Source organism: Martes martes (assembly GCF_963455335.1).
Source record: "Martes martes genome assembly, chromosome: 15".
Classification (NCBI taxonomy): domain Eukaryota; kingdom Metazoa; phylum Chordata; class Mammalia; order Carnivora; family Mustelidae; genus Martes; species Martes martes.
The window spans coordinates 64104567-64247603 of NC_137903.1; the positions used below are offsets into that span (position 1 = coordinate 64104567).

The 143037-nt window shown below is 48.9% G+C and overlaps 1 protein-coding gene across 3 annotated transcripts; it reads right to left on the reverse strand.

Moving 5' to 3' along the window:
* Window positions 1-842: 842 nt before the first annotated feature.
* Window positions 843-71199, reverse strand: CD247 (CD247 molecule). 3 transcript variants are annotated; one of them, XM_080824094.1, is made up of 8 exons: window positions 70751-71199; window positions 8186-8289; window positions 7211-7273; window positions 6699-6779; window positions 5259-5294; window positions 4266-4322; window positions 3255-3296; window positions 843-2140 (listed from the first exon to the last, which is right to left on the reverse strand). In XM_080824094.1, exons 1-8 carry the CDS (start codon window positions 70995-70997, stop codon window positions 2075-2077), a joined length of 696 nt encoding a protein of 231 aa, XP_080680220.1. In that variant the 5' UTR covers window positions 70998-71199; the 3' UTR covers window positions 843-2074. The 3 variants fall into 3 exon arrangements, with proteins under 3 accessions (XP_080680220.1, XP_080680222.1, XP_080680221.1); XM_080824096.1 differs by having other exon boundaries at window positions 863-2140; window positions 5259-5291; window positions 70751-70987; XM_080824095.1 differs by lacking the exon at window positions 70751-71199 and adding an exon at window positions 68940-69338 and having other exon boundaries at window positions 863-2140; window positions 5259-5291.
* Between the last annotated feature and the right edge of the window lie 71838 nt (window positions 71200-143037).

The following is a 143037-nucleotide window of genomic DNA, read 5'->3' on the forward strand; positions in this document are numbered from 1 at the left end:
CAGCTCCCCCTCCTACCTGCCCCCCTGGGTGTCATGACCCGGCCGGGCGATGCTGCTCTTTGCGTGATGTGGCTGGAATCCAATGGCAAACTGTTAACTCCCCAGCTCTGCGGTGGCTCTTGTGTGTCCTCGCAGGGAGCTTGCAAAGTGCTGGGCACAGAAACAGGTCGGTGCAGGGTAAATATTTGTTGAATGGAATTGAGCTCCCCCCATGAGGTCAGGTTTCAAATCGAGTGCCGTCTCTTCCTGAGGTGTTACATGCACGCCTCGCTGAGATGCGAGTCGCTCCTGCTGGAATCCCAAATGCCCGGGGGCTTTTAACAGCCGTGACCTTGGGTTTTTGATCTCGAAGTCTACCCAGTGTTAATTGGCAGCTTGACGAGTTGGGGTCGCTTTTACCACTTTTACATTCAGAGAGAAGCTGACCCAAAGGGACCTCTGTCATCCTCCAGCCCTCCCCAAACCCTGCGGACAGAGGGTTTGTGCGGAGGCGTCAGCGGCCGTTTGCAACTCCCACACCCCCACTCTGCCGGCCGTGGCTGCTCCGGGGCCGCCCTCTGCCGCCTGCCCGTCGCCCCCAAGCTGACCACGGGGCTGGGAGCCCTGCGGTCCCGGCGGCTTCCCCGGCCCCTTCCAGGCCTGGCCCGGCCGGACGCCCGCTCGGCCCGGAGGCACGGCCACCGGCCCGGAGGGCAGCACTCCCGGTCCCTGCACGCAGGGTCCAAGCAGCCACCAGCTCGCTGGGAGTCGGCAGTTTCGCCCCAAGGCAAGGGCCCCGGCTGGGCCGCCCCAGACGGAATCACCGGCATCACCGTTACCTGCCGGGCGGCCGAAGCACAGCTCGGGGTGAAAGCGGCATCTTGGCCAGCGCGTTTATTATGCGGAAAGTAAGCAGGGCTTTAGCACCCCGGCAGCAGAGCGTCACACACGACACCTCACGCGGCAGCGCTCCCGGACGCCCGCCCAGGCGACCCCGGAAGCCGGAAGCCGGCCGAGGCGACCCCGGAAGCCGGACGCCCGCCCAGACCCCGGAAGCCGGAAGCCGGCCGAGGCGACCGCGGAAGCCGGAAGCCGGCCGAGGCAACCCCAGCTCGCCGCAGCCCTCGGGTCTCTGCCGGGGTGCGGGGCGCTGTGCCGCCTGCGGAGGCCTTCACGGGGACGCCGGGCAGTGAACGGGGGCCTGGAAGGGGTGTGCGCGCGCCCCCGTCCCTCGCCCCGCTGTTCGCAGTCCACAGTGGCACCGACCGTGTGCCTTGAGGCCCGTCAGTTGACAGCTCACGGCCCCCGCGGGAGGCTGAGAGCTCCGTGAGGACGTGCCGGGCTTGTTCATTGTCGTCCGGTCCCGAGTGCGCAGCCCACAAATGCTAAGTTTCGATAAAGAGGGATGTACCCTTGATCGAGGGGGGCCCGCCCTGCTCTCGCAGAGCCTCCATCGCCGCTGCCCTGCTCCCCTCCTCCAGCCAACTTGAACGGCTCCCACCCCCCACCCGGCCTCTCCCCCTCTGCCCAGGCCTTTCACGGGGAGACACAACAGCCCCTTTGCCCAAGTGACAAGTGACCTTGAAATGAAGGCACAGGTTGACGACAGAAGCCAAATTTACAGCAGGAGCAAAGCCACTCAAATCCCGAGGAAACAATAAAGGCTATTGGGATATGTGCTAACATTTGGGGTTTCTCTGGGGACTTGACAAAACATGGACAGAACACAGCTGTGAGGAGCAGGGAGTACCCATCCACCAGGGAGGAGCCCGGCGCCTCCAGGAGAGGGGCCCGTCCCCAGTGTCCAGTGCACCAGAAGACCCCTCCCCCCCCCCCCCGCGGAAACCCCCAAAACATGCCACCCTCACAACGGACTCCTCAAGGATGGGCCATGACCCTGGTGGAGCTCTCTCCCCTCCGGAGTCCAGGGAGGATGGTCTGGATTTGGATATGTCCAAATGTTAACAATGCAAAGCATCCAATTCTCAAGAGGGAATACTTTGGAGGTGAACTGGGCGTGAACTGGGTTATAAATGCTTTATCCTGTGTCTTTAACAATCTGGGTGTCCGCGGGTCTGGCCTGTGGTTGGTGCTGTTAGCGAGGAGGCAGGTTCTGCATGTGGAGGGCGTCATAGGTGTCCTTGGTGGCCGTGCTGAGCCCCTGGTGAAAGCAAATCAGAAAAGGAAAGTGGGTCAGGAGCCCCGCACCGGCACAAACCTACCTAGAGGTCAACAAGTGGAACGAGCCCCTCGTGCCTCCCAGAGGGCTGCAGGAGAGATGCACTCTCTGCCCTGTGCGTGGGCCTAGAAGAACTTTCTGTTGGACCCAAGAGGAAGGGGAGCACCCCCATCCCTGAACACTGAGCTGGAATCAGGTTTGCTCCAGAGAGTTTGCTGTCCCTCATACCTGGGCCTCCAGGAAGCCAGGACTTGTCACAGGGAGACAGTGGCCCCCTGACCTCAGCCCTCTCCCCCCAGCCTCCTTCCCACGTCCCCCTACTACACCTATGCTCTTTGTTGGGGGTGGGGGGAATGCAAGCTGGTCCCAATCCCACTGGAACAGCTCTCCCTGGTCCAGAAGACAGATCAAAGCAGCCACACTCAGGAACATTCTGAGGGCCCTTTGACATCATTCTAAACTCAGGCGAGCTGGGCGGCCTGACACGTTGGAGTCACTCAAGCAAGCTCTGAAGAGCCCAGGGGAGCCAGAAGTAGCCAAATAAGAACCCGCTGGGGATTATAGTTTAGAGAAGTAGGCTGGGTATCTTTGGTTTGCATAATTTTTCACACTGATTTGCATAAACCAGGCACCCGACTATAACAACATCTTCTTTTTAAAGTTATTATTTCTCTTGATTTTTCTCCCCCTTCAGTTTTCCCACCCATCCACCCATCGTATTAGGTCTGAGGATACAGGGCAGGGCAAGGTTCTTTCAAGGGCCCAGAGCAGTGGGGGGAGAGGCAGGTGTCCTCTGCTTACATCAGCCCTCTGGGCAGCTGCTGCTTTTCTGTGGCCAGTGCCTGGGGGCTCCCGTGGTCCCCTGGTGGGAGCCGAGTCATATGCTTGGATGGCTGAATCCCAGCCATGCCCCAGGGCCTTCCTGGCGGATGTGGCACTGGGACGTGAACTGGGACTTGGGGTTTTGGCCCTGGCCAGCTGATGGCAAGAGCTGGGTGCCACCAAGCAAGCAAAATAGGGGAGTCTAGACTTGCCCCTGATTAGACAGCACCAGGCAGGGAGGGGGTGCCCGCAGCACAGACCAGAGGCCGCTTACCTGGTAAAGGCCATCGTGCCCCTTCCCTCTCCGACGCTGGTTCTGTGAGAAGGAACCAAAAGGGCAGAGAGTCGATCAGCAGCAGCCTCCTCCTCGAGCCCCAGCTCTCAGGGCCCCCAGAGAGTCGGAGGTGACTGTTTCCCGGGCGGGGGGAAGAAGGGTCTGCAGGCGACTGGTCAGACCTCACTCGGTAGGTGAGGTGAGGACTGGCTTCGATGGGGCCCAGGTTTGCTGGTCCCCACTCACACGCTCGGAGACATCCGAGTCCTAGAATCCGGGCTGCGTGGGAGCTGGCCATGTTGCCCGCCGCTTGGAATAAATGGGCGTCCCTGCCACTCGCAGAGCTCCTGGCTACTCCTCAGTGCTCCCTGGGAATGACAACTACGCAGTGGGAGCAGCTCTGGCTGCAGAGTCCCCTCACAGCTGGGCTCCCCTAGTTACTAGCTAAGTGACCTCGGGCGAGTCGTTTCACCTCCCGTGCCTTGCAGGGCACCCATTTCTCCCTGGATTATTGTGGGGATTACGTGAGACTGCCTACCTGGTAAAGCACTGACCAGACCTGCTTTGGGGACACGTGAGCTACGCAGCACCTACTCGGGAGGGGTCAGCACTCCGCTCTCATCATTCAGAAATTCTTAATCTTTTAGAAATAAGGGGCCCTGCGTTTTCATTTTGCCCTGAGTCCCAGAGTCCTAAGCTCTGAACCCAGCGTGGCACACAGTCAGCACCCGGTGATTACTGATGGTGACAGATTCGCCTTGCTTTTTACAAAGCTTCGTGAGTCTTGGGATCTAGACTTGGTTCCTGAAAGAACATCACCTTCCCCCACTGCCTCAGGCGCTGTTGAGTGGGGAAGAGCTGGGTTACGCTTTGCCCCTGAGCTACCCCAGGGCGTTCTGCTGGTGATACCCGGACGGAGGCCTACAGCAGGGACCTCGAGAAGGTGAGGAGGGCCTCCCTCCTCCCGGGGGCATCTCCACCCTGAGCCAAACCTTGGGAATGAGCACTCACCTCGCCTTTTATCCCAATCTCACTGTAGGCCTCCGCCATCTTGTCTTTCTGCAGCGCCTGGAAAAAGCAGAGGGCGTGAGACGCTGAGTTTCCTAACTAACGCAGGAAACGGTGGGCTTCCGCCCGACAGGAAGCCTCTCGACTTCCTACCTGGCAGGGAGCTCCCACAGTCAAAGCTCCAGTCCTTATTCACACTAGCCTCTCTGTCCACAACCAGCCCCTCGCCCTTTGGAACATTCTTTTCAGCAGCCGGTGGGAGAAGCAGGCTCCCCGCTGAGCAGGGAGCCCCACGTGGAACTTGATCCCGGGACCCCGGGGCCCTGGGATCATGACCCAAGCGGAAGGCAGACACTCAACCATCTGAGCCACCAGGCACCCCCTTTGGAACATTCTCTGAGCGGCCGGCCCTTTTGCACTGAACCGAGAAGCTCAACCTAGGTTTGAAGACACAAAGCCGAAGCACCTGAATGAGGACAGTGCAAGGGCTCACCCGGAGTCGCCAGCACCATCTACCTGAGCTACGTGTCTCTTTATATGTCCAAGGCCATGGGCCGTGCATCCCCCATATGCAGGAAGGAAGAAGAGGGGGCTCTGCTCCCAGGAGGTTACCTGCAACCGTCCCCTTCAGGGCAGCCCCAAACCAACAGCCTGAAAACCACAATCAGATCCACACCCAGGTGGCGAGCTGACCTTCCAACAAGAGGTGACACTTGGGAACAGACTCTGGCCTCTGGGAGCAGGAGCCCCCCCGAGGGGCTCGCCCCCGCTTTCTTGCCCAGCCCGACCTTGCTGTCCCCCAGCACCACCAACAGCAGACCCAGGGATGGAAGGGGAGAAGGCAAGGGAAGGGGGTGTCCTTCGAACAGCCAGTCCCTGCAGGCAGCAAGCAGGTGAGTCCCGTGGCGCAGGAAGGTGAAGGTCAAGTGAGGCAAAGACGCAGGGCAGGGAGCAGTGCCACCCGGAGCCCTCCCCCCAACGTCCGCCTGTACTCACATTGTACACGACTTCCTGAGGATTCCTCTTCCTCTGCTGGGAAAGACGGGGGGGCAGGTTAGGGGTGGAGAGACGGGGCTCCAGGCCAGGACAGTAGTAGCACCCTCCCCGCCACCCCCTCCTCATACCCTGGGCCAGCCCTGCCTGCCCCCGCCCCGGCCCTGCTCCCTCCTACAGCCCTGCCCCTGCCACCCCTGCCCTCACAGCTCTACTGGGGCTCCTACTTCTTAGCGTGCGTGCGCGCGCGCACACACACACACACACACACTCCCTGGCTTCACACCAATCCCCCCCCACAGGGCCTCCTCAGCCCAGTATTGCCCAGGGCTGGCCTCGGGCGTTTCTGCTGATAGCCCATTTCTGTCCCCTTGCAGAGACAGTGCCAAATGTGTCACAAGTGGCTGCAAACAAAAGGTGCCAAGTACCCTCACTTAGAGCAGGGCCAGTCACTGCCCAGCAAGCCCTAATGACCCCCAACCCCCCTTCACCCCTCCTCCTCTAAGGAAAAAGAGGAGAGGCGAGCTGAGGCTGGACGGCAGGGACCAAGGAAACTGCCAGTGTCCCCTCCCCGCCCGTTGGCTCTAGCAACAACGTGCCCGGCACAGGGCAGGGCTCAGACAGTGTGGGGCTGGGGGGACAGGTGTGGCCAGAAGCATCAAGGGCCACTGGGCACTGTCAGGCAGCAGTGTCCTAAAACCTGGGCAGCCTAGGCTTTTGGGCTGAACCCTGCCTTTTTTTTTTTTTTAAAGATTTTATTTATTTGAGAGAGATGGAGAGAACATGAGTGGGGGAAGGGCAGAGGGAGAAGGAGGAGCAGACTCCCCGCTGACTGGGGAGCCCAACAAGGGGCTCCATCCCAGGACCCCGAGATCATGACCTGAACCAAAGTCAGACGCTTAACTGCCTGAGCTGCCCAGGCACCCCTGAACCCTGTTTATAAGAGGACCCTGCCCTGGCCTCGTCCAGCCTCCCCTCCCCCCAGGGTGCAGAGTTCACAGCCAAGAGAACAGAGCCACTAGGAGCCTGGAACCGGACCTTGCTCCGAGGGATACCTGGTGCCCAGAATTCCGTGTCCAACGGCCTTGGGCCCTTCCTGCCTGGACCTCTTCACCAGATCTGTCCTTTTGGGGGCCTGCTTCTCAGGGTGGCCAAGCAGTTTAAGGGGAGGTGGTGGGTGGTGCTTGGTCGCAAGGGCCAAGTGCCATGTTCCCGTGTGGGAGGTCCCTTGCGATGCAGAATGGAGTCCAGGGGGAAGGAAGAGGAGGGGTGGAAGCAATTGGGGCTCCGGCTGTCCTCGGGCCCCAGGCCCCTTGCGTGTTAGGACGCACTGTGCTGATAGAGTGTGCTGGCTCCGAGGAGCCCTCTCCTGTCTGTCCTCAGCACGCCCGCTGGCACACTCACACTCACTCACACTCACAGGCAGACAGAGGAATACCCTACCTGTTTTCCTCCCATCTCAGGATCCAGGCCTCGTCTCTTGTCCAGAACTTCATATTCCTCTCTTCCTCTTAAATTGAGCTCCTAAAACAGACAGGAAAGCCTCAGAGCCAGGAAAGACACCCTCAGGAGGACGGACCGCTGGACCGGGAGTCCCCTCTGGGTGGTGGCTCTCAGAGAAAGGAGCAGGGACTGCGGTCTGAGTGAAAGCTGGGGGCCCGCTGGGGACCAGCCTCTCACAGGGCATCTCAGACAGCATGCAGTGCCCTGACTCGTGTGCGTGCGCGTGCGTGTGAGCGCGTGTGTAAACGGATCGGACCCAAGTCCCACTGTACAGGGAGAGGAAATCTGCTCCCTGCTACCCTGGAGGCCCACTGACCCCCTCCCACCCGCAGGGGCCCGGCCAGCCGCGGGCAGGAGGGCCGGGAGGGCTCGCTGCGGGACGGTTCCTGTGCCGCGTGCGGACTGGAGAACCCGCGGGCTGGGGCGAGGCGGCCGCGGGCGGACACACTTACGTTGTAGAGCTGGTTGGGGGCCTGCGGGTCCCCGGGGGCGGCCGCGCTCCTGCAGAACTGGAACTGGGAGAGAGGGAGGCCGGGTTAGAGTCCCGCTCCGCGCCGGGGCGACTCCGAGGTGAGCGGTGGCTGCACGGGGGTCCCCGCTCCTCTCGAGACCTCGTGCGTCGCCGCGTCGCTCCCGCTTAGTGTCCTCGAGGACCGGCCGAGGCGCGCGGAGCGGAGCCTCGCCCTCGGCGCTGTTCCCGCCGCCCGAGGGAGAGAAACGGCGATGCTCGGGGGCACAGCCCTGGAGCCCCCCGAGAGGTCATCTAGGACAGCTCTGCTCACACTTTTAAAAAGAAAATGAGTACGTAAGACCGTTCTACAAATGAAGACTTTTGCCGAAGTCCGCGGTCCGGAAGGGCGGTAGGCGCGAGGACCGAAGCGGTCGCAGGGACCGAGCCACGTCCCGCCCGCTGCGGGCACCGCGGCCGCCCCCAGTCCGGCCCTTTCAAGAAATGCAGGCTCAGGACGGCACCAGCCGCAAACCCAGGCTCTGGGCCCGCCTCGCGCGCACTGATAGGGACGCCGAGGTTTCCAGAGACAGGCTGCTTCGGCCTCCAGCAGCGGCGGGACAGCAGAGCCCGGGAAGACACGGTGGGTGCCCCAGCGCCCGCTCTCGGGTGTCTGGGACACAAGCCCCTTTCCTGCCAGCAGTGACCCTGCCCTGGGACGCTCTGATGTGTGCTCCTCTGTATGGCTCCTCAGGAGGAAACCGCCTCCCACTCTCCGCCCACGCGCCCGGGGCCGTGGCAGACACCACCCCGCCCCCTCCCCGGCCACCCAAGCTGCGGGCTTGGCTGGTCCCTGCTTGGCCATGGACACCAAGCTCCGGGCCCTACCCGTGCTTGAGACTTGCCAACACTAAGGCCCTTCTGAACATGCACCAAGCAGGGGAGCCCACGCCTTCTCCCCAAGGCCCACGGTACCCACCTTTGCTCTCAGGAACAGGGCAGTGATAATGACACCATAGATGAGGAGGATTCCGTCCAGCAGGTAGCACAGTTTGGGGTCCAGCAGGCCGAAGCTCTGTGCCCCTGTGCCAAGAGATGAGACTGATCAGCCAGGACCAGCGTGACAGCACACGTGCCCACCATCCCAAGGTGGCCCCATGACTGACTGGGCCAGGAAATCCTGGCAAGTGGGGCGACTGGATCCATTCCCTACCCCTTCTGACCACAACTTTCCTCCCGAACCCCTGAGCCAGCTCTGGGGAAAACCCAGCCTCCACTAACAGCCAGACGTGATGCTTGGTGGGGCCTCAGATGCTGGGAAGACCGGAAAGAAATAGAAACTAGGTGGAAGGTGAAGCTGTCCAGTGCACGTAGGATGGTGCCTTGGGCCCACTGGAGCCCAGCTGTGTGCGACCTCCCACATGAACCACGCCCTAATAGAACTCCCATGTCTGGATGAATGACCTCACCTGAATTAGGGTATGTAGCTCCCTAAGGCCCACTCGCAGGCAGAGAACAGGATTGATGTTTGAATAATATCAGTAATTAGGACCGTGAGAATTTGGGTTAACTCTCCCCTCCTGACTCGAAGTTTCCTCAGTGCCAGGCGCTCAGCAGGGTCTCCCGCTCAGGGTGGTAGGGTGTGGGGCTGGGCCCCAGGGGGTCTCGTGAGCAATAGACAAAGGTGTATTTGGGGAGCCCCGTCCCCGCCCGAACCTGGCAGGCTCCCTGCTTACGGGTCCCAGCCCCACGGCCTCAGCTTCATCTGTCCCTGCCCCCTCCCTTCCCTCCTGCACTTAAAATTCCCGGGACACACCTTGTTCTTCCAGACTCTGCCTCTGTGCCTTTGCATGCACTGTTCCCTCTACATATTCTCTCCCTCTCTCTCCGGGCAACCCTGCCGTCTGGTAAAGTCTGATGCGGCCTACAAAATGTAGCTCAGAACTCCATCTAGCTTGCTCCAGCCCAGTTTGCAGATGAACCCGGAGTCCTCACAGCCATATTAACCCTTGTCAAACCAGCAGTGCACATCTAGCTGGCGCTGGCATTACTGTGCAAAGGGAGTGGGGAAGGCGGTATGGTAAATGTTCTGGTTAAATCAGAGCACGTTTGTTTGAAAGCTCACTGCACTGCGAGTGAGAAGATGTGGATTTTAGATTGTACTTCCTGCTGGGGATGTGGGCAGCAACTCCGCCTGCAAAGGGTCCTAGCACCGGCCTCCACTGAGCGAGCCAGGGAACGGGGCTGTGGGCCCCCAGTGCCAGCGTCTCCAAGGCCAGGGTGCCCCCTGGTGGCCATCTGCAGCCCTCCGTCGCAGCTGTGGGAGTGGATGTCGCGCGCGTCCGGTGGTTTGACTCAGGGCAAAGTATTCACCCTCTTTCAGTCGCCTCTTCCATTAAGCAGGGTGAGAACTAACATTTCTTCAGTGTTTACTATGTGCCAGACACGCCTTTAATGGAATAACTTACCAGATCCTCCCCAAAGCCCCGCATGGAAACACAGAGGACACCCCCTAGTTAGCAGCAAGCGAGAGGCTGTCCCCAGGACTCTGCCAGGCAGTGAGCCCCCCTCGCATGGCTCTGCCCACCCTTCTCCAGGAGCAGCGTTTGGGCATCTACCCTCCCTCCACCACCCGCACTATGGGAGCAGGTGATCCCAGGCTGCCCCCGGGTTCCTCCTCTAACGTCCCTGAATCCCAATCTCAAACCTTCTACTCCCACCCTGATTCAGGTCCTCTTGGGTCCCTGGTGGCTGATCTCTTTGTAAGCTTCCAACCCAGGCCCAGCTCCCCCATGCGTCCCCCACGCCTCCCCCACACCGCCTCTTCTGCTCCTCTTTGAGCTCCCCAGAACTTTCCGACCCACTTCGAGCTCCCTCCTCTTCCAGCTCCCCCTTGGTAGCAGGACCCCTTCCCTCAGTGAGACTCTTCTCCCCCCACCTTCGCCCCTGGGGATTCAATAGCTGATTCTGACCCCCGCAAAGCACCCCACACGCATAAGACAGATTCTGAGATTCCCCTCCTCCTAGGCTGTACGGGCTGGAGGGCTGGAGACCAATGGCTGTGCTTTGAGCACAGGGGTGCAGGGGAGCCGTTCATTAGATATCCTGTGGTTTTCAGCAAAGATGCAAAGTTGGCCTGTCCTCTGGCCCTGAGGCAGAGCCACAGGACCCCCGCTGACCACAAGTAAGGGTCCGAAGCCCTCCAGGAGGCAGGCCACCCCCCCGACAAAGGCCACCAACGCTGGGGTGATTTTTTTCTTTTAGGAATGGAGCAGAGGTGTCAGCAGCAATTTATTGGGGTGGTTGAGATTCAGAAAAAAGGCTGGGAGAAAATCCCTCAGCTGCCTGTCACATAAAATGAGGACAGAAAAATTACTGGACAGTAAATTTAGAACAAATGAGAAGAAATATTTCTTCGTGTTGTGCAGAGCCAGCGCAATGGGGGAGGAGACTGGTTGCCTCCCCCAGAGATAAGTAACAGGGACAGGTTTTCTTTCTTTCTTTTTAAAGAGCAACATGATTTTATGGCCCATGACAAGTCTGTTGTGTGTGGTTTGGCCGAGGAGAGGATATTAACCGCAACATATTTCCTGGGGTAGGGATCCGCCATCCACCCAGTCCAGCTGTACTTGTGCTGGGAGCGATGGGCCTGCGGAAGGCAGTGGTAACACGGAAAGTTCCACAAGGGACCCAGGGCCTAATTCATTTTTTTTTTTTTTTAAGATTTTATTTATTTGACAGAGATCACAGGTACGCAGAGAGGCAGGCAGAGAGAGAGGAGGAAGCAGGCTCCCCGCTGAGCAGAGAGCCCGATGCGGGACTCGATCCCAGGACCCTGGGATCATGACCTGAGCTGAAGGCAGAGGCTTTAACCCACTGAGCCACCCAGGTGCGCCCCAGGGCCTAATTCAATGAGGTAACTGATTAACTATTTCTTGGGCACCTGCTCAGTGCCAGGGAATGCTGAAAGAGAAGGAGCCCTGGAGTGGGTGTCAGCTGGATTCTAGTCCCTCCCTTGCCACTAAGTAGCTGTGTGGTCTTGGACAAGTCACCTCACCTCTCTGGGCCTCAGTTTCTTCATCTGTAAAATGTCACCACCTTAAGGATGTGGTGAAAATAAAATAAAAAAAATATATTGGTAGATGTTTTTGTTCATTTCTTCCAGAACAGTGATGTCCAAGAGGTGGGTAAGGTCTTCTGAGTCCCTGCCTTCGTGGGGCTAAGGCTGTAGCTTACACTGGGTCGAGGGGCTTCCCTCGAACAGCAGAGTTTCCCAGGATGCCCTCTCAAAGGCATGAGGCAGAGACACTGGCTCCCTGGTTCTAGCTTCTTCCCTGCACCCTCAGCGCCGGGGCAGAGAGGTGTTTGCCTCCTTCCCTGAGCCCCTCGCACACCTTCTCATACCCTTGTTACATCCGGTCGCGAAGGAAGGTGGGTATTTAACATGGGGGATGGTGGCTGCTTTTCTCCACAGCTACGATTGTTTTCTCTCACGGTTCCCGTCCTCTGCCCCAGGTCCACAGCACCCAGGAGAACCCAGGGTCTGAGCAGGGGCCCAGAAAGTGACCGAGGGTCTCGCTCAGACTCTCCGTCCTGGCTCCCCCCCCCCATCTCCCCCTGCTTCTCACTGACTGGGTCTGGGCAGGAGCCTGGGCCAGGGGGTCTCCAGGGTTGGGATTTGGGAAGGGGGCAACATCTCATAGGTGCAGCCTCGCACACACATACCCTACAAGAAAGACACGTCTCACAGGCCAACATGGAGAATGAAATTAAGGCCTCCGTCCTTATACGCTGTGTTTTCTGTGAACTTCCCAACTGTGTGCTCCTCGACTTCCTTAAGCCTCAGTTTCCTCATCTGGAAGATGGCGCTAACCCCCCTCTGTGCCTCACCAGGTGGTAGTGAGGACTGCAGGTGCCCAACCCCGCGCGTCATGAGTGCTCCAGGCCAGCTGTTGTTGTCACTGTAATTGTCCCCCCACCCCCAAATCACCGCCAACACATTTTTTCTTTTTCTTTCTTTTCTTTTCTTTTTTAGGAAGAAAGGGTCAAATTTCATCAAGGACTTTTCAACTAGGTAGGACGAGAGACGCTGATGTGTCTGACTTCTGGGTGTTCGAAGCTGCACGGCTAACCAGATCCTGCCCTCACCATTAAACCGGGGGGGCATTTGATGAGGGGGAGGTATTCTGAGCAGTCACATGATTTCCCATTTAGAAAATGCTGCCTTCCTATCAGAGAAGTTGTGTTGACGAGAACAAAGACAACCTAACAGTAGCCTCTCAGCACAGGCCTACTCGTGATGGTCACCAGGGGGAAGGCGACAAGCCCTATTTGCAAAGCAGGAGGCTGGGGTAGGATCTGACCCCCTGAGCCTTTTTTCCATCCAACCCGGACCTCCACAGACCATTCTCTGGCCCCCTGCCCAAGGCACCCTCAGCAAATCTGGAAAATAAGGAGACCCTATTTTCCAGGCCTAACGGGGGACCCGTGCGCCAGACCCTTGCGTCTGGACAGACATACGGCAAGTACAGAAACTGAAGTCCAGGTGGGCTCCAGACGTGGGGAGCACATCTAGGTGTTAGTCAGGCAAGCTCCCAGATGATCAGGCCGTCCGCCTGGGGGCCAGGCGGGCAGTGATATTTTAGGGGATTCTAGGTATTCTGGGTAAAACACAAGCACGATGACACCTGGCAGAACAAGAAGCCAAAGCCTCGGAGGAGCCCGCCTTGCTCACTCCCGTAGTCCCAGTACTGGACACAAGATTAGAACGCTGGGGGGGTAAGGGGGGAGCCTGGCCTAGAGCCTGACCTTGTCCACAGCCAGGAGGTCACTGGCCCAGATGCTTACGACAGTCCCCATCACCAGCACGATATAGCTCAGGACCGCCAGGGCCTGGCTGAAGTGGGAAGCCGGACCCTCATCCCTTCCCGGCCCCCTGCCGTCACACGGGCCTCTGCCATGGGCCAGCAGGGTACCATCCCACCAGAAAACCGCCTCTCCTGGAGAGAATCCAGCGGCCCCTCCTGCTTGAAAATCTTCTCAGCGGAGCTCCGCCCAGGGTGGCCTTGGCCTCCGCTCCCACAGACCAGACCCTGGGGCGCATGCAGAGGACCTGTGGTGGGCGGCCAGCATGTGGGACGGTGTCAGTCACCATCTGCAGAGTTCTCCTTCTCTTCACAGGGGTCTTCATATCGTGCTGGTCAGAAACCTGCTGATCTCACCTGGAGGGAAAACCTTTATGCCACCCCAGGTCCCAGTGGCCAGGACGTTAGCCTGCACAGTCTTGGGGGGGGGGGCAGGGTGAGGGGTCTCAGCAGAGGGAGGGCCTCCCTCCCCATCACATGGTCCCAGTGGGGGGCGGGGGGGGGGGGCTCAGGCTCAGGATCCTGCATGAACAGCCTTCCCTAGAGTCCCGTCTAGTGCTCATGCCCAGAGCGACGAAAACCATCTCCCGGACGAGCACCTCGATGACCCGGTGTTGTCTCAGGCTCCCGCCCCCGACACGCACAGTCTTCCCGCGGCCACGTGCAGTGAGTGGACGATGTACCGTGGGCTCTGGCCTCCAGTCCCCACCCAGCTCCAGATGCTGCCCACCCCCCCCCGACGACCCCCCCCCACCCCGCCCCGCTTCACAGGAGCTCAGGGAGCACCTTCCTGCTCTGAAGACCCCCACCCCTCGTGCCACCATGTTTTTTACTTGAAGCCTAATAAGCCGGAGTCTGCCTGCGACGTGGTGCGGGACCTGGAACAGGCTACGTGGGACGCCCGGAGGAGACTCCACGGCAACCGCAGAGGGATCACAGAGTCTCTGGACCCGCAGCCCACGGCATCTAAAAACGTTACGAGTCTCATGAGTGAGCGCAAGCCCCGCCGGCTCTCTACACCCTGTTGTCTCTACAAAAGCCGCCAGTTCAGGAACTTTCCCGGCGCTGACCATTCACAGGAATATTGCGGGCGGGTGGGCAGAGGGCAGCCTGGGGGAGGCACTTGTCCTTACAGAGTCTCGTTTCTCTGGGTGAGGTGTGTTTGAACTGTATTGCGTCCCAGTCGGACCATGAGCTTCTGCGAACGGGAAAAGCAGGTCTCAGTCCGCCTGGTTTGGCCACGAGAAGGCTGGTCACACACCCCCCTGCCGTCGCCCTCCAGCCAACGTCCTCCTCTCGCCCCCGGGCCCCGACTGGGAGCAGAGGGACTGCCGGGCTCCCTCTCTTCCGACTGGTAAGGATCCCTCGCACTTGAACCCCAATTTGTACATTTTTTGAAAGATTTTATTTATTTATTTGAGAGAGAGAGCACGAGAGGGGAGAAGGTCAGAGGGAGAAGCAGACCCCCTGTGGAGCAAGGCGCCCGCTGCGGGACTCGGTTCCAGGACGCGGGGATCATGACCTGAGCCAAGAAGGAGGCCTAAGCAACTGCGCCACCCAGGCGGCCGCCAATCTGTACTTTTAAAATTGCTTCCTGCGCCTGATCGAGCTTGATTCTGTGAGAATACAGGACGTCGGCGGGGTTGTTTTATGGGGCCTAAGCGACTCAGGTATAAACCGAGACCGGAGGAGAAGAGTGACTTCCTCAGAGCTGGGTGGGGTTCCTGGGACTTTTCCTGCCTCTCCGCCTGGGGGCGGGGCGGGGGAGAGACTCACCTGCGCGTGCAGGACCCAGAGTTCTCACCTAGCCCTAGACTCACACCCTCATTGCCAGGTTTTCGCAGGTGGTCCCAGCAGCTTAGGGGCGTTTCATGTCTGGTGCCCTCGCCCCAGCAAGCCCAGGAAAGCACAAGTGATACCTTTTGGTTTCACTCGCTTATTCCCCTCCCCACGAGGCCACTTGAGAATAGGAAAGATCATAGGCCTTGGAGCCGGAAAGACGAAGATTCCAGTTCGGAACCGGCCTCCTCCTGGCTCTGTGTTTGGGGGTTGCTTCCTTAACCTCTCTGAACTTCAGTTCCCGCACCTGCCCGAGGGCTGAGAAGACTGACGGCCCGGGGAGTTATGCAGATGCATGGAGAGATCGGGCGCTGAGCCGTCTCTGCCACCACAGAGGCCTTGCAGGGCCACGCAGCAGCCGCAGGAGTGGACCAGGCCTCCCCACCCCTCACTCCTGCCAAGGCGGGGGGGTGGGGATGGAACCCGCGCGGCTCCCCCGCTCACCATGAAGACGCCCGCCTTTCAAGTGTATGAGGATAAAATCAGACGACAAAGACCCATGAAGGGCCTGGGAGCTGAGGAGACAGGGAGGCGTTTCTGAGCTCTCCTGGCCTGCACTCAGTGTAGACTTGCCCTCGCGTTATCTGATTGAATCCTCAGAACAGCTCTTTAGGGCCGGGGCAGAATTACTACCGACTCTATTTTTCGGATAAGGAAGTTGAAGCAGGAAAGTTCTCACGTGCATCTGACGTGAATTCCCTTGTCTTTCCACTTTATCCTGGCGCTTCTGGAATTCCGAGTTCTCCAGAGGGCCTCCCACCTTCTGTAGGCATTTCTCCTCGGATACCTTCAGCCTCTGCTTGAATACCCTGGGTGACAGTGTGCTCACCACTCACCAGTCACTGGTGGAGAGCTAACATTTTCAGAGTTGTTCAAAAACAGCTTTGGTCCTACCTCTGCCTTCAGAAGCACAAAGAACACAGACTGTCCCACTCCTATAAGGCAGCCTTTAAAATCGCACCCACGTCCAGCTGGTGTCCCCCTTAACAGGAAACACTTGGGCATCACAGCAAAAACCAATCCTTCAAAGGTGGAGGACTTGAGCACAAGTCTTGGCTCTGGCGCTTAACCATCTGTGTCACTAATGGAATCACGTCCCAGCTACCTCACAGGGTAAGCTCTCAGTACACAGGCACTCATGGCATCAATATTCCTCCTAAAGACCACAGTGCAGGTAAGATCAGCCGGGTTCCGAGCCGCCTGACCCAGCCTCCTGCAGCCTTAACCTTGAGCCCCAGGTCCTGCTGCGGCCCAGCCTCACCCCCAGGCTCCGACACGGCTGGAGATGACATTGCAGGCTGAGAGTGTAGAAAACAGGAAGTCATGTGTGTTCAGGAAGGCTGTGGCAGCAGTCTGGGGGTGCCTGTGCTGGGGGTGGTGCCCAGCTCATTGACCACAGCACCAGAGGCAGCCGGACCTCCCCTGCGAGGGGTTTGCTCCCTTTCATGGAGCAACTAACTTTCACCGCAGCGGGAACGATAGACACACTGAGTATTGATGACAACCACTGGTTGAAGCAGGTGGGAGTTTTCTCATTCAGTCCTTACTGTAACGGTGACTTTACAATGAGGCTCAGAGGGGTTCACGACATGCCAAAGGTCTAGATCTGGGGTTGAGCTCGGGCCTGTCTAGAGCCGTAGTCCAGATACCATCTCGCCCACCATTTGGACCGCGTACTGACCTTGGGCCCTTCCTGGTCCTCAGGGCCAGGGAGACGGGTTCCCTTCAAGGCTGTGGATGGACTCGTACCTTCTCTGAGACTCACACCCCACCCCTTTAGCAGGTGTGTTTCTGACCCCACACTTGGCTTGCTTTCTCTGAGGCAGCCGGACGCCGCGAGGCCTACAGCGTTCGTTAACAGGGGCAGATGGCGGCTGCTAGATGTGCGGCTGTGTGGGCCAGTGCCTTAGAGGCTGACCCACCCGGAGCCAGCCTTGATCGGCAGAATGACTTTGCATAACACGTTGGTACCACATAGCTTCTTGCTACTCGCTTCACTTTGGCACAGTCCCCTCAAGCCCCCTGCCCCGCAGATGCTGGATTTAATACTCATGGTTCATTGTGAAGTGAATATCTGCTCCTCACTACCTACAGCTTTTACAACCCCACAGGCAAGGATTCCAAGGCAAAGGGGGAAGGGAGTTGTTTGATTTCTTAGAAGTAAGGGGATTCTGGAAGAATATTTCCCTGTTTGTATTACTTATGACTTTCATTACATTTGTTATGATTCGTGTAATAGTTTTTAAAATTTATCTACAATCACTTTTCATTTTCAAGTAAATCAACTCATTATGAAAGTGCAGGAAAGTACAAGATAATCAGAATCACCCTTAATTCAAACACAGCCACTCTTCGGCCCCCCGACGGCAGACTGCCTTCCAAGATGTTCATTATTTATAAATGATAATTATTCTATGCAAAAACGTTTTCCCTGAAAAATTTTTCCCTATTTTTTCCTGTTAGTATTATAATTTAACATTATATTTTCATGTTATTTCACATGGATCTATATTTCATGTTTTCTGCTACTTCATAGGTCTACCGAATTGCCTTTTTAATGGTTGCACAACAATGCCTCCAGTACTCACTTACTATTTCTGCATTGGAGGTGGTTTGTTTCCACTTTTTCACCACTGTAAAGGACTCTGTGATGAACAGCTTCATTCCTAAAGCTTTCTACAGGTTTAGAATTCAATCAACAAAATTTCGAAAAATGAAAGCTAAGACAACTCATCCAAGAGAAAAATCAGCAAAAGATATAAACAGGCAATCTTTAGAGGAGGAAAAACAAAACTGTTGAAAGCTTATATAAAAAGACCCCCAGCCTCCCTGCTGGTTACTCACTCCTGAAAGTGCAAAAGGACAGAGAGAGGGACCCCGTTGTTCACGGAGAGTCAGAAGGCCTCAGTTGTGAGAATATGTGTAGGAAGGACGCTCTTTGGCAGAGGAAGAGAAGGTGCAAAGGTTCTGTGGTAGATCTGGTAAATCTGAACAGCAAGGAAGTAGACATGGCCAGGGTGGCATGAAAGAGGGAGAGTGCTAGAAGATGCGATCAGAGGGTAAGAGGGTTGCAGCATTAGTTAGGACCCTCTTGGCCAGTGGACTTTACTCTGAATGAGATGGGGAGCAACTGCAGGGTTTTCCGTGTTTATAACAAATGTGCATTATTTTCATAATTTCAAGAATGTGAATAAAATTTAAAAGAAAAAATTAGCCAATTGGAATAAATCTGGTTCATGGTTGCCTTTGCCCAGGCAGGCTTGTAGGACAGGCCTAAAATCCAGGCTCTGCCACCAGGTTGCTGACTGCTCTAGAATGACCATCTACCATCTATAGTCCGTTTGCATTCACCTAAATATAGTAATCTTTATCTCTTCCTGCCCTTGCCCCATGAGCGGAGCTCTGGTTTGCTGATTTCTACCGAAGGATGCAAATCCCTTCATCCTTGCACTCTTTTATCATTCAGGAACACATATTCATCACCAAGCCCTTTGTGATGGGCTGAATTGTGTCCCCACCCCCCAAATGCAGATGTTGAAGCCCTAACCCTCAGTGCCTCAGGATGTGACTGTATTTGGAGAGAAGCCTTCACAGAGGTAATTTGGTTAAAATGATGACCTAGGGTGGGTCCTGAGCCAGCGTGACTGGTTGATCTGGGCAGATCTTCTTTGTTCCACTTTACAGATAAAGACACTAAAGGTCAGGGAGGTCCTGAGGCGCCTATGTAGCAGAGCCTGGATGAGAGACCAGGTCTTGCCAAGCCTCTGTTCTTCCCCACACAGCACACAGCCCCCACATCACGCCCTTGAACATTAGCATTACTTAAATCTACTCTATTAAACTCCTTCATGTCAAAATTCCACGCACGATTTTGCCATTTCTTTCTTTCTTTTTTTAAAAGATTTTATTTATTTAACAGAGAGAGAGCGCGCGTGAGCATAAGCAGAGGGAGCAGGAGAGGGAGAAGTGGACTCCCTGCTGAGCAAGGGAATCCGATATGGGACTCAATCCCAAGACTGTGGGATCATGACCTGAGCTGAAGGCAGGTGTTTGACCAACTGAGCCACCCAGGCGGCCCAATTTTGCCATTTCTCTGATACTTTAATTTATTCTGCAGATTAAATCTTCATGGTACATGTGTATAAACACACACACACACACACACACACACATACATGCACAGATGTTTATTACATAATTATCTGCGGAAGCAAAAAAGAAAAAAAGGAAACAACATAAACATCCACCAGCTGGGCACCTAATTAGTAAATGTTGGTGTATTGATATGTAGCAGCTTAAGAAACCAAAAATACAACAGACAGTTCTGTATTTGCTGCTATGGAAAGCTCTCCAAGATAATTAGGTGAAAAAAGCAAGCTCTAGAATGGTATGCATAATATTTATATATGAAAAAGAAAAGATATATAGCTATGTATGTATAATAATATGGAACTCTCTGGTTAGAGTTTTTGTTTGGGATGGTGAAAAAGTTTTGGAAATGGAAAGTGGTAAAAATGATTGCACAACAACTTTATGCCACTGAATTGTACACTTAAAAATGATTAAAAATGGCAAAATTATATTTTTGTATATTTACCACAATAGAAATGTTTATTTATGTATGTCTATATCACTATTGATATTGACATCCATAGCTGGATGGCTACATACACAAAAAATGTTCTCCCACTCAATTCAAGAGGAGCCAGGAAAGGGGGAGGCCTGGAGAAGTTTACTTATTTTCCGTGAATGACGTGAACACTTAAATCACACTGAGTGTGTGTGTGGATTGTTCTAGGGTGGTGTAAAGTGGAGGCACAGGGACCCATCTATCCAGCAAAGCACCCTCAACTAGGCGGTGGCTCAGTGCATTTCTGGTGATGACTTACTGGGGTTTGGAAATATCTCCACTATATAGAAATTGTCACTGTAACGGTGTTGGGGGAATACAGTTCCATTTCTGTATGAACAGGAAAGCCGTTACTGCGGGCAAACAGCCTGATTATTACTGGTGCTGTTATTACCTGGAGAGGCAGGCACGAGAGGCAAAGTCCCGCCCTCCCTTCCCCATCACCCACCCGAGCACCAGTGCGGGCTGACCCTCAAGTGAGATGAACACAGCCCCGGCCACAGCCTTGCCCGGCCCTCCCTCGGGGACCCGGCCATGCAGGAGGCCCAGAGGGTTTCTGGGCGACGGCGGCGGAGCTGGCGGGGCAACTGCAGAAAGGCCAGAGGTGGAAGGGAGCCCGGGGCTGGGGGTGGGGCGCGCGGCCTGGCCTGCAGCCGCACCAGCCCCCGGGAGCTGTTCTGCAGGCCCCAGGCCACTGAAGGCACGAGCCCAGGGCCCCCGCTGCAGCCGGAGCAGAAACCTGCTTGCCTGATGCCCCCTTCAGCCAGGGGCTGCCTGAGCCCCGGGCACACCTCGTCCCCCTCTGTGCGCGGGCCCCGCGCCTCCCACTCTGCGGGACACTGCGACGGGAGGCGGCCGGGGAGCAGCTCCCCACGGCGCCTCGCTTCCCGAGGTCGGTCGGGGTGGGAGGAAACGCGACTTCGATTCTCGACCAGACACGGAGACCACCTGGGACGGAGTTGACAGCTCGCTGGGATTTCAGCGGCGAGCCCGGCCCTCCCGGGGGCGCTCACTGCCCCGCGGCGCTGGGCCCCTCGTGGGGAGCGGAAGGAAGAAACGAGGGCCTCGGAGGCTTCTCCGGAGGTGGCCGCGCTCACACTCGCTGTCCCCACCCGCGGGCCGAGCCGCGGCCCCCCTGCTCCCGCGGCCGAAGGCCCCCGGGCGCGCTCGGCCTTTGCGCTCCGGCCACCCCCGAGGCCCGGGCGCGCGCTGGACCCCAGCCCCGAAGTCCCCAACCCAATTCCTAAAGGACAGCCTTGGGCAAGAGGGAGAGAAAACCCGGGACGCGGGAAGGGGCGCGGGGCGCTGCCTCCGCACGCGGCCGGGCTCCCCGCGGCGCCCCCCGCCCCCGCGGTGACCGCGAGCAGCGGCCCCGCCCCCCTGCCCGCACCGGCTCCTCCTCGAGGTTTCCTGTCGAGCTGCCATCCAGGGCCTGGGTTATCGCCCGTGATCTCCCGTCTCAACTGCTCGCACTGCGGCGCCCGCCCCCACTTGCGGTCCCGGCCCCCGAGCCGCACCGCCCCAGCCCCCTGCGCGAGAAGTCGCCGGGCCGGGAGCTCTCGGGGCGGCGGGGGCGGGGTGCAGGGCCGGTTCCCAGGCGTCGGAGAGCGCGCTCCGGGGGGCTCCCCCAGAGGCGGGGGTCGGCCTGCGGTGGGGTCGGCGGTCGGGGCAAGGCCCGGCCCGGGTCACCCCGGCGAATGCCCGCACGTGTCCGCGCTGGTGCCCGACCTGCAGGCGCGAGACGCCGCCGCCCGTCGGGGCTGCCCCCCTCCCCCCCCAACGCGCCTCGGAGCAGGGAGGAAGCGCGGGGGTCTCTGCTCTCCTACGGGGAACTCCACGTGTCGTCAACCTGCCACTCTGGGCGGCGACAGCGACTCTCCCTTGGAGCCCCACCGGCATCAGTTTCCGGGCTTTCCTGCCCTCCCCCCCCCCCCGCAGGTGCCGAGCGGGGCACGGGGTCGCCCCCGCGACGGGCCCGGCCCCGCGGCGGAGCTCGGAGGAGGCTCGGCGGGGCTGCCCGGGTCCCGGCGTTGCCGTCCGGCCGGGCTGCAGCGGGGGGCCGCGCGGGCGAGGCCGGGGCCACGCAGTTACCGACGGCGGCGTTTTCTGCCTCGGACGAGCTGCCCCGTCGCACCGCAAGGGATTTAGGAAAATACAGATGCAGAGTTTTGACTTAGGAAGACAGAAGTCAGTGGAGCTAGTTCCTGGGCAAAGACGGGTTTCTTGGCTCCTCTTGGCTTGCAGCCAAGTCCTCAGCCGCGCTCCCCAGTTTGGTCTGGGGCCGTGTCAAGATCACCCCAAGCCCCTGAATTGAGAGTCTCTGGGGGTGGGCTGGGGATCTGTGTTGTAACCCGCTCCCCCACGTTCTCGTGCGCACCGTGCTTTGGGGACCCCTGCTCTCTGGGCTGGCTGGATCTGCAAGATTCTGTGACTGGATCTGCCCCATGGACCGAGCTCTGAGGGAGGGCAGCCCAGACCTCTCTGTGGCAGACAGAGTGACCAGATGTGGGCCAACACGCTCGAGCTCCCTCTCTTTTGTCAGAGAGACCCCGAGGGAGCCACGACGTCCACATCCCGATCCACGTGGGTTCATGCCCCCACATTTATTCACGCCGATGTGTCATCTCATCGCCTAACCTTGTTTCAAACACACTAACGAGGACCGTCCTGGGATTTCTTTTTCTCCTTGTACCCTGTCTTCTTCACAGCCAGGCGTTTGCTGAGGACCAGCTTCCTGGCCCCCCCCCCCCCCCCCCCGGGAAGACCTCGCAGCCACCTGGTCGTGGGAGACTGTGGGCGGCTGGTGGTGTGAGATGCCGGCCTGGGCAGGTCCAGGAGCTGGGCTGGGCGTCTCACGCTGCCTCAGCTCCGTCCCAGTGGTGTTCTGTGCTCCCGGAAGGGAGCCACAAGTTGCTCTGGGCCATTCAGGGACTCTGAGCTTTTCTCAGGACTGGGTTCATGGGATGAGTCCCCCATTGCCTACTTGAGTCCCTCTCACAGGGTTAGTGGGTCACAGAGAACAAGTCCAATTTCCAAACAGACCAGCAAAGAAGGGAAGAACCAAGAAATGTTGCAGCCAAAATGGAGCTGGGATCTGGGCACCAATTTATCCTGGGCGGAGAAGGAACAGAATGAGCCACCAAGCCCAGAAGGTGAGACGTGCCGGAACGTAGGAACGCGCACAGTCTGACCTGCAAACGAGCGCTTGAGTTTTCCCAACGTTGCCCAGGGCTCTCCATCCCGGTGCTACCTTTCCCTGCCCCGCAGGAGGACATCCTCTCCAAGCCTTTCTTAGCGGTCACCTTCACCCCTGGCTTCCTCCCACCAGGGCTCCAGCCCACACCAACTTGCACCAATTCTTTTTAGTGGGAAGAGCACTTCATTTGTTACTCTCGTTGCTTCTAATGGGTTCTTTCCTGCTCAACTAGATTGCAGGTTGCTCAAGGTCAAAGACCATGGTTTCTAGTTCTTTTGTTTCTGCTGCTGTAGGAAGCCCAGTGATAGGCATTGCCTGACTCAGTAATTACGTAATCGCTTGGGTAAGTGAGACGCCGATTGGTTGACTGACTGAGTAGTGGTCATCAATGCAATAACATGAATGAATTTTGCCCCTTACATGTCCAAGAATCTGTGAGTTGGAAGATGTCTGAGAGCCCATTTTTCTAGGCACCTTGGCTAATGCTATCACCCAAAGTGCGGCGTGTGTCCTTAGGGAAGTTACTTCACTCTGGTTTCCTTGCCTCCGAAATGAAGGTGTGAATTTAACAATCTCTGTGGCTCTGTGATCAGTGCTCAAGCTAGTCAGGAAGAAAATGACTTAAGATTTCATAATGAGGAGTCATCACAAAGTGTCAGCTTCCCAAACGTGCCGTCTCCTTTCCCTACTGTCCCGCTGCGAGCGAGGGAGATGGGGAGTTTGCAGCTCCTGAGCCCTGAGCCCTGGAGGGAGTAAGGTGGGCAGGGAGTTTTCTCATGGGCGGGTGCCTGGTGAGCAGATGCCCTGCCATGCCCGGCAGCATTCTGCTGACACCTGAACACAGGGCAGGCCAAGGATCACCCGGAGAAGGGCTGCCAGCCTTCTGGAAGAGCCAGCCCCCCGCCCCTTCCAGTACACCTGTGTACTTGTCTCCAGCTCAGCAAACTTTTACTCATCATTCAAGGCCCCCCCTCAGGTGTTACCCCCCACCGGGAAAAATTCCCTGCTTGCTTCGGGCAGAACCGATCTCCCTTCAGTGGGCACCTGCTTCTATTCTATTAGTCATGGGTGAAACTTACTGTTAAACAGAATATTAGTTACGTTTTCAAATAATACATTGAATGTGTTTTCCTTCAACGTTCAGAGACCTGTTCAACTTTCAGAATTATTTCTAAATGAAGGAAAGGGATCCAATCATTAATCTTGTTAAAGAAAAAGTTACAAGGATTACAGAAGTTTCTCTGTGTTTCCAGGCGGTAGTATACTTCTTGCCCTTTTTCACATTAACAACGGGTGGGACTCATCGCTTTAGACTTAGAAGGACTTTCTGATAAGGTGTCTAGGGGGTTGAAGAAAATCATATTGAGCACATTATTGGAAAATGTAGTTAATGTTCTGTTTAGAGATAAGTACTATTTAAAATGGCAACAGTTCTGACTTTTCAGACACATTTCACTAATTACTCAATGACGGGTCTGTCTCCATTAAAAATTAGACTCTATAACATCTGGCTTAGATTTCATTTTTCTTTGACTTTCCAATCCTTGGCTTGCACCAGCATAAAGGAGGTAATTATAAGGGTTTGTTGAATGAATAAATGATAAAGTCTGGTAGACTTTACTCGAACCCTTACACTGAGGCTGAGCCCAGAGTGGGCTGCCTCCCTCATCCCTGTGTGTTCAGCTCTCTCTCCCTAATCCCTCCAGAAGGCTGACAAGAAGAAATAAGGTTAAGACTCACAGCTTTCTGTCTTTGATATTGAGGAATCTGGCCCTGTGTGCAGGCAGAGACCAGAGCGAGACCACTTTCTCACCCGGCCGGTGGCTGACTGGCCTCAAAGCCTGGGGCAAGCTGTTTCTGAGCTCCTCTGAGTCTATGCTGAGGGGCCGAGCCCGGAGAAGGGCTGCGCGCTTTTCCAAGGCTCCTCCGTAGGTCTCTTGTGAGACGGCGGGGTTGCTGGCTGGACGGAAGCCCTGCAAGAGTGGGAAGGCTTTCCTGGAGTGTGTTTGTCAGTTTGGCAACCCTCCGTGTGCCCAGCAGCCCACGCCCTACGAGTGCTCGCTTGTGACGTACTTCGTTTGCATGGATCAAAGGCCCCACAAAGCCTGCTACCCCTGCAGCTGGGGAGGTGCTGGGGGACGTGGGCGGTGGTGGGCTGACAGCCTCTCTCCCGGGGAGGGAGTTCACCCTGGGGCCTTCAAACAGGGCCCTGGGCCCTCCCCCTTCTGGGAGAGGAGATAGGATGGGGGGGTGAGCCTCGGGCCCGTCACCTCCCCTCTTGCTCTCTCGGTTTCCCCGTAGTCCGTAGTCCGGTCCTTAGGACATCGCCCCAGGACCACCAGGGAGTAGAGCTGACAGTGACACCTGCAGGACGCTCTAGTCATTCCTCTCTGACTCTACATCGAGATTACGAGTATAGACACAGATTCAGATATTCCTCTAGAAAAGCGACTGGAAGGAACTACAGCAAAGTGTCAGCAGCGTTGTTGTCTCTGGTTTGTGAAATTGTGGGTGATTTCGATCTTTTTATGCCTTTCCCTATTGTCAAGTCCTACAATACATTAAAGATGTAAGATTAGGAAATAAGAGAAAATAGTAAAAGTCCATTTTTGATGCTTATCTTAACCACCCCTCTTCATCCTCAGCCATGCTTCAGGTCAATGACTCGCTGAATGACTGGGCATTCTTCACTCCAACACCAGCAGGAGGTAGGGAGTGGGCACTTAGCGCAGTCTAAGTCCCCCGGGGCTCCGCCAGCCAAGCAGGCCTGAGCCGGTGTGGGCCCAGGAAGCCAGTGGGAGCACATCTCCTCGTCCCGCTCAGGACCTGATGGTCCCCGCTCACATCCCAGCGCAAGGACCAAGCTGGGGTCTGGGTTTGCTCTGGCAACACGGGACCCCTCCCGAGATGGAGGAAGAGGAGGCCAGAGTGTGCCCTGTGCCAGGTCTGGCCGTGCAGCGAGGCCCACAAAACCTTTGCAGCCGGCAGGAACGCGGACAAAGCTGGTGTGCTGTGGGCACCCTCACCTGGGACCTGGGAGTCTCTGCGTGTGTGAGTGAGTGAGTCTGATCACAGGAGGGCCCGGGGAGGAGGGTCGGCTACAGGCATGTCCTGCCTCTCAGAAACTCAAGCAGAAAAGTAGGTGAACAAGCCCTTTGGGCCAGGGCCAAGCCGGGCGAGAACTGCCAGGCCCCTGCGGAGGGCAGTCAGCTCCAGACCCACTCACAGCGAGGCGGCCCTGGGGGCATTTCCTGACCAAGGTGCTCTCTGCAGGGTCGCAAGGTGACGCGCCGGCAGAAGGAGCCGACCGAGTCTCCCAGTGCTGGAAAGCTCCCCCCTCCCTGCTTGCATCCCTCCTCTGGCTTCCCTCTGGCGCGGTCCTGTCTTCCTCCCTCTAGTTTTCTCTTATTTGTCTGCTCTCCGCACTCCCTCCCTGCCTCTCCTGTCCCAGCCTTCTCTTCTCTCTCATCCTCTCCTCTTCCTCCACCCCTCCTCGTTCACACCTCGTCCCTTCTGGAGGTGGCATCGCAGCCTGTCACCTCGGGTGGCCTGGACTGACATGTTGCCCCCCAGCCTGGGCCTCAAGGACCTGGGGCCTGTTCCTTCTGCTAGATGGAGCTCTCTGGAGACAGCGAGTCACCCGTCCCCGGTCTGCGCGCCGCTCTGCTGCCGGCCTGCCGAGCTTAGGTTCAAGGTCACGCTGCCCACTCGAGCAGAGGGAATTGCAGTCCAGTCTGGACATGACCTATGACCCGGGCCAGCAAGCCTTTCTCACCCCCCAGCCAAGCCAGGTGCAGACAGCGAACTCGGAAACCCACGGTCACACTGGCCGCCCTTCAGAGGAGCGCGCTGGGATGTAGCCAATTAGCAGCGCTCGCTCCTGCCTCCCGGCGGACTTCAAATGCACAGAGCCTTCCCTGTCTGGAAGCCGAGCCCTGAAAAAGTCATCATTTTCTTGTTTTCAAAGGAGAAGGGCGAAGGGAGGGTAACACACATACGCTAATTCACACACACACACAAATGAAAGTCGTTTCTGTGGAGGGCATCTGCTGGGATATGTAGAATCCGGGGCCTCCAACTTGCGTCTTTTTCCTCTTGATCCTGCAGGCTGGCCTCCAATTTAGTGGGAACTGGAACTAAATTTGTGCTAATTTATTGGTTGAACATCGAATTCAAAGAGTCCTTATTTTTTTTTGAACAAAATCCAACTTTTCAACTTAAAAAAATAGACCTCGTGGAAACGAATTGTTGGAATTTGATCGGAATCTACGTCAATCTATTTCTTCAGATTATTAAATTAAGGAGAATGCCGACCTATGGCCTGAATTAATACCAGTGATTCATTTTGGCTAAATAAGTTTTCTTTTTCTGGAAATACTGTGTCCTACAACTGTAAAGGGGGGGTGGTCAGGGAAATGGTGCAGAAAAGCTTTGTCTTTAACGTTTTGTTTGCTGGCTTAAGAAGCACACGACCCGGGAGAGGGCCTCCTCATTCCGTGAGACAACAAAACACCCCGAGATCCTGACTCCAGCTAGCAGGACGCATTTTAAAAACTGCCTTAAAAAGAGACTTGCGTGTCATGTGTTCAGCCGCACACGGTTTTCCTCCAGAACGTGCCGATCGCGGCAGCAGCAAGCACCTCTTTATTGGGCAATCATAAAACTGTTTTTAAGTTCCCTTCCTTTGATAAGCTTAAATTACACATGGAAATAAGAAGCTGAAAATTTCCCCACAAGCAGATGCCACTCTTCTGGAACAAAATCACCCCCGGGTGGCTGTGGAGCCCAGCACAGAGCCCCAGTGTTTCCGCCTCCCGATTTGTGATGCGTCGACCGACGGCGGCTGACTTGCTTCCCCAGCCCGCCTCTCTGACTGGCTTTTCTAAGCACTTAGCTCCACACACAGAGGCTGCCTCCCTGCCTGAGTGGTGTGTTGGTTCCTCGAGCATCCCTGATTTTCTTCTGGGGAGGAGGGGTGGGGTTTCGGTTCTGAGCCTCTCTAGGGGTCCCATCCCCCCCCTCCCCAGGGAAGACTGGCTCCCTCCTGCTTTGGGCTGAGTGCAGCTCTGAAGCAGGGAGGCGTCCCCAGGACCTTGAGGTCTTTTTGTCAACCCCCCACCCCCTTTCTGAAAACAGAAAGGCGCACAAGCCAGATGAGAGCAGGAAGGTGGGGAAACTGGGAGAATTCTGCCTGTGGCCGCGCCGTACCTCGGGAACACCTGGAAACCGTGACAGGGCTAACCCACAACTTTGATCATCTCTGCTTTAAAGGCAAACATTGTCAAGTGCCCAAAAAGCAAAGAGAAAAACTAGAGATACAGTTACCGAAAAGGCTTCAAGACTGTAATGTTCACCCGCAGTGTGTACTCCATAAAAAAAAAAGTGCCCTTTACTCTAAGCTCCCTAGCTTCATGTTTTTACTCCTTTCCTTTCTCCTTCTGTCCCTCTCTCTCCCTCCCAGTCTCTCCCCATCAAGATTTCCTCTTTTATTGATTTCACAGTTTCCTGCCTTCTCTTCTCCCATCTCAGTCTCCCTCTCTGTCTATCCCCTTCCTCCCTCCCTCCCTTTCCCTCCTTCCTTCCCTTCCAAAGACCTGTCCAGACCTGGAATATGTTTACAAGCCTCACACTCAGAGTTCTGGAAGCTCTCGCACTGCCGCCTCACCTGGCCAACCTCCCTGGGGTCGCCAGTCGCCCCCCTGGAGGCCGGGAAGCCGCCGCAGGCAGGTTCCCCACCTGTCTTCACGCCTCACCTGTGCCGTTTCCTCAGCTCCTCGCAGCCGGGAGAGACTGACAGTCAAAGCAGTGGTTTCCCTGAAATATTTCAGGGAGTTTATTTATTTCACAGCAGGAATTATTTATCTAGCCCAGGCTGCCAGAAAATTCTGAGCGTCTAGTCATTTGGAGGTCACCGATGACTGGGCGAGCCCCCTCCATATTTCTCCGGCTACAGTGAAAGCGGTTCTTGGAGCGGAGTCAGCTGGGGGATATTAACTCGCTATCTCTCTTCTTTGCTAATTTGAGTGCTCCGATGATACATGGCCAGGCACAAACACACTCCCGGCAGCAGTTGCCAGGGAATATTGCTTTTTTGGACTTTGACACCAGCTCCAACTTTGAGAGGAATTTAAGTGATATTTACTGCATAGAAATTTCCTCGCTGGAGCTCTGCTCGTCTGGCTTAGCCCGCTGACAACACGTTAGATTTATCCTGGCATCAACTAGCCCGAGACTCAAACTTAATTAAATTCCCCGAGGGCTTGGTTGCTGCTTTGGAGTTTGGGGCTCAGTGCGGACCTCGTGACTGGTACCCATCACCGTGCTTAGGAGCACCTCACAGCAGACGAATTCACCACGAAAAGAACCCTCCCCCTTGCACCCTTGTCTGGCCGTTTGCCAGGTTAACTCTGACCTCCTTTAGGGAAAAAAAAAATCAGTTTGTCTTTGGACTACTGGTGCCAGACGGTTTTGTGTATTACATTTGAGTCTATCTTTAGATTGTATTACTTTGGTTAGGGTTTTTAAAAATATTATAATTGGGGACTAATGTTTTTGGGGAAATTTACACTAACATTTTTGGGGAAATTGACACTTAATCTAAAGAAAAATTATTTCCCTTGCCCTGACCTTTTAACCCCAACTTTTCCCCTCAGTTTTAAGAGTCACTCGAATGCTGAAAATAAATTTTAATTTCATGTATGAGGGAAAAAGTGTGCTTCTGTGTATATGTGTGCACATAGGTATGTATGTACAGGTATACACACACATGTGTATGTGTGTGTGTACGCATTTGACAATGTATATAATGTATGTATACGTGTATATATATACACACTTGACAATGTATACAATGTACGCATACGTGTATATAGACGCACCCGACAACGTATACAATGTACTCATACGTGTATATAGACGCACTTGACCACGTATACAATGTATGACAAGCAGCAATTTCAGCGTTCAGGGGTGAGGACTGTTGAGAAGCCAGGTGAGTGATACAATCAGGTAGCGTGAGCCCCACAGGTTGGAGCACCGCTGATTAGCTAGTTAATGGGCAAAGGCATTGGCAGTCCTGTCTCTTGTCCCAAATGTACTTCATTCTTTTGAGCTTCCAGCCCAGAACCCAGAGGCATCCAAAGATTTATCATGAATGCTCACTGTGGTGTACTCTCACTTTTAAACATTTATTGTGGACTCCAGGCTTGTTAATGAAGATTCAGTATTTGCTCCTGGCTAATTCCTGGGTGAAAAAATAATCTGATTTTTCAGTGGCCCTTTGTACAAACAGAGTCACAAAGTCACAAAGCTCCCCTGTGGAGGGCCCAGGGTGTGAACTGTGCCTTGCTATTTTCTACCTTTTTTTTTTTTTTTTTTTTAAGCACCTGAAAACTCCCATCTCCCATTTGGAATGTTCAGAGACTGGAATTCCAGAGGGGAATTTTCTGTTGGAGAAATAATTCTGTTGTATTGGGTTATTACAGGCATCCAGCCTGCTTCTCTGCCTCGGTGACTGGGTACAAGGCACTTTGCAGATAAATAGGAAAGGCAGTAAAGGTTTACGCTCCCTCCCGGGGGCAGCCTTGGAGGAGGTTGGTGCGTGCTCTGATTGTTGTTAGGGGTGTAGAGCACAGATCTCAGTGCTGGGGGCTGGCTGTTGGGACTCGTTCTCCTTGGGCTTGCTTAGTTTTCATTCATTGTTCTGGCCAGTCCTGGGGCTCCGCTTTATTCTCAGATTTATGTGGCTGCCTGTCCATCCCCCAGCACCATCTGCCCCCACCCCTGACCCACTCAGATGAACACCAGCAGGCTTGCTTGCATCCCGGTGACCTAGGGCCTCTGTCTGGTTGGTTTAATATCCGTATGGTACGTCTGTGGGCTATTTCCCATCCTGGACACTTCCTCATTCCAGACATTTGGTAACAAATCGAAGTTGCAGAACCATATTACATGCCACAGTCCTCCGATCCCCTTAGCCAATTCGTAATTGACTTTTAAATCATTTAGGTGCAAAAGCAAATAATAACAGCCCCACTGTTCAGTAGCTAATAAATTCTAGCTCATGAAAACGGAGGGAGAAGGCTTGGACCATAAAAATTAAATATTTATACAGATACTATATCCACATAGACATATAAATGCATATACACACACATTTTAGACATCACTATTCATTTTTAATTTCTTATGTGATATTCAATAAGAAGAGATTTCTAGTGGGGGGAAAAAAAAGTGAAAGGAAGACTTATCGCTTCCAAATTAATATAAAACACCCCTGTAATAGCTTCCTTCCCCCCGCCCAAGTAAAGGGAAAAAAAAAAAAGGATATACAAAGATTGAACTGACAAACTTATCTTTTCTCCATTGTGAGAAAGGTGAGTTCATATCCATAAAGAATGTAGAACTCCCTCGGTTGAAGGATGCTCTATAAATACAAAGCATCATTATAATTTATTATTGAACAGAGTCGATTTTTTCATCCAAGCCATTTTTCAAACCTCTCCTAGCACAGGCCTGTCCGATGGGGGCTCTGACACGGAGCCAAAACACCTCTCCTAGACACGGAGAGGACATCAATCAGTTTAACGGGCAGGCTCCTCCAAGTCAGCCTCCGGTAGCCGGACGGGACTGTTGGAGCCGCCTGCCCGTGGTTCAGCCCAGCGACTTACACTCCGAGCCCACAACCCCCGGCCCAGTGCTGGGGAGGGACTGGTCTTTCCACCCTGGCCACCTTCCTCCCAAGAAGGGAAACTGAGGCTAGGCAAGCTCGTTTTTCTCTTTCCACTGCCACTGCCAGACCTGCCTTCTGCTAAATTGTAACCAGCCCATCTGCAGGGCCGAACACCTCTGTTCCCAGTGAACCGGTCGCTCCTAGACAGAAGTCCTCCAGCTAGCTGGTGGGTTGCAGATGAAGGGAATGGGGAAATACAATGTTGTCTTTCCTTCCACGCAGTAGAAGGAAGAAGCTACAGTCCCGCGTCTAGAAAAGAAGCAAGCCGCAGTCAGAAACAGGAGTTCCTAAAACCGAAAAATTTGATCTGGTTTCGAAATAAATCTTGTAGAAAGTTTGGCAAGTGAGATTTATGCATTTTGTGGGACTGAGTCCATTTAACATGCTGGCCCCAAACCAGAGCATGAATAAGAAAGTTAAAATTACCCACAACCCCCCCCAACATAATCTCTGCTAACATTTTGCTGTATTTTCCTCCGACGTTTATTCTAATTTTTCTTTTTCAAGATTGGGATTGTATCCTTAGGGTTTTTGTTATTTGGTTTTTACTTAGGACTACCTATTTTTTGACCGTTTTTAGGTATCGTTATGTATAATTACTTAGCAAACCCCCCATATTGTGACAATATGGGTTATTATTGATTTTTGAGTATTACAGTGTTGCAATAAATATCCTTGAACATAGATACTTGTATCCCTCTGATTATTTCTTAAGAAATAAATGAAGACACACGGAAATGTGCAACCGAAGGGAATAAATATTTTTGAGACTCTTTCAGCTTAAGGCTGGATTACTTTCCAGAAAGACAGGGCCAGCTCTCACTCAGCAATTTTTGAGAGACTCTAATTCATTTACGCTTGCCAATGCTGTGTATTATCATTACATAAAACCCGAAATGACCTACGCTGTATATATAAAACCAAATCTAGTTTAAAAATCTGCATTTCCTTGATTATTAGGGACGTTGAGCATTTTTGTGTGTATTTTCTTCACCATGTCTGTTTATTGTTTTATGCATTGTGTGGCAATGACCTTTGCATATTACTATTTTTTTTGGACGTGCCTTCTTAAGGAGTGATTTCTAAAAGCGCGTTCCTGGAGATAGTCACCCTTTTCGCATCGTATGTTTTGTGAGCATTTTCCCACTTTGTCATCTACCTTTCACCTGGTGTCTTTGACACATAAAAATTGAAATTTAACCCTAGTCAAATATTTTGCTTTTACTTATATGCTTAGAAAATATTTCCTCATTTTGAGATCAAACACATATTCACTTATATTTTCTTGAAGGTACTGTTTTCAGTGATGTTCCGCAAAACATTCACAATGAAAAATTAAGCAATGTCTTCAGTGGCAGCCCAGGTTGACGGATTATATCTGTTGCTAAATGTGTTTGTCTACACTGACACACACCGTGTGAGCACATCGGGAAGGCAAGTCCAGCCGAATTGACTTTTTCTGTTTAAATGCAGCAGAATTAAGAAGGCACAGTTGTGGGTTTTCTCAAGGGGACAATGACAACATCGGTGAGATCATTTTCGTGTAGCCGGGTCCGGCGTGGTGTCATGATACTTCTGTTCGGATTTTGCCAACACTAAACTCGGGTCCCTCCGCAGCTTATTTAACTTATCAGTTTCTTGCAAGAAAGAAAACTCAAAGGGACAGAGGCATCCGTAGGAAATGCTGACTATACCGCGCGGCTGCCTGTCTCGTGTCTGATCGAGCCCCCCTGCTTGTCCGGCGTGGTGGTTCCGTGGCCCAGTGACTTCATGTCTTGGAGAGGGACCCTTTCTGCCTGGTCTCTGTCCTGCATATCCTGCCTGGGAGCATCTGTGCTTTATCTCATTCTGCCTCACCGACCGGGCCTCTGGACACTGTTTTGAAAACAGGTGTGGTTGCTTCTTACCTGGCTCCCAGGGTCAGAGAAGAGATGTGAGACTCACGTAGTCATACTCACACCCGGCGGCTCACAGGCCTGCCCAGCTCCCCGACTCCCTCCCCCCCCCCCACTGCAGCCTTGGGGATGAGGGGTGATTATGATCTCCACCGTAAGAAAAACAAATAAGGAAGGAACTAGGCAGACTGAGTTCACACAGCTGGTGTGTCCAACGGTCAGCCCTGGGCCTCTTCTCCTCTGCCATGTGCAAATTCACGCTCTCTCCGTGAGCCCATGCCCAGTGACCACAGTGGGAACCCCCCCCCCCGCCCCCACTACCCAAACATTCCTGACTAGAGATCGACCAGACTTGGTGGAGGGGGACTCCCTGCTCTGTGTAGCAGCCCCTTGCTCTGTTCCTGGGTGGTTTTCCTTCTTACCAGCCTCCCCGTTGCACTGCCCCACGGAGTCTAGCTGCGTCCTGGGAAGGTAACGAGTATGCTCTTTCTTCTTCTTGCTGGTGCCTCACAGAGCTGAAGGCTGTTCTTGGCCTATACGCCTTTGGTCTTCAATGCGCTTTTCATCTTACACTTGTCTCGGTGGGGGCTGGGGGGCTCTGCCTACTGTGCAAACCTCTCTAACCCCACCCCAGCAAATGAAATTAAGCTATGAGAACCCAAGGTACCCCACTACCTCCTCCTTGAATGTTTCTCTCTGATTTTGCTTGCAAGATAAATCTGCCTAAATATAGATAAATGGAGATAGCGAATACTCTCACTGTCCTCCTTTCCTTCTCCCTGGTTCTGAGTCTGGGGGTGGAGCTGCCGCTGGGGAGGGGGAAACAGCCTCAAGCAAGTTACTGCCTGGGACTTTAAAGTCAGATTTTAATCTCCTTTCCCCTCCACCCACCTACCAGCACAGTCAACGTGTTGAGACACCTGCTTGGGTGGGGGTGGGAGGGTAGTGGCAGTGGGGCGGAGGGTGGCAGAGGCACACTTGCTTGGCATGTGGGGAGGAAAAGTCTGCTCCTGTCTATAGAATGTAACTAGATCTCAGAGAGATCTTTTTAGGTAAAGCAACCAGGCACAAGAAAGATCCTTAGCGAGAGATAGCAGCTCTACCTTGGAAAAATGTCCCAGGTCCGTGTAGGAAACATACATGGACGAACGGACTCTTATCATATTGTAAGCAAGGGCGCCATCAGGGACTACTGCACTGATGTCAAAAGAAACTTCTAGGAGCCATCTTGATGAGGGTCCCATTGGCAGAGACAGAGTTGGTGAAATGTCAGTAAGAGGACAACTGCGAGATCAAGACACATAAGTAGGCTGAAGTGCGTACTGACGTCCTGACCCTAAAAGCAACCGACACATTTATGGCTCGCCTTTGGAGGATGCCAGGGAACTCAACCATTCTTTACATTTTTACTGAAAAAACAAAACAAAACAAAACAACCCCCCCAAAACCAAACCCCCCCAAAAAACAAAAGCCTCCTTTTTGTTATAAACTATACCAAACGTACATTAAAGCAGAATGGTAGAATGAACTCTGCGCACCTGTTACTCACAGGTCAACCGGGACCAGCCCACAGCACTTGCACATGCACATCTTCCCCCTTCCCAGGATTATGTGGACCCAAAGCACAAGCATTACATCTGTGACGTCATCTAACGATAACCAGTCACTGTACATAAGGGGAAGGAATCAAGCATTTACCCTGGGTGTTTACCGGGAGCAGCAAATAGTATGTCTTTATAGAAAGATTCCAAATATTACGAGTAAATGAAAGAAGAGCTGACCCCCGCTGAAATAGCTGCTCTGGGCAGTGACCATCCGTGGTCCCAGCATCACCCAAAGCGAGACCCCGGGGCAGCCTGAGCTTCCCAATGAACACACACCAAACCGCCTTGAAGCGCTCTCCCTCCGTCATCAGACTGGAACGTGGCCAGACCTCCAGACCCAGCATCCGGTTTCTGAACGGACCTCAGCCCTCAGCCCGAGACACAGGACTCGGGACACCACGGGGGGACGTGACCAGGGCGATTCAAGCAACCTGGCTTCCTCAGAAGGTACGGCTCAAGGAAGGAAGGGGGTGAGGAGGTCTCAGCACGAGAGAGACTAAGCAACACACAAGCCAGTTGGCTCCTAATTCAAACAAACGGAAAAGTTTTTAAAAAGAGAGAGAGCTAGTGGGAGAAGTTCAAACACGGAGTAGATGTTGGATGATATTAAGGAATCAGTGTACGTTGTATAAGTAGGATGACGGTATTGCGGTTATGTTTTACAAAAGGCCCCTATTTTTTAGAGATACACACTGAAATGTGCACGTGCTGTTGATTTCACTGTTTTCCCTCCTTTTATACACATTTAAAACAGAAAGAGTCGCTCGCTTGCCCCTTCAGAACTCAGAGTTGGTTAGAAGTGAACCAGTTTTCATTGTCCATTTAGTGGATCCAGTAATCTTCGGGTATATAGGGCCGATGTGAGCAAAATCTAAAAATGCCCATTGAATCCTGCTTCAAAAAACACACACACACTTCTATGAAATGTTTTGGGGTTCGCATTGTATCTTAATATTCATAAATTAAAGATATTTAAAATCATAATTTGGACACACAGACTGTATTACTTTGCTATAAAATTCTAAATTTAACTTTAAATAAAAATTGCCAGATTATACTAGAAAAAAAAAAAAAAGAAGTGAAGCCTCATGGGTCACTGGGTCACTGCAGCCACCAGGGTGCGGGGCAGGTTGTTGGAGATTCTGAGGAGCTGCCAAGGGTGGGGGCAGGGCCTGGGCTTCTCCTGAGCCCCAGGCCCCGCCGCTCCCTCCCCTGCAGCTCTCTCCGCCCTGCCCTGCCCTGCCTGGCCAAGGAGACCATCCTCCTGGAGACTGGCCCGCTCAGCGATCACTTGCTCTCTCAACTCCCTTCCTTACCTGTGAAGCAGGAGCAACAAAACGGACCGTGCAGGGCTGTCATGAGGATAAAACAGCAGAACGTATGGGAACGACCCTCCAGCCAGAAATAACAACCTGCAGGGACAACGAGGGCTCCCCCGCGCTCAGGGCTGGTTGGCGGGTGGATTCCAAGGGCTTCAGAGGACGCATCGGCTCACCTAGTTAATTCTCGCAAACCCCTAGGAGGTGCGCCTGGCCATGGCCCTCCTCTCCCCCCGGGGGGACGGCCAAGAAGAGACGTAAAATGTGCCCCTTTGGTCGCAGTCTTTGCTCTTACTGCGCCGAGAGCGTGGGCCACCCTGTTGTAAGTGGAGGGTCGACGGGGCCCCCTGCTCTAGAAACAGCTTCAGACCGAGGCCTATGGGTGTCTGAGCGGTCTCTGTTAAAATAGACATTACCCTGAGAGGTGGCGCAGGGAGCACCGTGAATGCCTTAATACGGGATTGTCGACTGGAGTCCTCTCCCTCCTGTATCAGGACCCTGAGGGATAGGACCTGTCAGGCCAGGGGTTGAGGATAAAAGCCCGTGACCTTCGCAGTTTTACCTGGAGCCTGCCCTACCTCGAATGATCAGTGCCGGTGACGGCAAACGAAGCTGGCTTCCTCTTTCTTCAACAGACCCAGCGGGGGAGAGGCCCCCAGTGCATGTGCCCTCTGTGTGGTTCCAGCAATTTTCCTGAGGATCTTCCTTACTGGCTGGTCCCACCCACTCAGACTCTTCCAAACTGGCTCTTGTGTCTGCTGATGACTTCTTGGCTAAAAGATCAGGTGCAGGGTGCCTGGGTGGCTCAGCTGGTGTCTGCCCTCCGCCTGCTACTCTCCCTGCCTGTGCTTTCTTTCTCTCTGCCTTGTCAAATAAATAAAATATTTTTTTAAAAGAATTTATTTATTTATTTGACAGACAGAGATCAGGAGTAGGCAGAGAGGCAGGCAGAGAGAGAGGGGGAAGCAGACTCCCTGCTGAGAGCCTGATGCAGGAATCGATCCCAGGACCCTGAGATCATGACCTGAGCCAAAGGCAGAGGCCTTAACCCATTGGGCCACCCAGGTGCCCCAAAATCTTTTTTTTTTTAAGATTTTATTTATTTATTTGACACACACACACAGAGAGAGAGACAGTGAGAGAGGGAATACAAGCAGGGGACGCAGGAGAGGGAGAAGCAGGCTTCCCGAGGAGCAGGGAGCCCAGTGTGGGGCTCGATCCCAGGACCCTGAGATCATGACCTGAGCTGAAGGCAGAGGTTTAACCCACTGAGCCACCCAGGTGCCCCATGCCCAGGGTTGTTGTAACATGAGTTGATGTATGTGAAATGTTTCAAATGACCCGACTCCTACTAAGTAACCAGTGTTAGGTTAGTATAATGTCCACAACTGTCAGAAATTGGAAACTTCTATCACAGGATAAATGAAGACAGCATGATACAAAATCTATGTGGTGTGATTCCAGTTTTTTTGTTTTGCTTTGTTTTCATTTTTTAAAAAGATTTTATTTATGTATTTGTCAGAAAGAGAGAGAGATCGAGCACAAGCAGGGGGAGCAGAAGAGGGAGAAGCAGCCTCCCCACTGAGCAAGGAGCCCGATGTGGGGCCTGATCCCAGGACCCTGGAATTGTGACCTGAGCCAAAGGCAGACGCTCAACTGACTGAGCCACCCAGGCATCCCTCCAGTTTTGTTTTTATTTTTTTATTTTTTATTTTTTATTTTTTAAGATTTTATTTATTTATTTGACAGACAGAGATCACAAGTAGTCAGAGAGGTAGGCAGGGAGAGAGGAGGAAGCAGGCTCCCTGCTGAGCAGAGAGCCCGATGCGGGGCTCGATCCCAGGACCCTGAGACCATGACCTGAGCCGAAGGCAGAGGCTTTAACCCACTGAGCCACCCAGGCGCCCCTCCAGTTTTGTTTTTAAAGTACACACTGTTTTGGATGAATATTAGAAGAAAATACCACAGGGGCATCTAGGTGGCACATTCGGTTAGGCATCTGCCTTCGGCTAGAGTCATGATCTCAAGATCCTGGGATCGAGCCCCACGTTGGGCTCCCTGCTCAGCAGGAATCCTGCTTCTCCCTCTCCTCCCACTGTGCACGTTCTCACACTGTCTCTGTCACTCTCTCTCTCTCTCAAATAAAATCTTTTTTAAAAAATGAAGAAGAAGGGTGCCTGGGTGGCTCAGTGGGTTAAGGCCGCTGCCATCAGCTCAGGTCATGATCCCAGGACTCTGGGATCGAGCCCCGCATAGGGCTCTCTGCTCAGCAGGGAGCCTGCTTCCTCCCTTCTCTCTGGCTGTCTCTCTGCCTACTTGTGATCTGTCTGTCAAATAAATAAGTAAATAAATAAATCTTTAAAAAAAAAATGAAGAAGAAAATACCACAAGAGATTAGGTGATTTCTGGACAGGAGGGTTATGGGTGATTTAAATTTTTTACATTTTTGAATGCTGCATACCTTCTAGGTAACCACATCCTACTTCGTAAGTGAAAAAGTCGCATTTTTAGTGCCCTGTTTTGGAAAGGGATAATAATATGCTTACAAAGGTAGTGAGATCCTGGTCACGAAACTGCCCCCTCACTAAAAATATCCATGTCTATATGGGTCCTGGTCAGGTGGATTACTTAGTTTAATCCCAACCCTGTAAAGACGCCAGTGCATACGGCACCTAAAGACCGGAAGGGGACAGGTGAGAGCAGCCGCTGCCCCGCAGAGCAGGATGGGGGGGATGGCTTGTTCGTGTCTTTCCTCTTTTCTGTTCTTTTAAAAATTTCCAAATTAAATGTGCATGACTTTGAAAATGGAGGGGGCATTAACTGGAATAAAAGCCAAAAAGAAATCAAAAGAAAAGCTCAGTCTGCCTTAGCTCAAAGGCCCCCAGAGGCCTGCTGCTCTAGTTACCATGACCATGCTTCTGTGACCACAAGATGGTGGCGATTACATCACATGACATCCTCCTCCTTCCACTGCGCCATGCAGCCTGACGGTGGCCATAGCCCCCACCTTTAAACAAACCGCCCCGGAGTTCCGGTTTGTTTTTGCGTCACGTGGCAAAGCCTCCCTCACTGTGCGGCTTCAGCCTCTCATACTCTGGTCACACAACGTTCCGCTTACGTTCCCTGTCCATGTCTCTCCCACTTGGCCAGCACTGCCTCCGTGGGGCCTCCCTCACCCCTGCCCTGTCCGTGCCTCAACTGCCCCCGATGCCCCACCAGGTCCCACCCATCAGCCCAGGTCACTTCTTCTGCACCAGGTGCACAGAGCGGCTCCTTTCCCACACCAAACCCTCATGCCCGTGTTCTTTGCTGCTTCCTGACCCAAGTCTTGCCTCCCCCGTGTAGGGTAAGCTTCTTGAGTGTGGAGTCACATTTTCTATGTCTCCTTTGTGTCCCACGTCCGCAGGGTCAGCAGAGGCCAGGACCCGTCTGGGCAGACCCAGATCTGAAAAGGCGGTGGGCCCGCAGGTCGAAGGCGATGTGTCAGGGTAGCCCTGGGGTTGAGACACAGTCCTGCCTCAGAGTCCGCTCTCCTCTGACCAGGGCAGAGCTCCTCAGCACAGGCCCCATGGAGAGGGACCCGAAAGTTCTCGGCGGATGCGAGCAGAAGGGAAGCCGCTTGGGAAGTGCAAAGTCAACAGAAGAGTGTTCATCAGGCCGGAGAAAGCGGGGGCGCTCGTGTTCGCCATCCAGAGAAAAGCTTGGCAGCTGTGAGTGCCCCCTCCTCTCCCAGAGGCCATCCCGCCACCCCCCCAGGCCTGTCTGTCTCAAACAGGCAAGGAGCCACCATGAGGCTTCTCCCAGCTCCCGGAGCTCCGTGTAGGGCACCTCAGACTGTGGGCTCTGAGGCAGGTGAACAGGGGTGACTCCGGACACCCTTTCTGGTGATTTTAAAGGAAATGAAGATCTATTTTAAAGGATGGCTTAGATAGGACCAAATTTTAGATCTTTTACCTCTTTGAGCCCCCCCATCTTAAATCAAATGGGAAGGCACGTTCCACATAAAATATACAGCTATTTCACTACAAAAAGATGTCATGTTTTTATACTTTTGATTTAGAAATCATTTGGTTGTAAATAATTCATTTGGTTTGTAATAGGCTATGATTTCTTGGCTTTCATCATGCGTTCTTGGGAAAATTTGTCGTGTGACTCTAACTTCCAGCTTGTTTTCACGGGTAAAATTTATGTGACTCTGAAGGCAACAATCAGGCTCACAGACGGCACAATTACAGTGTTGCCTGGGACCCGGTGTCTTGTGTATTGGTTCTCAACCACAACCCGAAAGGATGTATTGCAAGAAAATCGCTATGTAGAATAGAATATAAAACTTGAAAACAACTTGCTCTATTAAAAATTTAAAACAGGGGTGCCTGGGTGGCTCAGTGGGTTGGGGCCTCTGCCTTTGGCTCAGGTCATGACCCCAGGGTCCTGGGATTGAGCCCTGCATCAGGCTCTGGGCTTAGCAGGGAGCCTGCTTCCCCGCCCCCCCCCCCCCCCCCCCGCCTGCCTCTCTGCCTACTTGTGATCTCTGTCAAATAAATAAATAAAATCTTTAAAAAAATTTTTTAAATGGTGTCAAAGCTATACCCATACTAAAATCCTGTTCCTTCCTTTGCTTCCCAAAAGCTTTCTTGATGGGGGAGAAATTTGGAAGTAGGGTAAGAGTGGAATTTCATAAGCACGAGGGGAACATACGCTTTGGTGTCATCCGCGTGGGGTGGGGGTTGAAGGAACAATTCAGAATTACTGCTCTGATCCTTTGGGACAGATGTCGTCTTTCTTTTCAAAACCGTGCAGTTCTCGAGGATAGATGCACTAAGTTCCTGATGCGATCTAGTGCGGAGCCCTCCCCCCAACTCCCAGCTTGAGAAAGAACTTGTTGGATTGGTATCTGTACTCCAGGCGGAGCCACGTTCCAAATGGGACCCTCGTCCCAGCCGTCTCCTGGAAAAGCAGTGCGGATCGTGGGATCCTCGCTTCGTTTAGTCCCGTGAGAGTGTCAGGAGTTCCTGCTGGCCCTTGTGTTACCAGGGACCAGGGCAGGTGGGGCTGGGGCTGAGAAGGACCCCAGGCCTCGGGGGAGCTGGGTTTCGGGCCTTCTGCCGAGGCACCTGTCTGTGCCGGTGGCTGGGTGTGCTCCCTGCTTAAGCAACCCGCCCCCTCCCTTCCCTGCCTCTCAACCAAGACTTCCTGGGGAATTGCTCATCCCCTACTGGACAACTCTTGGAAGGACACTCCACACTCTGAACTCCTGTAGCAGGAATCCCTCCGTCTGGTGGAAAGTCCCGGAGCAGCTTCAGGCCTCTCCCTGCCCAGCTAGGGACAGCCCTGTCCCCCACCGTTCTGGGATGAAGAGGTCAAAAGGACATGTCCTTCCCACCTTAGGATCCTTTCAGAACCTGTACATTCTCCTTCGTGCTCACAAAATGTTGAGATCCTGCAGATACTAATGATAAGAAAAGAAGGTGGCTGGGACCCGGCCACGGACAGCCAAGAGGTCACGCGTAGAGTCGAGCTCAGACTTTGGGATCCTGGAGGGTTTGTTTTGAATCTCTTCTTGCCTCCGGGGGGCTGGGGTTGCCTGAGCCTCCCTCCTCTCCCAGTGTCTCTCAAGCACAACCCCCTTCCTGCCTCCGCCTGCATCTCTCTCCCATCTCTCACCCTCCCCCGAAGCGAAGCCTCTGGTGGCCAGGCCAGGTGCTGACCTTGACCAGGTGCTGACCTTGAAGAGCACGCGGCTGGCATCAGACAATGGAGGGAACCCAGCGGCCACAGAGGCGGCAGCCCAGGGCCTGGGCCTCGGGTCTCTGAGCATTTGGGAGGACCTGGAGTGACTTTTAGGAATCCTCCCGCACGCCTGTCCTCAGGGTTCGAGTCTCTTCCTGTGGAAGAGAGCCTGGAGCCGCCCCAGCCTGAGTGGGGGGCTGGGGGTGGGGGGGCTTATCCTGAACATGCGGCCACAGTCCATTAGGACGGAGCCCAGGGTTGCTTCAAGGGCGTGTGAGGAACTATAATGGAGGGAGGGAGAGGTCTGGGCGAGCCCCTATCCAGCTCCTGGTTTGGGCTCTTCCTGAACGGCTTAATGTGATCCAGGAACCCCACAGCTGTGCCCACAGAGCAGCTAACCTTCCAGTACCTTTAGCTTATAAATTCCAGCGGAGAGAATCATAAATTATAAATTCCAGTGGAGAAAATCAAGCCCCTCTCGGGGATTTGGTGCTCAGACCCTGCAAACGGCCACCCTCTGGCTCCCACTCTGCTTTTTCACCAACCTTGGGTATCCTCATGCCCTTGACACATTCGGGCTAGTTTTTCCCCCACGAGGGAGCTGGGTTCCCGGCACTGGTTCCAAATGCTGATCCCACTTAACCCGCAGCGACTCAGGGAGATGGGCCCTGGGCTCCCCGTCCCACAGCTGGGAGGCAGGGGCTCAGAGAGGTTGTGTTCCCGGCCCAAGGCCCCAATCAGTAGGTGAAGGAGCGGTTCTGCGACGTGCAGTAGAGCGGTTGCCTCCGGAGGCCGGCTGGGGGTGGGGAGGGCATGACGTGCCGACGTGACGACGACGACAATGACGGAGACAATGGAAGAGTGTCCCACTGGCACACGCTTTACAGCGGGGTTCCTCGGCTCTGAGTTCGGGGCCTGAAGCCCCAACACCAGAGCGGTTCCCTGTCTCTCCTCCGGCCCCAGGGTCACCTCAGCCTCAGCCTTTTCCTGAGGGTCTGGAGACACGGTTGGCCCCCCGGGCTGGCTCCGGGGACAGCAGGAGGTCTCCCCCGAGCAGCGCGCCCCCCCCCCCACGTGTCTCTTCGCTGTCCCGCCCCGCGCGTGAGGTGGGGCCTCGGGGGCCGGCCCTGCTGAGCGCTGGCCCGGCCGGCAGCTGACCGTCGCGGCAGAGTTTAGAACGGGCCGTCGGGGCTGGGGCGACACGGGGCCCCCCGCTTCAGCGGCCACAGCTCTCCTCCACCTCATTCCTTGTGCTCTGGCCCAGAGGCCAGTGGCCCCCTTCTGTCTTCTCCCCATTTCTCTGGGGGCGGCTTGGCCTTTGGGAGATGGATTCCTTCACCTCCAGTCTCCAGACAGATGCTGCCGGCCCACCCCGCGCGCCCGTGTTCGCCCCTTCCTCACGGGCTGCCGTGGATCACGGAGGATCCCACAGCTCCCCCTCGGTCCCGGGGACAGCCGGCCGGCCTCCTGGCTCCCCACGGCCCCCTTCCTGGCTCCGGTGGAGGCCCCGGGGGTGAGGGGTCGGGGGCATCCGGAGGGCTGGTCCTCCGGGCAGCCCCACCTCTGCCGCCGGGCGGACACGAGGCAGGCCCGGGGCTGGCGGGTGCCAGGACACCCTGGCCCGGGCAGAGCCGCGGCCGGCCGGCACCGTGAGGGTGCCCACACCTGACCTTGCAGGGTGGCGGCCCGCAGCCAGCAGCAGGGCAGACAGAGCAGTAGCGATAGCGGCTGGATCGCCAGGCGGGCACTCCGGGGGCTCGAGGAAGAGGACTGTGGGCACAGTCGCCTCTCCTGCCTCCCCGCGGGCCCTGGGGACCTGCGCCCCGTCTGCCCGTCTCTCGGCAGCTGCAGGGCTGCCTGGCACAGAGGAGGAGCGGCCGGCCAGGCAGGGCTTCCTGGAGAGGTGACCCTGGGGCAGCGGCGGCGGCATGAGGGGCAGAGCTCAGGAAACCCTCCTTCAGTCCCGAGTCCCCAACCCCCCTTTGGTGAGTTTGGCTCGTCTTAACCATTCCCGGTCCTATGGATTTTGCTCTCTGCCTCCCTTGGGCTGAGCCCTGGAGACCAGACCAGCCGTAGGGTGGGGGTGGGGGTGGGGAAAGAAGCTGAGGTCGAACAACCAGGTCATTAACCAAAAAGGAAGTAACCCGAGGGCTGGGGTGGGAAGGGGTACAGTTTGTTGGCGCCTTCCAGAAAACTGCCCCCCTCCACACTGCCCCTCGGGGCCCCTTCAAGGACACACCCTCACGCTCCGAGGGCAGACGGCCCCCTCTGCCGCTCCTAGGAGACAGCGGCAGAAGAAGTATCGTCAGGCCAAAGAAATGAGCAACATGGAAAAGTTGGTAGAAAGAAAACATGTTTTCATCACAGCAAAATCAAGAAACTGGTTTGGTTCTTGCACCAGCCCCCTCATTTTTCATATGAGAAATCAATTCAGAAGGGACACAGGACACCACAGCTGGCGAGAGACAGCTCGGGGAGAGGGCAGGCGCCCTGGCCTTGGAGGCAGAAGTGCTGTGGACCCACAGGCAAGTCACTGACCCTCTCTGAGCCTCAGAGCAGAACAAGGGTGCTCTGACCCTAGAGGCCGGCGGCGGCGTCCACAGAGATCACTGCTGTGAAAATACCTTGCAAACTGGAAAAGAGGAGTGGGCTGCGAGGGGGTCAGCGGCAGAACCGGGACCAGGGCCCGGATGCCCACGGCCCTGCTCCCGCACCGTCCAGAACTCCACTGCACTCGAGGCAGGGCGAGCAGCTCGACAGCCTCGCTGCCGATGGCACGCAGCTGTTCCCACGCTAAGGAGGCCAGTGTCTGCTACCACATCCTCTCTCTCTGGCTTGTGGGACCGGCTGCCTGCTCAGAGGGTCAGCACAGAATCGCCCCCTCCCAGCCTGGGAAAGACTCTGACCACCAACACAGGGCCTCTGCCTTCGTGTGCGGTATACACGGGGATCCCCGAGCAGGGCAGGCCGGGGCACGGCACCGCAGGGGGCACGGGCAGCTGCCAGGACCCACCGGCAGCCTCAGCCTGGTGCCTTTGTCCAGCACTCGGACTGATAACCCCCCTTGCCCGTACTGACCGAACTGGTCGCTGGTCTCCCTGGTGAGGGTCTGACGCACCGTTCTTCCAACAACACCGTGTCCAGGGTCTTTTTGTGACCGGGCAGCAAGGCTAACTGGAGGGAGCACTGGGCTGGGAGTTAAAAGATGTGGGTCCTGGTCCCACAGTATTACTTTCTAGCTGTGTTCCCTTGAGGCACTCACTCAGCCTCCCCAAACCTCAGTCTCTCCACCTGCCAGATGGGAACGACGATCATTCTTTCCAAGGGTTTATGATTAGGCACAAAGGAGAGGAGACGATGAGAAAGCTTTGTAAAGTGGAAACCAGAATATGGCCGTGTTCCTCTGTGTTCCTACAAAGTCTAAAAAACAATTTTACTGCTAAGATGACATAAAATTATCTTAAAATTAGGGGGAAAACCTGCTGTCTGATGGAGCAAATAAATATTTCCCTTTCTGCCTGTGCATGCATGTTTTTAGGCTACATTCCTGAAGTTTGAGTGGCTCTTAATAACAAACTCAGGGAAGTGAGAAGACGTTCGGTCCTGAGTGTCTCCTGCAGGAACAGCGGTCCTTGGACCAAGGGCAGGGGCTCCCTCCGCCACCTCAGGGAGAGGCACATCAAAAGGCAGGGCTGGGGAGCACAGAATGGACACCACGGGGTTTCATACCCCACAGCCTACACAAGACTAATACAAATCCAGGGCAGGCTTTTTCCCAAGAGGGATGTGTCACTGAGCAATTCAAATGAAAGACCTGAAGGAAGTTCCTAGAAGGAGTGTCCCCCAAACTCTGTGTTTTGGGGGTGGATTTTGTGTTCCTGGATGCCAGTTTCAAATATCCATGATGCTAAATTAGCTCACCAGTAACCAAAAGAAAAGCGGTCCACTTCACCTTTGAAAACATGTATTCAAATGGGCTGACATGTTATCACGGGCTTTTGTGTCTGGAAAGAGGGTTAAGGAAACCTTTCCTGGCTGCCTGTGAGTGGGTGACACTCGACTCCGTTCGTTTTCCTTCTGTGTGTCTGGTTTGGTCGTGGAATTCCACGGAAGGAGAATCCCCCCCAACACACTCAGGGATGAGAGACACAAACTCGGGCTGTCCATGAAGAGGCCGTGTTTGCCCAGAACCGCACCGCAGAGACACAGGGAGGCAAACCCAGAGAGACGCGCCGCAGGGACCCGGGCCCTCGCTGTAAAACGCGCCGTGACCGGCCCCTGGGAGAGAGGCCTTGGGGTTCCTGCCCGTGGCATTTCAGAGGGTCCGAGCCCAGCAGCGGGGAAGCAGGGCTTCGTCTGGGGGAACCCTGGGGCGGCCCCCAGCTTTCCCCACCCCCTCAGGAAAGAACCGGGATGCGCCTGCTTCTTCGGTCGCTTTAGCAAGGCATGAACCGGGAGACGGAACGGCTCTCCGGGCCGCCGACCTGCCGCGGTGAGGAGGTATGGGGCAGCCGCACCCTGAGGGGAGGCAGAGCCCGGTCAGCGGCCCCGTCCCCAGCCTCTCCGGGCCTTCCTCACCTTCCAGCCCAAGTCGAGAAAGCGGCTTTTGCCCATTTTTGTGTCCCTCCCAGCCCAGAGACCCACGGTAGGAAGCCATCAACGTGGCTCAGGCAGGTGCAGGCCCCCGGGCCCGGCAGGGGGACGCGGGCCCGCGCTGGAGGGAGGGCCGCGGCCTCAACACCCCAGACAGGATTCCGGACGCCCCCTCAGAGCTCTTCCCTTCACCTGGCCTGTGCCTCACCACAGCTCTTCCTCCCGTTCTGTTTCCCTCTCCTTCTCCCTCTCCTCCTTTCCACATCTCTGAAGGAACTTGATATTATCAGTCACGATACTCGGATGCGCGCGTCAAAATCATTACCTTGTGACATTAATTACTTTGTCACATCTGAAATAGCGTATGTCGTGCTATACCTGTAACTTTCGAAATCCTCGCGTGGCCCTTTCTTCCTTTTGAACGAAATTTCGACCTCTCGCCCTCCATCCCAGCGGACTTTTGTCTGTTTATTATCGACAGACAAGGCCAGGCCTTGGCGAGCACGTGGGGCCCCGGAACACAGGGCGGGGCTCCCTCTAAACACAGACCACCTCGGGCCGGCAATTCCTCCTCCAGGGACACACCCAGGGGCGCCGGGAGCGGAGTCCAGAACAGATCACTGCACGCCCATGGTCCCAATAGCGAGAGCCACGCTCGCCCAAAGGCGGCCCAGAGCCGCCCTTCCACCAAAAGCGTGGCTAAGCCGACACGGGCCACCCGCACAGGCGCAGATGACCCACCCGTAAGGGCAAGGGGGTTCGGGCCCCGGCGATGGTGTGGATGGTCCCGAGGGACAGGACATTCCGCGAAGTGAAATCAGCAGGTGCACAAGCACAAGGACCTGCGTTTTGTATTCACACTTGCAGAGGCACCTGGAGGAGTCAAATTCATCGAGACGGAAGGTGGAGCGGTGGTCGCCAGGGGCCGCGGGGGGGGCCCGTGCAGAGCTTCAGTTTTGCAAGATGAAAAGAGCTCTGAAGCTGGGTGGTGACGGTGGCTGCCCAGCCTTATACACGTGCTCGATGCCACGAAGCGCACACTTGGACGTGATCAAGGTGGTAACTTCTGTGTGCTTTTTTACCACAATAAAAACACGGGAGGGGGGACGTTAAAGCTATAGTTTGCTATTTGCTATTACGATTGTGTTAGGCATGAGGGCCGTCTTGTGGGTACTCCCCAAGCTCAGGACGTTAATTTGGGAGGGAAGGTGGTGAGCGAGGTTAGGAGTTGAGGCAGGCCACTTGCGATGCACAGAAAGGTTTAACCCTTGCAGCGCCAGGTAAAGCGGAGCCCTTGCCTCTGTCTGAGACTTTATCATTCCCCAGTTGGTCACCACTTACTTTCGTGGGTCCCACATTTTCCACTGCTTTCAGAGAAAAAAAGTAAGCAGTAGCTTACAAAACTTCGAAGCTTATGTGTGCACAGAGAGAGAAAAAAAAGAGAGAGAGAAAACAACATGTTGGTGAGGTCTGTGAAGCCTCTTACCTAACAAGGAGGGGAATTTTCCTCTCCAGCGTAGGCTGTTGTCTTCAGTTTCAAATCACAAACAACCTCCCAGCAGGGTGAGCCCCAGGTGGGGGACACCCTGTTCTCCCAACGCTCCTGCTTGAACTAACAGGCTCCCCTAGTAGGAGGTGAGAAACCACTCAGATCCATGTCAAAGGGACCCCTCTGGTGGGTGGGTGTCCAGGGAGGCCCAGGAGGGTGTCAGCCCTGAGAAGAGTGCCCTGAAGTTACAGAAGGCTTCATTCCTGGGGTGCCCCAGGTCTACTGGGGGTGCAGAGGAAGGAATTGAGGGGATGTTCGGGAGTCCATACATATCATTCCCCTCCTGGGCAGGAGAAAATGATTAAACTGTCACCCTCGAACCTTGCCTGCCTCCCCCCCACCCCTGTTCATACTCTTCTCTTTTCTGTCCGCCTGCCCCTTTCTGCCTCACAGAGCAAGCACGGGCATACGAGAAACAGCTGTTACCTGGTTGAGCCCTCTCTCAGGGTCAAGGGCACCATGGGTTGTATCAGAGCAGTCATGTGAGATAGGTGTTATTGTGCCCATTTCACAGACGGACATGCTAAGGCTTAGTGAGGGTAGGTGAGTTGTCCAAGGTCACACAGCTGGAGTGCGGCAGAGCAGAGATTGGAACGGGCCGGTCTGCCTTCAGAGCTCAGACTTGCCATCAAGTTACTGTATTTTTTTTTTTTTTTTTTTGCAAATTTTCTTCCCTCCTGTCCTTATTCCCTTCCGCAGATTCCTTTTCCCATTTTTCCCCTTAGGGCAGTGCGTCTGGTGGGAACGGTGCCAGCAGGGAATGGGGGAGACGTTTGACAGGTAAGGGTAGAGGACAACCAGGCTCATGACAGGAATGTAGCTTTTTCGCCTTTCTGCCTTTTCCAGGATAGCCAAATTCTGGTGCTGAAAGGAGACTTACTAATTATCTCTACCCAAACCTTCCATAGCATGCAGAAGAAAATAGGATCAGAGACACCAATGAAAGGCTTAAGGTCACACAGCTGGGTAGTGGCAAAGCCCAGACCCAGGAGCTGGCCACCTAATGCCAAGACTCTGTCCTAGAGGCCTTCTCAGTAGATGGCTGTCTGCTAGGTTTACTTGTCTGGAATCATTAACTCATCCAGGAAGCACTTACTAGGCACTTATCCCGGTCCGGCCTAGAATCAGAACACCCCTCCACAGGCCTAGGACACCTGTTAGGTTCTTATTTTGTTGGATCTGTGTCTGCTGGTACAGCCTCGGGGACCCTGGACCTTCTTTCTGGGGCTCAGCTCTGGGGGCCTGGAGGGGTTGCAAAATGAGTACGCAGTTTAGGGCTATCACAGGATAAGCTGGGCTGGGTTTCCCCAGAGTTATTAGGGGAGCAGGACAAGCGAGGAGATATCACTGGGTCAGGAGTCACTTGCGGAGGATGGGAGGGTTGGGGGGCGCTACATAAAACACGCTTTCTGAAGAATGATTTGCTGTGTTTCTTGTGTATGCTAGCCATCAAGCTAGAAGCCCTGGAGACCAGGGCAGCAAAGCCTCTGCCAAAAAATTAGGGATTGATTTTATCTTTTCTGAAAGAGCCAGATGTTCTCCTTCTGTGTGGGCAATGGCCAGGTATTTGGAATATGCTAGAGACTGTTGGATTGGCTGAAGGAGAAATACAGCAGAGAAATCAGACAGCGCACTGGGCTGCGGTTCATCCCCCTGGGACGCGGGAATCCTTTCCTCATCCTGCTCACTTCTCAAGTGTGCTGTGAGGGTCAGAGGAGCAAATGGGTGGGAGGGCGTAGCGGGAAAGCACCACTCACAGGTGTGGTGGTCTCGTGGTTTGTCCTAGTTCTGTCTTGCACTGTGGCTCTGTTTCGCCCACTTCCCTGGATTGTTATAAGGACCAGATAAGATCATGAATCACGCGGTCCTTGGAGGATGGGAGCTTTGCCCTGTGTTTCGTATCTCCAGGCACAGGGAAGTGTTTATTAACGCAATGGGTGTTGGGTGCGAAAGTCTCATCAAAAATCAAATGTGAGGGGCAAGGCAATGATCACATCAGATCCTGTACGCATCAGATTCCGGAACTAGAAGAAGGATTAGAGACCTATTCCAGGGCCTTATCCCAGAGCAAAGAGGTCGGGTTCAGAGAAGGGGAACAGCTTGCCCCAGTGGGGCTGGAACTCTGTTCTTGCCCACTTGGTTCTTGGGTCCCTGCATAGTGTGCTGGACCCTCCATTCAGACACAGCGGGAGGAGAGGAGGACTGGGGCCCAGGGGCCCTGAATGAGCTCAGTGGACTTCTTATTCTGTTTTAGAGAGACTTGCAAAGTCCAGCCTGAGAAAAAGTTTCCAGCCAGGACATAAGTGTTAGGATGGCAGGCTCGGAATGGAATAGTCCCCAGTTAGATTCCGGTTGGCTAATTGCTAGCTGTATGGGCTCTCTGAGCCCAAGTTTCTCCATCTGTAAAATGGGGATCTCAGGGGCTTTTACTTCACAGGGTTTTGAGAGGCACAGTTGCCATTGGATGGGGTATGCCCGGCTTGGAGCTCAACACTGGCTACGGGCTCATCAAATGATAGAAGCGGGGACCGTCGTGATACACACCTACGGGAGGGAGGAGAGTTTGCTTCCTGGTGTGTCCTCATCACCTAGTTCTGTGTTTGGCACAGAGGAGCTCAATAAATGTTTGTGGAACAAATGACACTATTTAAGTAATACTTCTGTCCTCATCCCCCCTCAGTAAATTTCAGCTCAGCTGCTGGAGTGATCATGCTGAAAGGTAAGATTGCATTAACGGTGGCTTTTGCTTTGGTCTTACATGGCAAGAATTATGGAATAAGGCAGAAAGTCGACAGGTAGTGAGTTGGACATCACCTAAGTGTTCCTGACCATCGAGATTTCCACCCACCCAAGGCTCTGTTGAGTGATAGCTATGCTGGGAAAAGAGCTTGGACTTGCTGGCCTTGAAGTCACCTCCCACTCTCTGACTGCTGCGCCCAGCTGGGCCTGCATGCACGGAAGCAGGGCCCCAGGAGCCCTGTGCGCCTCCCCACCCCCACCAGCCCTCCTCCAGCGGCTGGCCCTGGGGTCCACCTGACTAAGAAGCTGCCCAAATGCAATAGCTACCACCGAATCCTGAGGTTCATAAGGGTTTGCATCCTTTTGGGGTTTTGCATCTCAAAGGATGGATGGTCTGCCTTTCTCCCTGCAGTAAGGCAGGGAGGAGGAAGAAGGGGTCTGGGAGGTGGCAGCTGGAGCTCGGGAGTGCTGGGCTAAGAGAGAAATTAACCAGGCCAGAGGACACGTGGGGCTTCCTGAGTGAGGCTGAGAGGTGGACCCAGAGTGGGAGGAAGAAAAAGCACAACCAGGGACACTACCAGGCAAGGCAAGAGTCTAAACAGGGACCGAGCTGGTTGGAAAGTTGGGATATGGGAGACTGTTTCTAAATGACCTCTCTGCACTTCTTGAGAGTGGTCTTTGCCCAAGAGCGCTGTATCCACTGTGGTCCTTGGTCACCATCATAAATGCCTGCGAGGACCAATACAATTCTTGGTCTTGACCACCATGACCACCATGACCACCAACGGTCATCAGCTTCATGCATTGGGAGCCACCAGGCGCGGTGTGGCATGTACCATGTTTCCCGTGAGACCTCGGTCATGGAGTCGAGGAAGCTTCCCAAAGAAGATGGGGAATGAAGTTGGGCCCCCAAAGCCCGAGGGGTGGGCCCCAGGGAGCAGGAGCATTTCCACTGCCAAGGGCTTAGTCCAAGGAAATAACCCCAAGTGGGGACACCAATAAATGCACGGCAGTGCCCGCAGCAGTGCTGTTCACAATGTATCAAAATGGGAAGCTATCTAAACGCCCAACAGTAGGCGGTGGCAGAATAAAATGTACATTCTCTAGGCACTAAAATTGATGGGGAGAAATATTTAACAGCAGGGAACGATGGCCATGATTTATTGCTCAGTGAAAAACACAGTTACAAGACTAAATGCCCGTATTCAGACCTCGAAGGACAGTCACCGACATCCTAATGAGTCTCAGTGGCAAATTTGTAAAAAGCGATTTTTGTTTTTGCTTTGTTCTTTTCTGTATTTTCCGAGCTTTCCACAGGAAGTATGCTTTGACCTTGTGAACATTAAAAATGCGAAAAATATTTTCCTTTAAAGCGTGTGTGCTTTTGGTTCTAAAAGCAGAAAATTAAATCCAACCACTTTTAAATAAGAATAAACAGTGACCCAGCCGACTTCCAGGTCATGTTTTGCTTATTTCTAATTTTCTTTAGTCTTCTGGGGCAGGGGAAACGTTCTCGGTGATAAATTGCTACTTTTAGGAGAAGCGTGAAATAATGACAAGAAGATAGCAAGTGTGGCTGGTATTTGTTTTGGAAACAATCCTGATCTCTTTGAATACCTGTTATCTTGGAACATAGAACTAAAACAAGACATGGGGCTGAGCGAGGGAGCCTGGCATAGCAGAGCCCTGGGCTGGGGGCCAGTCCGGGTTGCAGATCTAGAATCACACACTCGCAACAGACTTAGAAACCCCCATCTCCATCCATGACCTGACTTCACCTGCAGCATTTTGTGGGCTCAGCCCCCGGCTTCAGGACAGCCACCTCCTTTCTCAGCAAGATAGAGATTGGGACCTAGGAGATCATCTACCAAGCAGAGGTTCTATGTTGCAGAAAGGGAAGAGAGATGGGGCCAGAAAAGCCTTCTTTACCATTTTACCCAGGGCTGCCCTGGCCAATATTCTACTGAGAACCTGGCCTTTTCTGCTTCGTGCCTAATGGAGATCCTACTACAGATGGGTGACAGGTGCCAGCAGCTTAGCCTTGGGTGTACTGGTCTGTGCAGCTCTCTGCCATCCCTCCTGTCCTCTAGCCTGTCCTGTAGCCCTTGCCAAATAGCTGCCTTCCCACTTCGGTCTCTCTGTGGCTCCTAATTTTGGTTGGTTGCACCCCAAGACAGATGAGCTGCTAAGCTAACAAGCCTTTGGCATCTTTCTACAGGAATCTGTGTCTTCCCAATCCTTCATTCTGGAATGCTCAGGTCCCCCGAGAGTCAGACGAGCAGGGACTTTGGGGCTGAGGCCAGGTCAGAGGGCCTTGAGGGACTAGGGAGGGCACAGACTTCAGGGTCATCGGGAGACTGCAGAGGTCAGCCGCAGGCACCCACGGCCTCTGGCATTCCCAGGGATGTACCTCAGGAGCCCCATTTGGGATTTGTACTTTCCTATTCAGGCATTCATTTTTTTTTTTAAACTTATAGTAACAGAAAACATGTATTACACTGCTACTATATAGGGCCTAGCTCCATCCAGGCCCTATAACCGAGGGACTCTTCAAGGTAGGTAGAGTTATCTTCATTTTATAAAAGAGAAGATAGTTTCAGAGAGGTTGAGTCACTCACCTAAAGTCGCATAGCTAAGCAGTGCTAAAGCCAGAATTTCAGTTTGGGGCTGGTTGCCTCATACATCTCTTCTCTTTCCACTTCCTACTGAAACTGACCTTCCTCGATCCCACCATCTAGATGGAAACGCAGGTGGAAGATGAAGGGGTCACTTACCGACAGTGGACACCCAGCGTCAAGCAATTGCTCTCCCTACCTTGTGACTGTCCCCCTTGGGAAGAGCCTTTCCAAAAGCCATGCTCACAGGACATCCCTGAAGCCATCATTTTGACTAAAGGTGGGAAAGTGATTAGCAATGGATTAATTGCTAGCCTCCTGTGCTGGTCAACTTAATGGCCAAAATGAAGTCAGATTGGATTGTCCCTCATAGCCTAACCCATCACTGAGTGATTACAAACAAAAATTATTTCTTCAGTCACTGGGTCTCCACCAGGGGCAGATTTTGCTCCCCTGGGGTATTGGCAGTGTCTGAAGACATTTTGGGTTGTCACAACTTGGAGGTGCTACGGGGATCTAGTGTGTAGAGGTCCGGGATTCTGCTAAACATCCTACCACGCACAGGACAGCCCCCCACAGCAAAGATTCATCTGACTCCAAATGTCATGGCACAGCAGCTGAGAAACCCTGTTGCAGACACTTAATTCAAAGGGATACGATGCAATTGGAGCTTAATTCCGTATCGGGAAGAGGAGCTATTTTATTCCTGGGCATTTGTCGTGTTAGCTGTGGCCAAGGGTGTGCATATCCTGTTCAGCTGCTCAGTGGGCATTGTGTGTTTTTCCCAGTTTGTCTTACTCAAGAGTGGTCCATGGAATTTACTTAGTGTTTCTTTGATTTTTAAAACCAAGAGTGGAAAATTTAACCTCTGGGAGGAAAAGAAACAGAAAATGAAAAATATGCGTAATAATGGAAGATTGTGTGCAAATTTTAGTAGTGTGAGTTCTCCTCTATAAGGTTACTTGCCCCCCTGCACACCACCCCTCTGGGCCACAGGTATGTGCAACTCGTAGGAGGAGAGCTTGGGTTTGGATCCAGAGGAATAGATTTCACATTCCTAATCTACCAACAACTGATCTTGAACAAATCACTTTCTTTAGGCTTTAGCTTCTCCACCAGAAGGAGGGGGCTCTGCCTGCAGATCCCAGAGAGCTGTGGATTCCTCACAAAGTAATTTAATAAAAGCACTTGGCAAAACTACAAAGGATGATCTCATTGTATGCATGATTTGATCACGCACACACAGAAGGCTTCTCCTTCATGGGGCGCATGGATTCTCTGTATCCAATTTTCTCAGGGGATCGCTGCCTGTGTTAGTTTCTCTTGGGCGATTCTCCTATTTCTTATGCCACGCTGGAGAGATACTCTCTATAGCATGAAACGAAACATTGAACTCAACTTATTTTAATCATGTCCCAAAGGACATTACTGCATCCCAGAAGACAGTACCTCCCATTACAAGAAGGCTAGGATGATCAGGCAGGCAATATTTATGATACAGCTTTCTGGTTTCCAAGTGACGGAGTCTTGACATCACTCTATGCTTTATTGGTCCTACAGCAGTTCTTCCCACTTTGAGCCAAATTCTCACTGCTCTTTAATTCTTGTCTGTTTCTGTCTTTCCTTAACTGACAGGATGCTGGATTTTCACTTTCAAAATCAACACAATTTCAAAGGTTATAAAAAAGTTTAGAAGAGCCCATGCCACCCTTTCCTTACAACCCGAGCTTCTGCTGTGAATTAGAGAAGTGGCCTGTACATGTGTCACTAATGAACTTTCCTCTGATGATCTCAAAGCCCTTGTAGTGATTCCGACACACATGGTTTCTCATAACTGCTCCCTTTTCTTGCCTGTAAAGTCCTGTGATGCAGAGGAGAATTATTTTGAGAACGAATGAGCTATCATTTGTGATGGGCTGTGAGTTCCTGAGAATAGAAACTCCTATGACTAAACTCTCCATGAACAGAACAAATCAGAGAAGAACAACAGACGTCTTTATTGCTCGGGCCGGCCGAATCACTCAGGGTTTTCCCTCTCACGTCAGTGAGTGGGCATTGGCCTTGAGGACGGGCGCCATTTTTGTTTGAAGCTTGGCACCTGTGCTAGCTGCTCCCGGAAGTTGGCCCCCCTCTCCAGCTGTGTGGGCGCCTGAGGAGGCCACCTCAGGTGTCTCCCTGGTGCTAGGGGAGGAGCACATGCAGAGGTGGGCAGACACTTCCTGATGGGGTCTCCTCTCAAACCCAGAGGTGGAAACTGGGGCATAAGTAGTAGTGAAGGTAGGCTTAGGCCCAAGCATTCGACTTCTGATCATTGCTCTTAACCAGGGGTTGGCAAAGCATGGCCCGTGGCCAGATCTGAGTGGCTGCATGTTTTGTAAATAGTTTTACTGGAACATCACCACGCTTGTTGGTTTATAGATGGTCCCTTTTGTGCTACACCAGCAGAGTTGAGTCGTTGTGATAAAGACCATATGGCCTGTAGAGCCTAAAATGTTTACTACCTGGTCCTTTGGAGAAAGTTTGCTAACCACTGCCTAACCCCTGGGTTTCATCTGAGGGAGCCCCATGGTAAATACTTTAGGCATATAGGGAACACAGAGAAATAAATATCAGAATTCCTGCCTCACGGATCTTTCCATTGGCAAAGCAAAACATAACTACATGAGAAGTTAATTAATAATACAAGAGTCAGGTGATGGCGTGAGTCAGCAATCAAGGATAGCACAGTGCAATGATCTTATGAGCTGGCTTTCTGGTATACCAAGCACTACAGTCCTGGGCGCCAAGCCCAGCCCTTTTCATGCATTACTGGGTTTGCTCCTCACAAAACCTCTTTGAGGTAAATATTAGTATACCCACATCACGCAGGTGACGGGTGCCAAATCCAGAGAGCCTTTATGTGTCCCAAAGACATACTGCTAGAAAATACTGAAGGCAGAGTTTGAAACCAGCAATGAGACATCAGAACCCAGGCTCCTCACCACCCGTGGAGTGGCCAGACGTGAGTGCCTCAGGAGGCTGAGGAAGGACGGGATGACTTCGGGCGGGGGTGGGCTGCAAGGGTGGGTCTAAGCAGCACCAAGGGGGAGGGAGAAGAGTCTGAGAGACAGTCGCCCCCCCCACCACCACCACATGAAGGAAGACCTTGTGACACACTGTAATGAAATGAGAAATGGTTGCTAACAAAAAGAGAAAAGGAACCATGAGAGTGTATTATTTTCCTCATGAATATTATTTTAACACACCTTCTTGTACCTTCCCTGACTCCTAATTCCCACCCCTGACCCCCTATTTCTCTCACACGTGCATACACGCACACACACACACACACACACACAGCAGAGAAAATCGAGGTCATCCCCAGTCCCGACCTATACACCTGTGTTGTCAACAAACAGGTCTCACTAGAATGAAAACGTTTTCTTAACTAGAACACATTCGCGCAGCCTTTCCTTGCGAGTCAGGGCTGGGCCTTCACCCAGTTTCTCAAATGCTCGTCGACTGAAGAAAGCTACAGAGAGAAATGACCGATTCCTAGGGACTCTTCCCCAGGAGAGCTCCGAAGCATTTCTTGACTCAGAACAAAACTAAGACCACCCGGCCTCCCAGCCGAGGCCCCCCAGCAGCTGTGACCTGGAAACACAACTGTGTGTTCTCCCCTCCCCAGCCGAGGAGACCACGCAGAAGGTGGGAGGGGGCCGCCACGACCGCTGCCAAGTCCCCCGCTCGTGGAGACCCCTGCGACGGCGGAGCCGACACGTCCGAGCGGGGGCAGGGAAGAGCAGACTCAGGAGCCGCGGGACTGTCTACAGACCAGAGCGAGCCCCGGAGCTTGAACTACCATTCAGACTCATTTCAAGATTGCAGAATGTGCTGGCGATGTTTTTCTAAAGGGCAACCCCGGTGCTCCCGAGATGGGAGGCACCCTCCCTTCTGACATACTTATTCCATTTTCCGGAGGTAGGGAGGGGACCGCGCTGGCTCAGCGGCCCTGTAATCTGCATCTGTAGCGCCCATTTCGGCAGGGGCGTGAGAGCCACCTTGCTTGGAAATGGATGTTTATGTCTTAAGCTGGGAGGGTCCTTGCTAATTTAAGGATGCGGGTGGCAGAGACCCCTGTGCCTTTCTTGGATGTCCACATGCCTTTCCTTTCCCCACTGAGCCCATCACGGTGAATGGCAATCAGTGTTCAAAGCAAGTAAATTGAGCCATCATGGAAGGAACTTGGGAGACGCCCCCAGTCTCTCTGCCCCAGGACTCACCCCAAAGGTGCGGAGTGGGGGTCCCAGGATTGCAGTGGGAGGCTACTGGGAGCACTCACTGGTGTTTGCTGGTTTCCTTGGGTGGGGACATGGTGTTCTGTCCACCAGATCTGTCCTTTTCAACTCCCTTCTCCACGTGGCAAACCAACACCAGCACCCCCGCTCCTGCCCCCGCTGAAGTTCATGAGAAATGTGGGGCTTTACCCCCACCCAGAAGCAACATGGTTCGTGGTGGGCGCAGGCTGCCTGGGGTCAAAGCACAGCTCTGGTATGTGCTAGCCACACGCCGCTGCCTCAGTTCCCCCCTTGCAAAATGAGGACAGTGGTAAAAGTGCCACAAGATCAGATGACCTAATACATGTGAACGACACACAAAGTGAGTTCCTCTCCAGGAGGGTTAGCTGTCCCTGACGCTTGTGTCACTTTACTAAACCAGTCCGACCCATCCAGCAGCCCCTGGAATGTGGGAGTTCGTGTGTGATTTCTCTGAGCGCAGCAGCCGGGAGTTACCGAGTGGGGATCAGACACGCGCGGCCCATATACATCCAGGATGAACGGAGGCATGGCTGTGCTCTGAATTTTCTATCACTGATAATGTTTCTGACGATGAAATATATTGTTAAAATACTCTCTCTTCACTAATAGGAAAATGACTTGAATTTCTCTCCCTGGCTTTAATCTTCTCTCCCCAACTAGATGCACCCAACAGACGTCCTACGACTATTAGCGGCAGGTTCGGCGGCCAGGATCTTCCATCAGTGGGTCACTGTCTTTGTGGTCACCACAGTCCTGGACAATGTCAGCAGAGAAGAAGCCACTGGTCACCCAGACGGAGGCATTTACCTTTCCCTCCTGAAGGGGGTGTGAGGCAGGAGGGTGGGGATCCAGGGGAAAAGACATCACAGAGAACCCTGGAAGGGAAATCCTTCTCAGTCCTAGGACTCAGTCCTGCACACACTAGGGAGGTGAACAACCAAAAGGAGAATCTGGGCATGTCTCTCTTTAAGAAGATTAAGCATGGATGTTCATTCTATGAAAATTCAATAAGTGGAAATTTAACAAGTAAAAATAGCTAAATTAGAAAATAAATCCTGGGGTGCCTGGGTGGCCTCATCAGTTAAGCGTCTGCCTTCGGCTCAGGTCGTGATCCTGGGGTCCTGGGATCGAGCCCCGTGTTGGGCTCCCTGTTCAGCAGGGAGGCTGCTTCCCCCTCTCCTCTCCCCCACCCCCACTCGTGCTCTCTCTGTCTGTCTCTCAAATAAATAAATAAAATCTTAAAAAAATAAAAATAATAAAAACAAATGAAAAAACAGAAGATAGATCCTTACATTACTAAACAATTCAACAACACTCTCCCAAGTATATTTTCAGCTCATGGAGGCCACCTGTTTGCCGTCACCAGGGCCTCACGGGCAGGCTGAGCTAATAGCATCCAGCCGCCTGAGCTCTCTTGTGGTTGTTATTCCAACACACGGTGCCTATTCCTAGGCTCCTAAGACCCCAGTGACCAGCTCAGGAAGCACCATTTACTTACAGCTGAGCAACCTGCTGGCCCAGAGGAATGAGAACCAGAGCAAGAATCCGGAAGTCTTTGGTTCAAGGACCGACTCTGCCACTTGCTTGCTATGTGACATTCAGCTGTTTTACTGGTTTCTTGGGCAAGCATTTCCTCCCTGGTAAAATCTGGAAGTGGAACTTGAAGATATCTATGCTCCCCAGCTCAGATATCCTGTGATTCGACCACATCAGTCCAGCCCGACTTTGATCATAGACGATCTTCTCGGAGAGGCTCCACGTCCTCTTCCTGTCACTGCGGCTACAAGTCAGGGGCAGCAGCCCGACTCCCACCCCGCCCTAATCACGATGTGACCACGAGCCCCTTCTGATAAGACGATAGTTCCACAAAGTGAGAGCTGCATTTCTTGGCAACTTCGCAAAATTGATTTCTCATGGGGATAAGTGTAATTAATAAATAATAAGTGCACATTATTTTTAATAGTGCACATAAATTGAAGCATTAATTTTTTGTATTGCATTATTTTGAATTTGCACAATTCAAAGTCCCATTACATGTGACTTGTGCATTCCCTCTGATTTTTTAAACCTTCAAGAGAGGGATTGGAGGTGGTAGGAGAGACAGGTGATGGCACAAGGTCAGACTCGTTGGGGAAAGACCAGGGGTTTGAAGGAACCCTGCCGCAGAAGCATCCAAGACCACGGAGATGCCCTAGAGAGGACCTAGGTCCTCCCTTGGGTGATCACTCTGTACTGAATTTGAGATGATTAGCCAATTTGGAAACTAGATTTCTTTTTCTTCTTCTTCTTCTTTTTAAATTGAAATCACTCCCGGCTTGAATGCTGCCAAAAAATGTTCAACCCCCAGATTAAAAATGTCTAAATAGCCAAATCCTCTCTTCATCCTTTGGGACAAAGGAGCCATTTTGTGCTCTTCAAAATGGCTGACAGGAATTTTCTGAGGAAGCTACGGTCTGAAAACAAACCAGGGATTAGATCACCTTCAGGTCTGAGACCTTGTGTTTGCAGCCATAGCTAGAAGCTAACGGATGGTTTTTCCCAAACCAATGAAATCAAGAAATAGCCATGAAGATAAAAAAAAAACTGTTCTCTAAATCTTCCCTTCCACGTCCTCCCTGCTGGTCCCCTTTAGATTGTAGGAGTTTGTGATTATAACTTTATTCACAACCCATTTCTCGTTTTCAAGTAGCTCCCTCTCCAAGATGAGATTGCAAAGCTTTGAAAATTGGAGGCGCTCCTCCCCTCACCCCAAAGAGCCCTCCTTGGCGAGGTGCTCTGTCGAAACGGAAGGAATTTGCTTTATGGCAGCTTCCCTTGTGGAATTATGTATGGGGACATTTAACAATACAGCATTTGCAATGGGCAGGTGAGAGCTGGCCAAGTTTTTGAAGGGGATTTCACAGACCAGGTCAGCAGGGAGATGGATGGGTGAGCTGGAGCGGATACAATTATCTGACTTTCTGAGCTGTTCTTTTGAAGCCTCTCCACTTAATAGAAAGAAAAAGAATAATCCTCTTTGCCAACCTTTTGTAGCTCAATCTTTATTGTTCCCACTAAAATCCAAAGAAAACGGACAAGATTCATTTTGTCCAGAAAGCATTTGTGTATTTTATATAGGTCTGAGCTTTGATGCATTGATAGTTAAGTGACAGAAAAGACAAAGATTTCCCTCTAATCTGAAGAAATCAAAGGGGGAGTTTCTGAAGTTCTCTGGCCTAACTCAAAACAGTCCTGGGTGGCATCTCCAGATATACACCCCCTTTGCTACTGAACTCAGCATGGAAATTAGCACAGGCTCACAGAATGATGAAAATTAGGCCAGACCATAAAGAAGCAAGTCTGTCGGCAAATTAAGACTTTTTCGTAAAACCTGAGAACGTGACCTACAGGACCAGGGAAGCTTTCTTTTCCTTATAGGCTCCCAATCACTCAACATCCATCTCCAAGATACTGGCCTGGTCAATGGGGCACTTGGCCAACCATCTGTAGGACTTTTTGACTCAGGGTGCATTACAGGTTCTCGGTTAATATTCACTCACTGATACAGCCAGTAGCTGACCAGATGGTTTGAATGAGTGGATATTAACAATAACTATCAGTCTGGCAATACCAACCCTTGATAGCCAAAGTAGGTCACCAGAAACCACCTTATTGGGTTGCTTGCCGTCCTTTCCTCAGGGCAGAAATAAAGAAAAGCATCACATGCATTTTGACTATTTTCATCAGAACTCATAAGATGGCTGCTGTGGAAAGAGTTGGTGAGAATTTGGGGAGCTTGCAACATTTTCTGCTGATGGGTAAGTGTTCCTGAAACTACTTGTGTGCTGGGCTTCCACTATGAGAAAGGCTCACCATAGGGAACTATTCGTGCTGGGTTTTTAATTCTGAGTTCTAAGAACAACAACTTTTCCACCTTCTTTTGTCACCTCAATGCAGATGACAATGTCAACGGTGGGCCCAGGTGAGCCACACATATCTGGGCTTGATTGTACGGAGGCAGACAGGATTTCTACAGGTGGCCGTGAGGTAGAGTCAGCATTCTCAGTAGAGAGAGCTGGAAGAAAGGTAGAATGACGGAAACGAAAGAAAGACAGCAGGCTTACTTGGGAGATGGGGGAAGTTGGGGGCCAAGAGATTCTGAATCTCTAGGGAGGCCACCCCCACCTCTCTAGGATCCTAGACCTTCTAGTTTGCACAGAAGTCTTCTTGTCTCCCTTCTGCACAGAGTCCCTAGAATGTGACACCTCAGCCCTACTGTTCACCTCCCCAGATTGCCAGCTGTGAGTTCAACCAACGTTTGTCCTTCCTTCTTCACACCTGTCCTGCTGCCACAGGCCATACACACAAAACCACTCAGTGTCGTGCACAAAAACACATATCTGCAGACACGAGACCTGTCCATCAACATATGCATGCACTAGGCACAGCAGTGCATGAACACTGGGCACGCACACACACACACACACACACACACACACTGGAACACACCAGAACACACGTACAGCATAGCATCTCACACCAGCACATGCACAACACTCAGGCACAGACCCCCGCACCCCCACCAGTGCTCTTGGATAAACACACCCAGGCACGGATGTTTGCCAGCACTCACCCTGAGCCACCACCCGTAGGACCGGGCTTGGGGACAGGCTTTCCGATGGTGGATTCCCTTGGCTCAGCTGCCTTCTCCCTGGAGCAGGTTGCTCTGGCCATGCTGCCTCCTGCGGCAACAGGCTGCCCCCTCCACCCGTACCCCCAGGTTGTTTTTTCTGTTCTTTCCCCTATAACACCTCTTCTCTCCAAGTCCCACCGTCCCGCTCAGCCCGCATGACAAAAGGGCAGTTCTAACGCAGGGCCGTATTTCACATTATGTCTTAGAACCAGTACAGTATTGCAGGGAGGGGACCTGGGGAAACACAGAGCACACAGCTGAGCCTCTAGTATTTACAGTAATAGCGAGAAGGAGGAATTTGTCGTCTCCTAAACAGTGGTGGTGGCTTACATTCTGGGCTGTGCTCCCCGACCCCGAGGTTTGCAAAGGCAACGCATGCTTAGCCCAGTGCCCTATACATGTTCTGCAGAATATCCTGAGGGCTCCTCTCCCCAGCCCTCCTCCCAGGCAACTTTGGGAAGGCAACAGAGAGTCACATATTTGGTTCTTTAATGCTTCACTTTTGTGCCCTGCCTTGGATTTCTTATCTTGGTTTGTTTTGTGCCAGTCAACAGCAAAAGGGTTTGCCCTCCCTGAGCTCAGATCAAGCAAGTGGACTCAAGGGTACGATCTGGCAAAAATAATTGAAAACTGATTACAGACATTTGTCATTCAAAGGCCGTCCTCCCACTCCTTGAGGATCTTGTAAAAACAACAAAAAAAAAAAACCCAAAACAACAACAACAACAAAACACAAATCTCAGCTCAGTCTGTGAGTAACCGTGCACTGTTGCTTTAGAAAACTTCACACATACAAAGCCTTACACACTCTATGAAGATACTTTTTTTTTTAAAGATTATTTACTTATTTATTTGACAGGCAGAGATCACAAGTAGGCAGAGAGGCAGGCAGAAAGAGAGGAGGAAGCAGGCTCCCCGCTGAGCAGAGAGCCCGATGTGGGGCTCGATCCCAGGACTCTGGGATCATGACCCAAGCTGAAGGCAGAGGCTTAACCCACTGAGCCACCCAGGCACCCCTATGAAGATACATTCTTAACAAGCAGATCAATTACAGTCTGTGACTTAGAATCAAAACCTCTCAAATATCATTTACTTTAATTTTGCTTTACGATTTCATTTTCACATACAGGGAGGGCTGTGGTGGAGACAGGGCACACATGGAAAGGGCTTGATTGCACATAGACGGGCATCCGTCCCAAGACAAGCTCCCAAATAGATGTATTTATTAAGAGTAAAACAGATATGGGGCACCTGAGTGGCTCAGTCATTAAGGGTCTGCCTTCAGCTCAGGTCATGATCCCAGGGTCCTGGGTTTGAGCTCTGCATCGCATCGGGCTCCCTGCTCCATGGGAAGTCTGCTTCTCCTTCTCCCACTCCCCCTGCTTGTGTTCCCTCTCTCACTGTCTTTCTCTACCTGTGTCAAATAAATAAACAAAATCTTAAAAAAAAAAAAAAGAGTAAAACAGATAAGACGGATTTTCCCCAGATTTGTGGGAAATGTGAGTTCAGAATTACAGTAGCATGCCAGAGAAAAACACAATTTCATATTAACAACCAAACATTTCATACTCAGCAGAAAAATTAATATTACGTGAGGATATTCAACATCAAAATAACTATTTCTTCAAAAATTGAGAGGGAAATAGGAGTAAGTAATGACTAGAGGTAATACCTTCAGAAGTCTGCCTCAGAGCTCAGTCCCTGGGCGTATGGCATTGCAAACTGACAAGCAAGGACCTGGGAGACAGGCTGCACAGAACATTCGAGAATGCATACCCTGAACAAGGGATCAGAGAGACAGTGTTTGGGGCCTGGTTCTGCTGTTAGGCAAGTCGTCAGACTCCTAAGCATAATTTTGTTTATTTGTGAAAAGAGAATCCTACTCCTTTATCTGCCACCTGGCATAGAATGATGATGAGAACCACGTGAGGAAGGCACTTGGTGAATATAAGGGTCTGACTGCATTAAGTGACCGAGGGTCTGGACCGGGCGGGCAAGGATCCTGCCTGTCCTTGTTCAAATGTTTTCTATTTATTTTTTTCCCCTTGAGCCTGAAAATTAGTTGCTGAGTAGCACAAATCATAACAGGCAAGAAGAGGGGACAGTGGACACTCCTAACGTTTCTCCCTCTGCAAATTTGGCTGCTTTAGACAGCAATCTGCTTTCTTTTTGAGTCCGTCCTTACCAACAAAGTCCTTGGGGGGCCCCGATAAATCTGCAGTCACAGTGCACAAGCGTAACAGACAAGCCAGAAAATGGTGGACTTCGTCCTTGGGTTTTTCACAACAGAGGATCCCGCTGGAGAGTTAAAAATATTGTGATAAGGTGGATGCCCAGAATTTAAAAAAAGCGTCTGGAGCTGCAGGGAATCACGAAGTTTAGTTTCCTAATTCTGCCAGCCAATACCAGGAGGGTGGGGGGCTGATCAGTAAGTGTTCTTAAGAACTTTGTAATTTCAGGGCACCTGGGTGGCTCAGTTGGTTAAGGGGCTGCCTTCAGCTCAGGTCATGATCCCAGGGTCCTGGGTTTGAGCCCCACATCAGGCTCCTTGCTTGGCAGGGAGCCTGCTTCTCCCTCTGCCCGCTCTGCCTGCTGTTCTCCTGCTTGTGCGCTCTCTCTCTCTCTCTCTCTGTTAAATAAATAAATAAAATCTTAAAAAAAAACAACCACCACCAAAAAACTTTGTAATTTCAAGAATACATGCAGTTCATTTTGTAGGTGAAAGGGATGTTCCACTCTCTCCTCTCTTGTCTCACAGAGGAGAAGCCAAGGCCCCGAGAGCGCTCTCCGCCCAAGTCTGCAGGGCGGTTGAGCGACAAAGAAAAAGGAAGGTCTTTACCAGTGTTGCCCGCGGCTGCGCTGGGAAAAGGGCGTTCTTTCTCTTTTGCAGGTTGGGAGACTCAGGCCCCCAGGATATGGGCTCCTGCTTTTCGAGCACCTTCTGTGCGTGGTTCTGAGTGACCTTTCTGCCCCACCGGGCCCGCAGGAGGCGGACATCACCCCCGCCATCTTGCGGAGGAAGAACCGGCTCTGAGGGCTCTGAGGGCTCTGAGGGCCGGCGGCTCCCCTCAGTGAAGGGCTGACGAGGAGCCACCGCTCGAATCCAGATCGTTCTGGCTCCACAGCCCTCTCTTCCCCTCCCCAGGTTGCAGCTCTAGAGAAGACCGGAACAACTACAGATGATCGGAGAGTTGGGGGAAAATGCCCTTTCCTCCAGGGTCGCTTTCACCAGAAGCCTCGAGTCTCCTGCGAAACGTTCTTTTACGTGAACCTGTGCTTTTCCTTGTCAGTCCTGGAGAAAGCAGCCCGAGGACGGGAGTCAGAAGAAATTTTAAGAGCCACGAAAGTAAAGCGTTTCTTGCAGGATTAGTATAATGACAAAAATTAGAAACAGCCCAAGTGTCCAACAATAAAGAAGTAGGAAAATATGATGCATAAAATGGAAATTTTACTATGGAAATGTACATAGTAATTAAGAACAGTTGTGAGGGGTGAGCATAAAAAAATGTTCATGATGGATTGCTACCAGAAAACACACGGAAATGCCTTTATGATGGTAACTACATAAAGATATGTATACACTTATAAAAAATATTGGAACAGAACACAAGTAAAAACGAAAAGTTACTGGGCTAGCTTATAAGATTATGGATTTAAACAGTGTGTAACTTCCACAAATGGGTTTATGGTTTTTTTTTATGATTTTATTTATTTATTTGACAGACAGAGATCACAAGTAGGCAGAGAGGCAGGCAGAGAGAGAGGAAGGGAAGCAGGCTCCCCGTTGAGCAGAGAGCCCGATGCGGGGCTCGATCCCAGGACCCTGGGATCACGGCCTGAGCCGAAGGCAGAGGCTTTAACCCACTGAGCCACCCAGGCGCCCCAGGTTTATGATATTTTTATTAAAATACCTCAAATTAAGAGTGGGGGAAAACAGCGATAGCTACTTGGAACATTTAGTTAGTAACCTAGACCAAATCAGACTACACTGGTTAGGCAAACTGCTTTTTTCTTCTTTCCATATTTTGAGGCAATTGGATACTGTGATTTTTGCCATAATCCACAAAATTATTTTTCTGCTGGTACCTCTCCTTAATTAGTTTTCTTAAAGTTTATTGGTCAACATTCTCCAACATTCGATAGCCTTGTTTATTTTCTGCATTTTCCCTAGGGTTTAAACCACGTCAGAAATTAATGTTTTTCTTTATTTGCTTATCGATTTATTTTTTGAGATAAAATATTATTTGAATCATACGAAATTATCTTGCTCGTAGGTCCAAAACAAATATCGGAAATTTTATATAAAAAATTTTAATAACATCAGGTTTTATCTTAAACCATCCTTGCAACGCATTTTGAATCATTTTGTTCACTGCCCTGTCTCCTCCATGAGCTTAATTTCTGTTTTTTTGTTGTTTGTTTGGTTTAGATTTAAATGCTAAGTTCTCTAGATGAAATGTCCAAATAATGCCACTCCAGTATATTCCCCAGCCAATAAACCATTAAAGTTAATTTAATTTAATTTAATGCAAACATCTAGATTTCTTTCATTCATTCACTTTTGAATTCATTCAATGAATTTTCATTGTGTGTGGACTCGGCTCCCGGCAGGGTGCTAAGCTCTGGACACCTCGCTGAGCAAGACTGAGGCGTCCCTTCCCTCAGGGAACACACTGGTTTTTCAGGCCGGGAGGAATGGCTAAGTACAGCAGTGACTAAACAATTTATTTCGACTAAAGTGTCAAGTGACTGGTCTGATTATTTTTTGAACCAAACTGACTGAATGTTTGCTCAAATTGATTAAATCTACCATCAGCTCAGCGTGAATAAGAGCTAACGTTGGTCCAAGCAGAGAAGAAGTCTGTGTCGAACGATCCCTGCTGTTTATTTAATCCATTAGCTGGCGTCGGTACATACGGCTCAGGAGAAGAAGGATTCCCGAAGCCCGCGTTTGGACCTCTCTAATGCAAAACAGTTCCCGAGTTAGTGCCTTAACCCTTCTAAGTAAAACACGAGACATGATGCCTGGGGACTCCGGAAAGTAAAACCAAACATCCAATAAAAGTTAAGTCTAATTTTTTAAAGACAAAGGCAAACAGAAAGAGAATTTTAAACACATACAGTGGGGGTCGTTCCGAAGCAAGAGCTTCTCAGGACTGGGACGCCTTTCACACAGCTGTGGCTGTGGTCGGTGAGCCGGCAAGTGTGGGAAATGCCAAGGGAGAAAACGGAAGTAGCGCATCTGGATGAGAAGAGCCAGGTGATTGGATGTTGGTGAAAATACCACTGGTGCAAACCTTGTCCTGCATCACTTAGAAGCTCCCCTCATTTCCAGCTCCGAGCACTTTAGCAACGATCTGGCATTCGAGAAGTTTGCATTTAACTATCCTGTCCCTGGGCATGCACACCAAGCTTCCAGCCTCAAAAGCAGGGTGGCCATCGTGGCCAGCGACGACCTGGAGGATTTTGTCTCGCATTCTCCCCCTCCCATTTATATTGCATATTTTGGAGCATGTTCTTACTTCGGGGGAACACCCCCAACAGAATAAATTGTCTTAGAAAATAAATATGGCGGTTCTAATGCTCGTCCTGTGACCTGTCAAAGCTTGGATCCTTGTTCACCATTGGGCCCACCGCTCAGCTAGAGCCGCACTATGTTCCTATGCTAGAATGGGTACGCTCAGAACTCGAAAGAGGGATGAGTTGGATTTTGACAGATGGAGAGAATGCCCAGTACTGTTTACAAAACAGTTGAGAGCAAATTAAGAATTCTAACCATGAGTTTCCATTTCCTGTTGCTAGATATTGAGAATAAGAAAACAAACCATGATGTAGTAATAGTAATAATTAATACCATTTCCATGTTTTGGCTGTCTGCTATGTATCAAGCACATTACATTCATATCCCATCTTCACAACTTTGCAAGGACAGTCATCCTTACTTTAGAGGGGAGAAAACTAAGACCCAGAGAAGTTAAGCAACTTGCTTAAGTTTGCACAGCTAGGAAAGCGGCGGCACTGGCATTCCATCTGTGACTGACCTACTTTTGCTACCACATCCAGCTGCCTCCCTAGAAGCGGAGCGTGGGAGTCTGCAGTCCTCAAGATTTTGTGTCACAGCTGCATGTCCTTGCTTCACAGGACAATGGCCACATAGTCCATGGAGTGTGTTCTTGGCCACTGTGGGGTACGGAGTTATAGGAACTGAGTAGCTGACGGCACTGCAGGCAAAAGTAGGCCTGTGCCGTTAAGCACACCACCTCTGTCACTTCCAGCTGCAGACCCCGGGGACCGTCCTGGCAGTCTTTCACCCAGGGACACCTCCTCATGTAGACAGACTAGGTCATTATTTGCTCTGATCCTCATGATCTGGACATTTCCATAAAGGGCAAGTGGGAAAATCTTAGTAAAAAGTGGATTTTTTTTTTTTTAAAAAGGGTTTGGGGATGGGTGACTTACTTGAGCAAGAACAGAGAGAAGACCTCAACTCAAATTCTGTGAGCAGCCTTTCCGCCAAATGAAGTCGCAAAGTCAACACGGTGCCATTTGCGGCCCTCAGGGTTAAAGACCCAAGTGTCCCCTCACCCCACCTCATCTGGGCGAGACACTTGGAAGAACTTTCATCTAGGAGCCTTCTCTAGGAGTAGCTGAAATGTCCATCTCCACCCCAGCAAAGCAAGGGGCGTGGAAAGATGAAAAATCCAGTCAATCTAACTTTTTCCTCCTGGGCGCCCTTTGTGGAGATGGGCACAGTCCCCGTCTAGTCTGCTGGGTGGGGTTTTGTTTGCCACTCTTGGCAGCCACCACCACCCAAGCAGCTTTTCTTTTTCTCCTCTAACCCTACTTGGCTGCTCCCTTGGCCCCAGGGCCAACACAAACGGACCGGTGAGGAAACTTCTCGGCAGAAATATCTCCGTGGCCTGAAGCCCAGGGTCTGAGGCTGTTGCCGTCCACTCTTCCCCTGAAATCACTGAACTCACAGGCTGTCATGGTCGTCTTGTCCCCTGCACACAGGATGGGCTGCCTCAGGCTTGCTCAGAGCCCTTACCCCACAGCGCCATGTGACTCATACCCAACAAAGGCTTTTCTGAGAAGAAAGCTGCGATCTTACAGAAAACCCCACGATTACTTAGTCCTCAGAACCCCTGAGGCACCAAGCTGAGGCTGTGCCACGTTCCCTGTCAGGAGCAGAAGCGCCAGCGGCCCCTCCTGCCCTCCCACCATTGTGGCTAAACGCTCTCCCAGGCCCAGGCAACCCGTGAGGTGGAGGAAGGCCGTTTGTGGTGACCACCTTCCCCGTTTCTCCAGATTCAAATACGGGTGGTCCCGTTTCTTATAAAAGTGCCGCGGCCCGACCCCTCGAGACGGTCTGTTTTGTTAACTCTTTTCACATGTTCTCCTCATTACCTGGCCTAGGAAACACGGTGGGAGCGAAAGGGTTCTAGAAAAGCCAGGCTCCCGTGGGCTAAAACAAGGTGAGGAGTAAGTTCTCTTGCTGGTTGGTTGGTAGTCACAGTGGCGACTTAACAGGTCACGTCCTCTCATCTGTCCCTACATTCTGTCAGCATCTCTAGCTTTTTGGCCTCGGATGGAGAGCGGCTCGCAGTGAGGGGCGGTGGGTGAGTCACTAAGCCTGCGATGGGTGTGTCGCTGGGCCGCCCTCGGCCATGGACGTGGGGGCGGCCATGACAGAGCTGCGTCGTGACCTGCGCCCCGAGGAAGACCCGTTCCCTCCTTCGATGACCCCGCTGCCTAGTCCCTGCCCATCCCGGTGCTGTGACCCCGGCCGACCACCGAGAGGAGCTTCTGTTGGAAAGGGAAGAAGGAAAGGGGCCGAGCGACGGAGCCAGCAAGGAGGTAAAAGAAGGTGCCGAGACGAGAAACATGGCCCGGCTGAGGTTTTCTCATCCATCCAGCGTCTGTTAGATACTCGCTCTCCTTCGCCCCACACTGGGCCTGCCTCAGTCGCTCTTCCTGCTTCCTCCCCAGCCTTCCCCTCGTGGGCTTTCCTCTCTCCTTCTAGTACTGGAAACACCTGTCCCCGGGGCGGGTGTGTTCGAGCCGCTGGCCCTGAGCCACTGCCCAGCTCGGCTGTGAGGAGCCGATGCCGGTCGCGCCGGATCCTCCCGGCTCGGCCGCCCCTTGACTTGGGGAGAACAGGAGTCCAAGGACGCACCAGCTCCTCACTCCCCCTGCACTACGTCCCCCCCAACACACACGTGCACAAAGGGTTTCTAGACGCTCCTTGCCATCGAGGCGTCCGGCCTTACCTGTGACTGGGAGCTGTGCCTGCAGCAAGACCAGGGACACCAGCACCTTCCACGCCATCTTGTCCTTTCCCCCAGGACGGTGCCAGGACGCCGAGGCTGCGGCAGCCATGGCCGGGACGCGAGAGCAGAGGAGTCGGCTGGCTTTGTTCCGCCGCTGCCTCCTCAGGAAGTGGAGGACTGTGGGGCCTTTGAGAAGCTCACACCTGCCGGCGCGGCCCAGACGCTCCCACTCCCCCTTTCGGTTCATAGGCAGGAAGCTCCGGAGGTTTGAGGGTTTGAGGTGGGTGTGGGTCTAAAATGTTGCTTTTTCTCTCGCTTAACAATTGTTTTACTCTCCTTTTTTGTTGAACTTTTGTCAAATGTTGATCTAATTCCTGTCTTGGTTGGTGAAGTCAGTCCCAAGGCCAGTAGGAGCTCGCATTGCCCGTGAGGACATCTGCCATTTTCCTAGACTTACCTATTGTCTGGAGGTTGGTAAGAGGGCAGAGCCCCGGATCCCGAGTCAGGATAAACACAGAGACAGAAGCCCGGGTTCTGGTGCCTGTCCCTGCTGCCTGCCCACTGTGTGGCCTTGACAAAGTCACGGAGCGTCTCTGGGCCTCTGCGTCCTTCCCTGTGAAGCGAATTGCTGGGGGTAGATCTAAAGGGGCAGATCAAAACTTGGCCTGAATTTGAACCACACAGCTTTCCAAATGCTTTTTTTTGGCGGGGGGTGGTGGTGGTGGTGTTCAAACGCACTGTGGTAGGATGCGCTGGGCCCTTACTGCGTAAGGAGCCCTCGGGGAGCTGCAGTGAAGGGCTCCGATCTCAGAGCTCGTTCCTGCTCCGTCGGTACGTGACTGACAGCTTGCCCGGGGAGGGCGATGAGTGCAAGAAAACACGACAGAAGAGGAAAGTAGGTGGGGACCATTCAGGAGGCAGCCTCCTGCCTTTCTCATGAAAGCCTTGGGCCACTGTCATTTTGGAAGGGGGAGGGGGGCAGATCTGGAGCTTTGCGACACACAGGGCAGTTCCGGGAGCTCAGCGTTCCCGGAGGAGAGCAGAGCGCATTCTGCAGGAGGGTGTGGGCGGGGCTGGCTCCAGGGGTGGCCGTGGGTCCCCCGTGTGACAGTTGTGACAAGTCAGAGCTGTGAGCAGGTTCCTGGCTGAGGACAGGGGAGGCCCGGGCGGAGAGCTGGCGGGGCCCCTTCTTCTGTGCCACCAGCCTCAGCAACACACACGAGCTCTCCCTGTCCCTGTCCCTGTCCCTCCGTCCCTCCAGTTCAGACTTCCCCGCGTTGCCAGGCGGAGACGCTGGTTCGGGCTTCTTTCATTGAGTGTGGGTGAAGTTTCAGAAGTTAGATGGTGGAAATGACGGGGCATCCGAACCTCTGTTCCTCTCGTATTTCCCGCTCTCCTTTCCATCGTCGAGGTCAAGCAGGCGTGCTAGTGGAAGGGGTGATCTGTGTGTTATTTCCTGATTTAATTAAACAAAGGGAAAACAGGCTTCTGAAATAGTCAAAGGATCCCTTGTGGGGGTTCATGTTTTCTTCTTCTGTGAACCACTTTCTGATATCAGGAATTATTTTTTAGGGGCACCTGGGTGGCTCAGTCCTTAAGCATCTGCTTTCGGCTCAGGTCATGATCCCAGAGACCTGGGATTGAGCCTTGCATCAGGCTCCCTGCTCAGCAGGAAGCCTGCTTCTCCCTCTCCCACTCCCCCTGCTTGTGTTCCCTCTCTCACTGTGTCTCTCTCTGTCAAATAAATAAAATCTTTAAAAACCTAGAAATTATTTTTTAAAGTAAAGCACAGCTGTAACCGGGTGCGGTGCCCTTTGCGAGGGGGAGAAACGGAGAAGGAGGGTAGGTTCCATAGGAGCTGGGGGGAGGCTTGTTGTGCTCCCAGTGTCAACCTTCCCTGGCAGGGGTGGGATGGGGGGTGCTGCTCACTTGGTGGCCCATCCTGGGCTCTGAAACCTGACCCAGTGAGTCCCTTGTGACTTGACCTGGGGAATTTATGAAGAAAAACAGAATGAACCCTGGAGGGCACCTGTATCCTTTGCGCTCGGACAGCTCCATGGAGCAAAGGAACCCATCACCCGTGAGGCGAGGCGTGTCAGGATCCCTGAGGGTCTGGGCTTTGCTTCCTGGGAAGAGGTTGTGTCTTCATCCTTGTCTGAACCAGAGCTGTGTTGTCTGGTTATGGAGACCCAGATCTTTACGTGACCATGTCATTATTATTCTTGTTATTTTAAGCAATATAGACATTGACTTTGAGACCCAAATCCCAAAAGGAAAAACACAAGGTCAGATATGTCTATGAGGACTGAATTGTGGCACCTCTCTTTAGTATGGGCAACGTAGGGTGACTCGGATGAGAAGAACACGGAGTTCTATTTGGATAGAAGTGAGCTGTGCACACAGAGTGCTTCATTCTCTCCTTTGCCTTATCTCTCTGAAGGGAAAATGCAGTGGTGACTGGAGCTTGGTTTCTGATTTGAAGGAATGGGAGACTAGAGATTTGAGAGCCGTGTTCGTGCTGATGTGGTGCTCCGTGCCCAGCGAGTGAGGGTCTGAAGCCTGGACTTGGAAGCGTGGGTGTTCAGGGAGAATGTGGTCCGGGTTTCCCGCACACCCACACTGAGTCACTGGCTGGTCTGCCTCATCGGACCCGTTGCTGCCTTCTGAAGGGCAGCTTGAAGGTGGCTCGAAACCCTAGGGCATTGGAGGAATGATCTGGAGGGGACCCCTGGGTGGACCAGTGTAGACAAGCCCAGGGAATTCCAGAGCTAACGACGAACACGTTTCTGAGGCTGGAGTTGGCTTCTCTCCAAGCAGAGAAGCCAACTTTCCTCCCCACTGAGCTGGGGAGGAAAGCAGTCTCCGGGTCTTAGGAGTCACCGTGTCAGCAGGTGTGGGCCTGGCAGGGGAGTCAGATCAGAGCTGAGAGGTTGTGAGCCGTGGCGGTGGCCTTCGCTCTGGACACACAGGCCACCTTGGGGAGCAGGGCCCCGCCCTCCTGCTGCAGATGTGATAGGAAACTTGCTTCCCGTTGGGTTCTCAGGCCCTTGTCTCAGCAGCAGGCTTGGTGGGAAGCAGCCCCCAGGCAGCATTCTGGATTCTTGCCCAGTGTGCCCCTTGCTTCCTCGGACGAGGCACCGCAGGTGTCCTCTCCTGGCGTCTGTGAATTCCGCCGGCAGAAGCGTTTCTTCCAGAGCCACAGCCCTGAGAAGTCCCCCCCTTTCCTGTGCTGTACGGAAGAGGCCAGTGTTCATTTGGAACTGAAATCTCAGCTCCTGCCATTAGGTTCCCAGGCCACACGGCACACTGGTCTCCTTGGAGCTCTCGTTCCACATGGGGCCTCACGTGTGAGACTGAGACCGAACCTGGGCGGCTGCCGCTGCTGCAGGTTCCTTCCTGAAAACGGTGCAGCTAAGCTGGTTTGAGATGACGTCCCAGGAGAGAGGACAGGTGCACCTTCTGCCCCAGCACAGGCGGATGCCGGACCTCAATCACAGGCGGCTGGTGCAGGGAGGAGAGCTGTCTGTTTCCCGGGACTTTGGCCAGAGGGAGATGTGGCCCCTGGGATGCTTCTCTGCTCAGCTTTCTCAGGTGAGCACATCAGGCCAGGGGAGGACGTGGGTGTGCTCACCTGGAATCGAGGAAGGCGTCTGGTTCGAGGTTTCATGGGCAAGTGGATTCCCCTTAGGGCTCAGTTTCCTGATGGCCTTCAGGGTGCAGCAGGGGCACCCGTTGTCCCAGATTCCTCGCTGTGCAAGAGTTCTGGTCACCTTTTCCTCCAGGGCTCTGGCTAGGAAATCGAAGGGAGTCCGTGGTGACACCATCCGCGTAGGCTTCTGTTTCCCCCTTGCTGAGATGGTGACTGTGATAACTGCTCTGGAAGTAGAAAGCAGCAGACGGGGCTGGGGTGCTGCAGGTGGGGGTGGTGGTGCTTGCTAGTCACATGGGGCCCAGGCAGGACTTCGCCAGGAAGGTGATGCTTGAGTCAAGACCTAAAGAAAGTGAGTGATATCACATCAGAAGCCATCTAAATGGAAGGGAAAGAATATACAAAGATCCTGGGGTAGAAGCCTACCAGTTATGTCCAGAAGCAGCACAAAGGCAATATGGCCACAAGAGACAACTTAGGACATGACATCAGGGAGGTGACAGTAGGGTGATAGAAAGCCACTGCAGGGCCGTGCCCCCATGGGACCCTGTTTCACTGGGCCATCCTGGCTACACTGTCGAGAACAGATGACACAGTGTTGAGGACGGGCAAGGGAGGTCAATGATGAAGCTTTTCCAGGCGCTCAGGCTAGAGATGGGTTCCAGCGTGGGCCAGACAGGCGGCCTTGGAAGGAGTGGTTAGTCCTATCCCAGGTACTTATTGGAGATGGAGGTCACGGGATTTGCTGATGGGTTAGACACCGGGAATGGGAGAAAGGAGGGACTGAGGTACCTTCGAGCTCTTGTGGGTTGTCCTGAGTGAGGTGAAGGAGGAGTCCGTGCTTCACCTGCTGGGGAAGGTGCCTTTCGCAGAGGGTCTGCTGATGTTTGTGTCCGGGAGAACAGTTAACAGGTACCCCCTCAGCAACTTTCAAGGACAAGTCTCCCCCAATTTCTCAAAGTTCATGGTAAGACACCTGGCTTTTTGAAAATACCTACATTATTACCCAGCTCCAGTAGCAGGAAGAAACCTGAAGAGGATTTCCCTCTTATGAAAAAAGCCAAAAAAGTGGGCATCACATTCAGCTTCTGTTTTGTGGGGATCCCCTACAGAGGCGGTGTGCACCCCAACTGGCTCCTTCCTGGGCACTGCTCTCTGCGTCCAGCCACCAGCGCTTTCAGTTGTGTCCGTGAGCATCTGCTGTGCTGTCTCTCCATTCACTCTGGGCATCTGTAAGATGTTGTGTTCTGAGGCATAAGAGCCAAAGAGAAGGAAATTTTTGGAGGCTGAACATGCTCACCAGTTTTTCTATACAAATGAATGGTAATTCCCTTTTCAATTCACACCATTTCTGCTGTGAAAGGTTTCCTAGGAACACTGTACTTTCAAGTAGTGGGGGAGCCTGTACCCCATCCTATAGGGTTAGCTTTAGTCTCCATCCTGAACAGAACATTCCATGACTCGCGGATTTTATCATTCAAACATGGCACCTTTGACCACCTTCAACTCTTTCACCCCTTCCCTGAGTCTGGCAACCACCAATCTGTTCTCAGTATGCATGCGTTCACTACTTTTTGGATTCCATGTGGAATGTCCATGAGAGCCTGTGGTGTTTGTCTTTCTGTGTCTGAGTGACTTAGCATAGGGCTCTCAAGGCCGATGTTTCCATGTCTGGTTACTGTGAATAATGCTGCTGTGAACATGGCCGTGCATCTCGCTTTTGGAGGGAGTGCTTTTGTGTTCTCCAAAGAAATACTCAGTAGAGCAATTACTGGGTCATGTGGTAGTTGTTTTAATTTTTTTCCGGAGCCTCCATAGCATTTGTCACAGTGGCTGCACCCATTTCCATTCCCACCAAGAGTGCACAGGGTCCCCTTGTGTACACACCCTTGACCGGACCGGGTGTCTGTCTCTGGGACGACTACCGTTCCAACCGTTGTGAGGTGATAACTGATGGCAGATTTGACTTCTGTTTCCCTGACCATGATTAGTGATGCTGACCAACTTTTTCTGTGTTTGTTGGCCACATGTATGCCATCTTTGGAAAGTGTCAGTTCACATATTCTCCCCAGTTTTTATTCAGTTTTTGTTTGGATTTGAAGGAGTATTTTGCATGTTTTGGATGTTAGTCTCTTCTCACACATAGGATTTGCAGATATTTTTTTCTCAGTGGGTAGGTTGTCTTTTAAGTGTTTGATAGTTTCTTTTGCCATGCAGAAATTTCAGTTTGTTGTCCTTCCCACTTGTCTATTTTCGCTTTGTTGCCTTTGCTTTTGGTGTCTGATGTAAAAGAATCTTTACCAAAACCACTGTCGGGAATCTTCCTACCTGTGTTTTCTTCTCAGAGGTTTAAGGATGCAGGTCTTATATTCAAGTTACTCATCCATTCATAATCTGTATGTGAATGTAAGACAGTGATCGGGTCACATTCTTCTGCATTTAGTGTCCGGTTTTCCCAGTACCGTTCACTGAAAAGACAGTCCTTTTCCCATTGTTTTTTTCCTGCTGTTTTGCCATAAGTTAAGATCATGCATGTGTGGGTTAGTTTCTGAGCTTCCTTCCTTCCTTTCTTCCTTCCTTCCTTCCTTCCTTCCTTCCTTCCGGTCTTACAGTTTATTTGTTGGAAAAATATTTTTCCTGTCAGAATATATGCAGTGTGGTCTTTATTGATGATGTCTTCATACTCTTTGTTAGGACTTTTCTCTGATAACTGTGTTTTTCTAAATGAGTATGGATCTATAGCTTTCAGTAGGTTGAACATTTGGGCAGAACTACTTTAGTATTCTATTCTACAGCAGACACCGAATTGTGTCTCATTGTGTTCTTTTGTGATGTTCTCAGTTGTGATGATGGATATCTATGTTTCCTTTTCCATGGTAGGTTTATTAAAGTGCATTTAATTTTTCTTAGAAATGTAGATTCTAAATCATCCTTATAATATATTTATATAAAACAGCATATTTAAAGAAATGCATTTATTGGAAACAACTGTTGGAACAGGATGTAAATATTATTAATTCCCATCCAGAGTTAATAATTCTATCAGATCTAATTTTAAATATACCTTTAATATACTAACGAATAAACTTTGCCAAAAGTACTATGATTATTAGTTTCTTTTTTTTTCTTTTTTCTTTTTTTTTTTTTTTAAAGATTTTATTTATTTATTTGACAGAGAGAGATCACAAGTAGGCAGAAAGGCAGGCAGAGAGAGAGAGGAGGAAGCAGGCACCCTGCTGAGCAGAGAGCCCGATGCGGGGCTTGATCCCAGGACCCCAGGATCATGACCTGAACTGAAGGCAGAGGCTTTAACCCACTGAGCCACCCAGGTTCCCCTGATTATTAGTTTCTGAGCTTTCTTTCATATTTCATTGACCTGTGTGTCTGTTTTTATGCCAGTACTGTACTGTTTTGATGAAAACAGCTTTGTAATCTAGCTTGAAATTGGAGTATGGTGACCAGGTCACTCAATCGTTTCCTTCCTTCCTTCCTTCCTTCTTCTCTTTTTCTCTTTCTTTTCTTTTCTTTCTTTCTTTCTTTCAATCATTGAGATTATTCATTAATTGATTGATTTCATTGATTTCTGCTCTCATCTTTATGATTTCTCTTCTCCTGCTGGGTTTAAGCTTTCTTTGATGTTCTTTCTCCAGCTCCTTTAGGTGTAGGGTTAGGTTGTGTACTTGAGACCATTCTTATTTCTTGAGAAAGGCTTGTATTGCTATACTTTCCTCTCAGGACCACCTTTGCTCTGTCCCACAGATTTTGAATAGTTATATTTTCATTTTCACTTGTTTCCACGAATTTTTTCAATTCTTTAATTTCCCAGTTGACCCATTCATTCTTTAGAAGGCTGTTCTTTAGCCTCCACGTATTTGAGTTCTTTCCTACTTTCCTCTTGTGATTGAGTTCTAGCTTCAGAGCAGTATGGTCTGAAAATATGCAGGGAATGATCCCTATCTTTTGGTAATGACTGAGACCTGATTTGTGACCCAGGATGTGATCTATTCTGGAGAATGCTCCATTTGCACTAGAGAAGAATGTATATTCTGTTGCTTTGAGGTAGGATGTTCTGAATACATCCTTAATGTCCTTCTGGTCCAGTGTGTCATTTAAAGCCTTTGTTTCCTTGTTGATCTTTTGCTTAGATGATCTGTCCATTTCAGTGAGGGTGGTGTTAAAGTGCCCTACTGTTACTGTATTGTTGTTGATGTATTTCTTTGATTTTGTTATTAATTGGTTTATGTAACAGTTGCTCCCATTTTAGGGGGATAAATATTTAAAATTGTTAGATCTTCTTGTTGGACAGACCATATAAATATGATAGAGTATCCTTCGTCATCTCTTATTATAGTCTTTGGCTTAAAATCTAATTTATCTGATATAAGGATTGTCACTCCAGCTTTCTTTTGATGTCCATTAGCATAAATGGTTTTCCACCCCCTCACTTTAAATCTGGAGGTGTCTTTCACTCTACAATGAGTTTCTTGCGGACAGCATATTAATGGGTCATGTTTTTAAATCCATTCTGATACCCTGTGTCTTTTGATTGGGCCATGTAGCCCATTTACATTCAGGGTAACTATTGAAAGACATGAATTTAGGTCATTGTATTGCCTGTAAGATGACTGTTACTGTATATTGTCTCTGTTCCTTTCTGGTCTGTTACTTTAAGGCTCTCTCTTAGCTGAGAGGCCCCCTTTCAATATTTCCTGTAGGGCTGGTTTGGTGTTTGCAAATTCTTTTAGTTTTTGTTTGTCCTGGAAGCTTTTTATCTCTCCTTCTATTTTCAATGATAACCTAGCTGGATATAATATTATTGGCTGCATGTTTTTCTTATTTAGTGCTCCAAATATATCATGCCAGTTCTTTCTGGCCTGCAAGGTCTCTGTGGATAAGTCTGCTGCCAGTCTAATATTTCTACTATTCTATGTTACAGACTTCTTATCCCAATCTGCTTTCAGGATTTTCTCTTTTTCACTAAGACTTGTAAGTTTTACTGTTAGATGATGGGGTTTGGACCTATTTTTAATTGATTTTGAGGGGGATTCTCTGTGTCTCCTGGATTTTGATACTTGTTCCCTTTGACATCTTAGGGACATTCTCTACTGTAATTCACTCCAATATACCTTCTGCCCCCCTCTCTCTTCTTCTGGGATCCTAATTATTCTAATATTGTTTCACCTTATTGTATCACTTATCTCTCGAATTCTCCCCTCATGGTCCAGTAGTTGTTTGTCTCTCTTTTGCTCAGCTTCTTTATTCTCTGTCATTTGGTCTTCTATATCACTAATTCTCTCTTCTGCCTCATTTATCCTAGCAGTAAGAGCCTCCATGTTTGATTGCACCTCATTAATAGCTTTTTTGAATTCAACTTCATTAGATTTTAGTTCATTTTTCCAGAAAGGGATTTTATTTCTCCAGAAAGAGTTTCTCTAGTATCTGCCATGCCTTTTTCAAGCCCAGCTAGCACCTTGATCATTGTCATTCTGAGCTCTAGTTCTGACATATGACCCAGCCTGTGACCGAGCGTTTCTATCTCTGGCGCATGGCCCCATTTTGAGTCTGCAAACCCAGCAGCTTTCTGCCATGTACTCCTGCACCACTCCTCCCAGAGGAGGAAGGTGAGTCTCCCCAGTTCTGCAACCCAATTGTAGGGTTCCTGCTCGAACAGCAGTGGCCCAACAGTGCCTCAGATCACAGTTTATGGCAACCCCAAGCTGAGAGCCCCCTCCTCGGCTCTGTCTCTGTAGCTGTCCGCTCCGATACCTGGGAGCTCTGCCACACTCAGATACCCCTGGTCTTTTTGTGACCCAACTGGACCTGAGACCACACTGTCCCTGCAAGGGCTCCACCCCCACTTAGTCTCTGGAGCCATGTCCCTTAGTGGAACAGACTTCTAAAAGTTCTGATTTTGTTCTCAGCTGCTCCACCACTTGCTGGGGGCAGGCACCCCCACCCCCGCGGTTTATCTTCCCCTCATTTCGGATTCACTTCTCTGCAGGTCCTACCTTCCAGAAAGTGGTCAATTTTCTGTTCCTAGAATTGCTGCTCTTCTTCTCTTCTATCTTCTGTTGAGTTTGTAGGTGTTTGGAATGGTTTGATAACTATCTAGCTGATCTCCTTGGACCTGATGTCATTTCAGTCTGCTACTCCTCCTCCATCTTGCCTCTTATATTCTGCATAGAGTATTCTTGGTTGCATATTTTTCTTGTTGAGTTCCCTGAATAGACCATGCCAGTCCTTTCTGGCCAGCCAGGTCTCTGTGACTAGGTCTCTGCCAACCTAATGTTTTTACTCTTGTAGGTTACCAACCTCTTGTCCCAAGCTGCTTTGAGGATTTTCTCTTTGTCTCTGAGTTTTTAAAGATTTTCTATTAGATGTTGGGGTGTTGACCCATTTTTACTGATTTTGAGGGAATTCTCTGTGCCTCCTGGATTTTGATGCCTGTTTTCATCCTGAAAGTAGGTAAGTTCTCTGCTATCATTTGCTCCAATATACCTTCTGCCTTTCTCTCTCTTTCATCTTCTTCTGAGATCCCAATTATTCTAATATTATTTCACTTTATGGCATCACTTCTCTCTTGAATTAGTCTTTTGTGATCCAGTAGTTGTTTATCTCTCTTTCTCTCAGCTTCTTTATTCTCCACCACTTGGTTTTCTAGATCACTAGTTCTCTCTTCTGCCTCATCTATCTTAGCAGTTAGAGCCTCCTATTCATTTATTTTTTTTAATACATTTCCTTATTTGACAGAAAGAGAGAGAGAATACAAGCAGAGGGAGAAGCATGCTCCCTGCTGACCGGAACCCAATGGGTGACTCAATCCCAGGACCCTGGGATTATGACTGGAGCCAAAGGCAGATGGTTAACTGACTGAGCCACCCAGGCACCCCTAGAGACTCCATTTTGTATTGCATCTCATTAGTAGCCATTTTTTATTTCAACTTGGTTAGAGTTAAGTTCTTTTATTTCTCCAGAAAGGGATTCTCTAGTGTCTTCTATGCTTTTTTCAAACCCAGGAAGTATCTTTATAATCTTTATCCTGAACTCTTGTTCTGACATCTTACGAATGTCTGTATTGATTCAGTCCCTGGCAGTAAGTACTGCCTCTTGTTCTCTTTCTTGAGGTGAGTTTTTCCATCATGTCATTCTGTCCAGAGAAGAATAGATGAATAAGAGAACAAAAATACTCGAAGGGCAACAATGAACCCAGAGAAATACACACTAAACAGAAGAGACCCCAAACTGAGGGGGGCGGTGGTAGAAATGAGTATATGGTCAGGTGAGTGATTGGAACAGAGCCATACCCTAGATTTGGGGTACATTTTGGCGTGTTAGAAGAAATAGCATCCCAAAATTTTAAAGAAAGAAAAACTTATTTATATACACAAAAATAAAGTTAAATACAATGAAGGGATAGACTATGACAGTAAAAATGAAAATTAAAAAGGATTGAAGAAAGGCACTGAAAAGTTGATTGAAAAAGAAGATTTTAAAAATTAAAGTTGAATGGTTAAAGAATCATTGGGAAAAAAAGCCATGAATTCTGTATGCTTATGCTATATGCTGTGTGAATTCTATATTCCCTTAGTGCTGGCATTTTGCAGTTCTCATTGATCGGTACACTTGGTCTTGTCTGGATGTTCTTGCTGGTCTTCTGGGGGAGGGGCCTATTGTATTGATTCTCAAATGTCTTTGCCCAAGTCAGAATTGCACCGTCCTTGCCAGGGCCAGGCTAAGTATGCTGCTCAGGTTTGCTCTCTGTAGCTTTTGTTCCTAGAAGTCTTTCTGCAAAGCTTTAGAGCATGAACATGGTGGCTGCCCAATCTCTGTCCCTGGAGCTGAGAGCGTGGGGCCCCACTCCTCAGTGTATCCTCAGAGAAAAATGGTCAATCATTCGTGTCTCCCTGGTCTCTGTCCATACTCCATGCTCACTGGGCCTGTGACTGAGCATTTCTACCTGTGGCATATGACCCTGTTTGGAGTCTCCAAACCCAGCAGACTCCTGAGTGCACTCCTGCACAGCTCCTCCTGGGGGAGGAAAGGGCTCTCCTTGGTTCTGTGCTTCTTGGGCCCTTCTCAAAGAGCAGTGGCCAGACTGTGCCATGGATCACGGTTTATGGCAACCTCCAGCTTAGAGCCCACTCCTGGGCTCACTCTTTGCAGTCAGCTTCCCCACTCCAATACCTGGGAGCTCTGCTGCCCTCAAGCACCCCTGGTCTTTCTGGGACCCTAAGGATCCTGAGACCATATCGAGGATTCCACACCCTGTTTGGCCACCAGAGCAACATACCTCACCAGAGCAGACTTCTAAAAGTTCTGATTTTGTGCTCTGCTGCCCCTAGTACTTGTTGGTAGCTGGCTGAGAGAGGGTCCCTTCCCACTCAGTCTATCTCCCCATATATCACTTGGGATTCACTTCTCTGCACCTTCTACCTTGCAGAAAGTGGTCGCTTTTCTGTTTGTGGTGCATCCCATTGGTGGATGTGCAGATGTGGAGTCATCCCGCATCCCTGGAATAATTCCCACTTGATCATGTTGTGTGATCCTCCTGAAGGATTGTTGAATTAATGTTGCTGAAAATTTGTCGAGGATTTTGCATCTCTGTTCATGAGGGATATTGGCTTTTCCTTTTCTTGTAGCATCCTTGTTTTGGTAGCAGGGTAATACTGCCTTCATAAAATGAGTTTGGATGTATGTATGCCCTTCTCTCTTTTTTTAAAAAATGGTTTAAGAAGGGTTGGTATTAATTCTTCTTCTACCATCTGGTTGAACTCCTCAGTGAAACTGTCTGGTCTTGGGCATTTGTTTGTTGGGAGGATTTGATTATGGAATCAATCTTTTTACTAGTGATCAATCTGTTCAGATTTTTTTTTTCCTTCATGGTTCAGTCATTCTAGGTTGTTGTTAGGAACTTGTCCATTTCTTCTAGGTTGTCCAAGGTGTTGGCCTCTATGTACTCATAATACTCTCTAATGATCCTTTGTATTTTGTGGTATTCATTGTAATAGCTCATCTTTCTTTCTTTTTTCAAGTTTTTCACATTTCTATAAAAATTAAATTCAGTTAGCCAAGGTATAGTTTTTGATGTAATGGTCAATGATTCATTACTTGTATATAACATCCAGGGCTCATCACCACATGTCCCCCCCTTAATACCCATCACCCAGGGTGCTTGGGTGGCTCAGTGGGTTAAGCCACTGCCTTTGGCTCAGGTCATGATCTCAGGGTCCTGGGATTGAGTCCCGCATCGGGCTCTCTGCTCAGCAGGGTGTCTGCTTCCCTCTCTCTCTCTCTGCCTGCCTCTCTGTCTACTTGTGATCTCTCTCTGTCAAATAAATAAATAAAATCTTAAAAAAAAAAAAATCACCCAATTACCCCGCCCCCCAACCTACCAGTTTGTTTCCTATGATTAAGAGTCTTTCATGGTTTGTTTCCCTCTCTGATTTCTTCCCATTCAGTTTTCCCTCCCCTCCCCTATGGTCCTCCACACTCTTCCTCGTGTTCCACACATGAGTGAAACCATATGATTATTGTCATACTTTGTTTGACTTACTTCATTTAGTATCACCTCCTCCAGTTCCATCCATGTCAATGCATATGGTGGGTATTCAACCCTTCTGATGGCTGAGGAATATTCTATTGTATGTATGTACCACATCTTCTTTATCCATTCCTTTATTGAAGGACATCTCAGCTCCTTCCACAGTTTGGCTCTTGTGGACATTGCTGCTGTGAACAATGGGGAGCACGTGCCCCTTCTTTTCACTGCATGTGTATCTTTGTGGTAAATACCCAGGAGTGCAATTGCTGGGTCATAGGACAGCTCTATTTTTAAGTCTTTGAGGAACCTCCATGCTGTTTTCCAGAGTGACTGCACCAGCTTGCATTCCCACCAACAGTGTAAGAGGGTTCCCCTTTCTCCACATCCTCGCCAAAACTTGTTTCCTGTCTTGTTAATTTTAGCCATTCTAACTGCTGGAAGGTGTTATCACATTGTTGTTTTGAATTCCCTGATGATAAGTGATGTGCAACATTTTTTCATGGTCTGTTGGCTATTTGAATATCTTCTTTGGAGAAGTGTCTTTTCTTGTCTTCTGCCCATTTCTTGAGTGGATTCTTTGTTTCTTGGTTGTTGAGTTTGAGAAATTCTTTGTAGATCTTGGATACCAGACCTTTACCTGTAATGCAATTTGCAAATATTTTCTCCTATTCTGTGGGTTGCCTTTTAGTTTTGTTAATTGTTTCCTTTGCTGTGCAGAAGCTTTATATCTTGTTGAAGTCCCAATAGTTCATTTTTGCTTTTGTTTCCCTGGCCTTTAGAGACATCTCTTGCAAGAAGTTGCAGTGTCCAAGGTCGAAGAGGTTGCTGCCTGTGTTCTCCTCTAGGAACTTCATGTGAGACAGGAATCAATTATCTTTCTTTCCCCATGTATTTGAGTCCTCTCTCTTTTTTGGCGAGTCTAGCTGAAAGTTCATCAGTTTTATTTATCTTTCCAAAAAAGGCAGTTCGTATTTTCATTGATCTTTTGCCTTTTTTGTCTCCATTGGATTTATTTCCCCATTCCATTTTGTTATTTCCTTACATCTACTGATTTGGGGCCCACTTTTTTTTTTCCCACTTCTTTCCCATGCTTGGTTGGTTATTGGAGAGCTTTCAGGTGGATTGATGAGGACTTGAATTTCTATGAACTTCCCCTTTAGAGCTACTTTTTCTGTATCCCATAGCTTTTCATAAGTTCTCTTTTTCACTTGTCTCAAGGTACTTTTAAAATTTCTTTTGATTTCTTCTTTGACTGTTGGTTATTAGCGTGTTGTTGAATTTCCACATATTTTTGACTGTCCCATTTTCTTCTTGTGACTGGTTTCTACCTTCATACTATTGTGGTTGGATAAGATTTGAACCAGAGTGTGAAGGGAGCATTCAGTTTAAAGATTAGTTTCCTGGGGTGTTTCCTAAGGGAAGACCACAACATCCATGGGGGCAGAGGAAGGTTTTATGAGACTGGGGATGTGGGGGTGGTCAACGCTTGTTAGAACTACTGATTACCACCATGCAGGCTGTGTACCACCATTCACACTGTAGTCCTGATGGACATGTACTTCCTTAGAAACATTTTGTAGGGGGTTCAGGGTGGCCTTCTCTAACAGAAAGGGGCCGTGAGGGTTCATGGCATGGCCCCAAGTCAGCAACCAGGATGTATGGCAAATTGGGGGATCAGATCCCAACTTTCTGTAGGAAGTGACAGAAATGGGGCATGGTGAGTTTCATGACAATAGCCAAGGTCCCAAGTGATTCACTGGGTGTTGGTGGTGGGTGGGGAGGGGGGCCTGTGGATCTGTCTCATCAGAACCCGTGGAATTCAGGGAAACCCTCCTGTCTGTTGAGTTGTGTGCAGACAGGTAGACAACAGTCTCTGGCCCGGCACGAGGGTCACACTAGGCCATCACCAGAGGGGCAGTGTGTGGTGGGAGCCACTGCTTGGTTTCCATGAAAACCGATCGGGATCTGGTGGCTATGATTTCTAGCAGCAGCATGGGGAGAGGAGGGCAGTGGTGGTGCACATTTCCTAGGGTTGTGGTCAGGACTTGTCTGGAGCCCACTGAAGTGAACCGTGCAGAGAAGGCACCCAGTCACTGTAGCTGTGGGCACTATGCCCGTGGCACTTTTGTGCCAGCCAGCTCCCATGCTGCTGCCTCCTACTTTCCATTATCTCCATGGCCACGAGCCTCTGCTCTTGTTCCATGGCCCCCCAGGGTATTGCCCTCCCTCCATCTGGCCCTCATCCTCTGCCTTGTGCAACCCAATGCCAGGGCAGCCTTCTCGAGAGGCAGCTCTGTCAGTCCCTGATGGAACACTTCCATCAATCCCCTGAGAGGTGAGGACGAGGCCTTGCCCTGAAATGGGCTGCAGGTCCCCACTCAGGAGAGCCACGTCTCCCTTTTCAGGCTGGCTGCCCTCCCCTCAGTCCTCCTCAAGGAAGCTCTCCTTCCTTCCTGAGCTGACAGCTCTGACCTTAAAAACCAATATTGTTTTCTCTTTCTCCACACCTTAGTTCATCCATGGCATATCTTTTGAGCCTCTCAGTGGGTTGTCAGCAGTCCTTCAGGGCTGTCTGCTCAAAGAGGGGATGACCTCAGAGGGCAGCCTTCCCTGCCACCTCCCTCAGCTTGTCCCTGAGCCCTGGAGCCAGCTGTCTCACTGAGTGTTGAGGGACCCAAGCCAGCCCATCTTGAGCTGAAGCTATGTCAGCTGTGTAGACTGATGTGTGTCAGGAGCAGAGGGCAGCTGGCAGGGGCCAGGTGCAGGCAGTTTCTCTTCCTCATTCCTTCCCCCGCTCCCTCCCAGAGGCAGCTCAGAGCAGCCTCCATGCCCTACATCTCGAGATCCCTTGACCTGTGCCGCCTGCTTTTAGTTGGTGAGCTTGGTGGTTTCCCGTTACTTCTGTCTCCCATACCCGCACCCGTGGCAGTTCCTGGATCAGGGTGGGGGGGGGGTCTTGTACCCTGGTCTGTACGTGATCCTCTTCCTTTCCCGCACCTCTGTGTCTTCCATGGATGTGCTTGGAAGCAAGCTCGTCCACAGGGAACCTGTTAGCCAAATGGATCCAGGGAACAATCACTGAATTAGCGACCCAGGATAGAGAACAAAGCTGCTCTGAAACATGTCCCAAACTCTGTGGCCATCTCATATTAAACAGAAACAGTAATAGCTTTCTGGATTATGAAGTGGCCTCTATCTCTACTTACACTCTCTTGAATGCATAGGTGCTGATCCTGGACGGAAAGGGACCGTGGCTCCTGTAGGCTAGGATTAACAGGTAAAATAGAAGAATTCAGTGAAATTTTAATTTGAGGCATAGAGTGGATAATTATTGTCAAGGAAATACTCCCAAGTAGGGCACGCGAACATTGTGTACCAAAGCTTTTTCAAATAGGTTACTGAAAGAAAAATCTTATTTGTTGTTTGTTTTAATTCCAGTTGAGTTAACATGCAGTGTTATATTAGTTTCAGGTGTGCAATAGCGTGAGTCAGTAATTCTATATACTATACTCAGTGCTCAAGAAAAGTGTACTCTTAGTCCCCTTCATCTATTTCACTCATCCCTCCATCCACCTCCCCTTTGGTAACCAACAGTTTGTTCTCTATTGTTAAGAATCTGTATGTTGGTTTGTCTCTTTTTTCTCCTTTATTTATGTATGATTGTTTCTTCAATTCTACATAAGGGTGACATCACATAGTATTGTCTTTCTCCGACTGATACTCTCTAGATCCATTCATGTGGCTGCAAATGGCAAGATTTCATTCTTTTACAGCTGAGTAACATTCCACTGTGTGTGTGTGTGTGTGTGTGTGTGTACAAATCTATCATTCATTTATCACTTTACCAACAGATACTTGGATTGCTTCCATACTGTGATCTCGTAAATAATGCTGTAAGAAACATAGGGGTACATGTATCCTTTTGAGTTTTTGTTTTCATAAGCTTTGGGTAAATACCCAGTAGTGTGTTTGCTGGATCCTAAGGTAGCTCTATTTTTAACATCTTGAGGAACCTCCATACTGTTTTCCAGAGTGGCTGCACCGGTTGCTTTTCCACCAACAATGCACGAGTGTTTCCCTTTTTCCACATTCTCCGAACACCTATTGCTCCTTGCGGTGTTGATGGGAGCCATTCTGACAGTATGTGGTGTTATCTCACTATGCTTTTGATTTGAATTTTCCTGAGGTTGAGTGATGGTGAACATATTTTCATGGGACCACTGGTCATCTGTATTTTTGGAGAAATGTCTGTTCATGTGTCCTGGTGATTTTTTAGTGGGATTATTTGGTTTTTTTGGGGTGTTGAGTTGTATCCATTCTATATATTTTGGACACTATCCCTTTATTGCATAGGATATTTGCAAATATCTTCTCCCTTTCAGTAGGTTGTCTTATTATTATTACTTAATCATAGTTCTGCGGCTGTGTGGAGACTTTTTATTTTGATATAGTCCCAGTAGTTTACTTCTGGTTTTATTTCCTTTGCCTTAGAAGACAGTCTAGAAAAATGTTGCTTTGGTCCATGTCAAGAAGTTACTGTCTGCGCCGTCTTGTAGGATTTTTATGGTTTCAGGTCTTCCATTGAGGTCTTGAAACTGTTTTGAGTTTGTCTGTATGATGTAAGGAAGCAGAGTAATTTCATTCTTTTGTGCAAAGCTGTCCAGATTTTCCAACACCGTTTGTTATAGAGACTGTCCTTTCCCTTTTTGATATTCCTGCCTGCTTTGTGGAAGATTAAGTGGCCACATGATTGTGGGTTTATATTTGAGCTTCTATCTTGTTCTCTTGGTCGCTGTGTATATTTTTGTGCCAATACCATAGTGTTAGGATGACTACAGCTTTGTACTACAATTTGAAATCTGGAATTGTGACTCCTCCAGCTTTTTCTTCTCAACATTGCTTTGGATGTTCAGTATCTTTAGTGGTTCCAGACAAGTTTTTAGGAGTGTTTTTTTGAGTTCTTTTTGTTTAACTTAAATTCAATAAACCAACTTAGAGTACCTCATTAGTTTCAGATGCAGTGTTGCTAATAGATCAGGTGTGTATAACATCCAGGGCTCATTGCATTATGTGCCCTACTTAATGCCCATCCCCAAGTTACCCCATCCCCCCATCCACCTCCCCTCCAGCAACCCTCAGTTTCTTTCTGTAATGAAGAGTCTCTCGTGGTTTTTCTCCCTCTATGATGATTTCCCATTCAGTTTTCCCTCCCTTCCACTCTGATCCTCTGTGGTGTTTCTTCTATTTCACATATGAGTGAGTCCATTGCCGATTGTCTTTCTCTGATAGACTTATTTTGCTCAGTGGAATGCTCTGCAGTTCCATCCAGGTGGGTGGGGTGGTAAGTCTTCATCCTCGCTGATGGCGGAATGATATTCTGTTGTAGATATGAACCACATCTTCTTTATCTATTCATCTGTCCGTGGACATCTGGGCTCTTTCCATAGTTTGGGTACAGTGGATGATGCTGCAAAGGACATTGGGGGGAGGTGCCACTACCTTTCACTCAATTTGTATCTTTGGAGTAAATACCTAGTAGTGTGATTGCTGGGTCATAGGGTGGCTCTATTTTTAAGTTCTTGAGGAAACTGAATAACACGTGGCAGAGCGGCTGTACGAGCGTGCATTCCCACCGGCAGTGGAAGAGTGCTCCCTGTCACCACGTCCTCGCCAGCATTTGTTGTTCCCTGCCTTGATGATTATAGCCACGCCAGCTGTTGTAAGGTGGTATCTCATTGTGGTTTTGATTTGTATTTCCCTAATGGCTATTGTTGTGGAGCACTTTTTTGTGTGTCTCTTGGTTGCTTGTATATCCTCTTGGTAGAAAGGTGTGTTCATGTTTACACCTATGTCTTAATAGGATGGGGTGGTACCAGGGGCATGGAAGGTGTGATCTGCTTGGGTGTGGAGACCTTCACAGACATCTGAATTGAGGGCTAGAGTTAAGGAGAGTATTAGGTTCAGGCTTTGCGTTCAGTCTGGTATGAAAGTATAAATAAGCAGGGATTGGTTCAAGATGTCATTCAGACTTCTCCAGCTCTAAATCCTTTCTACAGTTCCAAAAGGCATGATTTCTGACTTTGTTGTAGGATGAGCCCTCTGCTCCACTCAGATGTCACATTCCCTAGGGATTTGGAGCCAGGCCTCTGGGAATTGTCCTTTTAAAAAGCCAACCTAGGGTTAGGGTTAGGGCCTAGCATCATGGCAGATTCAATCTGTCAGCTGTGTGGCAAGATTTCCAGAGGGCTGAGTTGAGCCCTAAGGACTGGGGACTGAATGTGGGGGTGGCCTCAGGTGGGCATGCAGATTTCTCCTGCTCTGAAGCCTTTCTGGAGTTCCAAATGGCGTGTTTCCCTTCTGGGTGGCAGGTGGAGTCCTCTGGAATGCTTGGCAGTCCCCAGTCCTTGGGGCTTTGGCACCAGGTCTCTAGGGAAAGACCCCTCTGAGCCCAACCTAGGGTCAGGGTGAGGCTTAGGGTCAGGGTTTAGGGTCATAGGTTAGGGTTAGTGGTTAGGTGTAGTGGTTTGCTAGGGTTAATTTATTTGCCTTTTAATACAAGATGTCCATGCTTAAATAAGACCTTTTCTTAGCGTGTTTTACATTGATCAAAGGTTAGCATGTAACCCAAATAGTTATGGAGAAGAACCAAATATTCCAAAGCAACACCCAAGACAATATTTTTTGACATTTATGTTTTATGGTCAACATACATAAAAATAGAGTTGCTCTGTCACTCTTCTCACAGATGGATTTGCTGGCTCTGTCTTTCTGGTCTTGGCTGAAAAGCAACTTCTCAGTGGGCTTCCCTAATGGGCCTCTCTGAATAGGACAGCTCTCTTAGCCCTTAGCCTGCTTTTCTTCCTATCGTTGATCCATTGATTATATCCCACCTCTTCGCCAGATCCCAGGTAGGACTAGGGCTGGACATTTGCACTAAGTAGATACTCCATAAATATTTATTAATTGAACAAGGATGACTTTCTTTTTCATCAAAAATATCCATGTTTTATCAGTGAATTTTTTACCATTTCAGAATATACTTGGAGAAATCTCTTGCTCCATGAATATACATCTGTCAAGACTGTGTCTTTATTGCGTCCTGTGTCATGCTTCCCTGAGCTAACTGGAGCACTCATGACCCATGTATGAAGCTCAGTTTAAACCTTGAGGTGAGTTCTGTGAAGGCACTGGGGGGCGTTTGGGGGGCTTGTTGTGCTGAACACCACTGTGTCATCTGGGGCCAGATGTGACATGAGCACTCCCTCTTTCCTTAGCTTTTCCATCTTCCTCTACCCTCTGTCAGCCTGTGGGTTTCCCACCAACCATATCTTTGCAGACAAACTCTGAGATGGCCTATGGCTTGGCGACTCCATTGACATCACAGAGTCTCGCTATAACCAGTGTCAGAGGTTTCTGTGGCACTGACATGACCCTTGTTCCCACAGTATGCTCTGTGAAGAGTCCCATGAGAGTCTGGGAGTCCAGGAAAGATCAATGGGTGACTGTGGCTCTAGCTGAAGCCACTCCGGGGGATCTTGCTGGAGGCCATCTCCCATCTCAGTCTGGCTCTTTCACTGATTTCCAACACAACCTAGGAGAGTCACTTCCTTGGAGCTTCAGGTTCATCATTTCTAAAATGTGGAAATGTTTTTAGATTATAGATTCATTCAAGACTAGGGAATGAACTCCTAGGAAGTTCTGGGCAGTCTCCAAGATGGATTCTATCTTAGGAGTTCTGACTCCCATCCTCCCTGGTCCTATCGAGTTCCCCCATTGGACACAATGGTTGTTCCGTGGAAATTCCCCAGGGCAACATTGGACTAGGAAGTGTCTTCAGGGTGTGCCCCCCATGCCATCTGATGTGTCTGAGGGGCCATGAGCCATTCTGAACCCAAACCAAGGTTTTGGCTGTGTGGTCTTAGTGGCACAAAAACAGCAGTGCCTGGATCAGGCTTTCACTGCAACAGCTGAGCCAGCTTAGTGAGGACCTTGCCCAGGACACTAGCCCCGAGACACTGTGTGGGCACTCGGAGTCCCCAGTTAAGTCATGCAACACAACAAGTGATTCTACATCAGAGTAGATGATGCAAAGTATAGTTTCACAGCAAACATGACAAAAAACATTTAAATGACAGAATAGGAAGTAGTTAAATGTACTCTATATTATGTCAGTGAAGGGAAAAGTGAATGGTGAGGTCAGAAAGGGGAATGGGATTTCCAAGAAGCAGGCCAGAGTTGCCGGGGGTAAAAGGTGTCTGGTGGAGGAAGGGACCGGGAGACTCGTCACGGGTTCCAACAGTACAGCACCAGGATGTGCACTCTGGCTGACCCACGACCCCCAGGGGCCCTGGGGGCAGTCTAGCTCCAGAGGATCTACAGCCTGCAAATTGGCCTGAGCAGAGCCTCCGTGGTCTGTCTTCTTGGTTCCTGGGTGTGGTTATTTCTCTGCTTCTGGAGGCTGTTGATTCTCCTTTTGTTTTCCTCTGAGCTGCACTATTTTGTGTGGATTCAGTGCTGTTAGTTGACTGAAATTCTTCCCGAAAAGAAGTGGAATAGAAGTCATCCTTGTTTCCTAAGTAGACCTGAAGAGATTGAACAGTAACAGCCTTTCCCAGGCCCCTGGGCCTTCATCTGCTCGCCAACTCCGAGATTTTTGAAAACATATTCTATTTTTAATAGACTGAAAGAATTTCTTTAGTTCTTAAGTCGACAAAGTCACACTTTTCATAATCTATAAAATGATCTGTAAACATTGAATGAACAAGGTTTGACAGGATGAAGGAAGAACTGGCTTTGTACTGGGGTCTGCGGCAATGTTTACTCACCGTTGCCCCCGTGTGGCCACTCTCTAGATAGCACGTGGCCGAATGAGTTGCACTTACCAGATTCAAGGTAAAGACAGAAGAGGGCTGGTTGCTGAATTCCTTAGCTCCTAAAAACCATCCTCTAATTTATGAGCGATATTCTAAATCAAATATATATTAACTAGAGATTAGGGCTAGGGTCAGGGTCAAGTTGCATACATTAACTACGGACAGCTTTTTATAAGCCAATCTTACCTGCCTAAAGGGTTTTCAGAAAATAAAATGGGAGAGGATATAGTCACCAAAGCACTGAGCACATTCCCTGTCCCTGGAAATTGGTCACTAAACATAATTACTGTATCATCTTAGCTGAGGACCAGGAGCTGGTCCTCCTGGTACTCGGCAGGTAGCATCTGTGGCCAGCTGGCCATCTCCCCCCGACACACACACCCAGCTCAGCACATCCTCTGCTCTGCTCAAGGGCAGCAAACAGACAGACTGGGACCAGGCGCAGCTGGGACCCCCTCCGGTCAGGCATGGCTTGCTTCCGACAGGCAGAGAAGTGGGCCAGCTCACATGCTCGTGACGCATTCTTTTGGTTCCTTGCTATCTGCCTCCCCTTTCTGTCACCCTGGTGCTGAATCTTTAGCTCCTGGGAGAACTTGGGTTTGCAGATTTCTGTCAACATTTCATAGTGTAGATCTCTGTTGTCTTAGTTCTCTGTTCTTGGGTCAGAGATGAAGGTGGGAAAAGTCATCATACTCTGAAAGGAGAGTATGAACTATCCAGTGCGCTCTGCCCCCGGCACCTCAGGTTTGAAAGAAATGGCAAACTGCATACTTCATGTTCTACACAATCAGCATTAGGGACTCATAGAAGCATGTGAAATGAAATTGTACTGAAAGAAATCTCGTTATGGGATTTTGCCTTGCAGAAGACAGTTTAGGGACACAGCCCCTCGCCCGCCCTGTCATTTCCGGTCTGGCCAATGCCCGCTCACACTGACACGTGCAGCCACAGAAGGGCACAACTGTGACATCCTTCTGCAGCACTCCTGGTCCCCTGCCTCCTGGTCTGGCCAACCCTGCACACCCCCAGTCCTCCTGAGTATCCCCTATCATGGCACTTGTCACACAAGGCTGTCATTTGTTGTCTCTAGGTCTGTCCTTTCTGCTTGGAGTAGATCTCTCTCCCAGATTCCTGGCTGGATGACAGATAGATGAATGGTTTGGGGATCTTTTGTCCTGGAACAGCAGACATCCTTTAGAACCCTGATGGGCAGGAGGAGTCTCTATCCCTCTGTGCACCCCCAGCCTCAGTGGAACATAGTGGCCAGGCCAAAGGATTTGAGAGTCCTCCCAGATGAAGTTTGTTCTATGAAGGTGACTTTCTTCTGAGATCATTACGGAACCACATTGTGTGGCCATTCCTGGGGGACAGAAATCATGCTACTATATTGTATTCTCCTTGGACACTGTGACTAACAAAGAGGAAACACACACTCACACTCACAAGTTCACTGTTACACCTCCATTTCTGAGCATCGCTACAATGGAAACCACACTGAATTCCCATTGGGCTGCAGACCCATAGCCGTGCCATTCCAGGTGTCAGTAGAGGAGGATGGAGATGGTGTTCTGGCTGAAAGGATGGAAGTCCTTGCCTCTGGGGGTGAAGAAATTAGATTTTACCCAGAAGGCGCTACATTCTAGTAAAAGAAGGGACATGGTCCTAGGATCTTTGAGACCAGGGATTGGCACAGACTTTTCTGGGAAGTCTTCTGTAAAGATTTTCTATCAAGTGCTGCAGTCCATGTGGTGTCTCTGACAACGACTCCTCTCTGGCATTGTGCCTTGAAAGCAGCCACCGACTGTCCATAACTCATGTGCCAGACACACTGGATTGAGAGAATACAGGTGGAGGTCTCATTGGGCCCATGGGTGGTAGTTTCCCCACACTCCAGATCTGCAACATGACGGATGATGGGGGAGAAGGCTCTTCTTTTCCAGTGGCAGAGTGGGAATACACTGGGATCTACCCTGCCTGACCCCAGTCCCTCCATTTGAAAATAAGATGGTAGTGAGATTGGCCAACAAGTAAGGCCTCAGGAATTCTCTCACCTTTCTCTGTAGGCCTTGAGCTTGCCACAAGATGTTTGTTTGTGGTTGAATTCCATGTGGGTATTATTTGGGTGAGTATGTCCACATTGCCTGGTGGGTATATCTTGTGGGTTACATAGCACACAGATGGTCATCTTGTTCAGGCCAAGACCATGAGCACCGTTAGGGTTCTCCTGAGTTAGTGGAGGATCTAGCGTGTGTGGGCTTCAGGACGAGTCCAATCCAGCCCTCAGCAATGTTATGGAGCACCTGGCTTCCTGGGCCCTCTGTGGCATTGGCACGGGCCTGGCCTAGGCCACTTCTGCAGTTGTGATGGAAAAGCCCCTGGCCTGGGTGGTCCACCCCATGCTTGGCTCTGCAGGCTGAGACCCAAGTTTCCTCCCACCTCATTGGCTGGGACCAGGTCATATTCCCTTGGATGAGCCAATCCCTGGAGCCAGGGGGTGGAGCCATGGAGATTGGCACAGGTTGTTAGGACCTCTGTTGTAATGACTTTTCTAATGGCCGTGGTGGCAAGATCTTCTGGGATACATCTGTTAAAATGATTATTAGTTTCTGATAGTAAGTGGGTCCAAGGTGCTGGCTTAGCACCTAGCACATCAGTCCCAGCACCTCGGAACTACTGTACTGCTCTGCAGAGACAATGGCTGAGAATGAGCAAAGTGGATGGAAATGGGTCTGGAGTGCACAAGGGAAGGGTGTGTGTGTGTAGGGGGTTGGGGAGAATAGCTCTGGCCAAGCTGTACCTCCAATTTACCTAGGTTCAAGAAGGTGTGGGGAATCCATGGTGTTTCACTGTCCATCATTTTGCAGATGAAGAACATGCCTTTGCATGGAGTTTGGCAAGACTGGTTCCAAGTGTTCTCTAGCTGGTGTGGAAGTCAGGGAGAGCACTGCCCTCTGACTGCTAGGAGAGGCGTGAGAGGCTGAGTGCTCTCAAGAAGGTATCTGGCTTGGGGCGCCCAGGTGGCTCAGTGGGTTAAAGCCCCTGCCTTCGGCTCGGGTCATGATCTCAGGGTCCTGGGATCGAGCCCCACATGGGGCTCTCTGCTCAGCAGGGAGCCTGTTTCCCTCCCTCTCTCTCTGCCTGCCTCTCTCCTTACTTGTGATCTCTGTCAAATAAATTAAAAAAAAAAAAAAAAGAAGGTATCTGGCTTTTGCAGGGCTCACTGTGAGCCTTCATATAGGACTGACAAGGACAGTTCATGGTTTTGTTCTGAGGATGGAGTATTGGAAGAATGCGGTGCCCCATGTGATCCCGGGAAGGGGACAGACCTGGAGTCCACTGTAGAGTTACTTTGTGGGAGTGGGGATGATCTGCAACATCTGCTTCATGAGACGTCTGTCCTATATTGAGTTCTTGGTGTGCTTCTGTGCTTCTGTGACTTTGTCCTAATGGCTGGGATTTCCAAGGGGTGGGATTTTTTTGGCTTCACTTTAAGAGTTGGTCTACTGGGAGTGGGCAAGTCCCATTCTGTTGCTGAGAAGTGTGTCTCTAGTGGCTAGAGTGTGTATTACAAGCCTAGAGGTCAATGGCGAGGTGGTTACAGTGGTCGGCAGGCTATTGTTATTGATGATTCTTATGGGAGAATTCCATAGGATGAGATGTTAGATCTTATGGTTAGGGATCCTCATTAAGTGCCCATCAAGGGTGCTTGTTCTGAGTTTCATATTCAACATTTTTTGTTACTTCTAATAGCCCTTCTTGTACTTGGTATTCTAAGGAGCAGTGCATTGCAACAGTGCCTGCATTTTACTCATGTGTTGATAAAGATTTGAGAATGGAAAATGTTGTCAGTGCTTCCGCAAATTGTACACTGGAACAGCCAAATAATAAAATTTTATTTTTGACATAAAGTAGGAAGCATCCTGCTGTGATTCTTAGTTTAAACCAGGGGAGGGAGTCTTATTTTGGTGCTGGTAATGAGTATGATAGGCCTTCCTAGGGCACATTATCAGGTTCTATTAGAAACTTGGACTTAGTTATTGTGGAATAATCAGGAGTCAATCAATTATTTGTCTCCTATTTCATTTTCCATGAACATTTCCACAATATTTGGTTTCACAGCTCTACCATTGGGAAATCATCCCAACTTTGGCACCAGCCTGCCCTTCTCTGCCAAGGTTATGTTTGGGCCAAGAAGAACATAAATTCTGGGTGATTGGAAGACTCTAGGATCTGAATGCTATCAGTAGGGAGTTACTGGGTCCCTAAATTCCAAACCAGCTCCTGACACCCAGACAAAATGCATTTCAGATTTAGAAACTTCAGATAGAAATTTTGTGTCCACAGTGACAGCTGAAGAAAATGTGTCATCCCTAAACCTAACCTTAACCCCCAACTTGAATGTTGAAACCTAACCTGACTTTCAAGCCCAAACTGGAACCCTGAATCTTAAACCTGAAATGGAACCCGAAGCCTGGACTCTGAACCTGAGCCCTGGATCCAAGCCCTGAACCATGAACCCTAACCCTCAACCAGAACTCTGAGTCATGAGCCCTGAACCCAAACCCTAGCATGAACCCAAACCCCAAATTGACCTTGCACTTTATCCCCTAAGCCCTAAGTCTTCAACCCTAAATCATAAACCTAATGCCCTAACTCTAACCATTCCCTTGTCCCTCACCCTAAATCTTCACCCCGATCCTAGACCCAAACCTGATCTAGAACTCTGACTGGAACCTGAACCCAAATTCAAACCCTTCACCACACTTTGTTTATACATTCACAACCGATGGATATCTGCAGTTTCTACATTTTGATTCTTGTGAACATTGTTCGGGCCGGGGGCTAGGGTTAGGGTCTTGGATTGGGGTCAGGGCCAGGCTTGAGACCAAGTTGAGATCTGAGTGTGGGTCTTCATCAAGACCAGGGTCATGTTCAGTGCCACTCTTTGGGTCAGGGACTGTTGTCATTCCATATTGTTCCCAATTCCTTGTTCCTTAGCTATTTTTGGAGAAGTTGCGAGGATGGTGGCCTCCATGCAGCTTGAATTTCCAGAATGAAATGACTTCAGCTGGACCCTGGGAGGGAGCAGCTGCTTCCACTGAAGAGCGAACTCCCCTAGTCCTGCACTGCCCTCCACCGCCTGCAGAGGGCGCCCGACCCCACCTCCGGCCCCGATCCTGGCCTGCGCAGGTGCAGATGAGACAGGAGCCCGGACTCCTCAGGACCGGCTGTGGAGGCTTCTGGAGGACATGGGGCCTCTCCCACACTGACGGGACCTGCTGTGGAGGCTTTGAGGGGTTGTGGGTCCGCTTCCACACCAACAGGAGCCTGGTCTCTTCGGGACCCGCTGTTGAGGCTTCCGGGGGGATGTGGGGCCGCATCCACACCAATAGGACCCGCTGTAGAAGACATGAGGTCACGTCCACACCGACAGGACCGGTGTGGAGGACGTGGGGCTGCGTCCACGCCGACAGGACCCGCTGTGGAGGACGTGGGGTCGCGTCCACGCCGACAGGACCCGCTGTGGAGGACGTGGGGTCGCGTCCACGCCGACAGGACCCGCTGTGGAGGACGTGGGGTCGCGTCCACGCCGACAGGACCCGCTGTGGGGGACGTGGGGCCGCGTCCACGCCGACAGGACCGGTGTGGGGGACGTGGGGCCGCGTCCACGCCGACAGGACCGGTGTGGGGGAGGTGGGGCCGCGTCCACGCCGACAGGACCGCTGTGGGGGAGGTGGGGCCGCGTCCACGCCGACAGGACCGCTGTGGGGGAGGTGGGGCCGCGTCCACGCCGACAGGACCGCTGTGGGGGAGGTGGGGCCGCGTCCACGCCGACAGGACCGCTGTGGGGGAGGTGGGGCCGCGTCCACGCCGACAGGACCGCTGTGGGGGAGGTGGGGCCGCGTCCACGCCGACAGGACCGCTGTGGGGGAGGTGGGGCCGCGTCCACGCCGACAGGACCCGCTGTGGAGGAGGTGGGGTCGCGTCCACGCCGACAGGACCCGCTGTGGGGGACGTGGGGTCGCGTCCACACCGACAGGACCGCTGTGGGGGACGTGGGGTCGCGTCCACACCGACAGGACCGCTGTGGAGGACGTGGGGTCGCGTCCACACCGACAGGACCGCTGTGGAGGACGTGGGGCCGCGTCCACACCGACAGGACCGCTGTGGAGGAGGTGGGGCCGCGTCCACACCGACAGGACCGCTGTGGAGGAGGTGGGGCCGCGTCCACACCGACAGGACTCCGGCGTTCTCAGGACCCGCCGCGGGAGGAGAAGGTGAGGAGAAGCCGCCTGGGCGGGGGCTGGGCGGGGGCGCGTGGTCTCAGGTCCCCACGCAGGAAGCGCGCGCCGTGCGGACACCGGGGCTTCCGTGGCCTCCCGCGGGGCTGGCGCGGGGCCGTGGGGTCCCCCCCTCTGGGCTCGGACGCCCCCGCCCCGCGGACTCGGTTCCTGGGGCTCCTCAGACGGTCTGCGGTCCGGGAGCGGCCGCGGGCGTCGGGGCTCGTGCTCCGCCGCTCGGCCCCGCGGGTCCCCGCGCGTCCCTACGCGCCGCAGGGCCGGTCCGGAGTCCGGGTGTTCGGAGGACGGCGGACTGTGTAGACGGCCGTGGGGACAGCGGGTGTTTCCCGGCGCCGGCGCTTCCCCGAGCCCAGACTGTCTGCCGACGCCGAGCGTCTCCCTCCGGGTCTGTGGTGAGCGTCGCGCGGCGTCGGACGACAGCTCCGCCCCGGCCCGGGTTCGGGGCTCCTCGTGTCTCGTGACGCGGCCGCGGACGAGGCTGCTCCGAGCCCGCGGAGACGGGGTGGGGGCGGGGGTCGCGCACACTGAGGCGAACCCGCGGGTTTCGTGAGGTTGCGCGCTCGTCGCCTCCCGCTCCGGCCCCGGCTCTGGGCGCGGCTCCGCGGGCGCGTCTGGGCGGCGGAGGGCGGCGGAGGGGAGCGAGCCGCGTCCCCCGCCGGCCGCGCCGGGAGCCGGGACACGACCGCGACTTCGCGGAGGAGGCGGCGGCCGGGACGGCGGGTTCCCCGGAGGACGACGGGCCGGGCTCCGGGGGACGGGGACTCCCTGTGGGACGGGAACCTCCGGCTTCCCCCGCGGGCCGGGACGCGGGCGGCTCTCCCGCGGCGGCGTCGGACGCGGGGCGGGACGGACGGTCGCTCCCGGGACGGACGCTGGGCGGCGGCGCCCCCTTCCCGCCCCCTTCCCGCCCCCCCCGCGGGCGCCCCGTCCGCGGCGCTGAGGCTCCCGCCCGCGCCTGCGCAGTCCGAGCCGGGCTGTGGGCGCGCGCGGGAAACTGGCACCGAATCCCGCGGCTTCCCGCCCCCGAGACCCGGGCCCGGTTTAACCCTCCCGCGAGTCTCTTGCTGGCGTGTGGCCTCGTGCAAGGGCGAGCGGCCCCCCGTGGCGGGTGACCTGGAGCTGGGAGGGCTTGGCCTCCGCCCCGAAGCCTCCTGCCCTCCTGCTGCTGGGACGGGCCGTGACGCGGATGTTGGGACCAGTCGTTGGCTCTGCGGTGACTCCAAAGGGCCGCACCTTGTCCCAGCAGCGCCAGTCCGCTGCGTCTCCACCGCCGGCTCCCCGGCCGTCGGTTCCTCACCACGTGTGCCGCTCCCCGCACGGTGCTTCGGTGCGTTTGACCCCGAACAGGGACAATGTCCTGTGGTCACAGCATGACCTGAACCGCGGAGGTGGTCCCAGGTTCCACCTCACAGAAAAGAGCTCAGGTCCGCTCGGCCGCTGGAACGTCCTTCTCCGTCCCCCAGGCTGCGGCTTCCGGTTGGGCATTAGCGCATCGGAGTTAAGGTTACGGTTTAGGGTTTAGGATTAGGGTTAGTTTAGGGATAAGGTGGAGGTTCGGCTCGGAGTTCGTGTTCAGGGGACTGATGGAAGTGGGGGGTTCTGGGACGGGACCAGCGTTGCCGTCAGATTTCTCCAGCTGTGAGGCTTTTCCGGTGTTCCGAAGGGCGCCGCTTTCTTCTGTGCCGCGGGCTGAGTCCCCTGGTGTTGCTCAGGTGTCCGAAGGCCCTGGGGCTTCACAGGCAGGCCCTCGGGGACGGACCTTTCAGAACCCAACCGGCTGTGAGTGTAGGGCGCAGGGCATGGCAGGCCCAAACCGAAGGTGCATCGGGGAGGTCCGGTGGGGGTGGGTTTGAGAGCAAGGGTCAAGGTGAGTATCAGGGTCCAGATTTGTGTCCAGGCTTCCACGGGTTTACACGCAGATTTCTCCTACTCTGAATCCTTTCCGGAGGTCCAATGGGCACGGGTTCCTTCTGGGTGGTAGGCAAGTCCTCTGCTATTGCTCAGGTGTCCCCAACCTATAGGGTGTGGGTGCCAGGCTTCTAGGACAGAACCTAGGGTTAGGGTCTAGGGGAATATCAGGCGTGACCTCCACCCTGTTTTGATCCTTACCGGGAGCTGAGTTCACAGAGAATATAAGGTTGAGCATCATTCTCTGGGTTTGTGTCCAGTGGGCCGCTGAACATGGGGACGGCCTCAGGTGGGCATGCAGACTTCTCCAGCACTGAATCCTTTCTGGTGCTCCAAAAGGCAGTTTCCTTCTAAGAGGCAGCCTGGGTCCTCTGGTATTATTCAGGTATCCCCAATTCCTGCCCTTTGGAGAATGGCCCCTGGGAATGGACCTCACAGAACCCAGTGAAGGTTAGGGTTAGGGCCCAGAGGCATCCCAGGAACAATCTAAAGGCACATTGGAGAGTTTTCCAGATGCTGAGTTGAGGTGACGGGTCACAGTGAGTGTCTGACTCTGGGTTGGTGTCCAGGGGTCGACTCAATGTGGGTGTGGGTTCAGCTGGGCGTGCAGATTTCTCCTGTTCATCCTACCCATAGTTCCAAATGGCAGTGTTTCTTTCTGGGGGGCAGTCTGATTCCTCTACTATTGCTCCGCTGTCCCCAGTCTGGAGAGCTGTGTGCCCGGCCTCTGGGGACAGAACCCTCTGAATCGAACCTACAGTTAAGGTTACGGCCTAGTGGCACGACAGGTCCAGACTGCCAGCGCTCATTCCATCTTTCCGGGAGGCTGCGTGGAGGGCCTGGCTCAGGACGAGTGTCAAGCTCTGGGTTTGGGTACAGGGGCCCGCTGTATGTGGGGGTGGCCAGAGGTGGGCATGCAGATTTCTGTGACTTGGAAAGCTTTTGAGAGTTCCAAATGGAGCGGTATCCTTCTGGGGGGCTGGCTGAGATCACTGGTATTCCTCAAGTGCCCCTAATCCTTGGCTCTTTAGATCTAAGCTCTTGAAGACAGGCCCCTCAGAAACCAACCCAAGATTAGGTTTAGGGACTAGGGTTACGGCAGGTCCAATCTCCCAGGTTTGATTTGACCTTTATGGAGGTAAATGGCCTTGGCCACTCACTACCCCTTTTGTATGAATTTTTTATTGCTCTGATGACAAATTATGACAAACACAGTAGTTTAAAACAATGCAAATTTACTGTCTTATAGTTCTGAAGGCCAGAAGTCTGAATTGGGTTTTATTCGGCTAAAATCAAGGTGTCAGCAGGGCTGGATTCCTTCTAGAGGCTCTAGGACAGAATCTGTTCCCTTGCATCTTCCAGCTTTTAGAAACTGCCATCATGCCTTGGCTCAGGCTCCTTCCTCCATCTTCAAAGCCAGCAGCCTCACTCTCTGTCTCTGACTTTCTCGTGTTCCCTTTATAAGAATCCTTGGGTTAGTGACCCACTGGAATAATCCAGAACAAACCCTCCATTTAAAAATCCAAAGTCCTCTTCGTCATGTAAGTTAGTATAGTCATAGTTTGAGGATTAGGAATGGACATCTTTTGGGGGGCTGTAATTCTGCCTTTCACACTCCTATAACAGAGAATCCAAAGGAGTGGAAAATTCACCAATAGGTCTAAAGAGTGATCCTAACAGAAAAGAGAACAACAGCGTGTAGAAAGTAGAAGCAGTCATGGTTTGGTTATAGTCCCCAGGCTTGGCCTTCTTGCTGCTGGTTCACAGAGCTTCCACGGACACACGAAATGCTATGCTGTGTATTTACTGTTCACCATCCCCTTCAACATGACTGAACTGCTCACTGCTGGAGGAAAAACCAGAGCTGGACATAGAGTGGAAAGAAAAGATTTTATTTAGAAAAACTATTTCAGTGGGAGAAAGGCTGACCACAACAAGGACGTGTGGAGATTTATAGCTAAGGTAGTTTTGTTTTACTTCCATTCTGTGCCTTTGTACAAATTGTTTCTTCTCTCCTTCCTATACCACATGCTTTTGCCAGTTCATAGCTACCACTGTCTTCAAGACCTGGCTCAAAGCCAGCTCTTCCTACAGGACTTCTCTACTGAGTCCAGGCCACTGTCATCGCTTTTCACCCACACGGATCTGTAACTGCCAGACAATCGAATCATTAATTATCATTGCCTGTCATCAAACTGTTACTGAGTACTTGGTCTGTGAGAGGCTGTACTGTGTCCTGGGAGGTTGGGGAAAGCTTTGCAGGGCAGGTGGGATCTAAGGAGGGTCTTGAAGGTTGTGTTTTCCTTAAAGACTTGGAAAGGAAGGGGAAATAAAATTATGTGTGATATTGAAAAGTTCAATTCCTACTCTTTCTGTTACTGGTAACCTTGAGAAAAACCATTTAATCTCGTTAGGGATCAAGTTCCTCTATGTAAGATGGGGATAATAAAATCTATGCTTGGATGGTTATGAGAATTAACGCGGAAGGCTCAGAGATTGGTTAGAACTCTTTTGGTTACAAGAGATATTAGCATAGTTAATCAGGATGCAACATGTAACATTTTCAGTGGTTAGCACATGGCTTCCATTTGGGCTCCCTTCTGCAGGGGAGCACAGTTGAGTGTCTGTTGTCCTATCACTACAGATTGCTCAGTAATTCACTGGTTTCCCAAGGAGGAGGAGAACTGAATTGTTTCTACCTCCGCGGTGTACATTTCACTGTTTTAAGTCTGTGCTTTGATTTAATGTTGCCTTTTCTACCTGGAATGCATAGTCTTTCCAAGCTGAGCCTGGCCCGCTCTCATGGCCAGGAAGGGGCAGCGGAGGCATCACACTAGGACGGCACCTTGGCCCCTTTTGGCCACCTCGAGTGTCTCAGGTTCTCCTTGTCTCTGGACATCACTCTCTCATTGCACAATTATCACACTGTGCTACGAAGACCTGCCTCTCTCACAGGACTCCCCAGCCCTGCAAGCCTGGCACATAGCGCTCACTTAGCACATAGCTACTAAACCAGTGAGTGGACTTCCTCCATTCTCGCCCAGTCCTAACTTTTTTCCCTTTGGGCACCATCATTTCTTCTCTATCTTTCTGCGTTGTTTATGGTATATTCATTACAAGACCACTTCCTGTTCTGACCATCACTATTGCATATACCCCCCCCCATTTGAAAATGAATGACAACATTAGCTCACATCTACTGACCACTTGCTATTTGCCTGGCACCGTTTCGAGCACTTTACATGGATAAACTACTTTACACATTCTTTGTTACCTAATTTTTCTGCCAGAGGTTAACCTTGACCTTGTGGAGGTAACCATCCTGCTCTAGTCCGATCACAGTGCAGTAAATGCTGTAGTGAGACAAGCTGGTTGGATGTACTATCACTCAAATGTTGGAAGATTTGAGTAGGAGCAAGAGCCACAAAAAGCTAAGCTTAGGATGCCTCCCAGTGAATGACACTACAGCTCGTTTCCTCTTTGTGTTTGCGTTTAAATGACTATATTATGTTTCAGGTAATGTAAGCCAGAAAGACAAGATGGGGGATGGATTGTTGTATTTAAATTTCAGTTTACAGAGGTAGCCTTGAAAGAGTTATGGAAATGTGAGTAACAGCATGAAAAACATGAGGGAGGTTTTCACTGTTTTTTTTTTCAAAAGAGGTATGTTAGCAAGGAAGATAGATTGGGGAACATTAGTCATGAGAATTCACCTTTCAGTGAGTCCTTCTTTGCTGGGAAGGAAAGCTTTTCTTCTGGTTAGCTGGGAATGGTGATGGGTTATTTTACCAGGAGATGGAAGCAGCCGGCAGATGAAGATAACGCCCTGGACAAATAAGGGGCAATATCAAATGGAAGAGACGGGGTTCAGTGAGTCTGGGGTTCCTCCGTGACCCTGCTTACCCGGTGTTAGCTTCGGTCAAGTTTCTTATCTTCCTAAAAGGCTCAGTTTTCTTATGCATAAAAATAGGATTGGGTTGCTAATTTTACCAAATAAAAATACAGGATGCCTAGTTAAATTTGAATTTCAGATATCCAATAATTTTTTTTTTAAGATTTTATTTAATTTGACAGACAGAGATCGCAGGTAGGCAGAGAGGCAGGCAGAGAGAGAGGAAGGGAAGCAGGCTCGCTGCTGAGCAGAGAGCTCGATGTGGGGCTCGATCCCAGGACCCTGGGATCATGACCTGAGCTGAAGGCAAAGGCTTTAACCCACTGAGCCACCCAGGCGCCCCCTGATAATTTTTTTAGTATGAATATGTCCCATGAAATATGTGTATCCCATGCAATAAATATGTCTTTAGTATTGCATGGGACATAGTTATACTAAAACATTATTCCTTGTTTATTGGGTTCAAATTTAACTAGTCTTTGAGTTCCTGGACTCAGTTCCAACATGTACATTGGGGTACTCTTCACACCTTCAAGGAATTCTTTGGACACCAGTTGGGTATCCTACCATTCATAAACGGAAATGAGAAAGAACACAGGCAAACATCCAAGTGAAACAGATAGGACAAGGCATGGGGAAAAGGCACGCGCTTCCAATGCCCTCTCCAGGCACGCTATCTCCCAGCACCTCTGTGTGTTCAGGGACCTGGAGGTTCTCCAAACCCAGTCCTTTTGGGGAAGCTCCATTTAAGCGGACTCAGCAGGGTTTTTGCTAAAACTGGGTTTTACAAGGAAATTTACAGATGGGCCTAGGGGAAGGTTTAAGAGTCCGACTAAAGTTTGGTCAACCTAAGACTCATTGTCAGCATCATTTTTAAAATTATATTTAGTTTATGTTACTTAAGTTGATCTGTTTGTGGTTTTAGATATTTATTTTCTTTGTTTTGTTTCCAAACAGAGGGAAAGTATATTTAGCTTTATCTTATGGAAATTATGTGGTGGTTAAAAGGGCAGGCAGGCTCTTCCGGCAAGGAAAAAGACATTTAGTGCCACCTGGTGGCCATGGCTTCTTACTGCAGTGTTCCCAAGAACAGCCCTAGAAGAATGCCAGCATTTGAACTTTGCCAGATTCTGAGGGCACTAAGGATGTGTTATGACAGCAAGAGACACAAACAACTGTACTCTTTCCCCCACTCCCCCTTTTCCCAAGGCTTGAGGTTGAGAAGTAGCAGCTTGCCAAGGGACGCAGAGTAGTGAGAATGCTGAAGTCCATACCCATCCCCTTCATACTGTGGGTTTCCAAGCCTGAAGTGAAAAGCCAGAGAAGGAAGCTTTGTATCGAGCAGAGTACTGATTATTACATCGGACTGGTCTTTTAAAGGCCACGACAAAGGGCCTCTTTATTTCATGGCTAAAAGTGACTAAAAAATCCTTGGCGTTGCTCAGCATTCACCCAAAGGGCAGGCAAAGTGCAAATCCAGATGGTGGCATTGAAGGGACAAAGAAAAAAGAAAAAATCATGGGTTTCACTTGCATCCTGTAGTGTGTAGCTCATTCAATATACATGTTTCAAATGCATAAATGTGAAAGGAAAAAAGTGCATAAATGTGAGGAAAAAATCAGCAGGAAAGGAAGCACAGTGATTCTGCCAAAGAGCAGACAAAGTGAATTATGTTTAGATTCTGGCTTCTCATCTCACTCATGAACAAACCAAGTTTAAAATCAGGGAAGGCAGGAGCCCAGGGTAAATTTATCAGGAGAGTCTGCTCTAGGGTTCATAGTAAATCTATTTAAAAAAAAAAAAGATTTTATTTATTTATTTGAGAGAGAGAGAGAGAGAGAGAACGAGCCAAGGAGGGTCAAAGGGACAGGGAAAGCAGACTGCTTCTCGCTGAGTCGGGAGCCCTATAAGCCGCTCTATCCCAGGATGCTTGGGATCGCGATCTGAGCCGAAGGTAGATGCTTAACCGACTGAGCCAGCCAGGTGCCCCAATAAACCTTTTTTTTTTTTTTTTAATCTGAAAAAATTCTCAAGTCTGTTATAGCCAGGACACAAGTAGAGTCTAGTCCTGGTCTACTGACCCCGACCCAACCCTGGTTAGAGGAGCTATTTTTGATTCTCTTGCTCTCTTTGTGGGTCTTTTTCAGGTTCTGCCTGCAGGTGTGGGGCTGGTTCCATCAGTCCCTCTTCCCAGATTTCGCCCTCCTGTCTTTCCTAACCACCCTCTGTCTGCTGCCTCTCTTCCACCAAATAATGCCTAACCTTTGCACACGGCCTGGCTGGCAGCCCGTTTTCACACCCACCGGCTCAGTGAGTCTTTTCTGCCTCCAGGAGGCATTCTATCTCCGTTTGCCTGGGAGGGGCCCAAGGGCATGGGCTGACCTGCCGGAGGCCATCGCACACCTGGAAGTGGCAGGGCCGGAGTGAGGCCAAGTCTGAGCCTCTCTCCATTACACTTACTGCGCTAGCGTCTCTGCTTTTTCTGGCTTTCCGTTTTGGACTTTGACCATTTTTTTTTTTTTAACTTTTTTTTGGGTGTGAAAGTTTTCAAGACGCCCACGAGTGGAAAATGTACTCCCCCCAGCCAAATCGAACTCCGCCAGATTCCTTACAGCTGTGTGCCGTTGAAATGACTAATGAAAGCACCTTCTGCTACTGGTGGAACTTTCCCATCGGGCACCGCTACTGCTGCTCACCAGGACCCCACCCCGCGTATTTACATACTGGATGTCACCCCAAAAGCCCCCGACCAGGGGATTTCCGGGATGTAATAAGAACATCGCTCTGGGCCTTGGAAGGTGTACTGTCTGAGCACTTGTCCTGCAGGAAGGGGGGGTTAGCATTTTGGACTCGTCCCCTCCATCACCAGACTCTTCTCCTAGGGAGATGCCCAATTTAGTCACAGGCCCCTCCATGGCAGGACCCCCCCCTGCCTTCCTGCCAAGCACTGAGGTGCTGGGAATACGAGTGGGAGGAATTCGGGGCCTCTGGACACCCGGAGCTTGGTGCCTGGCTAAGGCACGAGACCCAAATGCCCTGATAAGTTCAATCCATAACACGGGCAGACAAGGGGCATTCTGGGAGCTCATTTGAGGGGCGCCTAACTTAGGGGAGGCTTTCTTGGGTTTGTCATGACTGGGCTTTCTTGAACATTTTTTTTTAAGTTTTTTTTTTTTTCTCTCAAAAATAAAATCTAGTTACAAAGGTAATGCATCCTATTGGAAATAATTTAAATTTCATAGAAATATATTCCTTTAGAAAAGGTTTAGGGAATGAAGAAGAAGAGAAAAGAAAACTTTAGTAGTTGGACTTCTACTCCGTGCTGTGGCTTTCTCCCTGAAAAGTTGTGTGTGTGTGTGTGAGTGTGTACAGGTGTGCATGTGTAAGAAGGTGCAGTCGTGCCCTAAGGAGAGAGGCAAAGACTCTAGGGAAGGCCTTGTTTCTGTGGCCGCAACCAGCCTGGGTGAGAAATCAGCCAGCCACTTACTGGGTACCCCCCCACTCTGAGACTCTGGTTTTTCTGACTTGATTTTCCAGGTTTGGGTCCTGGCTCTTCCTGTCCTGTAACTTCAGAGGCTTGTCTCTGCGCACTCTCCAAATGGTCTATTAGGGTGTGTTTGTTTTTGTTTTTGTTTTTTTTCAAGATTTTATTTATTTATTTGACAGAGAGAGACACAGCGAGAAAGGGAACACCAGCAGGGGGAGTGGGAGAGGGAAAAGCAGGCTTCCCACCAGGCAGGGAGTCTGATGAGGGACTTGATCCCAAGACCCAGGGATCATGATCTGAGCAGATGCTTAACGACTGAGCCACCCAAGTGCCCCTCTGGGTGTATGTCTATGTGAAATGGATCTCTCCCTAAAAGGAATGAAGAGATGGTTTCCGATGTCAATACTTAACCTGCTACAATGTCAGTAAGAGCTCGAATTTACTGAGGACTTTCTGTGCTGAGAGCTTTATTCCTTCCTAACATGAATGCTCACAACAAACTTCTGAAACAGGTGTTTCATCACTCCCATTTTATGGATGAAGCAAGTAAGGCTATTCCTTGCTCAAACTGCATGGCTAAGTGTTGGCAGAGCCTGGCCTCAAACCCAGGTCTGTGTGATTCCTGAGTCTATGCTTATGAACATGGTCCTCCCTCGCCTTCTTTCTCAAGCATATCTGGCCACAGAAGTATTTTTAATTACATGATCCTTCTCTCTTAGCATTATTATTACCATTCTGCGGATCACAATGTGGGAAATGGTGCCCCAGGGAAACACTTTGCCCCACCTGTAAAACAGAGATAATAACACAGTGTTGGAGCACCTGGGTGGCTCAGTGGGTTAGGCTCAGCCTTCAGCTCCGGTCGTGATCTCAGGGTCCTGGGATTCAGCCTCGCATCAGGCTCTCTGCTCAGTGGGGAGCCTGCTTCTCCCTCTCTCTCTGCCTGCCTCTCTGCCTACTTGTGATCTCTCTCTCTCTCTGTCAAATAAATAAATAAATAAAATCTTTTTAAAAAGTAGCATAATCTCAGTGCCCGGATGATTAAAAGATATTTCACAAAATGGGTGCTGAGGATACTTACCTCCCACCAGCGACATGCATGTGTTAAAAAGAACGTTTGTAATGTCGTTGAAGAAATGAAGCAGTGTTTTGGCTGGAATGACAATGAAGATGATGGATACTGGGTACAGAGAAACTCCCCATCCCTGCCCTGGGGGCCAAGGCTCTGCATGCTAAAACTGGGCTCAGCCGGCCAAGGGAGGCCTGCTGGAGAAGAGGCTTCAGAGCTTGACTAACGTTTGTTCAACGAGGGCGTTCTTGTCCGCAGTCCGGACAAGAGTCAGGGCCTACACATAGGACTCAGAATGATGAGAGTCTGGGAGAGTATGGCAGTCATGGACACAGCTGGAGCTCGGCCAAGCTCCAGTGGGTGGATCTGGCCCCTCCAGCCCCTAGCTTTGGGGCTGACCTTTGGACAGTCACACATGTTCCCCCCATTTTTGTTTATGTCTGACTATGTCCACGTAGTTTCGTCCAGTGCTTTGCAAGCTTGCATTTCTAGGATTTCATACTTTCTCTCCTTATTGAGACTGGAGAGCACAAAGGTTTTATTTAGACTTTGCACAACGGTTTTAACCTCTTCTACTATAGGGGAAATACCTGTTATTGACTGAATTGTGCCCCTCCCCATTCATATATTGGAGACGTGACCCCCATTGTGACTCTATTGGAGATCGGGCCTCTAAGGAGGTAAGTAAGGTTGAATGAGCTCCTAAGGCCAGAGCTGTAATCTGATAGGACTGGTGTCCTTCTAAGAAGAGGAAGAGACTCCACAGAGAGAAGGCCGTAAAGACACAGCGGGTAGGAACTGGCTGGAAGCCAGGAAGAGAGGCTCACCAGAAACTGAAGTTCACAGCACCTTGATCTTGGACTTCTTGCTTCCAGAATTGTGAGAAAATAAATTTCTCTTGTTTAAGCCATCCAGTGGCAAGTAGCATAAACTAAGTCTGGTTGACTGAGACTGAAAAGGAACTATGAAAAGGATACTGAATCCAGTCAGGAAGACTGGAGGTACAGTGTGGGGTCGGTAGACACGTGTGTGGAAAGGTGTGCGAGGACCACAGAGCCACACCACGGGACGCTGGCTGCTGCCGCCTGACGCTCTGACGCCTCCAGGACTGAACTGAACCAGCAAGATGGTGGGCCATCTCGCAGAACGAATGTGCCTGTGTCCCCTTACCCCATAGTTCAGGAGCAGGGCTATCTCCTTGGCAGAGCCTACATTACCCGTCTGTTGCATTCTAGCTGCAAGGAAGGCTGGAAAACCGAGCATTTGGCATTTGCAGCATTGACAGTGCTCCCAGCGAGATTCACGAGGTGGGGGAGCTTTCCCAGACAACAACGGGAGATTCAGAATGCCAGATGGCCAACAGGCATGAAAAGCTGCTCCACGGATAAGGACTCTTATAGAGCCCCAAAACAGAGAGTGTAGCTTCGCTCATAGGCCCAAGAACCAGAGACTGGAAAGCCAGGAGTTGGGTGTCTCTCTGTCATCTTTCTTTCTCTCTGTCTTCCTGAGGACTAGGTTTCCTGATTCACTGGCTCATGGTGAGGGCCGGTTCTTTCCTGACTGTGGGAAATTAGTTGTCTGTCTCCTCTAGCACTTCTGTTTCCTCTTCCAGAAATACTTCCTCATTCCCTTTTCAGGGTCCCTTCTCTGTCCATTTATGCTCTAGAAAGGAAACACTTGACCCAGGTCCACGCCAATCATTGTATTCCTTGGCCACAGTGACTGATCCAGGGATAGACATATGACCTAAGAAGCCTGGAACTTAAAAGAATTGAACTATAACTGGGATGCCTGGGTGGCTTGGTTGGCTAAGTGTCTGCTTTTGGCTCAGGTCATGAACCCAGGGTCCTGGGATCGAACCTCATGGCCGGCTCCCTGCTAATGGGGAGCCTGCTTCTCCTTCTCCCTCTGCAGCTCTCCCTGCTTATGCTCTCTCTCTGTGTCAAATAAATGAATAGCATCTTTTAAAAAAATTGAACTTTAACTTACATGTACGATGCATGAGTTTTAAATGTATGGCTCAATGAATTTTCCGTATTTATACACCTGTGGAACCACCACCAAGATGGAGCTATGGGACATCTCTAGCAGCCCAGAAGGCCCCCTTACCCTCTTGGCAGTACTCTATCCAGAGCTGATCACTCTTCCGACTTTCATTACCATAGATAGAAATCTTACCTTTTTTCGACAGCCATTTAGATGAACTCATACACTATGGATCTGGCTTTTCTGCTCAACGTTATGTCTGTGAAATTCATCAAGTCGTTTTATATAGTCTTGGTTTATTCATTTTCACACTACATGGTATTCTATTGTATGGATTTTAACATAATTTATCCGTTTTACCATTGAGGGACTTCTGGGCTGTTTCTGGTTGGGCACTATTAAATAATGTTGGTATGTACTTTACTGTGTATGTTTTGGCAGATACAAGCACTCATTTCTTTGGGTGTAGATCAAGAGCGGAATTTCTAGGTCATAGAAAAAATACATAATTTTATGAAGTATTACCAGATAGTTTCCCAAGTGATTGTATCAATTTACACATTTGCCAGCAGTATATGAGACTTACCATTGGTTCACAGGCTTGCCTATACTTATTGTTGGCATTATATGTTGTGGCCGTATTGACTGGATATCACAGTGTCACATTGTAGTTTTAACTTGTATTTCCATGATAACTAATGGTGCTGACCACTTCCCTATGCATATTGGCCATTTGGATATCCTGTTTGGTCAAGTGGCTGTTTAAGCTTTTTGCCCGTTTCTGAGAAACACTGGTTGTTAGTATTTTTTTTTTTTTTAATCAACTTCCAGCAATTCTTTATGTATTCTCAGTGCATGGCTCTTCTGACACATGCTTGGTATTTGCTAGATAACATGTATTGCAAACGTGTTTACCTACCCCCTGCTTTGCATTTTCAGCTCCTTAATGATGTACTTCTAGGGACATAAGGTCAATGTATTAATATTTTCCATGGTTATTGCTTCCTAACTTGTTCTGTTTAAGACATTCTTATGGAGTTTATATACTATAGGATTTTAGAAATTACTTGAAAACACTTTCTTATATTCTGGATTCAGAAACCAGGGTGAGGGTATGGTAAATAATTTTCTTGTCATCATAACTGGGGTAAAACCACGGGTAAACAAGAACCCCAGCTAAAACTCGGGTCTCCTGGATTGAGCTCCCACCTTCTACCTGTAGTCTGTCAAAGAAAGACCTGAAGGTGGTGATGAATGTCATCACTTTCAGTTGACTAAGGTAGGTGGAGGTTTTCCTCTCTTGCTTTGACGCTGGGCAAATAGAAAGTGAGATCCCCTCTGGTCTTCAGGACCCACACAAGTCAGAGGGCCAAAGTAGATCAGTGTCAACAGGCAGAATTCAGAGGGACTTCCCCGAGGCCCTTCCTGTCAAAGAAAGAAACATAAGAGATCTTTGTGAAGAGAAAAACACCTCAAGGACTCTACCAGACTGGGCAATGTCTCCCTGGTGGGGCTGCTATGCCTTGGTTTTTAGGACAGTGGGCTCCATCCCACTGTGGCCAGTTCTGGGAATCTGGGATTGAACTCCAGATGCTTCAAGCAAATCCGAGGCGAAGGCCCAGTTCCAAGGAGCAGCAGGGTCTTCTCACTGGCAGCCAGAGGGAAGTGATGGACATTTGGATGCCTTGGTATTCACTGATGAGCAGATGAGCGACCTGGTCATGACTCCACGAGGCCTTTTCTGAACTTCTCTCCCAGTCTCTGATTCTCACCACCTGACTGCAACACCCAGCACCAGTTGGGGTCACTTAGACATGCTTATGACTGTCAAAGTGTCACTGGGGTCTCTATACCAACAATAGACATATTCTGAATGTCCCCTCACATGATTAGAGGAAGACAGCGCTTTTCAGAGTGGTCCCTGAAATCAGATGTGTGGACTGGTGCCAGGCTGTGTAAGAATTACCCTTGTGGGTCTTGACTTGGGCTCAGGAACCTGGCATCTTTTTAAGCCATCCAGGTGAATATGATAAACAGATGATTCTGGAAATCATTTTGGTACTTAGCATTTGGGCTCAGACTGGGCTTTCAATTCTGCCTCTGCTTTACCCCTTAACAATTGTACTTTCTTGACCACACATAGCCTCTTGAGCCCTCAGTTTTCTTGTCTGCAAAATGGGGCAATATGTACCTCATGATGTTGTTACGCAGAGTGAACGAGGTAACGTCAAGCCTGTAAGGCTGAAGCCCGGGGCTTGGCACTCAGTGAGTCACAATCGCATGTGCTGCTGTCATGACTATTGTTATCCGTCCAGAGGCGTCTTCCCCACCCTCCACCCCCATTCTCAGGGTTCCTTTTTATGCCCTAATGGCATGTGCACATTGCTTAGTTATATAAAACCAACTGCCCACACTACATTTTATTTAATATAAGGAGAACAAAGAACACAGTATTATTTTGTTCTTACAGGTGAGCAAAGAGGACAGAGAAAGTGGCATTGTTCACACCCCCACCCCCCACCCCGCCCCGTCCCCTAACTTGTAAGGACCAGAGCTGTGGTCTCAACCCAGGACTGGGGGTTCCACGGCCAAGAAGGGTGTCACGGAGACGAGCGCGCACAGCGGGGGACGAGACACCGTCCATCCACACCCAGCTCTCGGCCTCACGTTCCAGGCTTTGAGCGCGTCATTGCAGGAAGCTCAATTCCTCCTCCGCTCAGTGTTAACGGATCAACTCTTTCGCACAAAGGGGAAGCGAACAAGACTGAATGAAGGTTCATCCTTAACGCCTGGCTGACCAGGCGAGGCCACCGAGCAGTTGGAAACGCTGAGTCGCCGCCCCGGATTTGAACCCACATTTCTTTTATTTCCTTTCTTTTCAGATTTTATTTATCCATTTGAGAGCGAGAGAGCGAGCATGGGGGGGGGAGGGCGGCGGCGGGGAGAAGGTCAAAGGGAGAAGCAGACTCCCCGCGGAGCTGGGAGCCCGATGTGGGACTCGATCCTGGGACTCCGGGATCGTGACCTGAGCTGAAGGCAGTCGCTCAGCCAACTGAGCCACCCCGGTGCCCCTTGACCCCACGTTTCAACCAGGCCCGAGGGTGACGTCTGAGAAGCGGTCAGAGGAGGCAGGACCACCGCGTGGGGTAAAGGGGTCCAAGCGCTCGCACGGGCCGGTGCTCTCCCGACCGAGGCAGCCGCGGTTTCCGCGCGAGAGCGACACGGCTGGCGAGGAGGACGCTCGGCTCGGCGGCGCGTCCCGGGGGCCCGCGCGGCGCGGTGGGTGTGTCCCGGCGTCGGTCCCCGCGAGTCCGCCCGCAGCGCGGAGGCCGGCTCCTGACTGCGCACGTCCCTGGAGTCTTCGCCGTGACCAGGTCCCCTTCCTGGGGACACGGCTGAACGCGCGAACCTTCCCTCGCACCGAGGAAGGCGGGAACGAGGCGGTAGGAAGATCAGGTTCCGCCGGCGAGGCCCACGCCCGCGGGTGCGGATGACGGGGTTGCTGAGAGCGAGTGCGGGGTTGCTGCTGTGTTCGGTGTGTTGTTGTTGTTGTTGGGGACTGTTGCGGCTCCCGCCGGTCGTCTTCCCTGAATTTCTTTGACCTGCAGATTTCCGCTGTGACGTGCAGCTCCCACGAAGTTGCCATCGTCTAGTGTTTATGGTGGTTTGTGGATTTTGTTTTAAGATTACGGACTATTTTTTAAAATTAGAATTAAAATCTTAATTTTTTAATATTAATTTTAACTTATTTTATGATTGTTATTTATTATTATTATTATTATTTTAAATCTGATTTTATTTTTCAGTGTTCCAAGATTCATTGTCTATGCACCACACTCAGCGCTCCATGCCATACGTACCCTCCTTAATTCTGATTTTTAATTTTTAATTTTAATTAACTTTAATTTTTTAAATTTAAATTTAAATTGTATTGAAGTATAACATGCATATGCAAAAGAGCACAAAGCTGAAGCATAGAGCTTGGGGGAATGCATAGGGATGACCCCTCATGCACTCAGCACCCCGGTCAGGAAACAGAATGCTAAAACTGCAAAAGTTCCTCACTGCTGACAGTCACTACTTCCTCTTTCTCCTCCCACCGGGGGGACCAGAGTCCTCTCTTTTCCAACCATACATGCACTTTGCATGCAGAAACCATATTTTCATGTCAGAAAAAAATACTTCGTTTAAGACATGTTATAAACCTCAAGAAGCACATGTTCTTCAGGAAACACACACCACTGGGGTTACAAGTTCTGTAGTCCTTGGCTTTACTCCTAAAAGTTGGATTTTCAATTTAAGTTTTTCTTCTTATATTGCAATAATTTCAAACAGAGAAAACTTGCAAGAATAGAGTAATAATTTTTCTCTTGAATCAATTGAGGGGAATTTGCTGACACTGATGCTCTGTCCCCACACCCCTCCCCCCAATATTTTGGTGTATAGTTCTTTCACACAGGACATCCTTCTACATAATGATAATACAGCCGTCAAAATCAGCAAGATAACATGGCTACACTATTACCACTTAATGTGAAGACATCATTCAAGTTTCGCCAAGTCCGGGATCACCTAATGCGTTTACTTGCTATGTCTCCTTAGTCTTCTTCAAAGTGGGAGCATTCCTCACTCTTCCCTTGACTTTCAGAACCTTCACACTTTATAAAATTACAGAGCAGTTATTTTGTGAAGTGTACTTCAATTTGAGTTTATCGGGTATTTCTTCATAATTAGATGTAGGTAATCCTCTTTTATTTCAGGCAGGAGGATCACAGAAGTGATGGTCTTCTCATTGCCTCCAATAGGTGGTGCCCAATATTAATTTGTCTTATTAAAGGTAATACTTTGATCACTTGACTAAGAGTATCTACTAGGTTCCTTTATTGTGAAAGTATTCTTTCCCCCTTTTTACTTAGTATTTTGTGGAAAGTATTTTGAGACCAATTAAATATCCCATCAAACATTCACCCATTAGTTTTAGCATCCACTGGCCATTTTTTTAATCTAAGTACAATGAACATGGTGTTATATTAGTTTCAGGCATACAATGTAATGATTCAATAATCTTATACACTACTCAGTGCTTATCCTAACTGTACTCTTAATCCCCTTCATCTGTTTTACCCATCCTCCTATCAGCCTGCCCTCTGGCAACCACCAGCTTGTTCTCTATATTTAAAGGTCTGGTGGGGTTTTTTGTTGTTGTTGTTGTTTGTTTCTTTTTTCCTTTGTTTTGTTTCTTAAATTCCACATATGAATGTAATTATATAGTATTTGTTTATCTCTTACTGACTTATTTTGCTTAGTTTTATACCCTCTAGATCCATCCATGTTGTTGTAAATGGCAATATTTCATTCATTTTTTTTATGGCTGAGTAATGTGTGTGTGTGTGTGTGTGTGTGTGTGTGTGTGTGTGTATACATATGTATATATACATATATATCTCACATTTTTATCCATTCATCTATGGATGGACATTTAGGTTGTTTCTGTATCTTGGCTATTACAGATAATGCTGCAAGAAACATAGGGGGGCAGGTAGCTTTTCAAATTAGTGTTTTTATTTTGTTTGGGTAAATACCTAGTAGTGGAATTACCGGGTCATATGGTAATTCTATTTTTAGGTTTTTTTTTTTTTTATTAACGTATAATGTGTTATTTGCCTCAGGAGTACAGGTCTGTGTACAGTGTCTCTGTATTTGCTTCAGGGGTACAGTCTTACGCAATTCACAGCACTCACCATAGCACATACCCTCCCCGATGCCCATCACCCAGTCACCCTATTCCTACCCCTCCATCCCCCAGTAACCCCTCAGTTTGTTTCTTGAGATTAAGAGTCTCTTATGGTTTGTCTCCCTCCCTGGTACCATCTTGTTTCATTTTTTCCCTCCCTCCCTTGGTGATCCCCCCACCCTGCTTCTCAAATTCTTCATATCATAGATATCATATGATAATTGTTTTTCTATGATTGACTTATTTCACTAAGCATAATACCCTCTAGTTACATACACATTGTTGCAAATGGCAAGATTTTGGTTTTTTTTGATGGCTGATATATATATATGTATCTTCTTTATCCATTCATCTGTTGATGGACATCTAGGTTCTTTCCATAGTTTGGCTATTGTGAACGTTCCTGCTATAAACATTTGGTGCACATGCCCCTTCAGATCACTACATTTGTATCTTTCGGATAAATACTCAGTAGTGTGATTGCTGGGTGCTCGGGTAGCTCTATTTTCAACTTTTTGAGGAACCTCCATGCTATTTTCCAGAGTGGCTGCACCAGCTTGCATTCCCACCAACAGTGTAGGAGGGTTCCCTTTTCTCCACATCCTCGCCAACATCTGTCATTTCCTGACTGGTTAATTTTAGCCATTCTGACTAGTGTGAGGTGGTATCTCACTGTAATTTTGATTTGTATCTCCCTGATGCCAAGGGATGTTGAACACTTTTTCATGTGTCTGTTGGCCATTTAGATGTCTTCTTTGCTGAAATGTCTCTTCATGTCTTCTGCCCATTTCTTGATTGGATTATTTGTTCTTTGGGTGTTGAGGTTGATAAGTTCTTTATAGATTTCTGATACTAGCCATTTATATGATATGTCATTTGCAAATATCTTCTCCCATTCTGTCAGTTGTCTTTTGGTTTTGTTGAGTGTTTCCTTTGCTGTGCAAAAGCTTTTGATCTTGATGAAGTCCCAATAGTTCATGTTTGCCCTTGCTTCCCTTGTCTTTGACGATGTTTCTAGGAAGAAGTTGCTGTGGTTGAGGTCAAAGAGGTCGCTTCCTATGTTCTCCTCAAGAATTTTGATGTATTCCTGTCTCACACTGAGGTCTTTGATCCATATTGAGTCTATTTCTATGTGTAGTGTAAGGAAATGGTCCAGTTTCATTCTTCTGCTTATGGCTGTCCAATTTTTCCAACACCATTTGTTGAAGAGACTGTCTTTTTTCCACTGGACATTCTTTCCTGCTTTGTCAAAGATAAGTTGACCATAAAGTTGAGGGTCCATTGAGGGTCCATTTCTGGGTTCTCTATTCTGTTCCATTGATCTATGTGTCTGTTTTTGTGCCAGTACCATACTGTCTTGATGATGACAGCTTTGTAATAGAACTTGAAATCTGGAAACTGGTTTTCTTTTTCAACATTCCTTTGGCTATTCGGGGTCTTTTCTGGTTCCATATAAGTTTTAGGATTATTTGTTCCATTTCTTTGAAAAAAGTTGATGGTGTTTTGATAGGGATTGCATTAAACATGTAGATTTTCTAGGTAGCATAGACATTTTCACAATATTTGTTCTTCCAATCCATGGGCATGGAACATTTTTCCATTTCTTTGTGTCTTCCTCAATTTATTTCATGAGTACTTTGTAGTTTTCTGAGTACAGATTCTTTGCCTCTTTGGTTAGGTTTATTCCTAGGTATCTTATGGTTTTGGGTGCAATTGTAAATGGGATCGACTCCTTAATTTCTCTTTCTTCTGTCTTGTTGTTGGTGTATAGAAATGCAACTGATTTCTATGCATTGATTTTATATTCTGACACTTTACTGAATTCCTGTATGAGTTCTAGCAGTTTTGGAGTGGAGTCTTTAGGTTTTCCACATAAAGTATCATATCATCTGCATAGAGTGAGAGTTTGACTTCTTTGCCGATTCAGGTGCCTTTTATTTCTCTTTGTTGTCTGATTGCTGAGGCTAAGACTTCTAGTACTACGTTGAATAGCAGTGGTGATAGTGGACAGCCCTGTTGTGTTCCTGACCTTAGGGGAAAAGCTCTCAGTTTTTCATAGATGGGTTTGATGATATTGAGGTATGTATCCTGTATGCCTACACTGTGAAGAGTTTTGATCGAGAAAGGATGCTGTACTTTGTCAAATGCTTTTTCAACATCTATTGAGAGTATCATATGGTTCTTGTTCTTTCTGTTATTAATGTATTGTATCACACTGATTGATTTGTGGATGTTGAACCAACCTTGAAGCCCAGGAATAAATCCCACTTGGTCGTGGTAAATCATCCTTTTAATGGACTATTGGATCCTACTGGCTAATATTTTGGCGAGAATTTTTACGTCCATGTTCATCAAGGATATTGGTCTGTAATTCTTCTCCTTTTTGATGGGGTCTTTGTCTGGTTTTGGCATCAAGGTAATGCTGGCCTCATAAAATGAGTTTGGAAGTTTTCCTTCCACTTCTATTTTTTGGGACAGTTTCAGGAGATGGTATTAATTCTTTAAATGTTTGGTAGAATTCCCCTGGGAAGCCATCTGGCTCTGGGCTCTTGTTTCTTGGGAGATTTTTGATGACTGCTTCAATCTCCTTACTGGTTATGGGTCTGTTCAGGTTTCCTATTTCTTCCTGGTTCAGTTTTGATAGTTTATATGTCTCTAGGCATATATCCTTTTCTTCCAGATTGTCAAATTTGCTGTGTAGAGTTGCTCATAATATTTTCTTATAATTGTGTGTATTTCTTTGGTGCTGGTTGTGATCTCACCTCTTTCATTCATGATTTTATTAATTTGGGTCCTTTCTCTTTTTGATAAGTCTGGTGAGGGTTTATCAATCTTATTAATTCTTTGAAAGAAACAGCTCCTCCTTTCATTGATTTATTCTACTGTTTTTTTTTTGTTTGTTTGTTTCTATTTTATTGACTTCTGCTCTGATGGTTATTATTTCTCTTTTCCTCCTGGGTTTAGACTTTCTTTGATGTTCTTTCTCCAGCTCCATCAGGTATAGGGATAGGTTGTGCACTTGAAACCTTTCTTGTTTCTTGAGAAAGGCTTGTATTGCTATATACTTTCCTCTCAGGACCGCCTTTGCTGTGTCCTTCAGATTTTGAACAGTTATGTTTTCATTTTCATTTGTTTCCATGAATTTTTAAAAATTCTTCCTTAATTTCCTGGTTGACCCATTCATTCTTTAGTAGGATGCTCTTTAGCCTCTTTTATTTTATTTTTTCAGTGTTCCAAGATTCATTGTTTATGCGCCACACTCAGTGCCTCCATGTATTTGAATTCCTTCCAACTTTCTTCTTGTGGTTGAGTTCTAGTTTCAAAGCGCTGTGGTCTGAAAATACACAGGGAAAGATCCCAGGCTTTTAGGACCAGTTAAGACCTGATTTGTGACCCAGGATGTGATCTATTCTGGAGAATGTTCCATGTGCACTAGAGAAGAATGTGTATTCTGTTGCTTTGGGATGAAATGTTCTGAATACATCTGTGATGTCCACCTAGTCCAGTGTGTCATTTAAAGCCTTTATTTCCTTGTTGATCTTTTTGCTTATATGGTGTGTCCATTTCAGTGAGGGGGTGTTAAAGTCCCCCACTGTTATTGTATTATTGCTGAAGTCTTTCTTTGATTTTGTTATTAATTGGCTTATATAATTGGCTGATCCCATGGTAAGGGGATAGATATTTAAAATTGTTAGATTGTCATGTTGGACAGACCCTTTAAGTATGATATAGTGTCCTTCCTCATCTCTTATTATAGTCTGTGTCTTAAAATATAATTTATCTGATGTAAGGATTGCCATCTCAGCTTTCCTTTGCTGTCCATTAGCACGGTGAATTGTTTTCCACCTCCTCACTTTAAATCTGGAGGTGTCTTTGGGTCTAAAATGAGTTTCTTGTAGACAGCATTTCAATGGGTCTTCTTTTTTTAATCCATTCTGTTACCCTGTGTCTTTGTTTAGGGCATTTAGACCATTTATATTCAGGGTAACGATTGAAGGATATGAATTTAGTGCTGTTGTATTACCTGTAAGATGAGTGTTAACTGTATATTGTCTCTGTTCCTTTTTTGTCTGTTATTTTAAGGTTCTCTCTTTGCTGAGAGGCCCCCTTTCAATATTTCCTGTAGAGTTGGTTTGGTGTTTGTAAATTCTTTTAGTTTTTGTTTGTCCTGGAATCTTTTTATTTCTCCCTCTATCTTCAATGACAACCTAGCTGGATATAGTATTCTTGGCTCTATTTTTTCTTGTTTAGTGCTCTGAATATATCTGGCCAATCCTTTCTGGTCTGCCAGGTCTCTGTGGATAAGTCTGCTGTTAATCTAATATTTCATTGTATGTTACAGACCTCTTGTCCTGAGCTGCTTTCAGAATTTTCTCTTTGTCACTGAGACTTGTAAGTTTTACTATAAATGATGGGAGGTGGACCTAGTTTTATTGATTTTGAGTGGGTTCTCTTTGCCTCCTGGATTTTGATGCTTGTTCCCTTCACCAAATTAGGGAAATTCCCTGATATAATTTGCTCCAATACACCTTCTCTCTCTCTTTTTTCTTCTTCTCTGGGATCCTAATTATTCTAATATTGTTTCATCTTATGGTATCACTTATGTCTCGAATTCTCCCCTTGTGATCCGGTAGTTGTTTATCTCTCTTTTCTCAGCTTCCTTATTCTCCATCATTTGGTCTTCTATATCACTTATTCTCTCTTCTACCTCATTTGTCCTAGCAGTAAGAGCCTCCATGTTTGATTGCACCTCATTAATAGCTTTTTTGATTTCAACTTGGTTAGATTTTAGTTCTTTTTTTCCTCCAGAAAGGGATTTTATTTCTCCAGAAAGAGATTCTCTGGTATCTTCCATGCTTTTTTTTTTTTTTTAATTTTAATAAACATATAATGTATTTTTATCCCCAGGGGTACAGGTCTGTGAATCGCCAGGTTTACACATTTCACAGCACTCATCATAACACATACCCTCCCCAATGTCCATTTCCCCACCACCCTCTCCCGTCTCCCCTCCCACCAGCAACCCTCAGTCTGTTTTTTGAGATTGAGTCTTTTATGGTTTGTCTCCCTCCCAGTCCCATCTTTTCATTTTTACTTTTCCTACCTCCCCCCAACCCCCCCGCATTGCATCTCCACTTCCTCATATCAAAGAGATCATGTGATAGTTGTCTTTCTCCGATTGACTTATTTTGCTAAGCATGATACCCTCTAGTTCCATCCACGTTGTCGCAAATGGCAAGATTTCATGTCTTTTGATGGCTGCATAGTATTCCATTGTGTATATATACCACATCTTCTTTATCCATTCATCTGTTAATGGACATCTAGGCTCGTTCCACAGTTTGGCTATTGTGGACATTGCTGCTATAAACATTCGGGTGCATGTGCCCCTTCGGAGCACCACGTTTGTATCTTTAGGATATATACCCAGTAGTGCAATTGCTGGGTCATAGGGTAGCTCTATTTTCAGTTTTTTTGAGGAACCTCCACACTGTTTTCCAGAGTGGTTGCACCAGCTTGCATTCCCACCAACAGTGTAGGAGGGTTCCCCTCTCTCCGCATCCTCGCCAGCATGTGTCATTTCTTGACTTGTTAATTTTAGCCATTCTGACTGGTGTGAGGTGGTATCTCATTGTGGTTTTGATTTGTGTTTCCCTGATGCCGAGTGATGTGGAGCATTTTTTCATGTGTCTGTTGGCCATCTGGATGTCTTCTTTGCAGAAATGTCTGTTCATGTCCTCTGCCCATTTCTTGACTGGATTATTTGTTCTTTGGGTATTGAGTTTGATAAGCTCTTTATAGATTTTGGATACTAGCCCTTTATCTGATATGTCGTTTGCAAATATCTTCTCCCATTCTGTCAGTTGTCTTTTGGTTTTGTTAACTGTTTCCTTTGCTGTGCAAAAGCTTTTGATCTTGATGAAATCCCAATAGTTCATTTTTGTCCTTGCTTCTGTTGCCTTTGGTGATGTTCCTAGGAAGAAGTTGCTGCGGTTGAGGCCAAAGAGGTTGCTGCTTGCATTGTCCTCAAGGATTTTGATAGATTCCTTTCTCACATTGAGGTCCTTCATCCATTTTGAGTCTATTTTCATGTGTGGTGTAAGGAAATAGTCCAATTTCATTTTTCTGCATGAGGCTGTCCAATTTTCCCAGCACCATTTGTTGAAGAGGCTGTCTTTTTTCCATTGGATATTCTTTCCTGCTTTGTTGAAGATTAGTTGACCATAGAGTTGAGGGTCTATTTCTGGGCTCTGTATTCTGTTCCATTGGTCTATATGTCTGTTTTTGTGCCAGTACCATACTGTCTTGATGATGACAGCTTTGTAATAGAGCTTGAAGTCTGGAATTGTGATGCCACTGACTTTGGCTTTCTTTTTCAATATTCCTTTGGCTATTCGAGGTCTTTTCTGGTTCCATATGAATTTTAGGATTATTTGTTCTATTTCTTTAAAAAATGGATGGGATTTTGATAGGGATTGCATTAAATGTGTAGATTGCTTTAGGTAGAATAGACATTTTCACAATATTTGTTCTTCCAATCCATGAGCATGGAATATTTTTCCATTTCTTTGTGCCTTCCTCAATTTCTTTTATGAGTATTTTATAGTTTTCTGAGTATAGATTCTTTGCCTCTTTGGTTAGGTTTATTCCTAGGTATCTTATGGTTTTGGGTGCGATTGTAAATGGGACTGACTCCTCAATTTCTCTTTCTTCTGTCTTGTTGTTAGTGTAAAGAAATACGACTGATTTCTGTGCATTGACTTTACATCCTGACACTTTACTGAATTCCTGTATAAGTTCTAGCAGTTTTGGAGTGGAGGCTTTTGGGTTTTCCACATATAGTATCATATCATCTGCAAAGAGTGATAGTTTGACTTCTTCTTTGCCAATTTGGATGCCTTTAATTTCTTTTTGTTGTCTGATTGCTGAGGCTAGGACTTCTAGTACTATGTTGAACAGCAGTGGTGATAACAGACATCCCTGCCGTGTTCCTGACCTTAGCGGAAAAGCTTTCAGTTTTTCTCCATTGAGAATGATATTGCAGTGGGTTTTTCATAGATGGCTTTGATAATATTGAGGCATGTGCCTTTTTTTTTAATGTATTGTTTTTTTTTTAATTAAATTTTTTATTTATTTTCAGCGTAACAGTATTCATTGTTTTTTCACCACACCCAGTGCTCCATGCAATCTGTGCCCTCCCTAATACCCACCACCTGGTTCCCCCACCCTCCCACCCCCGCCCCTTCAAAACCCTCACCCCTACACTTTGAAGAGTTTTAATAGGGAAGGGATGCTGCACTTTGTCAAATGCTTTTTCGGCATCTATTGAGAGTATCATATGGTTCTTACTCTTTCTTTTATTAATGTATTGTATCACATTGATGGATTTGCGGATGTTGAACCAACCTTGCAGCCCTGGAATAAATCCCACTTGGTCGTGGTGAATAATCCTTTTAATGTACTGTTGGATCCTATTGGCCAGTATTTTGGTGAGAATTTTCGCATCTGTGTTCATCAGGGATATTGGTCTGTAATTCTCTTTTTTGGTGGGATCCTTGTCTGGTTTTGGGATCAAGGTGATGCTGGCCTCATAGAATGAGTTTGGAAGTTTTCCTTCCATTTCTATTTTTTGGAACGGTTTCAGGAGAATAGGAATTAGTTCTTCTTTAAATGTTTGGTAGAATTCCCCTGGGAAGCCGTCTGGTCCTGGACTTTTCTTTGTTTGGAGATTTTTGATGACTGTTTCAATCTCCTTACTGGTTATGGGTCTGTTCAGGTTATCTATTTCTTCCTGGTTCAGTTGTGGTAGTTTATATGTCTCTAGAAATGTATCCGTTTCTTCCAGATTGTCAAATTTGTTGGCGTAGAGTTGCTCGTAGTATGTTCTTATAATTGTTTGTATTTCTTTGGTGTTGGTTGTGATCTCTCCTCTTTCATTCATGATTTTATTTATTTGGGTCCTTTCTCTTTTCTTTTTGATAAGTCTGGCCAGGGGTTTGTCAATCTTATTAATTCTTTCAAAGAACCAGCTCCTAGTTTCGTTGATTTGTTCTATTGTTTTTTTAGTTTCTATTTCATTGATTTCTGCTCTGATCTTTATGATTTCTCTTCTCCTGCTGGGTTTAGGCTTTCTTTGTTGTTCTCTCTCCAGCTCCTTTAGGTGTAGGGTTAGGTTGTGTATTTAAGACCTTTCTTGTTTCTTGAGAAAGGCTTGCACCGCTATATATTTTCCTCTCAGGACTGCCTTTGTTGTATTCCACAGATTTTGAACCGTTGTGTTTTCATTATCATTTGTTTCCATGAATTTTTTCAATTCTTCTTTAATTTCCTGGTTGACCCATTCATTTTTTAGAAGGATGCTGTTTAGTCTCCATGTATTTACGTTCTTTCCAAATTTCCTCTTGTGATTGAGTTCTAGCTTCAGAGCATTGTGGTCTGAAAATATGCAGGGAATGATCTCAATCTTTTGGTACCGATTGAGACCTGATTTATGACCCAGGATGTGGTCTATTCTGGAGAATGTTCCATGTGCACTAGAGAAGAATGTATATTCTGTTGCTTTGGGATGGAATGTTCTGAATATATCTGTGATGTCCATCTGGTCCAGTGTGTCATTTAAGGCCTTTATTTCCTTGTTGATCTTTTGCTTAGATGATCTGTCCATTTCAGTGAGGGGAGTGTTAAAGTCCCCTGCTATTATTGTATTACTGTCGATGTATTTCTTTGATTTTGTTATTAATTGGTTTATATAGGTGGCTGCTCCCATGTTAGGGGCATAGATATTTAAGATTGTTAGGTCTTCTTGTTGGACAGACCCTTTGAGTATGATATAGTGTCCTTCCTCATCTCTTATTATAGTCTTTGGCTTAAAATCTAATTGATCTGATATAAGGATTGCCACCCCAGCTTTCTTCTGATGTCCATTAGCATGGTACATTGTTTTCCACACCCTCACTTTAAATCTGGAGGTGTCTTCGGGTCTAAAATGAGTTTCTTGTAGGCAGCATATTGATGGGTTTTGTTTTTTTATCCATTTTATCCACTGATACCCTGTGTCTTTTGATTGGGGGTATTTAGCCCATTAACATTCAGGGTGACTATTGAGAGATATGAATTTATTGCCATTGTATTGCCTGTAAGGTGACTGTTACTGTATATTGTCTCTGTTCCTTTCTGATCTACTACTTTTAGGGTCTCTCTTTGCTTAGAGGACCCCTTTCAATATTTCCTGTAGAGCTGGTTTGGTGTTTGCAAATTCTTTCAGCTTTTGTTTGTCCTGGAAGCTCTTTATCTCTCCTTCTATTTTCAAAGATAGCCTAGCCGGATATAGTATTCTTGGCTGCATGTTTTTCCCGTTTAGTGCTCTGAATATATCATGCCAGTTCTTTCTGGCCTGCCAGGTCTCTGTGGATAGGTCCGCTGCCAATCTAATGTTTTTACCCTTGTATGTTACAGACTTCTTTTCCCGGGCTGCTTTCAGGATTTTCTCTTTGTCACTAAGACTTGTAAATTTTACTATCAAGTGATGAGGTGTGGACCTATTTTTGTTGATTTTGAGGGATGTTCTCAGCATCTCAGCATCTCCTGGATTTTGATGTTTGTTCCTTTTGCCATATTAGGGAAATTCTCTCCAGTAATTGTCTCCAATATGCCTTCTGCTCCCCTCTCTCTTTCTTCTTCTTCTGGAATCCCAATTATTCTAATGTTGTGTCGTCTTATGGTGTCGCTTATCTCTCAAATTCTCTCCTCATGGTCCAGTATTTGTTTGTCTCTCTTTTGCTCTGCTTCTTTATTCTCTGTCATTTGGTCTTCTATGTCACTAATTCTTTCTTCTGCCTCATTTATCCTAGCAGTGAGAGCTTCCATTTTTGATTGCACATCATTAATAGCTTTTTTGATTTCAACTTGGTTAGATTTTAGTTCTTTTATTTCTCCAGAAAGGGCTTTTATCTCTCCGGAGAGGGTTTCTCTAATATCTTCTATGCCTTTTTCGAGCCTGGCTAGAACCTTGAGAACCTTGAGAACTCTAGATCTGTCATGTTACCTATGTCTGTATTGATTAGGTCTCCAGCCTTCGGTACGGCCTCTTGTTCTTTTTTTTGTGGTGAGTTTTTCCGCCTTGTCATTTTGTCCAGGTAGGATTTGCTTTCTCCTGCTGTGGAATTCCGCAGTTCTTGGTGAGCGAAGTTGGTCTTGACTGGGTTTCTTGTTGATCTTCTGGGGGAGGGGCCTGTTGTAGTGATTCTCAAGTGTCTTTGTCTCAGGCGGAATTGCACCGCCCTTGCCTGGGGCCGGGCTAAGTCACCCGCTCGGGTTCGCTTTCGGGAGCTTTTGTTCCCTGAGCGCTTCCCGTAGAGTCCGGAGGACGGGAATGAAGATGGCGGCCGCCCAGTCTCCAGCCCGGAGGAGCCGAGAGCTTGGGGTCCCGCTCCTCAGTGCGCCCTCAGAGCAAAGCGCCCAACCGCCCCGCCTCCCTGGCCTGCGGTCGCGCCTCAAGGAAAGCAGTCAATTGCTGGAGCTGGAGAAAAGCGCCCGGTCGCTTCCGTCTCCGTGGCCTCCGGCCGTGCTCCGAGCCCACCCAGCCTGCGACCGGCACAAGGTAACCCCGGGCTGAGAGCTCACTCCTCGGCTTTGTCGCTGTAGCCGGCTTCCCCGCTCCAATACCTGCGAGCTCTGCGGCACTCAGACACCCCCAGTCCTTCTGTGACCCCGCGGGTCCTGGGGTTATGCTGACCCCGCCTGGGTTTCCCCCCGGTTTAGCCTCTGGAGCGATGTCTCCCAGCGGAGCCGACTTTTAAAAGTCCCGATTTTGTGCTCCGTCGCTCCGCCGCTTGCCGGGAGCCGGCCCCTCCCCCCGGGGTCTATCTTCCCGTCGCTTTGGATTCACTTCTCTGCAGGTCCTACCTTTGAGAAAGTGATCGATTTTGTGTCTCTAGAATTGTTGCTCTTCTCTTCGATTTCCCGTTGGATTTGTTGGTGTTCACAATGGTTAGATAAGCTGTCTAGCTGATCTCCTGCTACCCCATGTCGTCTCAGCCTGCTACTTCTCCATCATCTTGACTCCTCCCTCCTCTTCTATGCTTTTTTTGAGCTCAGCTAGCATCTTTATAATTGTCATTCTGAACTCTAGTTCTGACATGTTCCTAATGTTGGTAATGATTAGGTCCCTAGCTATCAGTACTGCCTTTTGTTCTTTTTTTTTTTTTGAGGTCAGTTTTCCTGCCTTGTCATTTTATCCATATAAGAATAGATGAATGAGAGAACAAAATACTGAAAGGGTAGCAGCAACCCCGGAATAATATATACTAACCAAATCCGAAGAGACAAATATACACTAACCAAATTGGAAGAGACCTGAAACCAGGGAGAAGAAAGGAGAAAAATAAAGAAAGAAAAAAAATATATAATGTATATGTATATTATATATATATTAGAGTGATGAGTAGAACAGAGCCACACACTTGATTTTAGTTGTAGTTTGGTCTGTTAGAAGAAACTGCCTCCCAAAATTTTAAAGACAGAAAAACTTATATATATACAAAAATATGGGTAAACAGGATGAAAGGATGGAATATAACTGTAAAGATTAAAATTTAAAAAAGATTCTAGAAAAGGAAGTGATAAGAAGTTGGTTGAAAAAAGAAAGAAGAAAAGAGGAAAGACTGTCATCAGGCTGGAGACTAGAACAAAGCCATGCTTTAGATTTAGGGTATATTTTGATCTGTTGGAAGAAACTGTATCCCAAAATTTTAGAGAAAGGAAAACCTGTCTGTATACAAAAAATAAGATTAAATACAAGGAAGGGATACAATATGACTATAACAATGAAAAATTTAAAAGATTTTTAAAAAGGTATTGGTAAGATAAAATTGTTAAAGAGGTTAAAATAAGAAAGAGGAAAAATTTTTAAAAATGGAATAAGAAAAAAATAAAATTAAAAAAAAATTTTTTTTGAAAGACTACAGGACCATAGGAAAAAAGCCATGAATTCTGTGTGCTGTTTTCACCTAGCATTGGTATTTTGCAGTTCTCTTTGATCAGTAGACTTGGTCTTGGCTGGATGTTCTTGCTGATCTGCAGGAGGGGCCTGTTGCCCTGATTCTCAATTGTCTTTCCCGGAGGCGGAACTGCACCGCCCAGCTTTTTTTTTTTTTTTTTTAAAGACTTTATTTATTTATTTGACAGACAGAGATCACAAGCAGGCAGAGAGAAAGGAGAAAGCAGGCTCCGCGCCGAGCAGAGAGCCCGATGTGGGGCTCGATCCCAGGACCCTGAGATCATGACCTGAGCCGAAGGCAGAGGCTTAACCCACTGAGCCACCCAGGCGCCCCCCGCCCAGCTTTTGTTCCCTGAGCACTTTCCGTCTGGCTTTGGAGGACAGGAATGAAGATGGCGGCCGCCCAGTCTCCGGCCAGAGGAGCCGAGAGCTCAGCTCCCCCTCCTCAGGGCGCCCTCAGAAAAAAGCCGCCAATCCCTCCCGTCTCCCTGGTCTCCGGCCACACTCTGCTCACCCGGCCTGTGACCGAACGTTTCTATCTCTGGCCCGCAGCCCTGTTTGGATTCTGCAAACCCAGTAGGTTCCTGCCCTGCGCTCCGGCGCCACTTCTCGAGGAGAAGGAAGGACGGGTTCTCCCCGGATCTTGCTTGAGGAGCAGTGGTCTGACTGCGCCTTGGATCACAGTTTAAGGTAAGCCTGAGCTGAGAGCCCCCTCCTCGGCTCCGTCTCTGCAGCGGCTTCCCCGCTCCGATACCCAGGAGCTCTGCCACACCCAGACACCCCCGTCTTCCTGTGAACCCGCAGTTGGTGAGACCACACTGTCCCTGCGCGGGCGCAAACCCCCTTCCCCCAACCCTTAGCCTCTGGAGCGACGTCCCGCAGTGGAGCCGCTTCTACAAGTTCCAGTTTTGTGCTCCGCTGCTCCACTGCTTGCCGGGAGCTGGCCCCTCCCCCCACCACAGTCTAGCTTCGCGTGTATCACCTGGATTCACTTCTCCGCATGTCCTGCCTTCCCGAAAGTGGTCACCTTTCTGTTCCTAGAATTGCTGCTCTTCTTTTCTTCTTTTGAGTTTCCTTTTCTTTTGAGTTTGTAGGTGTTTAGAATGGTTTGATAATTATCTAGCTGAACTCCTCTGGCACCCAATAATATTAGGTCTCCTACTCCTTCTGGCATCTTATCTTTCCTATTTTTAGTGTTTTGGACTCTTTTGTGTTAACTCCCACTTCTAATAACACAAAGTCAGCTGGTTTACCTTGGCTATACTTTTATCATTTAGTGTAGGATACGCTTTTTAATGTAGTTACACTCTAGTAACTTTGTGAATGAAAAAATTTGAAGAATGTTAAGAACAAATAACGGAGTCATCCTTTCACTGGTCCTCATCCAGTTTCAGGAAAACCACTTCACAAAAGCAGCAGTTCTGTCTGATAAATCTTCCTGTGTCTAAACAGAAACTGGAAGAACAGTGACATTCCGGGAAACCTATGATGGTTTACTAGATATTGTGTGCTTTTAACAGCTCAACACTGGTAGTATTTGATCATCAAGAGTAAAGTGATAGCTGACATTGGAAAATGTGTACTTTAATAAGTATATGAACAATTAGGTAAGCTTGAGGAGAAAGCTGACCAAGTTATGTGTATTAGGAGATGCAGATGTCCATCTAAATTTTCTATATTTCATTTTTTTAACAGAATGTTTATTCAAGTTGCTTAATGTATACTTTCTCATATGCCATTTTGGAAGTCCTTTATTGTAAAGACACTTATTTTGTCTGATGACAAACAGCAGCCACAGTGTCAGTGATTATTCCATTGGATAAATTCCATTTCTTCTTGAAACACATGTTTCCTTTTGTATTTCTGTCCTGAGGTACTGTTTTTATTATTTCTATAGTGTCTTGTGGACCCTCAGAATGCTGTGAAGTTGAAGAAGAGTGAGGTGGTAGTCCTGTTGATCTCAAAACTTCTGATACATTGGGTTTAGGGTTGTCTCTTCTGCCAGGGAACTTGTTTATGTGACCTGCCTACCTGAACGACTCTGCTGGCAGATGGCATGTCACTGCCCCTCATGACCTAAATTAATTTTTATGGAGGAAGGGAAGTATCAAGGTCTCATAAAAGTTGCAAAGCAGGCTTGTTGTCTTGACTAGTTTTGTAGGTCGAGTTCCTTGTAGAGTTTCTGGAACATAACATATACTCAATAGATGTGAAATAATCAAATGATTAAGTGGTCAAGCATTGGGGCTTGCGTTTCTTGTTTTTTCTATAGCAGGCAAGAACAGAGATGAAAAAAAAAATCATATTTGTTGATCGCCTATTTACCAGAATGAGTGTTTGGTTTCCCTCAGTAGTTCAAAGCTATCTATATATCTATTCATTAATTCAAATATTTACTGACTACCTATTTTGCACATGCCTGTTCTCCCTTTGTGCATCAGTATGGGATTGTGGAATGTCTACTTTAGTCTTAGGAGAACAGGGTGTGTCTCTAAGAACAAAGTCTTGAACTAACCAGCCAGTGTGGGAACTGAATTGACTCCTCCTCCCCAGCAGAGCCCTCCAATCCACAGGGTTTGCAAGTCAGAAATGTGCTGAGAATCCTCCAGCTCCAGTAATATATGTCCTTACTCTGTGCAGCCTTTTCTATACTGTTGACATGAGCCAACTTCATCTTTTCTCAGTATGAGTCATTGTCAAAAATGTACACATTGTCTAAACTGGCTTAGTTCCTAGTGCTGTCAGTTGATTTTAAACAATAATAAAATCAAGTCTAAGGCTCATGTTGAGAACTTGGTTTTATTGATGATGTACAATTTGAGATGGATGAGTTATTTGGGGCCAGAATTATTTACCATCAACCATTTTTATTGAAAACTTTCTTATTCCAATCTAACTAACTCAGATGAGTCATAATTCAGAGAGTGGATAAAGTTAAATTTTCATCCGTGCTGACTATCAGAAGTACTTGACAAACGCAATAATAACATAGACATTATTGTATAAGGAATAGTCAGTATACTTAGAATAACACAGAACTGTCAAGTACCCTCAAGTACTTTGGCATAAAATCTTCCATTCAAACCTTTACTGGATTCTAGGTCAGCTGTTGGCAAACTGTGGCCTGGAGGCTACATCAAGCCTTCTCCCCACCTTTTTTATGGTCTTGTACACTAAGTATTAAAAAAAATTTTTTTTTAAAGATTTTACTTATTTCTCTGACAGAAAGAGAGTGCACAAGTAGGCAGAGCACCAAACAGAGGGAGAAGGAGAAAAAAGCTTTTGCTGAGCAGGGAGCCCAATGTGGGGCTTGATCCCAGGACCCTGGGATCATGACCTGAGCTGAAGGCAGATGCTTAACTGACTGAGCCACCCAGGTGCCCTTTAAATGTTTTTAAGTGGTTGAAAAAAATAAAAGGAAGAATATTCTGTAACATATGAAGATTATATTAAACTCAGGTTTCAAAGTCCATAAATAAAGTTTTTTTTTACTCAGCTACACCCATTTGCTTATGTATTATCTGTGGCTACCTTTGAATGACGAAGGGCAGGGTTTAGTTGCAACAGACCCTATATGGCTCCCAAAGCCAGAGATACTTGCCATCTGAAACTGTACAGAAGAATTTGCCTTCCCCAGTGTGAGGTCCTTGAGACACATCAGTGAACAAAACAGAGATCCCTATGCTGGAGGAGGTCATCAAGAGGGTATGACTGCCAGCTGATCTATGAGGTAGAACCAGGAGATAGGAGGCTTCTTAGTCCCTCCCTGTCCTTGGAATGTGTTTTTCCAAGGACCATTCCCATGGTCAGAGCTGTATCAAGGACACAATTTTTAAAAAGTAATGTGTTGTTAAAACAAACAAACAAACAAACAAACAACTAGTGTGTTGTTGAGACCATTTGGACTGTGTATGTGACAGAACCCTGTTCAGGCCTCTATTTACACTTTTAAGTTCTGGCAGGTGGGTATGAGGATCTACTCATCTTGTTGTCACCCAAGACAAGCCTTGTATGTAAACTCCCTTGCTTGTTCAACATGCCCCCTACCAATCCCAAGTGGCCTGTCTCTTTCTTTGGTCTCTCCTTGCTCTCCTTATATGGGGGCCAGGTTTGAATTTCACCCAGAGAACTCCCAAGGTTACAAAGCAACACCCTGCCCTTACATTGCTTACATTTAAGTAGGGAAAGCCTATATGTAGTATAATAGAAGGTGATCAGTGTGATCATGGAGGAAAGGTAGAATAGGGTAACGGGAGTGAAGATTGTTTTGCGGGGAAGGATGATGTTACCATTTTGAAGAGAGCAATCAGGGTAGAACCTCGTTAAAAAGGTGGTACTTGAGGAAAGCCTTGAAATGGGTGAAGAAGTGAGCCAGTGTGGGTGTCTGGGGGAAAAGCATTCTAATCCTCACAGGGTTATTGTGAAGATTAAATGAATAATGTATTTAACTAAAAATAGTGCCTGGCAAATGGTAAATTCTCAAAAATAGCTCTTTTTTTAGTACCAGCTGGATGTAGATGCTCTTTTCCTCTTTGCAGGGGCCTGCTGCCCTGAGTAACCCTCAGTAAGCCATCTCTATAGCAGAGAAAGGCTCTCCTGAGTACAGGGGATCTTGGTATCATAGCTCTCTCTGTCCCAGGATTAGCTTTCATCCCTGCAGCTTAGCTTCCAGGGACAGAGCTGCCTTGGAGAATCATGGGCTCAGGAGATACCATATCTGTGGTCTGCATAATCGTGAATAGAGATTCCAGAGTTTGTGACCACACACCGGTGAAGGGACTTGCCCCACCATCACACCATTAGTCAGCCGCAAAGCTCTGATAGGAGTGCGATCTTTTGCTTCCAAGTCTAGTGTTCTGCTCCTGGTCTGCCCTCTTCATCCTGCACCAAATCTATTTTTATGCAGCTTATTTCTTCCAGCAAATTGTCAGGTGTCTTTGTTCAGGGACCATGTCTTACTCAGTTTTGTTTTCCCCTTCAGAATGAGGCACCAAACAAGCAAATAACCAAAACTGTTGAGAGAATACTCGAACTTGCTTGGTACCATTTCAAATCTTAACCATTATGTATGTAAGTCTGCCCAAAAATGTCACCACGGAACTGACTGTGCTTTGTTCCCTGTGTCTGTATAAAGCACGAGGAGGTAAATTGTCCTACAAATTAGGGAGCCCCTAGGAAAGACCCCAGACATTTACATTTTCAAACTTTTTCATGTTGCTAAATATCATATGAAGATCCTGAAGCATAAAACTGCATTCATGAGCTTTTGGGCTTTGATGAGCCCTTTAAGGCTAGCAGTAGTGTTAGGCTGCTAGATGAGAGATGGCATTTCCAGGGCAAAAAATTGGGGCAGATGATGCAAAACAAACACTTTCTTATCCTTTGTCTTAGTCCGGGGTGGTTCTCAAAGTGTGGTTTATGAACCAGCAGCATCAACATCACCTGATGCTTGTTAGAAATGCAAACTCTCGGGCCTCACCTTGAACTCACTGAATTTGAAACTCTGGGTGTGGGGCCTAGCAATCTCTGTTGAAATAACGCTCCAGGTGATTTTGAGGCATGCTAAAGTTTGAGAGTCCCTGGCCACTCTTTTGTGTTTATGGATCTCTGGCCAGGACTCACCCTGCTCTGCCAAATGTCTACGCGATGTGTTGAGTGAACAAGGAGCTCCTTTTATAAAACTTGGTGATAACCCCAAGGCTGGAAAATCTTTCTGGGGAAAGTTGAAATTGTATCACATTTTCAGTAGGTTTAACATATTCCCTCTGACTGATGAAGGTGGGAAACACATTGGCATGAGAAATAGCCTAGATTAGTTGTTGAAATAAAGAAAGCTTTTAAATCCTAAAAATTAACTGTTGTTGGTCTTTGGCCAGATATGTATACCAGCTGGGCCATGACAGGAGCATTGTGGAATCTGGGAGCTCTGCTCTGACCTGGGCAGGCCATTTGAAAAATTCTCTTGCAAAAAAGCAGAAGGCCAGTTAATGGTAAGTGGCTTCTCCAAAGTTCCACAGCAGATCAGCCTGTAGGAAGCACACATATTAATTTTTCCAAGCTTTCAGGATTGCAGATATGGTGTACTTTTGGCTGAGGTATGGGAAGAATAACGTAAGAACGCATCTTTGACAAAAGACTCTGACAAATCCTCCATGCTCCTGCCAATATATAAAATAACCGAGTATAGGAAATGAAGCTTAGAATCTGAGACAAATAGTTAAAAATACCTTTGTAAAGAAGACATGGATTTTCAAGACCATATTAACAAGGCAAGTGCAAAGGAACAGTAAGAAGATGACAGAGAGCTCTATCCAGCACAAACATTATATTAACAATGTTACAAGGCAAAAATAAGGATGATCTAATCAGGTCTGACAAACGGTTGATCATAAAATATGACATTATCAACTTTTTTTTGAAAAATGGATTTATTTTTAATAAATCTCTTTCTGGGACATTAGGAGGACTTGCCTAAATGCATAGTATACCTTCAGTGATAAGCAAAAGCATGAGGCCAGCTTGATTAGCAAGGTCTTTGAAAACAGACACATAAAACAACGATTTCAGTAATGTCTGCCTTAGGTCAGTATTTTACAACATTTCACTAATCTCACCCGTATGTTTTTAGAAGTTGTTTTGAAGTTTCTTGACTGGAAGGTCAAAAGACATGACGTACCATGGGGGAAAAGCATGTGCTTTCTGCTGAAGTAGGCATGTCTGAAATAATTCAAAGGAAAAATGGCATGAAATTAAATTTCATTCTTTGTCAGGAAATATTACTGCAAAATATACAAAAATATCATATGAAGAAAGAATTTTGTTGACAAATTGTTCCCTATGTGATGCTTGTGACACAAATGGATGAAAGTACAGCCGTTTCTCCCATGTCTCAGCTAAGTAAGTGCTAGATTCTGTTTCCGTAGTGGAATTAGGGAAGAACCACATTTCTGAATGGATTACCAAGGGAAATAAATACTGATATTCTCACTTGTATATGATTTATTGACAACATTGTTCTGTGGGGAAAATGCTGTAGTACGTTGCTTTTCTGTACTTTTAAACTATCTTTAGGTGAAATTCTAAGAAATGTCACTCTCACGCTTTTCTTCTTTCACGCTGTCAACCACAGAGCAGAAGAATCTCAAGGCCAAGAAATCGGCATGTGTGTTCTGCTTGAGGCTTGGACTCGATCCTGGGGGAAAATGGGTCAGATTTGTGGTTTTGGATGGTCAGAGGCTAGAGGTGGCAAAGGGTCCAGAAAGAGCAAAGTCAGAGGCGGGGACAGTTGGAAAGCAGGGGAGATGAGCTGGAAGTTAATGACATCCTGAATTAGGGACATGGGGACGGCAAAATGTTGAGTGAGGATGACAGAATGTCAGGAATGACTCCCAGTTTTTTGGCAGTGAATCGGGGAGTGAGAACATTTGGAATGGATTTTTGGGAACAGACCCAGGAGGCAGGCTGAGCTTTCAGTGGATGTTAACTGCTTGGCTCCCATACATTTCGCTGTCACAACCTGCTCCCTATCCAAGTAACCTCCCACATCCAGATATCCTCCCACATCTGGGCTCTGGACTGGGGAAGTAAAATGGCCTGACTGGAGAAGAGAAACTCCAAAATTTATCAGCTAATGCTTGCATTTCAACTGTTATATTTGGAGTGAAATTTCTTTAAGCAGTTTTAATGGTATTCCATAAGTTTTTATGAGAGGTGTTGATACAGTTTTAAAATATAGGTGAGGTTTGGTGGGGTGAGGTCCGGAGCCAATGACCAAAAAAGAATTCTTGAGACATCTTTGGTGCAAAATGGTGGTTTTATTAAGGCACAGGGACAGGACCCATGACAGAAAGAGCTGCTGCCCCGGGGTGTGAGGTGTGACTGATTATATACTTGGGAGTTGGTAAGGAAAAGGGAGGTTTCAAAAGGGTTTTCATGTGTTAGAGAAGACTCACAGAATGCTGGAGGCCTTGCCGTTGTCAAGTGAAGTTAAGGTCAAGTTAAGGTTGTTTTTCCCTCTAGCAAAGCAATAACATGAAGATACTTGGGAGCTTCCTGGAAGAATGTCACACGTGTCCCGCCCAGGACTGGGGTTTGGGGGAGATTGCAGGGGGTCAGCTTCTGCTTTGTCTTCAGCTAGCCTTCTATGCCCTCATCGGTGTGCTTATAGTTAAGAATTATGGGTGATATAGTTGTAATTTTAAAATATTACACTAAATATAAGGCTTTTCCTCCTAATTTTGCCCAAAGTCTTTTCCATCCAAATTGTCTGATTTCGCAATTATGGATGGGCTTTTCTATTGCTTATCTAATCTGAGGAAAGTCTGATTTCTTTGCTTCTTAAAAAGCCATAGAACAAGTTTCTTGTGAAAGATATTTTTTCTTCCTATTCCAAGAACTTGTCTAAATATTTTAGCATCACCTCTCAACAAATAAATGTATATTCAGTGAGCAACAGTGAATGAAGAATAGGTTCTTGGCACTTAAGCTAATAACAATACAAATATGAATTACCAGTCGGTGAGTGCCAGGCGGCATAATATAATTTACACCAATTATTTCTAATTGTAAAAATAATACTGTAATGCAGACAGTTGCTTGGGAGAGTAGTAATGGGGGTCTACAAATTGTTTCTGTTTCCTTTCCCTCCCTGAGTTTCTGGAAAATGACATAGTAAAATTGGTTTGGTTATGCAAGAACAGTACTGTGTTTATTAATATTTGTTCAAATTTGGAAATGCTTTCATGTAAAATATTTAATACTTCATGCTATGGCATAAATATTAATCTTTATTTGAAAGAGGAGGAAATTGAGACTCACAGGGTAAACAAGGTAGCCATGGAGTTGATAATAGAGCTCAGGCCTTCTGACTCCCAAACTGGCTCTTTTCCCACTGCCTTGTGTTTTATATGTACTAGATGAGTAATTTCTTCACTGAGCACTGCATAAGCATTCTGCTTGCTCAGGATTTTTTTTTACCTGTGATTCCCCCATGACATTTAAGTGAAGCACGTAATGTGTTTGCAACATCCTGTGTCCTGTTCTCTAGGATCTGTCAGCACCGGGGCAAGAAAAAAGGAAAAAATAAACCCAAATCAACAGGGGTATATGTAGAATCCTGGGGCTTTATGCATCCAGTCAGTTAAGAAGGTCATGGCTGTAGGATCAGAGGTGATGGGTTACAGTGATGGAAACCTATTCTTACTCTCTAAGTTGCACTGGTCTCTACTGGCTGACATGGAGGGTTAAGTGGGGAGACAATAGGCATTATTTCTTGTGCAACTCGATATTGCTCGAGGCGCTGTCCTTGTTCTGTTTGGCTTGGGAGGAAGAGCTGCCTCCAGATCTTCTCAGGATTGTTTCTGCAATGATAGCTGTTATTCTATAGGTCAGGACTAATGAAGGCATTCTGCCAGGATACCGTTTTAACTTTGTTCTCTTAAATTGGAGAAATAGTTAAGGGTATGTGAATTTCCCGTGGACTTGTGTGCAGTGACACTGGGTTGTATTTATCACCTTATTCCTGTACACGCTTGCTAAGACTGACTGATTTTAGAGTAGTACAGGCCCTAGGAATTAATATTAACTTAGGGTTTGTAGCCAACATTTCTCAAAAATTTAGGGGACATTTTTTAGGTAAATGGCTACAGGCCCATTTGGGCAAAGTTATGAATATTTCAAGGTCCCGAGGTTAGAACATCTGGCTTATGTAACATACATGTTTGCAAAGTCATGCTTTTATTGTATTTTTATAATAAAAGTACCTCAGAACCTCTCAATTTTTGTTCTTGGAGGCTCCATGCCCTATAAACTGGTGTTAAACATCTCTGAGCGTCAGGCCACTGATTCCTACAAATATTTCACGGTAACTGCTAATCATCCTCACTCCTTTTAGAGGTTAGTTTAAACTGTCCAGTTGAGTCACCAGTGTAGTATGGGTTAGACATAGACTAGGGAGAAGGAGCTATCAGGAATGTGGGGAGAGGGAGATAAAACTGTGGATTTCTGTAGTGGTGAGAAGGGATGGTGATGAGCCACTAGTTCAAGTCCAAGTAGGAACAGGGTCATAGGAGGTTTAATCTTGGTCTAAGATCCCCTAAGAGATTGAAAGAGGTAGGAAACAGTTCTGGGTATATAAGGCTGAGATGATATAGGACAAATTTCTTTCTTTTCTCTTTTCTTTTCTTTCTAAGGAAGATGCACTATGCTAGTGGGAAAGCCTTAGATGTGTCAAATGTTTTGATAAGTTTGTATAGGTTCATTTGGGAAGGAACCAGAGAGAGAGAGCCTATCTGGTATGTGCCAGAGAGAGAGGGAGAGAAAAGTTTGAAACTGAGGACGGGGACGCATCAATAGGGCAGGAGGAGAAGGAGCCCGTGAGACCAGGTGCAGCATAGGAAGGGCTAGAACAAGAATCCTTGGATGGCAAAACTGCCTGGAAGGCTGATAAAAGAAATATTAAGTGTAGATTTTTAACATGTCTGCTGTTTGTGTACTCTAGTAGTCAAAGCAAGGCGAAGACATGACTGGTTCTATAATTTACAGTTTCTTATAACAAAAGAATGTTGAAATTATATTGGTAATAATATTGACAAGGGATTTTGTCTTCCCATTCTCTTATGATGTTGGAGAAATGCGGAGATTTAGGTCTGAGAAGGGAAATAAGTTGGAGGATAATTTTGGTTTTCTTTTAGGTGACCTAAACTTGAACTCTTGAGAACAATGAGGACTTGTGTTTCTAGCAATATGGAGACTAGATAGTCTGTTACCTCTTCCAATGCAAAACGCTTAATAATGCGAGACAGATCACAATGGGCATCCTTTTCAGCACATAGCTGAATTTATAGAAAAGAAGGGGAATGTCCAGGGCCAAAATTTGAGAGTAAAATGAAAAATTAAAAGGGTTTCATTAAATGAAAAGTTAAAACCAATATGCTTGGATTTTGAAGGCCTCACTAGGACTGGAGACAGGTTTTAGGTCCACTGGAGAAAAAATTGCTATCTGTGTGTATAAAGCAGAGACCTACAGTGGCTGCAACATGAACAAGTTAGACTAGAAGATAACTACTTTTGGCCAGTCACTGGCTGAAAAAAGTGTTTCCTAATGAATGGTAACTCTAAGACTATTCTCACATGGTCGAGGGGTTCAAATTTATATTGTCCACATGCTCATAACATTCAAGCCAACAACTTATCATAAAAGTGCATCCTTGGACACTAGCAGAAGCAAGTGAAACATCTGGGAGAGCATACTCTTAATCCAGGTCCTAACAAAACAAACCACAGAATTAATCCCCAGGATCTTCAGCTACCAGAATTAATCAAGTCTTTAAATATGTTCAAGTGAATAAATAAATCAAAATAGAGAAACAAAACCTTACAAATATTAGATATTAGGTATTTGAAAAAAAAGAATCAGATAGAACTTCTAGAACAATTATAGCAATTGACATTAGAAACTCAGTGGAAGGGTTTTCATTGCAGATTACAAGCAGCGAAGTGAGAATCCATAAGTAAGAAATGCAGAAGTAATCACGAATGCACCAAAGGTAAAAAGGGGTTCCTTCTTTGGCTATACTCATGTATCTCCTTGGGTTATGTTATAATTACAGTTATGTCAGTTTAGGAGTTGTTAATATGCTTGCAAAGAGAAGAAAATGAGTTAACCCTCTAATGTATTTAGAATTATTTTACTAGCTTAAAGATAAGGTGATACAAAAAAATTAACAATGGAAATTTTTTTTAGTCATTAACATAATAGAAGTTTCTCAGCCTGTCATTGGCAAGTGAATATCCAAAGAAAAGTGGGTGTCCTTGAATGCCTCGGTAATATTTGGAAGAGAAAACACCACATGCTTCCAAGGGCTCTTCTAGAAGGAAGAGTTGGAAAGTGTGGTGAAAAAAGGATAACATTACTTTTTTTTTCTTATTTCAAAATTCTCAATGTGCATAATATATTACCATTTGTATAAATAAAAATAACATGTAATACATATATATGCACGCAATACACAGGAAACTAGTAACTGAGGCTGTCTCTCATGGAGGGAACTGTGAGCCCAGGGGCCAGATAGGTATGGCAGAGAGACTTATTCCTCACTGTGTATCCGTTGTTCTCAAACTTTTTTAGTCTTATGACCCCTTTAGGTGTTAAAAATTAATGAAGTTCCTGAAGAGTTATTGTTTATGTAATATGTATATCAATCTTTACTGTACTGGGAATTAAAATGAATCTTAAAAATACTTATTTAATAATTCACTTAAAAATAACAGTGGGGACACCTGAGTGGCTCAGTTGGTTAAGGGTCTTACTTTTGATTTCGGTTAAGGTCATGACTTCAGGGTTGTGAGATCAAGCCCCCTTTGGGCTCAGGTCTCAGCTCAAAGTCGGCTTGGGCTTCTCTCCCTCCCTCTCTCTCTGCCCAACCCCCATTGCATGTGCACACGTGCACGTGTGCTCTCTCTCTCTCATAAATAAATCTTGAAAAAAAAACCTCAATAAACCCATTATGTGTTAACATAAAATATTAAGTGAAAAATAACTGTATATTCTAAAACAAAATTTAGTGAGAAGAATGGCATGCTTTGACTATTTTTTGCAAATCTTTTTAGCATCTGACTTAAGAGACATCTGAATTCTTATATTTGCTGCTGTATTCAGTGTTTGTGATATCACACATCTTGAAGTGTCTGCAGAACACCACTCTACACTTGAGAGAGAGTCAGAGTGAGAAAAGCAAGCAGTATCTTAGTATTATTGTGAAAATAGTTTTCATCTCACAGACCTATGAATAGGATCTCAGAGACTCTGAGAGTTTCCTTGGACTACAATTTCAGAATTGCTTCTGCATAAAATGTTTGAATTTATACCATGTGCTTAGATCAGCAAGTCAAAATACATTTAAAGTTATATCCATACAAAGATCCATGCATGCATATGCATATATAAATGTACACCTTTAAAGACTCTTTTCTGATCTTTCTGGAAGGCAAAGAGAAAGATAATTGAGGGTTTCTGTGAAACAAGTGCATCATAGTTTTGATATCAATGCTACTATCTCTAGCTTTAGAAAGAAGAGACTAATATATAGCTAATTATTAGGTCTTGTATTTTTAAAAAGATTTTATTTATTTATTTAGAGCACATGCGTGAGCAGGGTGGGGAGCAGAGGGAGAGGATGAAAGAGAATCTCAAGCTGACTCAAGCTGAGCACGGAGCTTGACTGCAGCTCAGTCCTACGACTCTTGAGATCATGACCTCATTGGACATCGAGTGTCTGATGCTTAGCTGACTGAGCCACCCAGGTGTCCTGATGTCTAGTATTTATTGGGTTCTTATTATGTACTGGGCAGTGTTCCAAGAATTTTACCTTTCTTCATTTTTTAAGGAGAAACTAGGACTTAGGGAAGTTCAGTCATGTGCCCAAGATCATGCAGCCGTTAGAATTTTGCTATGTCCAACTCCAAAGCACTCTCAAAAACTGGAAGATAAATGGTTGTCTTTTTTCTTTGTTCAATTTTTAAAATTGTGGTAAAATACATATAACATAAAGTTTACCATCTTAACCCTTTTTAAAAAAAGATTTTATTTATTTATTTGACAGAGAGAGCACAAGTGGGGGTGGAGTAGAGGGAGAAGCCAGCTTCCCACTGAGTGGGGCACAAGTGGGACAGAGGGTCGAGGGAGAAGCCGGGTTCCCACTCAGCAGGGAGCCTGATGAGGAACTCAGTCCCAGGACTCTGGGATCATGACCTGACCCAAAGGCAGACATTTAATGAACGAAGCCACCCCCATATTAACCCTTTCTAAGTGTACTATTAAATACCATTAAATACATTCATGCTGTTGTG

Bases quoted from the DNA above. Each gene is read 5' to 3' on its own strand.
- CD247 (XM_080824094.1), bottom strand. From the start codon at position 70,997: ATGAACCGAAAGGGGGAGTGGGAGCGTCTGGGCCGCGCCGGCAGGTGT. The intron at 4,323-5,258 runs GTGAGTACAGGC...TGCTTTTTCCAG, and splicing joins CTCAGGAAGTCGTGTACAAT to GCGCTGCAGAAAGACAAGAT. The intron at 2,141-3,254 runs GTAAGCGGCCTC...TGCTTTCACCAG, and splicing joins GGCACGATGGCCTTTACCAG to GGGCTCAGCACGGCCACCAA.